This window comes from Sciurus vulgaris (genome assembly GCF_902686455.1).
Source record: "Sciurus vulgaris genome assembly, chromosome: 17".
Taxonomy (NCBI): domain Eukaryota; kingdom Metazoa; phylum Chordata; class Mammalia; order Rodentia; family Sciuridae; genus Sciurus; species Sciurus vulgaris.
In genome coordinates, this window is record NC_136478.1 from 1,580,015 (window position 1) to 1,721,786 (window position 141,772).

Here is a 141,772-nt window from a genome sequence, read left to right on the forward strand (position 1 = left end):
ACGAGACGAGCTCTGAGCTTGGAGGGCTCTCCACTATGGAAGGCCCGGCCCCTCCCACAGGGGGCGCCACCGAGGAGGTGCCACCTTGCTAGCATCTGGCACCTGCCCTGTGTTCCCGGGCCGTCCGGGAGCACACCACTCCTCGTGACCACACCTGGGAGTCCACGGCAGGCGGCGGCCCCTCTCCATGCTAGAGAAGGTTTGATCTCGACCTCCACAGATCTGCACTCCAGGAAGGCCCACAGCTCCCTGCTGCGGGCCTGGCCCCAACCAGCACGACCGCAGGGCAACCTGGGGGCGGGAAGGCCTGCCGATACCCTCCTGGGCTGCAGCGGTGGAGAGCCCAGCCCGCCCTGCAGGACCCCGTCCCCTTCCTTGTCCACCCATCCAGAGGGTGGGATGGCCTGCGCAGCTGAGGCCCTTTCGCCTCTGCTGAAGCTCAGCAGCCAGGGGAGGCGGGATGGGAAAGGGGGTCGGTGCTGGGCACAGGCTATCAGGTGCCTTCTTCCAATTCTGTCAGAAAATCAGCGAGAGGTGACCCGTGACCACAGTCCAGAAGCGTCAGCACCACCCAGAGGAGAGAGGGTTTCTAGCCTGAGGGATAAAGGCCAGCCCAACGGCCAGCGGCTGCAAACCTGGCAGGTGAGAAGGGGCCAACGCCTCACCCCAAAGCACAGACCAGTGCCCTCTGTCAGGGGCAGGTCCCAGAGAGGCTGAGGGGCCTGCCCAGGCCACCCAGGAGGACCTTTAGAAGCCAGGTCTCCTGGCCATGGGACCCGTGTGCGCTGCTATCCCCTTACTGGTCCACATCTGCTTGCTCCCTACGGACGGGGTTTGCCAGGGCAGGAGGCCCCACAAGTTGGAGCTGGGTTTTCAACCCAGACTCTTCACCTGGGCCTGGGGCTTGTGTGATGGAGGCAGGTCGAGCAGAAAGCTTGTCACCAGTCAAGTCCCCTCAGGGACAAAAGGAGCAGGGCTGGCCCAGGCTCTGACTCCCCAGGCAGTTTGCTTCCCAGCCTGGCCTAGCACTGGGGGCCCCGAGCAGGATGAGGGTACCCTCCAGGTGTGCAGCAGCCACAGGCCAGTGTGAGGCACGGTGGGCGTGTGGCCTCCAGAACCATGGGGCCTGTGATCAAGCTCTGCCCTGCCTCTCAACTGTGTGACCCGGAACAAGTTACTTCCCCTCTCTGTGCTGAAGTTTTCCCTGTCTGTAAAAGAGGGTTAATAATAAGTGTCTGCCTTCCCTAAAACGCAGGTCATGACAGGGGCTCAGCGAGCGGACACTGAGCACGGACTGCTGACAGGCGGGCCAGGCTGTGGCCTCCGGGGCCTTGCGACCTTCGGAATGCCTCTGAGCCTTCACAGCCTGCTTCGGAGGCCGCATGTCACCGGGGCTCGGGGCACAGCAGAGCCAAGGCCTTTCCGGTCCACCCTCTGTCGTCTCCAAAGAGCCCTGGAGGTGCTGTGTCCCAGGTCCAGCCCTCCAGAGCCATTCTCTCCCCAGTACTGAGACCAAGTCACTTCTCCACAGTAAGAAAAGATGAAAGGGACAAGGGAGGACTTAGAAGTGACTTCTTTGGTATTCTCTTTAAAAAAAAAAAAAGTTCACATTCTGAAAGAATTCTGGATTCCAAGGCATTTCCCTCAGGAGGTGCACAGGGAGGGCCAGCCCAGGCTCTCTGCTCCGAGGGGGCACCCTGCGTGACCATGGGAGCCATGCACCGAAGGGGCTGGGACGGGACACAGCAGGACACGCGTGTCCAGATGGCGCCGGCAGAACTCTGCCCGCTCCTCCCTCCCAGCTGGCTCTGTCCACGGAGCTGAGTCAGCGGCGGCCCTGGGAAGCCCAGGAAGGTCCACCCACTGGGCAGCTCAGAGGTGCCGCGGTCAGGGGTCCGAGGAACCCAGGGCCAGTGTGGCCCACTGCTGCGCTTGTTCCCAGAAGAGAGAACCCGATGAGGCCCCCACAGACACAGCTCACTCTGGAAGCGGGAGGCAAAGGAACGCCCAGGCACCATGCGGCAAGGCGGGACTGAAGCGGGAAGTCTGCAGCCTCACTGCCACCAACGTGGAGCCACGCAGGTCCCAGGGTGTGCAGGGGAGCGGCCGAGCTCGTGGGAAGAGCAGGAGTCCTCAGATCTGCGGCCAGCACAGAGCTCAGACGAGACGCCTAAAGCCGACCCATCGAGAGGGAACATTAATTGGTTTCATCAGAACCAAGAAGGTTGCCCAGAAAGACCCATCGAGAAGATGGGATCGGGAGGGCGGGACGGGAGGGCGCGCTCCGGAGCACACGCAGCATCCCAGAACCCGACCCGGGGACCAGGCCCAGGGCATGGATGGGGAGGGCCCCTGGGGAAGAGCGAGGGGCACCCAGGATGGGGACACCGCCACGCGCTGCCAAGGACACTGAGACACAGCACCTCCACTGCTGGGACCTGCCATCCCAAGACACCTTCTAAAATGAAGGGGCCAGCGCGGGGCCAGCGCGGGACCAGCAGCCACTCCACTGGTGCTCCTCCCAGGGAACCACGGCCGCTGCCCAGAACACTCCCCACTCAGCCTGAGAGCCCCACCTGGAAACCCCCCGCTGGTTCACGGCCAGCGGACTTCCCTACCAGGAGCTGCACGCAGCAGGAAGGAGGACTGGACTCCTGCTCTGGGTCCCGACAGGGCAGCCACCAGGAGGTGTCCCAGAGCATTATGTGGAGCCCAAAAAGCCAGGCTCAAAAGAGCTGCCGGCTGCACAGTTCTGTGTGGTGAAGCAGAGCCACTGAGGGCAGATCGGCTGGCCTCTGCTCTGCAGCCCCAAGAACCTCGTCTGCCTCCAGACGGGAGAAGGAGGGGCACACAGAGGCCCGTCCATCTCAGCAGACCTTGCAGCCCTGCAGCGCGCCCTGTGTGTCCGAGCGCCGCCTCCTTGGCCTGAGAGCCGCACAGCCAGCCCTGGTGGCAGGGGAGCCCGGACGGTAGGTACTCTGAACCCAGCCGCGGCCAGCCCACGCAAGTGGGAGGCCGAGGGGACACTGTGCCCATGGGAGCTGATGCCTGGCTGAAGGGGCTCATCAGGGTTTGACGAGTGGGGAGGGGAGCGGCAAGGAAGGAGGGAGCCCCGTCCTCTGACTTGACCCCCTCTGTGGGCCCAGCAGACACAACCACCCAGCGTCAGGGCTATAGAGAGGCAGGGACCCAGGAAGCAGGAAGTAGACACCACGACACAGGAAGTAGACACCGTGCACAGCGCCTGGAGCAAGAGCCCCTGTCCGTCAAGGTTTCAGGGGCCCGCGAGCCAGCGGAGCTCTTCACCCTCCTCCCCCATCTCCAGGTGAGGACTGTCAGGCCCCCTCCCCTTTACAGGTGTGCAGACTGAGCCAAGCAGGACCGCGGAGCTGTGGCTGGGAGCTAGGGCTGGCCTCAGCCGGGGCAACGTGGGCCTCATACCACTCTGGAGCCTCGGACAGATCTTGAAAGTGCAGCAAGGACCTGCTCACACCAGGTCTCTCCACACAGGGGAGGCTGAGGCCTCACTCGCTGGCCACAAGGCTGGCTTCCCGCCTCTCCTCCCCTCCCACCTGCCCGTGGCGGGTGTTGTGGAGCCGAGCAGAAGAGACAGACGCCTCAGAGGAGCCTGCTGCCCCGTCCCAAAGGGAGCTCTTGTGGGCCGTTGGCAATGGGCAGTCAGCTGCAGGCCCACCAGGTACAGGTGTCACCAGGCCCCCAAACCCACTTGGGAGAGAGAGCCAAGATCCAGAAAGGTAAACGCGCCCAAGGCCATTGACAAAGTGCCACAGCAGGCCAGTTCAAGTCCAGGTCCCCAGCCCAAAACCCTGCCCCTCGGACCACGGGGCAGAGGCTAGCCCTGCTCACTCTGGGCCGTCCCACCACCAGGCATCAAAGCAGCTGAGCTGTGGAAAGTCGCTGGCTGGACTGACTGTGGAAAGAGTGCTGGAGGCAACACAGCCTCCAGCTGCAGACCGGCCACCTCGGTCTGCTCAAAAGGACTCCTCTGGCCCTCATCTCCAAGTCCAGTGTGGTGGCCCCACTGCAGAGTGTGGTCAGCGCCGAGGGGGCCTTGATGCAGCAAAACTGCCTGGAAAATGGAAAATAAAGGGCTGGGACTGCGGTGGGCACCACCTGGACCTCGGCCTCCTCCCCTGTGCAGTGGGGACTTGGGGCCATGAGCTCCCCAGCTTCCCTGCAGCCCCTCCTGCATTTTGGCTGCTCTTGACCCTGCTTTGGGGTCCACACCCACTCAGGAGTGTCGTCCCACCTACTGGTGCCTCAGGGACACCACCAGGGCAGAAGCTCCTGACCTGGAGGTCTCTCTGAGGGAAAGGCCTTTCTCCCCAGGCCTCCCAGAAGGTGCTTTGAAGAGTGGTTTTGGGGGCGCTGACTGAGCACCCAGGCGGAGATGGCCTCGAGGCAGGGCCAGGCGGTGGCAGGTCAGTAGGTGCCCTGCACTGGCCAGTGCAGTGTCCTGAGGACAAGCCAGGGTCTTAATGCGGACTGAGAACAACAGGCAGACCTGGCAGGAACCCCGTGACAGCGCTGAGAGCCAGCCTCTCCGGGTGGCCAGGGCAGGGGCAGCTGGGTCACCCGAACCTGCGCTGGAGCAGGGTTCTCAAAGTGCAGGCCTCCACCAGCAGCACCGGCCCTGCTGCCACACCAGGCACCCTTGGCAGGGCAACTTCCCAGCCACCTCGCTGCCCCCCGACCACGCTGACCTGAACTCGGATGGCTGATTTCAGAAGGGCTTTGAAAGCTCTCCCAGACCCCGCGTGGCCAGCTGCACAGGCTCCTCCTTGCCAGGCAGGCGTCCTGCAGACAGGACCACGGGTCTGAAGCTCGGGCTGTGGCCTCTCCACTGGCCTGTGTGGGCACCACCTCTGGTTAAGTCTGCAAGATGACGAGGCCCATCCTCAGGGAGCGGCACGGACACGGTGCCAGGGTTACCTGCCTGTGGGGCACCTGGGCTGCCTCCGGGAGGAGCCTGGGAAGACTGAGATCGCCATGAGGCAGGTCTCTTGGGTCTCAGCTGCCCGCTGTTGAGGGTCCTGGAGCCAGGATGCTCCTTTAGCATGCCCCAAATGGAAGTCTGGAGGCAGCGTGCCAAGGCCCTCTGAGGACTGGTCACTCGTCAGGCCACCCTGGGAGGCATGACCATAGGAGACCCAGCAGTGTCCAAGGAGAGGCGTGGCTAGGCGCCTCTGGCAGCCTGGAGTCCAGGGCTCTGCTGCTGTGTAACAGCCCTTGGGACCTGGTGGCTGAGCGGCAGCAGCCACGAGCTGCCTCTGTGTCTCTGGACATGAACTTGGCTGGCTTTGTGTGGCTCTGGGACAGGGTCCATGATGCTGCAGCAGAGCCACCAAGGCAGGTGCCACCCGGAGGCTTGGCAGGCTGCAGAGCCAGTTCCAAGGTGGCAGGGCACTCAGCTGTCCCTGTGGCTTCAGGGCTCTCCCTGGGGTTCCCCCACAGTGACCCTTGTGGCGTGGCTGCAGGTTTAACCTTGCCAGGGCAGAAGGCACAGTGCACAGAGCCACTGGCCTCGGCAGCCATCCACAACGTCTGCAGCCCTCTGTTGGTCAGAGACCAGCCCTGCTGTCATGTGAAAAGGCTGCGGCAGAGCCTGAGAGCCCGGAGAGGGGGCACCTTGGGGCTGCCTCCCTGAAGGGACAAGCCCCCAGGACCTGGGCAGCATCTGCTACTGAATCTCAGGAAGCTGAGGACAGGGAAGACCCCTGGATGGGCCTCCACCACAGTATGGCCCTGGAGCCCTCGCCCGTGGAGGCCTCTGTGCAACTCGAGAGCCCTGTCTGAGCCGGAGAGCAGCCATCCTGCCCAGCAGCACAAGCCCCGTCTCCCCCACACAACTCCAGCCATGGCCAGACCCAAAAGTGCTGGACCTCAGCCCAGAGGAGACCCCGGTGACCAGGCCTACAGGACACGACAGAGCCAGTGTGCAGGTCCCCTCATGGTGGCTGTGGCCCTGCCTGGCCCTCTGTGGCAACCTCCACCAACGTGCTTAGAGTGACGTGGCAGGGTTGCCCCAGAGCCCAGACGCGGCCACACTGCACTGCGGTCAGCAGACACGGCTCACCCTGGCCCAGACCCCACTCAGCCCGTGGGGTGAGGCTAGGCAGTCAAGGGTTTGGGTGCTTCAGGGATCTGTCCACAGGGACTGGTGCTGCTGCCAAGGTCAAAGGTGCCAGTTTGGGTGGTACTCAGTGCCCTTCATGGAGATGGCCTACTGCCTGTGTCTCAGAGGAGCAGGGTGAGATTTGGACTCAGAGTGCTTGGTCCCAGGCCACAGGAACACCGGGCTGGAGCGTCTCAGGAACGTGCTCAGCAAGCACCCAAGAATGCCACCTTGCGCCTGGGAACCCACGTCTCCAAGATGCCTGGAGCAGAGACGAGAGCATGCCGGAGCCCCAAGGACCCGAGTGGCCCTGCACCTGTCTCAGCAGACGCCACTCTCTTGGCACACCCCTCTGCCTCCTGTCCTGAACTCCCAGCACAGCGTCGGGGCCCCAGGAAGAGACATCTGCCTTCTAGTGCCTGGATCTGTAGACAGGGCCCGTTGGGAGTCAGCGTCTTCCCCTGTGACCCTGGGGTGCCATCAGGGTAGGGCTCAACGCCGCAGACCCGTGTCTTTGGGAGGGAAGGCAGAGGCAGGCTGGAGAAACGCCTGGGCCCAGGTCCTGGGCCCAGGGAGTCTCTGGAAGCAGCGTGGCCCTGGCCACGCCTCGAGTCCAGAGCTCTAGCATCCAGAACCACGGCAGATGGACTTCTCCTGCTCCAAGCCCCAGGCTGCAGGAGCTTGCTACAGGGGCCACAGGAGCCACACCACCCAGCACCCCTGTGGTCACAGACCACACTTAGTGTCCCTCCAGGTCCTGCAGGGTGCAGCCTCAGAAAGGGACAGCAGAGCCAGGAGCTGGAGGGACGGGTCGCCATCCTGGTGAGGGACTCCAGCAAAGGTGGGTTTGGGTGAGACACCAGGTGGCAAGGCGCTCTCCTGCAGGGTCTGCTTGGTGAAGGGCCCTTGGGCCCCGCAGGCTGGAGCTTTGCTCGCAGGGTCCCTCGGGACAGGGCGACCTCGGAGGCCTGGCCTGACCCTGGCCACAGGTCGCCCTTCTCCCGCCACCGTGTGTCCTTCACGTGGCTCACGTTAGCATGGGACAGAACTGTTCCCTGTGCGACAATGAAGCTCGGTGCAGCCACCCACGCTGACACCTGGGCCTGCGGACCTCCCAGAGCTTCTCTGCACTGTCCTCTCCCTGGGCAGCACAGGGGGCAGGCCCCTAGGTAGAGTGGCTGCACTCCAGCCCTTCTGTGACAGCCCCTCAGTCCCCCAGCTATCAGCACAGGCAGATGGGGGCCACCAAGGCCAGGGTCTTTCTGCAGCCTGCAGACCTCTGCACACGCAGAAATGGCTGTGCACTGAGGCGGACGGAGCAGTGCCCTCGAGACAGGACCCCACCCCAGTTCTTCCTGAAGGAGCAAGACACTGAGGGGAAGAGCGCGGCCCAAGGGCCACTTGGACCCTCAGCCCCAGACACGTGCAGCCTCCTGGGCTGCTCCAGCCAGATCCAGGAACCCAGGTGATCATTATTCCCTCGCCACCGTCAGGCCGCCTTCCCCAGAAGCAGTCGGTGGCCCTGTCTGAACACAGGGTCTTTGGTGAATTCCCCTCACAGTGGACGTGGGCAGCAGAAGATGACCAAGCCCAGCTCAGCCACTACCACGTGGAGAGTGAAGGGCCGTCGGTGCCCCACTCCTGGTGGCCATGCTGCCCCACCCAACCTGCACACCCTGACACCCATCGCTCAGGACCCAGGGAAGTGGGGCCGGTACCGCCCATCTTTGCCAGCACTGGGCAGGGCAAGTGAGGCCAGAGCCAGGGGCTGAGCTTCTAGGGCAGCACCAGAGAGAGTCCTGGTCAGCCCAGGCCCCGGTCTCTGCCCCTTGCTGCAGCCACAACTGAGGTCTGAAAGGCTTTTAAAGGGAAAATGTGGCCTTTAAAACAGCAGATTAGGAGGATGCAAACCAGTGAAGGAGATGAATCAACAGTGCTAGGAGAAAGTTCCAGAACAGGGGCAGCACCAGCCCAGACGCCCCTCCCTGGAGAGCGCACAGGCACTTCCCTCTGCAGCCCACCGCGCCCGTGCCGCCTGTGCCGGTTGCGCCGACTCTGCGGAGGGGGCAGGCATTCCTTCGGAGCCTCCGCCAGGCGCCATGCACTGAACAGAACAGGGAGGTGGGCGGCAGAGGCGCAGGGCAGAGGGGAGGGAGCGGCCCTGGCAGCTGACTCCAGGGGCGGGGCAGGGGCAGGCAGGCCCCTGGCGCTGGCACCCGTCAACTCTGCCCGCCTCCTCGGGCTGGCTGGCCCAGAAGGAAGCACACGTTGCCCGCCCAGACGTGACCAGATGTGGCAGGGCAGTGCCCCTGGCCTCCAGGTCCCTGATGGTGCAGAGGCAGCTAACTGAGAGGTGGCCTCCTCCTGGGGATCCCATCCACGCAGGAGCTGGCATGGGCGCTGGCCCAAGAGGGCCCAGCCCTGACTTCTAGGATCCAGTGGCATCTCCTGCTGACCAACCTTGCACCAGATGCCCACAGGGCGACTCACTGCCACCCCCCAGCCCAGGGGTGGGGACACGACTCGTCAGCCACTGAGACCAGACAGGACCCCAGAGTCCTTCGCACACTGCACCTTCAGCATGTGACCCTCGTCTGTGGACGTTTGTCTGGATGCTTCCTGAGATGGCTGCTGCCCTCAGAGCACAACTCACGTGCTATTCTGGAATGTCCCTGGGATCTGACCATGTGACAGAGGACTTCATAGTTTCAAGTATCAAAATCCTTCTTAATATTCAAGTGGGGTCCCCTCTGGGGAAAAAAATGGCCAGGGGCACATGCTGGAGGAAAGGGTGGGTGAGGCTGGAAGGACACCAGCTGGGAGCCTCTCTTACCTCGGAGACAGGGTTCAGAGAGGGCGTCTCATCAGACTGGGGAACGTGGCACACCCAGCGAAAGTAGACTCGGAAACCTACACACGCCCTGGCTCTCTGCCTCGGGCGCGGGAGGGTGGTGGTCGCCCACACACAGGGTCACTTGCCGGCGGCTCAGATCACACCAGATCTCCACACTCAGTGGACGACACTCAGGGCACAGTGTGACTTCTTTGAAAGTGGCTGTTAGTGGCCCTGTTCATTTCTCCCTCCGTCCATCCTGTGAGCCCCGGCTCAGACCCCCATGAGCAGGCTGGCCACCGTCCTTCCCCACTGTGACAGGCCAAGACGTGCCTTCAGGTGGACAGAGAAGGCTCCCTGGCCATGTGGCCTGCTGGGGAGCCTGCCAGGGAGTCTCAGGAAGTCTACCACAGAACCCATGCCTGTCACTATGGTGCCCGGCCCAGCCTGCAACAGGAAGCAGACCAGGAAGGGGCTGCTTCGAACCGCGTCCAAGTAGAAGGTCGCGAGGAGACCAGGGCATTTAAGTATTTCGGCGGGGCGGCTATCAACCGCGCATGCTTGAGGCAGACGAGAACCGCCAGCTGGCCATCCCGACAGCTGCGGCACCCGCCCACCCGCCTCGCTACTGGGTCACAAGAGCCTTCGTGACAGGCACGTTTACCAGAAGGTACAGCCAATCGGGCTTGCTCGTGGCACGCCCCCCTCCACGGAGAGATAAGCCCGCCACCTGGAACGCGTCACAGAAAGGAGACTAGAGGGAGCCCCGGCAGAAGGCATGACCAACCAAGGAGCCTCCCGCAGCACGCCCAGCTGAGCCCAGCGGACTCCGCTCCTACTGCCGAGTTTGCTGGTTGAGCTCCTGGCCTCTGGTCCAGCAACTGGAATTTTCAACAGGAAAACAAAATACTTGTTTTGCCTTGAAGCTGTTTCCAGACCGTGTTCGCATGACCTTCCTGCGAGTCTGCGAGCATTCGTCACAGAAGCACGGACTGCCTGCTAGCACCAACCCGAGCTGATGGAAACCCTTCCTCTGGCCGCCCGGAGGCCAGCGCCGCACGCACGCTGCACTCACCCGGGCGCGGCACCGCCGTGTGTTGCGTGCCTCAGGACAGCCTCAGGACCCAGGTGCCCGGCTGCTGCGTGCTGGGTCTGCCGCGGCTCCTGGCTGCCTGCTCCGGCTGGCTCTGCTGGGAAGTTTCGAGTTCCAGGCAGCCGGGAGCCCTCTCCCCTGCACACACACTTAACCCTGCTCTGCCCAGTTCGAAGGGATCCAGACGAGTCCATCTTCCACATCAGGGCCACAGCCTGCCGCCTCGCAGGCCAAGAGCTGACCTGCTCTCCCGGCATTCCTGCTCGCTGGCTCCCTGCGGACCGTGGCTGCGCAGGGGTGACAGTGTGTCCCCAAGGTGCTGGCTTCTTCCCCAGGTGGGAAGCACACCTGCCCTCTGTGAGGTGAACACCCTCCTGTCTGGGGGTTCATCTTCTGCAGGCCCCTGGGAGAGAGAAGCCGAACGCTCAGGGAGCAGGGGGCACTGTGGGGTCCCCCGACCCTCAGACCTCAGTGGGGAGCCTCCCAGTCTTGGCCCTTTCAGGCCTGGGTCTGCTCAGCCGCAGCCACCTGTCCCCAGCAGGAGAAGCCGGTCAGGGGGCTGGCTGCTGTGGCACCCCGGGCAGCCGCTCTGTCCATTCAGGGTTCTCGCTCATGAGCTCCCAGGGGAACTGAATCACGGCCATGGTCTATCCTGCAAGCAGCTCCTGAGTGGCACAGGGACATTTGGTGGCACGAGGACACCACAGCACACCTGGCGTTCCTCTCAGCTGTGTCCCCCGGCAGAGTCACTGTCCTCCTTTTCTTCCTGTGCTTCTGTGTTCGAAGCTTCCTACAATGAGCACGTGACTTTTATAATCAGAAAAGAATTTTAAAGATAAAAAACTCACTCCTTATATCTCCCTCACTTCTGCTCGTTGGGTTTTTCTTTGAAATCCCTCTTCTTTCCACCTTTCTGTCTCTTCTCTCATCTTACTGTCTAGGCCAACAGACGGGCTCTCCCACCCTCTCTCCTGAGGTCTCCCGCAGCCCTTGTGCCCTGCCTGGGCACCCCAGCCCCATGCCAGCACCCACGCAGCCAGAGGCGGGGTGGGGGGCAAGCCCATTGTCACGGCTGAGCACAACCTGGCTCTGAATTCCTGGAAACTTCTAGAAAGGACTCCACACTGTGGTTGGGGACACACATCCCCCTACCTGCCAGCCAAAGTGAGCTAAGCCAGCCTGGGGGAGCCCCAGGGGAGCAGGCTGAGCGTGTGAGGCAGAAGGGGCCCCACTCCTGTTCCCAAGCCCACAGCTTCCCCTCCAGTGCCCAGGCCCAGAGGCACGAGGCCCAGAGACACATCCCACCCTGTGCTGGGTGCTGAATGCTCATCCCTGCCCAGTGAGCACAGGGGGTTGCCCTGTGCCGAGGCCACGTGGCCCCAGGGGCCCTCCTGCTGTTTTAATGGAGGTGAAACAACATAAATTCCTCTTTTAAAGTCCAATGTGGTGACATCCAGTGCAGGTTGTACCATCGCCTCTACCTGGTTTGGAGCATCTCCTTCACCCCCAAGGGAGAGCCTGCACCCACTACGCCGCCCCACTGGCCCCTAGGACCCGCCCGCTGTGTGGGGATCAGCAGGCTCTGGTAACAGGTCCTCTCCCTCGGCGCTCGTGTCCAAGGTCCACCTCAGGCCACCATGTTGGCGCACCCAGGGCTTCACACTTTCCACCTCTGAGAGGGACCGGCTCCCCCTTCCAGCCTCCCTGGACCTTTGGCCATGGAAGCCACCCTCATTACCCAGAGTCCGGGCTGAAGCTGGCCTGATCCCAGCCCCCTCAGTCCCTAAGTTCTGCATAACCAAAAGCCTAGTGGGACATGGGCAGAGCCCAGAAGTTCACCAGCTGCCCTGTCCTTGGTGACATTAGATGTTTCTTCCTCTGGCAAAACACAATCTTCACAAAGCAAGTCAGGGGGACGAGCTCCCAAGGCTACCAGGAGGACGGCCTCCAGAGGTCATGACCACAATACTCATTGGTCCTATTGTGTGACGGAGGCCTGGTGACATAACCCAACAACTCTGCACTTGGCTGCAGGTCAGGAGGCCCTGGCACAGCTCCATACCTCCCAGTGCCCGGCTCCCTCCAGAGTGGGAATCACGGACCCTGGGCCATGCCCGCGTGTTCCAGGCTGCCAGGGTCACCAAGACCCTGCCGAGATTGGCTGAAGCACAAGGACTGTTAGGAAGTTTTGGATAGCACATCTGCCTCCATGGCAGAGTGGCAAGAGGTGACATCATGCCCAGCTCTGGAAGAGCTGGGAACCAGATGCCGCTCCCCAAGTGGTGAGTGCCAGGTGACTGTCAGGAGGGCCTCGTGCGGCTATGGGGATAGACAAACCTGCAGGCAGCTCTCACCGAGCGACTCGTCACCCACCTGCTGGGTCCTCCATCCCCAGGCCAGAGCCTTCAGGCAGCCATTGACCTGCAGTTCATCTCCTCTACCCGAAGCCCCGGAAGCTGCCACCAGGGGAGTAAAGGAAGGGGCGGATCTGCCCGTCAGAACCAGCCAGGGCAGCTGAGGGAGGGAGAGAGGGGGCCACAGGTGGGCTGGTTTCTCTCCCCATCGACCAACAGATGGCATGGAGGTGAGGGGAACAGGATGCACCATGCAGAGAGGGTTGGTTGGGCTGCAGGGCATTGGCAGACTGACCTGGCTTTGGGCCTGCCTCTGTGGAATCAAGCCATCCAGGCCCGTTCCCAGCTCCTACGAGCAGAGAGCTTCGCCCCTGGGCACCCACCTAGGGTCCCAGATCTGGTCCATCAATATGGCCAAAAGCCCATAGGTCAGGCTGTCCAGAGTGAGCCTGACGGTGCCCCCTTGGCTCTTCCACCTGCCCCAACACCCAAGTCTCCATAAGGAAAGGACGGGTGGCCACGTGGCGGAAAGCCAGCCATGCTTGGGGTGCCGGCCTCTTTTGGGCAGTGGGGCTCCGGTGTGTTCCTCTCCCTCCTCCCATCTGGCTCTCAGACCCCCGGTTCTGCCTCCACCTGCCATAGCACCCTGTGTCAGCTGTGACAGCCACAAACATCTTCAGACAGTGCCACTGTCCCTGGGTGGGGGAGAATCACTGGGTGCTCCTGCATCCCGAGGGCAAGGCCCATCCTTTCCCCCGTGAGCCCACCAGAACAGGAACAGATCACAGCTTTCTCCAGCACCTCAGCAGCACGGGCCTGGCGTCCACTGCACCCACTGCACTGAGCTTATTCTTGAAAATCCCCCCGTTGCAGACACAGAGCAAAGGCTGAGAGAAGCTGGAGCTGGGCACGCTCGGGGACCCTGGGGCTGTCTGGCTTCCCAGGCCCGTCTGTTGGGTGGGCCATGGGTGCCCTCCCTTGCACCGAGGCAGAGGGAGCTTGGAACTGTGGAGAACCTGCGCCCACTCAGCCTGGGCAGGAGCCAGCGGGTCTCTGTGGTCACACCCGGAGGTCCTCACAGGGTGGCCATGGGGCTGGGCCCCAAGGGGCTCCTCATCCTGATAGCCTGGCCACCCAGGCAGCAGAGGACACACACAGAAATGGAGTGACCTCAGGTGCTAGGCAGGGACTTCCGGGTTCTGGGCCTAGTGCTGAGGCAGACCAGCTCCGGGAGGGGACCTGGCATTTCTGACTGTCAGGGCATAGCTGCCGGCTCCTGGGGCTCAGACGGGCCCACGGCCCCTCAGCTCTTGGGGCAGGGGCGCTGTGTCGCTTATCCAAGGACACAGCAGCTGGCAGGACCTGAGTCCACTGGACAGAGAATGCTCCCCCACAGAGCCAGGGCCTCTGTCCCAGCGCCTGCCCCTCCCTCCCCTCTGTCCTTCAATCAGGACTGGAGCCTGGAGCTCTGCCGCCTGAGAAGCCAGGGGTCAGTGACCAGAGCCAGGCGACTCTGGAGCAAACCTGGCGGTGCCCCCTTGGCTCTTTACCTGTCCCAACGCCCAGGTCCCCATAAGGAAAGACGGGCAGTCACCTGGCAGGAAGCCAGCCATGCCCAGAGTGCCAGACTCTTGGGCAGTGGGGCTCCGGTGCGTTCCTCTCCCTCCTCCCACACTGGCTCTCAGACCCCAGTTCTGAGCTACAGCTCATTTGATCTTGGGGCTCCTTCCAAGGCAAGGAATCCAAAACCAGGCAAAGGGCACCTGGCACAAGGGCGGGTGTGCTGGCTGACATCACCCCAGAGTGCCCTGCTGAGCACTATGAGTGGTGGGAATCTTTGGGGAGCCATTTCTACACCCAGGTCACAAGCAATGGCCTCTCTGCTGGGAGAGACAGTGAACCCCACAACACACACCACCAAACCCAGTGTGTGTCCCCAGCTCTGCTGTCCCTGGCAGGTCCCAGGTGCTGTACCAAGGACATGAGGGGGAGGTGACAGGGAAGAAGAGGAGGAAGACAGTCCTGAGCAGCTGGCTCCTTGAGCCCTGCAGACTTTGGGCGACTTCTGCTGACAGACAGGGCTGCTCCCCAGCCTGAGCTTGTCGATTCTGAGCAGGGGCAAGTGGCTGGGGCGTCTGATGCCTCCTGGGTCGGGATCTGATGCCTGAATTCTGCAGAAAGGGAAAGGGGCTCTTAGAGCAGGCAAGGTCCTCCCCAGGCCCGGCACCCGAAACTTCCTGGCCCCAGCTCAGCTTCCTGCTGCTTTGGAAAAAGTCTTCATTTGCCTGGTGTGTTCTGACAGTGTCTCCTCCACAGAAGCTGCTGCTCCAGCTGGCCCCAGCCCCCTTTGGAGGACGGAGGACACTGGGTCCCTTTCAAAAGGCTGGGGCTGTGCCCATGGCAGGTTTGGTGCCATAGCGACAGACTGCTGAGCACTATTGAGGGGAGGGAAGGGCTCTCTTCCAAGGACACACACAGAAATGGAGCCACCTCAAGTGCTGGGCAGGGACTGGAACTTGAAGTGCGGGGTCCCCTTGCCACTGTGGTTTCCCAGGCACCTTCTGCCCTGAGCTGTGGGGTCTTCATGAGGCCTGCCCTGCGCAGCCACACACCAGACCTGCACGGGCTCTGCTGCACTGCTGGAGGGGAGGCCAGAGGGCCACAGGCACACACAGGTGAAGCAGGCCAGTTCTGAGCACACTGCTGGCAGAGTGAGTGCCTCAGAATTTCCTGGCATCTGCTCACCAGTGCTGCCGGCAGGGAGAAAGCGTGCGTGTTGGGGAAAGAGGGAAGATCATGTGAGCGATTTTCCTCCTGCGCCTTCTCTAACAATGAGACCAGACCATGCACAAAAGCATTTCAGGAGACTGGCCGCAGCGCTGTCCCCACAGGATTAACCCTTGTGCCAACAGAAGACACTGGCTGGCATGGGGTGGGGCAGTGTGGATTTGGAGGTGGCAGTGCTGTGTGATTTTGCACGTGTGCCTGCACTCTGTGCCTCTGCCCCCTCACCTGGCTGGAAGACGGGGTAGTTATGATGGGCACCTGCCTCAGGAGCCAGTCAGGGTTCTGGGAGTGACTCACAGAAAGCACAGCCCACAATCCCTGGCTCTGCTCAAAGTGTTAGAAAGAGCTGGTGACAACTGCCACCCAAAGCCCTTGCCTTCCAGAACCAGGGCGGTTTCCAGCTCCACCCATCTGCCTTCAGGCAGAAGCAGCCAGAGCCAGGGTCAGCTGAGGTCTGGGACGGCCCCCTGCTCAGCCAGGCAGGACCTTGCGGGGATGAGGGGCACAGGACAGGGACCTGCGAAACCTGTCAGGGGAGCACCGTCCCCCTAGGCGAGGCCCAGCACTTCCACCCTGTGATGCAGCAACTGGAGGTGTCCCACAGGCAATGCCCACTCTCAAAGCTTCATCTACATGAGGATTGGGGGCCCTGGCAAGGAGCGGCCTCTGCCGCGCCCTGGGCACTTCTCCCCGGGATTAGCCTTTTGACCAAGGAAGATTCCGAAAGTGAAGCTGGAGCTGAAGGTACGTTTTACTTTTTTTTTTTTCTTTCACAGTCAAAATGAATGATGGTATAAGGTTTTCCCGCCATGAGAACAGTTCTCGCCCAGAAAGTCAATCACGGTGGTACGTTGGCGAAGCCCTCACAGCAGGTGCTGCAGGACACAGGGTCTGTAGATGTGTGGGGCAGGGGAGGGCATGGGTGGGCACAAGCAGAGTCCTCTGTAGCTTGAAAGTCAAACCTGCAGCTCAGGTGCTGTGTCCCTCCAGGGACGCTGCCTGCGATCCTGGCGAGGCCTGGTGAGGCCTGGAGGAGCTGTCTCTCTCTGCCTCGCTCTCCCTCCTCTCCAGTCCTGGGGAGCCCTAGAACCAGGAGGCACACCACATCCTGTCTCCTGAGCTGGGCTGCTGCCTCCAGACGGGCAGAGCTGGTGCCTAGTAGGAGGGGCGGACCCAAGGCTTGGGGGACCGAGGTCCTTTGGTCAGAGGTCACCAGGCCAACAAGCAGAGGGGCCGGATGGAAGGCCAGCCAGGGCAGTGAGACCAGGGCCATGGAGCACTGCCCGGAGGTGCCCTCAGCTGGTGGCCAAGAGTAATGCAAAGCTGAGGTCACACTGCTTGGTGTGGCCAGCTGAGCTGCCCTCCAGGCTCTGCCCCAGGCCTGTGGTCGGGTGGAAACACCCACCCTGCTATTCCTCTGTCACCAGTGCTTGGTGATACCTGGGGAACTGCAGGAGGACTGTCATTATTTCCTCCCAGCCTCTGCCCTCTGGGAACTTGGACGCCACCTGACTCTTCCAGAGAAACACAGAGCAGTACATCGGGTGAGCAGGTTGTGGCCCCTGTGGACCACGCAGCCAGGCACAAGGGACACCCTCGGGGCCAGCACCCAGCTCGGGGTTGCAATTCTGAGTGCAGCAACGCCTCCATCCTCCAGCCACACTACGGCCTGAAACCAGCAAGGGCAGAGGCCCGAGGGCCCGAAGTTAGGAAGGAACAGGGTCCTGGGGGTGAGGGGGCCCTACACTGGCCTGCCAGCACCTCCACAGCCGGGTCCACGGGGGAGACAGCCCTGGGCAGGGCAGGGCGCGGGAGATCACGCGTGTCAGCCTCCATGGCTGGGACCAGAACACCTGACATTACAGCTCTGGGCAGGGAGGGTCGTCAGCTCAGGTTCCGGAGTTTCAGTCCTTGTTCAGCCGATCCCACGCAGGGGTCTGAGGAGAGCAGAACTGCCCAGCTCACAGCAACCGAGAAGCAGAGAAGTGGGACCAGAGGCCCAGATGCCTGCCAGCGCACCACGTCCTCCACCTCTGTGGTCCACGCAGACATTGGTGGATTACCCCACGGAGGGGTCGGAGCCCTCAGGACCTAGCCACTTCCCAGGGTCCACCTCTGGACGCTGCTGGGCGGGGGACAAGGCCTTCAGCTCAGGGGCCTTTGGGGACAAGCCAGATATGGCACACAAACAGTGATGGGGTGAATGCCGCTGGCTTTTTCTGAGGGCGGGTGCTTGGGGCACGCCTCCCAGGCCCAGGACCCTCTACCTGCTCCTGCAGAGCCAGTGCAGGAGGCCGCTCCTCACCAGGGCCGCTGCCCGCAGCATTCTGGCCATCCTCCCCACTGTGCAGCGTGCAGCCCTCTTTGAGCCCACTGCGGTCCTCTCCGCTGGGGGACTCCATGCCTGTCTGTGTTGGTAGCTGCTCTCAGGCCCGTCTGCCACCTCACGGCTGCTGATTCCGATGGATTCAGGTAAAACCCAATGGGGACACGGTGCCCGGCCTTCCATCCTTGGAGCTCCCCAGGCACCAAATGCAGCCAAGGCCTAGTCTGACTCCAGGGGACCAGAGATGGAGATGGGAACCCTCCCCACACCTCTGCTGATCACTGCCCCTGGACTTGCCCGGCCCAGGGCACACATTCCTCCCTGTTGCCATCCTACCAGTGGACAGCTGGCCACCACAGGTGCAGAGGGTACAGAATGGATGATGACGAGGCAGGGGGCTAAGTGGACATGGTGGGGCTTGTAGCCCCATGGTCAGCATGGTCATGAGTGTAGTGGGTTGGGGTGACATAACAGGGTCAAGGTGAGGGGAAACCTACAGGGGTGCTGGGCAGAGGGGGCAACTAGGGTGGAAGGTCCAGTGCAAAAATGCAGCCAGTCCACGCGTTCTCTCCCAGCTCACAGCAAAGACAAAGCTTTGGGCTTTGTGTCAGTGAGCACCGGACAGTGGGGGCGTAAGGAGCAGGGGCCTGTCAAAGGGGTGACCTGTCCCGGCTCTGCCTGGTGGAAGGAGTGGCCAGCAGCCAAACAAGGAGACTGCGGTTCTCTGGCCTGAGCTCCCAGGCAGCCCTCTGGGTGCGTGGCTTTCCCAGTTCACCTTCATTTGGATTTATTCTTGATACTTTAGATACAGCTTAATGCTATTTTAATGGCGGCATTTTATAGCTTCGCTTTAAATCACTGCTGGTGGGAAATGGGAAGCAGTGACATCCTGCATAATTTCAATCCCCAAACCTTGCTGAGAACTTTTAACACCCCATCTATCTTTGGAATCTATATGGAATTTTCCAGATGCACCTGCAGATAATGAGCTTTGTCTTTCCGTGCCCCGGACGCCTGCAGTTGGGGCGGGCGGTGGCCTCTCCCTGGTGGGAGAAAGTGAGCACCCCAGGCTTCAGGGCCGTGCCGATGAGCTGAGACTCCCTTCATTTTCCAGAGGCGTAGCCTCGTTTTGCTCTGTTTTCTTGAGCACTGGAATTGAACCGCAGGCTCTACCACTGGGCCACACCCCAGTCCTTTCAGCTTTCTTATTTTGAAGGCCCAGGCTGGACTTGAACTTGCCACCACCCTCTTGCCCTGGCTCCAGGGTAGCCGGATCACAGCAAGGTCTCCATGCCCCACTGTTTTTACTCTGTGGACCTGAACTTTGACAGGATGGTTGTGTGGCTTCCTGCTCTGCTCTGTCGACGTGGCCAGGCACACAGAATGCCACTCTGAGGTCCGACTCACCACTGACCACCACGCAGTCACAACGAAGGCCTAAAGGGCTTCAATGCCTGGATCACGTGCTGCAAACCATTGCGTGGGGAGCTCAGCAAGGTCCCAGATCCGACAGAGCCCCGCAGCCAGTCAGCAGGCAGGTCTGTGCGTGTGGGGTTTGCCGGAGCTACGTCTGGGGGAGATCGCTGTGATTCTCTCCCCACTGATCTCAGGCTTCCCGGACGTTGGTGCAAGGACAGGACAGAGTTCCGAGGTGGGGGAGGCGAGCTTCCTCTGGGCCTTTCCTTCTGCCCTTTCCAGGCACCGTGTCCCGGAAGCTCTCACAGCTACAGCTGAGCCCTGTGTCTGCCATTCTCCGTCCCCATGTGCTGCTTTCCAGAAGCCCCGCTCCAGCCGAGTCGGCCTGGCCTCGACCCGATGCACGTGCAGCAGAGCTGCTCAAGCTGCACGGAGGGCCGCGCCGGCTGCCCAGTCTGCACCTGCTGCCCGTGGGTGTCTATTCCAGTGTGTCCTCCTTTCCTGGACCACTTTTGATTGCTGGATGCTGGGTTTTAAAACTGCTGGGTGGTGAGAGCTGTCCCAGCATCCACAAGACTGCTGAGCAGGAGGAAGGGACCCCAGGTGGGAGGTGTAGGAGGAACAGAGAAGGTGGTGCACACGTGGGTGCCCTAAGGAATCAGCTGTGTTAAAGAAAATTACGTCCTGTGGGCTCAAGAGAAAGGCGGAAGCAGTGTGCGGCACAGGAGCCCTGAGGACACCCTGCGTTCCCGTGGGTCCTAGAGCCGCAAGCCCCCCACCCCGTAGGGTGCGGGGCACAGGGTGTAACCACGAGAAGGGAGAAGCTGTAGCTGGAAGTCCCCAGCTGTCCAGCAGAGGGCTGGGAAGGAAAGGGGCACAGTGAGTTTCTGCCCTCCTGTGTCTCTAGCATTTAAACCCTGAGGAGCGACAGCAGTGCGGGCACCACACGCCTCCCAACGGCCCCAGCACCCAGGGCAGGCCAAGCACCGCCTCCCGTCCCACTGCTGAGTCCAGCCCAACTCGACACTGGACACATGTGGGATGGGCACAAACGGGGTCACATGTCCATCTGTGCTCCACACTACACGCGTGCAACCATTGGTGTGGCCCATGAGGGTGGCCAGGCCCTTCCCACAACACGTCCCAGGGAAGAGCAGCATCTGAGGGTGTCTGAGGGGCCACACCGCTTCTCCACAGCTCCCCTGCCGGCCACCAGCCTTGGAGACACCACACCATCCTCCAGTCCTGCACTGTGCACACCCTCGGGCCGGGCTCAGCTATTCCTCTCCCTCTGCAGCCTGGGTCCCCAGCGACTCTTGGAGGCCTCGTGGTGGCTTCAGTTTGGCCGGAGAGAGTAAGCCCTTTTCCCAGACACCAGTGGGAAATCCTCTTGGTAAGTGAAAGAAGCGCACGGAGACACAGTCAAAGCACATCCCCCCCAAGAAGTCCCGTTTTATTTTAAAAGTGCACACACCTATATAGGGCCGGGAGGAGGCTGATTGGTTGGGCATGAAATGGGGTGAGAGTTGATTGGGAGAGCCTTGTCGCTAGGGGTCTGGGTGGCGTGTTGAGCGCCGATTGGGTGCAAGTTCGCGCCACCAGGAAGAAGTTATGAGGAGTAAAATCAGGAAGAGAAGCTCGGCCAGCGCCATATTGGCACCTAAGGGGGGGTGACCTTATAGAAAGTGTCTGTCCTTTGCCGTTTTGGGGACAGAATTCCAGTAGTAATGAATGAGTGGTGGTTGTAACCCTCACTTCTCGAAACGACTGGGAAGTCATCGCTAAGCTCTTGCCTGGGCCTCCACCCCGTTCCCTCTGCCGCTTCCTGTGCCTGGACCACTTTGAACGCAGTACTTCTCAAGGGGTTCTCAGCAGATTCCAGCTGCGAGTCCTGTGCTGGCTTACGGGATGCTCCCTCCAGCCCCACTCTAGAGCAAGTGGAATCCACAGTCCACCCCAGCCTGCCAATCTTTTCCTTTAGGGTGATCACAGCTGTGTCCAGTCCAGAGACCTGTGCTCTCCTGGAGGCCAGAGGCCTCTGCGCCTCAGGCACATTTCCTCGTGTTCCAAGCACATCTGTCTCCACAGCCAACTTCCAGCACGGACTGGCCTTGGCACCTGTGCTGACCTCTTCACTCGACTCTGCATGTCCTTCTCCGCACCCCACGCCGCCTGCAGTCTTGTGGCACAGTCTCTACGTTCTTGGCCCTTCGCAGGCTTGAGTACATTCTGGAACGAGCATGTCCATGGCCACAGAGCCCTCTGTCAGTTCTGATGGAAGTCACACTGAGCACATCACTCAGGAAGGACAGGCCTCTGCAGTGCCCCAGCTTCTGATTCCCAAACTGACCACAGCCCCCTTTTCTCAGATTTTCTTCACTTCCGTTCAATATTCGTCTGACATCTTCTGTCAGACCCATTTCTACACAGCTGGCATTTCTCGGAGTCTATAATGAACAGCATCTGTGTTGGTGATGTTTGTTTCTAGCACCTGGAGAGGTGACAATGCTGGTGATGGCCTATGGCCAGCAGCTATGCCATGGCAGGCTGGGGTTCCTCCTCACATACCCACGTCCTCCTCCAACGCTGGCAGCTTCCTTTCCGGCTTCCCAACCCTTGTCTTGCCTCAGCTGCGCTTCTGCTGTCCATGTGGAACACCATGGCTCTGGCACCCTGGCTGTCCACCTCTGGCCTCCCCACCTGCAGCCAAGGGGGTGTCTGTCCAAGGGGCCTTAAGGTCACCTTTGATCAGCCCAAGGAAGCATCTTTCTAAGTCTGCTCAAGCTTCTCTTAGTCGGGAAGGGGTTTTGGACTTTACACATTATTTTTCTGTCTACTAAGATGACATGTGGAGGTGTAAATACAGTGAATTGCACAAACTGATCTCCAAGATCACACAGCCTAGTTGCAGCCCTGGGCCTGGTCCCGCCTGGTTATACCTGCCATGGCCAGCACCACGGAGTACCACTGTTTGGTCTTTGGTTCCAAGGGCTTCAGACATTCAGGAGAGGCTGTGATCATCGTCCTTCCTCTTTTGAGTCGTCCTGGCCAGGCGCTGCCTCCTGGGACAACAAGGGAAGTGCACTTTGCCGCCATGGTCCCGGGGAAACCCGAGACTGCAGTTGCTTCTGCAGGTTCCATACTGGCCGTCTTGGAGCCAGGACTTTCCTTCCACAGCCAAGACCTGAGGCTCTGGTGAGATTTCTCAGACAGACAACTGGGATGGGTTCCTTCTCCCTGCAGCCAATTTGCAAAGGGTGTTCTCCCGGCAGCGTGTGGCATGGACTGGCAGACGTGGCCTTTCAGAACAGACTGGGCCTTGTTGTTGGGAGGCTGCATGGTGACGTGAGTAGCCTGCCTGCTTTCCTGTCCCCGACTCAGGGCTAACTCCAGCTCTGCGACTGCACTTGATATTTTGCTCTTCGTTCAGTTCTGCTTGCCTTGAAGTCTTTCTCTAAGATGGCTTTCCAGCATCCAAGCTGATGTGCATTTGTCATTCAATCAAAGATGCCTTCGCGTGTCCACGTCTCCCTGTGTGGTGGAGCAGAGGAACCGCTCCACACTGAGCCATTTTTACCCATTTGACCTTCAGGTTACTTAAGTTAGTTTCCAAGCATGCACTGATTTTCCATGCACCTTTTTCCTCTCCAACTTTCACCTTCGTCCCACCTGGTCTGGGAACGTGCCCTAAAGGATTCTGCCCTCAACACCTGCAGTCTTGCTTCAGGACTTGGTGAAAGCCGACTTCAATATGGCCCTGGAGAGGAAGGTGGCAGGGTCGCTGGAGGCTCTGGCACACGCTGAGCATGCACCTGCATTACCTGCTCTGGCATTTGACACCTTCACGAATTTTCTCATACTGTTTCTGAATATTTGTTGGGTGCTGGACCTGAAGTCCTAATGTCCTTCTCTCCAGGGCAACGGAAGTTTTTGAGGCAATTCATCTCTCTTCTTGCCCATTCTACATGTTTTCCACTATTCCTTTAAATTTCAGTGTGAGTCGATTTTATAAAGACCACGTGGATTTATCCACACTCTATTCTGTTCATCCAGCCAAGAACCTTGTTCCAAGAACCTTTCTGGCTCATATTCCTGCTTTCCCAAAGAGAGTCCCCTAGAAGGTCCTTTATAGGCAGTATCTTCAGCAAGTGATACCTCAATGTCTTTTTTCTTTTTTTTTTTTTTAAAGAACCTGGGTATGTAACCACTGGGTCACATATCATTACTTTATTTTGGGACACAGCCTCATTAAGTTGTTTAGGGCCTAAGTCGCTGAGGCTAGCTTTCAACTTGTGACCCTTCTGCCTCAGCCTCCGAGTCACTGGGACTGCAGGTGTTGGTCACCACATCTGGCTCAATTTCTAATTAAAAAAAATATCATTCACTTCATTTAGAGTAACTTTAAGATATAATTCATAAACCAAAAAAAGTCACCCTTTAAAAGCGAACAGTGTTACGTGCAGAGTCGTGTGAACATCGCCGCTACCTGCTTCAGGACATTTTTACCACCCAGAGAGCAAGAGCCAACACCCACCCAGGCCCCAGCAGCCATCTGCTGTCTGGCACTTCATGCAAGTGGAGTCCCACAGAGGTGGCCTGCTCCCCGCTCCAGCATGCCATGCATCTCCAGCTTCGCCCCGGATCTGGTGCGGGTCAGCGTCCCTTCCTTTATTGGTGGCACAACACTCCACCTTGTTTCTCCAGCGTCTGCTGGACGCTGGGCTCTTCCCACTTCCTGGCTGTCATGTACAATGCTGCTGTGCGGGCTGTGTGGGGACAGGGTTTTCAGGTCCCTCGTGTTCTGGTCAGCTTTTCACTGCTGTGACCAGAAGATCCCACAAGAACAGCGCAGAGGAAGAAGTCTATTTGGGCTCACAGTTTCAGAGGTGCACCCTGCTGCTCAGGGCCTGAGGCGAGGCCAAGAGCGTGGCTCACAACGGCCAGGAGGCAGAGCGCTCCCTGGCCAGGGGCAAAAGATAGACCCCAGAGGCACCCCCCAGCCTGCCTAGTCACCACTCGTAACCCATGCAGGTGGTGTGACTCACCGACGAGGGCACAGCTCATAACCCGATCCTTTCACCTCTGAATGTTCTTACTGTCTTACCGATGAGCATGTGGGGACACCTCATATACAAACCACAACATTTCACCCCTGGCCCCCAAGAGCTCACGTCCACCTCACAATGCCAAACATGACTGCTCCATTTCCAAGACCCCACGGTTCTACAGTTCCAGCACTGCCGAAAGTCTAAGTCCAAAGTCTTGTGAGACACGAGGCACATGCAAGGATGTTCTCCTCTGTGAAAGTCAGAACAAGTCACATGTATCCTCACAGTGGCACAGAGTGAACATTGTCACTTCACGAAGGAGGAACGGGGCAGAACCACAGCAACCGAAAGTCAGCCGGCAAACAAACCTGGCCCGGGGCAGGTGACGCTCTCTTCACAGAGCTGCCCAGCTCTGCCTGTGGCCCTGCGGGTTGCAGCCCCGTGGCCTTTCCTGCAGCTTGGCACAGCAGGTGCCTCCTGTCACTGGCGTCTCTCAGCCTCAGGGTCTGCACAACAGCTTCACCTTCCCTCTCATGTCTCCAGGCGTCGCCCTCTCAGTGGCGCCTGCAGGGACTCCAACTCGCTACACTTCCCCTGGCCTCGCTTTTGAGATCTCAGTGGAAGCCTCCATACCCCCAACTCCAGCATCCTGCAATCCTGCAGAACCAGAACCACATGTCTGCCGCCAAGGCTGCCACCATCTCGAGCAGTAGCCAAGCCTCCCAGGACCCTGGCTGCAGCAGCACCTGAGTGCCTGGGCGGCTGAGCATGGTGAGACAACCTCCTAGGCCCCCTGGCAAGCAGGGTGCCCCACCCGCCTCTTCTCAAAAGAATTTCTACTTTTATACCCTTAAGCCTGAGATGAGTGTGGTCTTGCCAATTTGTGAGATGCCTCAAGTTGTCTCTCCTCTCACGTCTATAAGGTACTTAGCATTTCTTTCTCTTTCACAACTACATCTTCTTGGGCCCAGTTTTACACACATTTAAGGCCAAACTGCAAGTTTTCCAACTCTTTGCACTCTGCTTTCTGTTCCCAATTATCACAGTATAGTTGCTAAAAGCCATCAGCAATACCCATGCCACCCTCTGAATGCTGTGCTGCCTTGAAATTTCTCTACCCAGATTCATTAGTCTACAACTTTTGAATTCAGTCTCACATAAAGTCTCAGGACATAAGCAAAATGTAGACGACTTTTTGGCAGAAGGTAACACAAATGGCCTCCAGCCCAGGAGAGTCCTCCTTCTCGGAGACATCACGAGCTGTCTGTACTGCCCACAGCTGGACGAGCATTCTGGTCTTCGGAGCTCCCTCCAGTACCACCCCCTCCAGCCTGCACCTCCGAACTTTTCCAAGTTCCTTCAACAAACCAGTTCAAACTGTCAGGTTAGTCACTGCAACAAACCCACTTCTTGGCTACCCATTTCTGTTTTGGTCAGGTTTCCACTGTTGTGACCAAAAGACATGACGAGAACGACTTAGAAGAGGAAATGTTTCTTTTGGTTCATGGTTTTAGAGGTCCAGTCCATGACTGGCTGGCTCCACTGCTCTGGGTCAGAGGTGAGACAGAACATCAAGGTGGAAGAGCATGGCAGAGACAGCCAGGAAGCGGGGGCGCAAGTGGGCATGCCATGCTCACCAGGGACCAAAGATAAAAACCCCAAAGACACGCACCATGACCACCTTCCTCCAGCCACACCCTGCGTGCCTGCAGTTACCACCCAGTGGTGAGGTCACAGCTCTCACAACCTGTTCATCCCACCTGTGAGCAGTCTTGCACTATCTCACACATGAGCGTCTGGAGGACACTACACATCCAAACCATAAGACCTCAGGTGGTCATCTGGAAGGAACTGCTGGTCACGTGAACTAGTCACCAGCATTTCTGAACAAGTTTCCTGAAGAGCCAGCTCTGTGCTGAGAGCTGTTCTCTCAGACCCTGGCTTCATGGAATGCAGTCTGCTGCCCTCTACCCACCACAGGAGGTCTGCTCGCTCTTGGTCTTTCACGTCCTCTCAGCAAGGGTTTATTCTGGTTCACACCAGCTGGTGTACCTTCTGGATCTCAGTATCCTCTTTCTTGTTCACCTAGACGTGCTGCAGGGTTCCCTCCCTGAAGAATTCTGTGCCGTGGGCCCTTCTCCCTCCCAGATCCTGCAGCATGGCCTACCTGAGGTTAGTGCTAGGAGCCTTGATTTCTCCCCCAGGCCCAGCTGCAGAAGTGACCAGACGCCCACAGGTAGACATGGCCTGAAGGAAGTTGCCCTGTGCCCCTCAGCCTGCCCTGGTGGACATGACCCAGGCCAGGAGCCCTGAGAGGGTGGAGTGAGCACAGCTGTGACAGTTTTAGAAGGCAACTTTGAACTCTTTCCAGAAAAAGTACTAGGCACCATATTCTGAGTCAGCAAGTACAATTTTACTGGAATTTCATAAACCCTACTAATGTGGCTGCCAAACAGTGTGGGAGGAAGCGGGCCAGGCACTGCTGGTCACCTGTAATTCAAATCACCCCTTGCACGTCCATTTGGAGCTGCTTCTGCTTTTCAAAAAATGGCAGATGTTGAGACAAACCCCTCTGGATAAGACCCCGGGGCGTGCCTTCCAAAGGCTGGTGTATCTGTGATGGGACAAGACACCCAGGGCCAGGGATGTGCTTCTGAGTCTTCCTCGACACTGAGGTGGGACTCCTGGCTGTCTCCAGGGACGCTCCCAAACACCTGCCACCACTGTGGAAGCCTGGGCACGAGTGGCTCCCAGAGCAGTGGGGGCCCGGAAACAACCAGGCTGGTGTCAGGCCCCACCCTGGGCAGCACCTCTCCAGGTGAGAGAGCACTGAAGCGGCCTTGGTCATAAATACAGTTTATTTCATTAAAAATGCATAATTACAGTGTGTGGGAGGGCACCTCCCTAGAAAAGTAGGTAAGCAATCTTTCCATCAAAACCGCTAGCCATCTCTTGCAAACGCGTCCCCATGATGCTGAAAAGAGCACACGGCAAAAGCCCTCAGCTATGCCACTGTTTTTCTTTTTTTTTTTTTCCAATTTTCTTTTTTGTTATAAACACCATAGCAAATTAAAAAAAGCTGTTTAAACAAAACATCGTCATTCTTGACTTTCCAAGTGTGCTCAGCGCGCTCGGCCCCGTGCTCCCCTGCCCAACCCAGCAGCGGGACTCCAACCAGGGCCCTTCTGGCAGGGACAGCCAGCACACCCCAGCAGGAGGCGGCCTCCGGGTGTGCTGCAGAGAATCTGCACAGTCGCTTCCAGGCCCGGGTGAGAACAGGCGCGCAGGAGACAAAGGCTGCTGGCTGATCCAGGCACAGCGCAGTACTGGTGGCAATGTCCCTCCTGCCTCACTGTATCTGGATTGCTCCATGTTCCAGCTGCATTTCAGGCTGCAGGGTGGGCTGCAGGGTCTCAGCCGCCTGCAAGAGGAACAAAGGAGGGCTTTCCTGAAAACACATGTGCCAGCACAGGTCCCAGTCACTCCCTTGTCATGCAGCAGCCGAGGACCTTCATGCAGAGTAGACAACACACAGGCAGGGCTCCACAGAGCTCCAGGATCGCCATCACCCCGACTTCAGTGCAGTACGCGGGACACCTCAGCACTGCAGCGACACTGACAGACCCAGCCCAGCCCACCTCTCCTGCACGCGCCCTCGGGACACAGTGGCTACAGCCAGCTCCCCATGCCCTGGCCTGGGTGTACTGGGGGAGTAAACAGGATTAGTTGGTGTATGTCCTTAGTGGACACATCTACCTAGAACCTCAGGTAGCACATTACTCTCCAACATTCCAAAAAACACTTCCGAGAGAGCTACCTTTGCTCCCTTGAAGACAGGTTCTAAGCAGCAACGTACATCATGGACCTATGTGCAAGTCACAGCTTCGTCCTGAGGAAGATACACCACCCTGGAGGACGTCACCTCCTTCCCCATCAGCGCCCAGAGCACACGGAGTGGAGTAAACCATCCAGGCTTCTGTGTGCACCCAGAGGTGCAGCTGAAGAGTCAGGAACAGTGGCCACGTGGGAAGAGACAGGACAGACCGAAGAACTGCCCAAAGGCTGAGGTGCCCAGGGGAGCCGGCACTCGACAACTCGGACCGCAGTCTAGGGCTGCACTTTCCAAGAACTGATGACACGCGACATGCTGCTTCCCTAAGAGGGAGGGGCTTACACTTCAGGAGGAAGGACCCAGCACAGCACTCACCCACACTGTCAGCAGAAGCCCCGTGTGGCTGGGCAGGAATCACAAAAAGGGATGAGCCAGTGTGGGAGGCCAGGCCACACCATCGCAGGGTGTGGCCCCCGAGTTCCTGCAGAAGCGGGGGAGTCTGAGGGTGCTGATGGTAAGGCATGGGGACAGGCCCTGGCCTGGGACTGAAAGTCTTTCCCTGGGAAAGCCACCTGCCCAAAGCCCACAGGCAGGGCCATCACGGGCAGAGCAGCCGAGCTACCCAAGGAAGCACTGACAGAATGTGGAGGGACCGCAGCCATGGAGGTCAAGAGAACCTGCCAAGCAGGCCACGGAGCAGCGGCTGGGGTTCTCCTCCCACCACTCCCTCCTGGCGGGACTGTCACACCTTACATTCCTTCTCAGTTATCTCCGGTGGCGTCAGCCAGAGTGAAAGCTGACCACCCTGCCTGGCGTCTGGCCCTGCTCCTCCGGCACGGCTACGAGGCCTAGTGGAAAGCAGCCACAAAGCCTGGGGGCCCGGCCCACATGCTCCCCACACAGGAGTGACCCCCATGAGCCCCTTCACTGGCACCCGTGTTCTTGGACTTGGCCCACTGCAGCCTGGCTGGGATTGGGAGACTCGTGAGACAGGGTTCTGAGGTCACCAGGGCACTGCCAAGACCCTCAGGCTCCAACACCTGGTCACCAAACTGCCCTTGGGCAACCTGCTTGGCTCTGCTGAGCCCCACTTCTTCAGCAACTGCCTCAGAAGAGGATCTGCTTTCCCCAAGGGCTCGGGACCAAACACCCAACACAGACTCTCAGAAGTCTGGGGCTGCCATTCCACACACCCAAGGCTGATCACAGTGAGACACAAGCAGATCACCAGCTCTGGAACACAGACAGGAGAGGAACAGACCCACCACCCACAGCCAGAATTTGCCAGAAGGGCTGGGCAAGCTAGAGGCAGAAGTTGGACACAGGCCCAGGCCTGTTCCCAAAGTGAGGGGTACGAGGTTGTCCTGCCTGTGGTCAGATCAAATAAAGCCCCTCGAATCAGAACACCTCTGACTTCAGCCTCAGCAAGGTCAGGGGTCTGAGCTCTAGCCTCACCATCTGGGCTCTGTGTGGTTTCAGATGGCACAGTAGCCTGTTTCCTCCCGGTGGACTCCTGGCCCTCTCAGGACCAGTGTAAGAGCAGGAATATACCCTAACTTCAGAGCTAGCTGCAAACACACCCGCCAGTCACAGAAACTGACGGTGCCACTAGGAGCTCAAGTCATCAGGCTTCCCAGTGTCGGTCCACACTGGTCCCTGAGACGGGGCAGCCCAGGAGAGGCCACAGGCCCTCTTCTCCGACACCTGCCTGGGCAGCTCTGTGGCCCCTCCAATGTCCACAGCACTGAGTCCTCACAAGCATTCCCAAAGGTGCCTACGCTGGGCTGAGCACTGCAGTTTCCAGCTTCTACGAGAAGCCTGATCACAGCCAGCCTAGGGCAGGGCCCAATCCTGCACCGCAGATGACCAGAGGTGGGGCTGAGCAGGTCCCCGGCAAGGGGAAGGCCAAGCCCACAGAGCTCTGCAGAGGACCTCAGACCCTGGGCAGAGGTGCACTAAGGCAGGCGAGGTGCAGACCAGGGCCACCTCGGGTCTTCTGTGTTCCCTCTCCAGCCAGAGGCAAGCTCTGTCCATCTGCTGGGACTGGCTGGGGTCAAGCATACTCACAGCCCATGGACCACAGGAGGGCTGACCTGCAGCCTGCCCCACAGAGGTGTGATGCTTGACAGGAGGGGCAATGAGCTCTCAGGGAAATGGGGACCTGGGCCAGGAGTGAACTCTGAGGAGAGGAAAACAGGGCAGAACTTCATTCTTGCTTCTGAATTCAAATAAGCCTTTCCTCATGTCAAGTATCACTTGAAACCTGGAACTGGGCCAGGATCTAACCTCTCACCTCCATGTTTCCAGGCACTTATAAAAACAGATTACCCAAAAGTGTCTTCATCTGAACTGTGAGCTTTTCAATAGTCAACTACCTTCCCCCAGGAGAAAGTCAGACAGAAAGCCTCAAAGCTGTGTGAGCACTGTGCAAGCCCAGGCCCATCCACAGGAGGGCATCCTTTACTGGACTCACCTGTGCTGTGGCTGTGTGGTCGCTTACAGGTGCCAACTGAACGTACTGCACCTGGATGTCACTACCCTGGAGAGGCGACCCATCCACTCCAGTTGCGGCAGGGTCCGAGGAGGCCACGGCAATCAGCTGAGCACCCTGAAGCACCTGGAGGGACAACATTGGACAGACCCAGGCTCGTTAGTACAGCATGGCCATCAGAGCTGCGGGGACCACCCTCTTCCAGACCAGGACCAGGGCAGCTCCAGGTCCACACAGGGTCCCACGCTGGCTCATGGCCCATGTCAGAGCAGCATCTGCCTCTGTGAGCAGCAACACTGCTGAATGGGCCCAGATGCGGCCAAGTCTGCCTGCTCTGCCCATGCCCACCGCAGACAGCACACTAGGCGGGATTTTAAAGCCTTAAGTAAAAAGCAAGCTAAGGCTTCCAGAGAGTCAGCCCAAGGGACCTGCGGAGGGTGCTCCTGGAAATGTTGACACAGAATCAGGAGCCCATGTCTCTCTCCCAGGACCTGACAGGCAAGGGCAGGAAACACAGCAGAAACAGAAGTGTAAGCTTAGCACTCAGACTCTCAAGATCACGTGCAGCAGAGCAGATGCCAGCAATTCTGGCTGCAAAGGGCCAAGCAGAGAGGCGCCTCTGGGGAGACGGGTGGACCAGATGCCCAGGGCAGCTTGCAACCACACAGTCCTCTGTCCAGTCGGTTGCTTCGCTCTGCCCTCCTGACCCTGCATAACCCAAAAGCATGCCTGGAATGTGTCCAGGAGGCAACAGCAGGGTCTTGGATGAGATCAGGGTGAACCCCACCCCATCACCACCCTGCACTGGGGCCCAGGCAGCCCCAGTCAGGACAGCCCAGAGCAGGCAGGATGGGGCCTCTGTCTCCAAGGGTGCTGGATGCTCACGAGCCCAAGCTGCCAGGAGCCGTGGAGTTTTTACTCAGACCTAGGTGCCTCCCCAAGAGGGCCAGAGATCCACCCTGAGCTCACACACAACTGTGGCTTATGCACCTGTCCCCAGGAGGCAGCAGGCTGACACAGCCCAAGAACCTAAGAGCAGCTGCACCTTGTGACGTACCCTACTGTGCTTCTGAACCATGCTGTTGGAGAACGCACTCTTTAAAGCAGCACACACCACACCAGTACATGCTTGCTCCACAGTCCAGGCCAGGGTTGGCAAAGCAGGGCCTCAGACCAGGACACTGCCTGATTTTGCACCAGGTGTTCTGGTTTCCCATGGTTCTGAACAAGTAAAGAGCCTTTTTAAATGGAGTGGTGGGAAAGAATCAGAAGAATGCCCTGTGACAAGACTGCCATGGCTTGGTGCAACATCTCCTCCAAACACCCTGCAACTGCTGCCACTGTGGCGCTGGTGAGGGGACACCCTGCAGGCTGACACCTGGCAGCCCCTTCAGGAAGTTGCCCACCGTCCTGCTCAGGATGTGCAGGAGTGCTGGGCACAGTCCTGCTTCCAGTTCCGTACTGTTTGCTGAGGGAGGCCCCGCAGACTCCCCTCAGAACAAGACGTCTGGGGTGACACCCCCCCGCTGGGAAGGGAGCAACAAACCAACAGTGACGCCTCATGCCCAGCCCTCAGGGCCACCTCTCTGAACCAGCTCCTTGCTGCTCTCCCAGGGCTCCAGCATGTGAGGGGGTGCAGGCTTCCGCTCAGCCTCACATTCCGCTGGCCATTCCACTGATCACAGTCATTACTGAAGAGCACAGGCTTGGTGACAAGTGGCACAGGGCTGCATGCAGGAGGGACAGGTTGGCAACACTCAGCCTCTGACCTTCTCCATAAACTGTGGTGTGTCCAGCATTAATTACAAAGAACAAAGGAAACCAAAAAACTACATGTCTACACCACTGGTTTCCAAGCAAGTTCAAAACCCAACAAAGACACGAGCCTGCCTGGTACCTACATCCAAAACAGATCTGCTGCCACAGTGCACCCAACAGCACCCGGCACTGCCTGCCCCCAAGGAGCACCAGGCAGAGCCGGGCAAGGCCTGGCTGCACACACTGCGCTGGTAGCAGTCAAGCACGTTAGACAGAGCTCAGCCCCCTCCTGGGGAAAACAGCGAAACGCAATGATCCGGGGTTTTAGCTGTTTCTCAAGAATCCATCGACAAAAACGTGTAGGGCCCTTCTTCTGTTTTGACTCACCAGGTGGAGTTTTATCACTTCTGCCTCAGAACTAGACTTTTCCAGGCAATGTGGTTCTGCTTTAACCACGCAGCTCCGTTTAAAATAAAAGTGAGAATTTCAGGAAAACGTAGACAGGGCTCTTGTTTTGGGAGCAGGGGCTTTTTGGTCAGGTGGGCTGGAGACCTGGTTGCTGGGACTTTCCTTCTGCTGACCTGACTGAACTGCCCACATCCCCTGGGGTCCTGGAGGCTCACCCCAGCTGAGGAGCAGGGACAAGGCAGCACCTGAACAGCTGCAACCTCAGGGTCAGGACCGTCCCTACACATGCACTTCCCATTAATGAATGCACCAGGCAGCTCTGTGAGTCGAGTTCATCTGAGTTTTTAAGCTCCGTACCCAGGGAGGGCTTCCTAAGGTTCTCTTCTCGGGAAGGTCCCAGCTCCGCCCCCGCCCCAGCCCCCGTCCAACAATGCTGCTGGGGAAGTCCTGCACCCACCCCTGGCCTCATCCACCAGTCCCAGCTCACACTGCACCTTCTTCAGCAGTGGGGCCTCCCCTCCCACCTGGTGTGCTCCACGCTGAGCGGTGGGCCCAAGCCCATCAGGGAGGCAGATGCAAAGGCCCTGCCCAAGAGGGCTGGTGGAGGGGTGCACCACAGAAGGCAGGGCCAGGGGCTCCACTATTGACACTGCTGTTTGGAGTCCTTTGCTGTTGGGGCATATGGACCTGCGTGGGAAGCTCTGTGACAAGAGCAGCATGTGGGGCAAGGAGGGGGACACTATAGGGAGGGAAAGTGAGTCTCAAGGGCCTGGCAGAGAGCGCGAGGAGCCACCAGGGGGCACAGCCCATCCAGGAAAGGCAGGAGAGGTCAGAGGGTCTGGGCTGTGGAGTCCAGAGCTGGCAGTGGAGAAGCCATCAGACCTGGGCAAGGCAGTGACAGCGGAGACCTTGAGGTGACAGTGACCCTGTGCTGCCCATGACTGATGGCTTCAGCCCTGCCTGACTGCTCATCCCGTTCCATCTCCACTTCCCCAGCACGTGCTCCCTGGCAGTTCAGCATAAGGTGCCGTCCCGTACAGTCCTTGCAGGCTTGGTCCCAACCACCAAGGAAATGTGGTGCATTTCCTCTCAAGGCTACAGCTTCTGAGAGCAGAGGACAGCCAGCCATCCCAGCCTTAGAGGCAACTGTGGGGCAGCAGGGGTGCTGTGGGGCAGCCTGCACACAAGTGCCAGCCATCCGGTCTCCAGGTCTCAGTCTGGCTGCCTGAGACGTCCTCAAAAGTGTCAGAAGAGGGCACAGGGTCTCGCCCAGCACAGACCCTGGCTCGGCAGGTGCTCAGCGTGATGGGGACGTGGATCCTGGTCCTGGCTCTAACCTGCACAAGGCAGCTGGGCGCAATCCTCTCCACATCTCAGGAGCATTCATCCATCGGTGGGGCTAGCATAGCCGGATTTTTTTTTTTTTTTGCTTTTTAATTTTGGCATGAAGAGAAAAAACAAAAACAAAACAAAAACACCTCACTCAAAATAACATCAAGTTCCCTAAAACTCCAGTATACTGAAATGAGACATCTGCTCCAGAATGAGGACTACTTTGCAAATCCCAACATCTAACAATGCTCAAGGGCACCAAGTCTAATAGCACCCAGGGCCAGGGTGGAGTGGCCCTTGGATGGGAGACAGGGTCAAAGCCCATGGCAGGCAGTCAGGCTATGGCTGCTGGACCCTCCCCGCCCCCGAGACAGACGTCAGCAGAACAGCTGGTCACACTCGGAGACGCACACCATGTGGAGAAGGGGACCCACCGAATGACAAGAGGAGGCTAAGGGCGAAGAGCAGCAGGTACCAAGTGGGTGACATGCAAAGAAGGCAGGGAAGGGCCACGCCCATGGCCTTTCCTGGGCCCTGCTCACAGGGAGGGCCAGTGCTACCTGAGCCAGCAGCCCTAAAGAAACACTCAGGAAATGCAAAGCGAGCATCTTCAAAGAAACCTGGGACTGGGGAAGAAGAAAGGCACTACAGGAGAGCTGCCTGTGACCCACATGGACACACTCACACTCTCAGGCTGAGGAAAGGAGGGGGCCAGGCCCAGAAAGGCCCGGACCCTCCGTGGCTCCCACAGGATGCACTTAATAAAGCCTTCATACTACTGAGATTCCCTGTGACCCAAACCCACCAAATCCACCAAATATGCCATCAGACATGCTTCTGCACACCTGCTCACGCAGACCCTCCCACCGCGCGGCTCAGCCACACTTCCACACCCTGCCTCCAGCACCTGTGGCCCCAAGCCCCCGCTCAGCCCCCAGGCTTCTATGGTAACTCCCCCGGTGTGCATGGTGGTAGCTGCCAAGCTCTGCAGAGTGGGTTGTTGTTTACCTTGTCTAAGCTCCTGGGGGCCAGGACCCTATGATGAGCAGGCCCAGCCCGCTGTCCCTCTGACCCAGCACTTCTTCACGCAGGGCAAAGGGCAAGTTCCTGGAAGACGCTGCCCAGATAATTAAGACTTGCAAACCTGGGTCACATTGTTTCTAATGGCAACTTCAAGTGTGGCCTATCCCCAGTGGCCAAGGCTGGGAAAGATGAACCTCGGCCACTGAGTCATGGGGAATGGAGGCATGGGATTCTGGTCAGAGCTTGTGCCAGCGAAGCTCACGACTCTCAACTAGAAAAGACCTGAATGGGGAAGGGCAGAGGCTAAGGACTGGGTGGCGACTCCTCAGAACCACAGATGGAGTCTCTGGGTGAGTGGAGGAAGCAGAAGGAAGGGACCAGCCCCTCGTGGCCAGCTCCACTCAGCCTGGCTTGTGTATGTCTGCATAAATGTAGAAAAGCTCAAGCAAGTTAAAATCCCAAGCTAAAATATTAGGTATAAGAGCCTAATTATGATTTTGCAATTATTTCGCATTTTAAAATATTCTTCAGTAAGTGTGTTTAAGATCAAATTGCAACTACTCCGAATGAGTGGGCAGAATCAGGCAGCTTGCCTTTGGTCCTGGCTAACAGTCACTCAGAGGGCACCCAGGGCATCCCACACGACCCCATGAGCATGTGAAGAAGTGACCGTCACATGGTCCGTGCGGCCAGCTAAAGCTGAAGAGACGGAATGTCTGAAAACTCAGGCGTTGAAGGTGCAGGTCATAACAAAGGCGAACCATGACCAGAGTGACTGGCGAATGAAGGGAGGAAATGTTCTCAACGGGGATCTACTGCAGAAGTCACACCTTTCAGCACCTCCACTGTTGGCTTCTGGTAAGTGCAGCAGAAAAGGCTGGCACCCCCCACGTGTGCAGGACTGACTGCTCCCCTCTGCTGCACCACCAGGTCACACAGGCAGAGGCCTGGGGAAGACACGTGGATGGTAAAGATGACCCCAAGTGGGAAGGAGAGGCCTAGTGACCATCTGCTGCTGTCACACGCGCTCAGATGGGTTGCGCATCAGGAAGACGTGGTAGAAAAGACCCTGCCCCTTTGAGGCTCCTCAGGCTGTTTCCTTGAACTTCGAGTTCGAATGACAGAGGGCCCACGGCACCCTGGGCTTCTGCAGTTGCCAGCATTCCTTGGAGCACAGCACTGGCCACAGTCCCTGGAGGTTAAGAGGCCACACCTCTAGTCTCCAGGGTTCAGAAAGAGGAAAAGAAAGGCAAGAGAAGACAGTGCACTTCTAACATCCTAGGCACCAGGTGACAGGCAGACTTAAAGGACGTCACAGAACCCAGGTGGCACCGCCAGGCTCCCACCTGGACCAGGCCTCAGAGGCCCAGGCCCTGCAGTGGGGAATGTTGGCCATAGCACAGCTGAGCACCACGGCAGTCCTCCAACATGGGCTTCCTTCGAGCGTGAGGACAGCTGGCCTTCGTAGCTAGCTGGCTCTTGGCAAGTCCTTCTGAGAGCAGGAAGAGGCTATTTCCAGTCAACCAAGGCCAAGAGTTCAAGTTGCCTGCAGATGGTTAGGGTCAGGTGTGGACAATTCTTTAAGGGAGTCTTTCTCCAGGTGACACAACACCCAAGAATCGACACTGTGCTCCAGGAGGCCCAGGGAGTGTGGCTGCAGGGCAGGAAGCCCAGGCCCACCTGCTCCCACACTCCAGGCCACACAGGTGGCTCCACGGGAGGAAGAGGTGGCTGGGGTCTGTCACAGTGACCCCTCAGTCCTCGCTGCTCCAGAGAAGGAGGTCCAGCTCAAACTCCATCAATGACACATTCAAACTTATCAAATGCTATAAGTAAAAACTGCAATTGCTCATAGCAAGGTAAGGCGCAGGCTTTCTGGTACCTCACAGCACTGTAGGATGGGTCCCTGCACCACCGGCAGCCCAGGCACTGTTCTCACAGGCCCTGCAGATGCTACTCTGAGCCCACAGCCACCCTGGGCTGGATCACTGCCCACCTTTGCAGGCAGGAAACTCAGCCTCCAAAACTGGACTCACACTGTCTTACTGTGTATCCCACAAACCCCACCAGCCCCCGCTCCCCAGTCCTCAACAGGAGGGGAGGCAGAGTCCACACCTCCCACAGTAGGGTGCCCTCTGCCCCAGCAGAGGCCACATGGCACTGAGGCCCTGAGGAGGACTCCAGTGTCGAGCAGACCAGGGTCAGGAGCTCTCACCTCTGCTATGGACCACCCCTGTGGGGCCAGCAGAGGACTCAGCACTCAGCATCCTCCACCAAATGGGACACTGGGCACCTTGTGTGTTAGAAAATGGAGCACATGGGTCCCAGCAGAAATGCCCCACAATCACCCAGGACAACCTGGAGACAGCAGACACAGGACTGCTTGGGAAGGTGTGGTCCCCACAGAGCGAAGCCTGGACCTTAGCGCACACAAGGAGCTGAGAAAGCTCCTCCCCACAGCTGCGACCAGTGGATGAGGGAGAGCAGGAGCTGGGGTACACCAGCACACCACAGAGGAGACCCTGCTGGGGCACGCCCTGGCCAGGGGCCACATCAATCAAACCTCAATGGCTGGGTGGGAATACAGTATCCCAATTGTCAGAAGAGACCCCATGACCCCATCCTTCAGCCTAAACCTTCCAAAAGGACCCTATGCGCTGGACAGTGCAGGAGACCCAGGATGGGAGGGCCAGCCGGGACCTCCAGGCCACAGAGCAACAGCACCAAGAAAGGCATGCAGCTGATGCAGCCCCGGCGCTGGTGCCTGGCACGGGCATTGTCTCCTCCGTTATTAGCTGCCATTTGCCACTGAGGAGACGGCACCTCAAAGGTTTATTTGCCTAAGATCACAGGGCCCATAAAAACAGGCGAAAACAGAGGAGGCCTTGATGCCCTTCTCCAAACCATCCTCGCCTGTGACAGACCTGTCAGGAAACGTGGAAAAGCACTGCCCCGCAAGCGGCACCAAGAGGCCTGGAAGCCCCGCCTGACTTCAGGAATGATTTCCCTTCAAGAACAAGAACACCGTTCACACCGAATCCTTCCACACCAGCTTCTGTTCCAAGGGGAACTAGCTTTCAGAGGAGGCTCAGCTTCTGGGTAGCACTGTCTCTGCAGAGCACTAACCACATCCCCACATTGTGCCCACAGCACCCCAAAAGGAGACATTCAGAAAAGGACTCACCAGTAGGTGGCATCATTAAGACCCTTTCTTCATTCTTTCTTTTCCTATTATGACCAATTTTTAAGGAGCCAAACCTCCTTTCGTTCACTGCCTGGGGTGCACACAGATGACCGAAGGCCAAGCCGCCCAGCGGTTACTGTTGGCTGCTGGTGCCACATCCCTCAACCCCTGGATTTGCTGCTTTACTGCCTTTGTCCCACTTTTCCTCGCCTTGGCCACCGTTCCTGGACCACAATTCACACCACTGTGACTCTAAAGGCTTCTAGGACTTTCTGGGAATTACATTAAAATGTACAGTGTAAACTCCACATAGTTGAAAATCTTTTAAAAACTACTTAATTATAGCAGCTTAAATCTACGAGCTCTTGAGAAAGACACAAGGTCATCTATGTAAACATGGGTTGCAAATTCAGTGCAGTATGTTGTAAGACGTCCTTGAAAGACAGCAGAAAAGCAGGACAGAGAGCAGAGGGGACCCCTGGAGCAGCTGGCACACAGGGGGACCCAAGCACTGTGCAGCGGGGCAAGGGCAGAGGGTCATCGCCCACCCTTTAAGCACCTGGCTCCTGCCTCAGCCTCACAGAACACCGTCAGGCGCCTCACTGCAAAGGCCGGCCCCTCTGGCGCTCAGTGTCTGAGAACCCTTGGTTTTATTTTTCAGAATCTCCTGCAGATCCACACCAAGTTGAGCGGGGTGTTGTGTTCCTCTGAAACAACACTCTTTCACAATTATCTGGTTAGTCTGGAAAACAAAACTGTTCTGAGCAGGGTAACTTAATAGGCATGAAAACTGGCCAAATGATAAAATAACAGAATTTCCACAAATGAAAAACAAGAAAGGCTGAGCTGAACAGATTCAGCGGAGAAAGGCAGCACCCTGGAACACACACTGCTTGTCTAGATCAGAAGCAGAGCTCCTTTAAAAGGAGAAGGTTCCGAGATCCTTCATCTTATAGAAGAAAAAGCGGGTCCAAATCTTCAACATGTCGGCTTAGGACCAGACTTCCTTAACAGGACTCCCACAGCACAAGAAATAAAAGCAAGAATCAATAACTGGGATAGATTCAAACTAAATAGCTTTCTCTCAGCAAAGAAAACTATCAGCAATGTGAAGAGAGAGCCTACAGAGTGGGAGAAAATCTTTGCCACTCATACTTCAGATAGAGCACTAATTTCCAGAATATATAAAGAACTCAAAAAACTCTACACCAAGAATACAAATAACCCGATCAACAAATGGGCTAAGGAAATGAACAGACGCTTCACAGAAGATCTACAAGCAATCAACAGATATGAAAAAATGTTAAACATCTTTAGTAATAAGAGAAATGCGAATCAAAACTACACTAAGATTCCATCTCACCCCAATTAGAATGGAGATCATCAAGAATATAAGCAACAATAGGTGTTGGAGAGGATGTGGGGAAAAAGGTACACTCATACATTGCTGGTGGGGCTGCAAATTAGTGCAGCCACTCTGGAAAGCAGTATGGAGACTCCTCAGAAAGCTTGGAATGGACCCACCATTTGACCCAGCTATCCCACTCCTTGGTCTATACCCAAAGGACTTAAAATCAGCACACTACAGAGATGCAGCCACATCAATGTTCATAGCTGCTCAATTCACAATAGCCAGACTGTGGAACCAACCTAGATGTCCTTCAATTGATGAATGGATAAAGAAACTGTGGTATATATATGTACACAATGGAATATTACTCAGCCATAAAGAATGATAAAATTAAGGCATTTGCAGGCAAATGGATGAAACTGGAGAATATCATGCTAAGTGAGATAAGCCAATCTCAAAAATCCAAAAGATGGATGATCTCACTGATAAGCGGATGATGACACATAATGGGGGGTGGGAGGGGGGGCAAGAATGGAGGAAGAAGGGACTGTATAGAAGGAAAAGAGGGGTGGGAGGGGTGGAGGAAAGAAAAAAATAACAGAATGATTCAAACACCATTACCCTATATAAATGTATGATCACACAAATGATAAGCCATTACTCCATGTATAAACAGAAACAACATGTATCCCATTTGTTTACAATAAAAATAAATTAAAGAGAGAGAGAGAGAGAGAGAGAGAGAGAGAGAGAGAGAGAGAGAGAGAGAGAAGGTTAGGAGTGCCAGAGTGCCAGGGATGCAAAGTGCACCCACGCTCACAGAGTTGGCCCTGGCCTTCACTCAGGCCATCTCAGACTGATGTCCTCGATAATGGGCATCAGGTGGTAGGAACAAAGTATGAGACTCAACAGGGGAAAGAATCAAATGAGTTGTAAGTTATTGTTTAATATAAAAAGTGACCAGTGTGGTAGTTTTGTTTACTTTGTGCTGAGGCTGCTTTATCAAGAAGAGAGTCAAAAATGAGTGGCACGCCATGGCCGCCAGCAGTGGAGTGGGCTTCTAAGCAGGAATGAGTGGGAAGAGACAGAAATACCAGAAAATAAGTTGGCTTAGTGCCTCATCCAGTGCAGCCAAACTTGCGGGTTCCGGTGAGGGGAAATGGGGGATTAGAAAAATAAAGACTCACAAACACAGATTTTGAAGATAAAGCTGGGATCAGGTGGAGCTCTGCTCTTGACAGAGATACAGATCTAAAACGTTAAGCCAGTAATTGTTATTTATATATGTCTCATCAGATTGAAGACTATTCAGGCATTGTTCTTTGTAGTCAGGAAAGTTACAGAAGCTAGGACACCTAGGTAGTTCTTTCGCAGTTGCAATCCACAGTTGCGAAGTGCAAGGGTTAGGAGCTTGGTGTAGCTCTCAAGAAAGTCCGCTGTTAAAAATTATTATAAAGTGGGTAGGCTCAGGAGAAGTGGAGCTAATAAAACACTGTAGCTGTCTAGCATAAGAGTTCCTCTATTCCCAGGAGCTGTGTGCCTGAGATCAAGGTCAGAACTGATAGGACTCATGCACAGAGCCTCCTCATGCAGGGCATTGACACAGCAGTTAAGCATTCCCAGGCACCAGGCATGCCACAGCTATGAGGTCATCAGAGACCCCAATCTCAGTCACTGCTCTCCCATCCTCTGTCACTGATCTCCACAGCTTAGAGACTTCAGAACAGCAGCCCTTCCTGACTCTGAACCTGCCCTCTGCTCCTGGACCTGCTGTGCCTGCAGGCAGACTTTGGAGTCCATGCTCAGGCAAGACCAGGGTGGCTCTGTCCACAACCATGAGAGTCATTACACTAGTATAATATAAAAACTTGACTGTATCTCAAAAATTCCAAGCAGACTTGGAGATGGAAAGAAAGGGAACACCAAAGGTCAGGTCGGGAATCTTACTCATATGCACTGAAGTCCAGGCGCAGGTCAACCAGGGTACAATGCCACTGGTGTATACACAAGCCACTCAGTCACCAAAAACTAAGAGAAACGCCACGAGCAAGAGGCCAGGCCTCTCCCACCCTGACCATGAGAAACAGGCAAAGGAAATGGGAGCCGGCTCTCACTAGGCCGGCGTGGCCCTGTCACCAGACGACAGCTTGGTGGAACTGGGCTCTCCTGGTTTTGTTTCTTGGGCTCTGGTTCTTACCCAGGCAGCAAGTTTAGATTCATACACTACAACCACAGTAGCACTCCTGACTGAACCTCCACTGAAACAGACTATTCGGGGCAAGCAGGCCCTTCTCAGTGCACCCCAGGGGTCGAGAGAGAGAGAGCTGGAGGGCTCTGTCTGCCCTTCTGTCCAGTTCTGCACCCTGTAGAGTCCAGCACCACGCACAGACCTTTTGCATGAGAGACCCCTGCCTCTGGGACAGGGAGTGAGCTGTGCGCAGCCTGTCCACCCTTGCCCAGCTCGGGTGCCTCACAACAGAAGGACCATCCAGACCCTCTCTCCTAGGAGCCGTCTTCAAAGGGCCATGAAAACAGCCCTCTGCCCGCAGCCTCACCCACTCCTGGTCAGCAAAGGCCTCCTGGGGGCCACATCAGAGGCTCTTCACCAGCTGCAGAATTCTTATCGGGGTGCCTGCTGGAGGGCTGCTCTCCAGTTAGAAGAAAGGTAAATGGCTAGAACGTGATGGCAGTGAAGAGGAACAAATCCACCTTGTCCTGGCCCACAGCTGCCTGCATGAGCACCATCAGCAGCTCATATGCAGCTAGAAAGATTTTTGCTACAAATTCCGTAGCAAAAGCTACTGCACAATCCCACAAAGCAGAAATGTGGACCCAGAGCCCTGCCCTGCCCATCCTCCAGACACCGGGTGGTCACCATGAGGGAAGCCAGTCTTTCCCATCCCCAGCTCCCACTGCCAGGCACCATCACCACCTTGGCAAAGCTGGAGAAAAGGCCAAGTGAGCCCCAGCCAGGGGACAGTGAGCAGGTGTCAAGTAGGACAGGGGAGAACCTACCTGCCCATCCTGGCCAACGTGGTGGATCTGTAGATTGCCCTGCAAAGTAAAAGTAAAAGGAGACACTCAGGAACAAAAAAATGACCCCACACCACATGCAGACAGGTACAACCTCCCATGCCACGCAGAAACATCCAGGTCTCACTAACTCTACAAAGGCCCAACCCCTTGTCGCAGAGAAAATCAAAACTAAATATTTTAAACTTAGTCTCTAGGTACTTTTTATTTTCTGGTAAAACAAAACATTGCATCCATTCCTCTACCCTGACCCCAAATGAGAACCTTTATTTGAAACACTTTATTTGATACACAAGAAACGCAGATGGTGCAAAGCTGCAGCCTCAGCTTGGCCGGGCCAGGGCCCCCCACCTCACTTAGCCATACTTCCACTTCTTGCAAAATGAGCTGGGTCAGTCTGGCAGACTCTGCTACATGTCTCCTCACAAAGTAATTACTTCAGTTAAACAAGCAGCATGAAGATGAGGGTTTCTTCTGATAAGAAGACTGACCCCATATCATAACTTATCATAAAGTTACCATTAATACTATAAGCAAACTTCTAATTTATTGTATTTGTTCTTAATGGAAACAAAAATAATTCAGGGACTGAGATCTAAAACCTGAAGAAAGGATCAAAATTGAGAGTGAAAACTGAAATTCGAGAAGGAGCACACAGGCTGTTTTAGCATAAATAAAAAACAAACATGTTCCTTTTTTTCTTTTACTACAGTATCTATTTTCCCTCCTTCAAGTGTCTATAAGCAAAGTATAAAAATTCCGACCGCATGCCAGGGCCTTCTAGGACACTGAGGAGTCAGGACTGACATGCGCAGGCTGCCGGTCCACCCTTCCCCATTGTGCCTTTAATGACAACGCCGTTCCCCCAAGTGCAGCACAGCACTTACCTGGACCACCGTCCCAACGCTGCCCCCATCCCTCCACGTGAGGGGCACACCAGCTTCTCCCCTGCACCTGCCCCTCTCTGAGAATCTCCTGTGTCCTACTCCCTCTTGCTCCCCCCTTGAGCATGCTTCCCTCCCAATGTGCCCACTGACAGCTTCCAGGTGTCCAGTCAAGGGGCCGCACCAGATGCTACCCCTGAGTCCCTCTCCTGCAGTCTCCTGCTACTGTCCTACAAGTGGGGCACACTCGGCCCTCCTCATGGTGAAGGGCACAACTGTCTGGGGCCTGCCCCTTCTGGGAGGTAGACCTGCGTCCCCACAGCAGCCACAGCCGGCACAGCAGACTGCACGCAGCAGGCGCTCAGCGAGCCACTCATGTGCTCCAGGTCCCAGGCCAGCCCACGGGTGCCCTTACACCAGCTCCTGGCTCAGGCTGAACTTGTGAAAACCACTGAGTTCCTCTCAACTAAACCACACCCACTCCATGAGCGCAGCAAGGCTATTGTAAGGCAGGAGGGAAATGTCCCATAACAGCCGAACAGCTGAAGAGCCATCAGCACCTCTGAGCCAGTGGACCTTCTCCTCCGAGGCCCCCAGAGGCTCTGTGCTGCCCTCAGCCTCCCAGCCCTGCTGGTCCTATGTCTGCAACTTCAGCACAGGGTCAGTGAACACCAGCCCGCTGTCTCAGGGCCTGGAAGCAAGCGTAGCAGGTGGCCACCCAACTCACCTCGCTGTCCTGCGTGATCTGCACCTGCTCCCCTTGAGGCACCTGGGCAATGTGGAGGTGGCCCTGTGGGATCCACGAAGAAAAGACACCAAGAAGCATCAGAAGAAAAACACACCAAAGAAAACGAGAAGCACGTTCTGCCAAGTCTGACCTTGACTCAAGAGAGGCCAGCTGCTGGCCATGCCATGCAGTGTGCACACAGCTCCGGCCCACAGAACACTCCTGAAACCCACCTCTAGTACAACAGTGCCACAGACACCAGTCACTGCAGGAGGAGTGAAGCACCCCGGGAGACGTGTGCTGAGTCTCTTACTGCCACTGAGCAAGCAGATCTAAGAATGGGAGTAACCCTCAGTGCATCCCAAAGATTCCAAATCAGCACATTACAGGGATGCAGCTCATCAACATTCATAGTAACAAGATTTACAAGAGCCAAACTATGTAACTAATCAAGTTGTCCTTCAACAGATGAATGGATAAAGAAAATGTGGTATAGGTACCAGTGGAGTATCATTCAGCCATAAAGACTAAAATGATGGCATTTGCCAGAAAATGGATGGAACTGGAGACTCATGCTAAGTGGAATAAGCCAGCCCTAGAAAGGCAAAGGTTGACTGTATTCTCTGATATGTGGAAGTTAGTACAAAACAAGGGGGGAATAAAAGAAAAGGGGAATTCCATCAAAATAGAAAAAAGTTCAGTAGAGTAAAGCAAGGGGACTGAGGGGAGGGAATGAGGGAAGAACCACGGAACTATTCTAGACGGGCAAAGTATGGCACAGTGCATCTCACCCTCGCATCCGTCCACGAGACACTATGGGGAAGAGCACTAAGGGAAGAGAATGGGAGTGACATGAAAAAGAAGGAGGCAAGCTTAGAGCAACCGCTTCCTTTACAACGGTTTCCACCTGGTACATGCCAGGAGAGTGCTGGCAGGAAGGGACAGAGCAGTGCAGGCAGTGTGCAGGGTGGACCCACGGCACAACATAAAGTCAGGGCTGGCTTCCCTTTCCTTGTAGTACTGGGGACTGAATTCTGGGACCTCCACCATGGAGTCACATCCCCAGCACCTTTTATTTTTTGACATAGGGCCTCATTAAGTTGCCCAGGCTGACCTGGAACTTGCCATCCTCCTGCCTCAGCCTCGTGAGTCGCTGGGTCACAGGTGTGCACCCCCACACTCACGGTTCCTGCCAAGCCTCTGGAAGTCTCCTGTCCCTTCCTGCCACTCCTAATGTCTGCCACAGGAGCCCATGAGTGTGGGGGTGGGGGCCTCACCTCAGCCCTTTGGGCTGACCACAGGCTGGACTCCAGCAGCCCCAGGGTAAAGGATTCCAAGCTGCTAAGGCAGGTCTCATGCTGAGCTGTGACCACTGCAGCCCACTGCACGTTAAGCCCATTCTGTCCCACAGCCCCAGGTGTGGATCACCCATGAAAGGTTAAACTGAGCCACATATGTGCTACTTAGAGTAATGCTGAAATTCCTGCTCGCAGCATTGGAAACCTGGGACACAATGAGTTACACAATCCCAAGGGACATGCTATGCAGGAACTAAGGCTGCTGTTCCCTCTGAAGGAAGAACCTTCTCTTCCCTCAGTAGAAGGGTGCCTGAGTCTCTGAACTGAGAAATGTTCATGATGCCTCCCAGGAGGTCAGACAGAAGCAGGGGCCCCCAAGCAGTCAAAACCTCCAGCAAGTTGTACACAGGTAGGTGACATCAACACTCTTACAGGACAGAGGAGCCACAAGGGACCACCAGTCATCCTATGACATGCTTTTCCGTGCCAAGGCCATTCAGTAACTGCCCTCACCCATGAACTCCAAGAGCTCATACCACAATCACTGCTCCTTCAAGTGAGGTGCCTCCACCTCATCCCATGCTGTCCAAGTGTCCCCGACGTGCCACACCTCCCCAGTCTCCCCAGACCCACGGGCGAGGAGATACATACTACTTGCACCTGTCCGTCCTCTCCAATCTGGTGGATCTGCACCTGCTGTGCGTTGGCCAGGGCGTAGTGCAGGGCCTGCGGCTGCGGCTGCTGGAGCTCACTGGCGGGTGGTGGGGTACCCAGCATGGTCTCTGCGGGAGCACAGGAGGGGTGTCACACAGACAGCCTCGTCACAGGTTCTTCTTGTCCCTCAATTCGCACAAGACATCTCACCCTTTGATGTGGATCAGCAGGTCCCAGTGTTCTTCAGGGTCACTAAGAGTAAGTTTGGGGTAACTGAAATTTCTGACATAAAGACCAGAGAGTGTGCAGAACCAGGGTCACTGCCACAGTAAACCCCTTCTATTCGCATCAACCTGGCTCCATGAACAAGGAGCACCAGGATGTGACTGCAGAAATGAAAACCAGGACTAACTGATGTTAAGCCCTGTCTCCGGCCTTCAGTCCACTGTGTCTGTCCATGGAGTATAAAGGTAACTAGCAAAGGGGCATCGCTGCACAGCACAGTGGCCACCAGGGCGACAGTGTGCCACGCTCTGCAAAAGGCACACAATTCACACACACATCAGACATGACTTGGTACCCCTAGCACCTTACATTTTTATCAGCTAAACTAATTTAATTTTTAAAAAATAATAAAATAAACAGAGAAAAGCCCCATCCAGACACATTTCAAAAATAGTATTTTACTTTCTATGTTCAGCCAAAATAAGATATATTTGCTTTGATGTATGCTCATTTTAATTGTAATGGTGTCTCAATCCAAATTTTCCTAAACATTTAAAACATTAAGGGCCTAAGAAATTTTTAATGCACATACATTGTTCTTGCAGAGAATTATGATCAATCAGTAAAAAAAAAAAAAAAAAAAAAATTTAAACATAAAAATATATTACCACAGGAGGAAATTTTGTGAAAAAAAGTAAAATGTTAATATGAATGGAAGAAAACTGAAAACCAGTAACAACTGTGTGTGGGGGTGTGTGTATGTGCAGGCACACTGGGGGCAGGAGCTGGGGCCTGGTACCAGCTGGGCATGCACTCTGCTCTGCACTGACCTACGTCTCAGCCCCAGTGTCTCATTATTAAGGAAAGGCTTTCCAGGCACTCTGAAACAGCTCCCAGTAAGCATCAGATGTCAAGGCAGGTAGACTCTACTGAATACATTTCTTTTTCTTTTTCTTTTTTAGTTGTTGACGAACTTTTTAGTTTATATGTGGTGCTGAGAATTGAACCCAGTGCCTCATGTGTGCTAGGCAAGCGCTCTACCACTGAGTCACAACCCCAACCCCTGAATACATTTCTTAAAGTAAAGTAACAGTAATAAAATGTTAACATTTGCAAAGTGGTAAAAATTACATTTTTAATTACTTCAAACAATACTGAAAAAATTTAAATGGCAAATTTTTAACAAGTCAAGTTGAAAATATGCAAGGAGACAGGCATGGTGGCACACTCCCATAATCCTAGAGACTCATAAGGCTGAGGAGGATCACAAGTTCCAGACCAGCCTCAGCAACTTGGTGAGATACTCTTAAAATTTAAAATAAAAAGGGCTGGAGATGTGGCTCAGTATTAAAGCACTTTTGGGTTCAATCCCCACTACAAAAGCAAAAAGCAAGGAAAAACATTTTCAAACTTCATTACGAGGGTGTAAGAGCAAAATATTTAGAGGACACTATACTAGCTAGTAAGAGCTATATAACTGAACAGATTCCCAAAGAATTTCTGCTCCAATGTTAACTTTAAAAAAAAAAAAAAAAAAAAAAATCAGTGGAGTTTGACAGTCTCCAATGGTTCAAAACTATACCCAAGAAGAATGGTTCCACTTACGTATAGAGTTCCCAAAAAACCCCAGAAGATAGGAATTGTTAGTATGATACAAATGATTTCCAAATCTAAGATTCAAATCATCGAAATTACCATTCTTTCAGGAGCTCACCACAACTGTGCAATATGAAGACTTATTTAAACCCATAGTTTAAAGTCAGAGTAATCTTAGAGTCTAAAACAAATATCTGCACTGGCAACTTTTCTGTGACCCAGAGGTGAACACGCTCACACTAATGCAGGTCACAGGCATACAGAGGAGGCAGCAGATTGCCATCAGTGAGACAGGCAGCCCAAGGCGGGGCCCAGCCCAGGGCCTCCCCACCTATCCTGGCCCGAAGTGAAGACAGCTACACCCAGATGTGCAGGCAATGGATTTCAAGAGCTGGTCCTCTTCAACTCTAAATACTGGTCACAGCACAGACACCCACCCAGGGTTTCCAACTCACCGACGAGACTCAAGAAAAACAACGCTCAGAATGTTTTAAACAGTAAAATTAAGCCATCTTAAACTCAAGCACAAGTAAACACCTACACCATGCTGCCATACAGCATGGTACAGTGCTTAGTAATTCAATTTTTAGAAACTCTCTTGAAACTAGTATTTTCATGATTTGTATTCAAACTGGCATTTACAGTCATCTTTAAATAGATTATCCTTGGCACAGGATCTCAGCTAGAGTATTTGTTTGGAAGTTCCTTTTCTGTCTAATGAGAATTCAGAGGTGAACAAGACAACCCCACTGAATGACTACCAATTCCACATTAACAGAACTCTGGCTTAATTACATTGTATTGGGTTATTTGTCACCAAAATAGACTTAAATACCAGAATAGCTTTGTTAGGCCAAGATTCTATATCGTTCTAAAGAACGATAGCAGATTCTGTAAGTCCCTTAACCTGACCATCTACTTTGTTTTATCTAATTTTGCCCAAGAATTTAGCATATTCAAATAGATAACAATTAAATCAACTGAAGTTTACAAAGCAGAGTGCTTTTAAAAAAAAGGTCTTCTCCATCCTCATCTGACTGCAACCCTGGTGAGGAAGATGGCCACCATGCCCTGTTGGGAAAGTGTGGGCCAACACTCAGAAGCCACTCTCCATGCTCCCCCCGACAGGGAGCACTTCAAGCCACAGGGTTCACCTGTGCTGATCACCCTCACTGGGGGTCTGGAGGACTCACCCTGCCCTCTGCCCTTCATTGCTCACTCCTCCTCCAAACACTGGGGCATAGAAGGCAGAGGGGCAGTGCTGCTCTCAGTGGGAATGGAAACTGGAGACAGCGGACCAAAGAGAAGAGCAAGGAAAGCCCTGCCCTGGCACAGGTGTGGCCCACCTCTCAGGAGAGGCACACCAGACACCGACTTCAAAAGCCACCTCAGAGCAGTCAGTTTCCAGGGTCTCCTGGACATGGCACTTCTGGGACCTTGCCCAGCACTCAGGCACAGAAGACATGTCTCACGACGGCTAGCTGTGACCCACAGAGACCAACAACATTCACAGCATCTTAGAGAAACACTTGACAATCTAATGAACAAACTATCATTAAACTAAGTTACAGTCATCCAGTTGAATAAAACATTGATGACTGGAAGAGAAACACTAGTAAGTAAAAAAAATGTAAAATTAAACAAGAAAACCACAGCTCACCTGAGTTGGAAAGAAAGGCATTTCAATTTCCACCCGCAAAGTCAGCAGCAGACCAGAAGGTCAACCTGCCCATGACCTACATGTTCCAGTGCACTTGACAGCCTGGCTCAAGGATGGGCAAGGCCGGCAGTGTGAGTGTCACTTGGGAGCTGATTAGAGACACTTTCAGGCCACTGCCCTGATATCTCATCAGAATCTGAACGCGAGGTGATCGCTAAGTGGTCCATCTGCAAGTAGAGTGCAGAGAAGGCCAGCTCCATGCCAAGTCCACCTGAGTACCAAGTCCCAAAGCTACCAGCCACAGCAGGACACGCGTGGAGAACATTGGTGAAGAACAGGTATGCAGTGCTGGCCCTGTGACCCCAAGATGAATGAAAAACACTGGCTGGGCCGCAGCCTGCCTCCCACACCTGCTGGTGCTGCGCCTCCTCTAGGCAGCCCCATGCCAAGGAGCCACTTCTCCAGGCACCAAAGGACCAATCACATCCTGAGGTCTGAAATCCAAACCCTCTAGCCTCCAATAACAACAGCCTAACATCCCGGCACCACCACAAAGTCTGTCTCTGAACAGTCCTTTCAAAGGCTCCAAAACATTCTGTGATCACAGGTCAGGCCGCCCGAATGCAGCAGGACCTTAATGTGCACAGTGCCCTGCAACATCTGGGCTCCGGGGAGCTGCAGCACCTGAGCGCAGCAACAAAGAGCCCGTCTCGCACGAGGCTCTGCGCCTGCACCTGCGTACAGAGCTGCACCTGGGGTGGCCTCGAATACGCCCCTGAGATCTTGCAGTATCCCAGCAATGTAGGATACCACATCTAGTAGTTTCCAGATTTGTGAAGAGACGGACTCTGGCCAGGAACTTAACTTGGGTTCAGATTTCCCATTTGATGAAAGAAACCACCGGCCCTACCCAGAACGTGTCTAATATCAAGAATGGCACCATGCCCTGGCAACCCCTGCCCTTGGGGTCCACATCCAGAAGTTCACGTGGCTCTCTATGTATCTTATACTTCCCTACTTCCACTACATTCCTTTTCCCCCTTAGGATGCTTATAGCAGACATGCTAGTGCCTTGGTCAGCTCATTGCAGACTGCTCTTCCTATACACTGGTTTTCTGGTCACACTCTCCTGCCCTCTGCTACCTTTTTTTTTTTTTTTTTGGTACCAGGGGTTGAACTCAGGGGCGCTTGACCACTGCGCCACATCCCCAGCCCTTTTTATTTCATTTAGTGACGGGTCTCACCGAGTTACTTAGCACCTCGCTGTTGCTGAGGCTGGCTTTGAACTCGTGATCCTCCTGCCTCAGCCTCCAGAGCCGCTGGGATTACAGGTGTGCACCTGGTTCTTTTGATTAGATAGTGGGTCTTATAAATCTTACCACGTCAGGTGTCTAGACTGTGCTGTCTTCCTATCAAGAGCATGGCAATTTTTCCCTGGGGATAGTTTAGCCTGAACAGGCAAGGCCTTCCGGTGCCCCTGCTGAAAGCTGGGCTTGTCACATAGGGTTCTGCATTCTGCCTAGTGGAAACTAGACACCCCTCGGCCCCAGGTGAGCTTAGGAATGTCCCTCTGGGCATGTGCCTCTTAGGCCTTACACATTCAACAGGGAGCCTGCCTCTCCCCCCCACCTCTCTCACTGCCTCAGCCCCTCACGGCCCACAACCCAGCTGAGTGCTCCGCTGGGAAAGCCTTGATGCCTCCCACTCCAGAGGGGTCCAGAGTGGGGGCAGGTCCCGCTGCCTTCTCTCAGGGAGCACAGGCCTGGCAGCCTGTTGCCCAGCTTCTGCACAGCAGCTTCTTAGATTGTGTCCAGGTGTCTACAGAAGACTTCACTCTGGCCCTGCTACTGCATGGTCCCTAAAAGCAAAACTATCCTCTCCTTGCATTAAACAGCATTTTAAAAGCTATAAAATCAATGCAGTGTTCACTGGAAATAATGTGGAAGTCACAGTTAAACACAAAGACATAAATGAAATAAATCTGTCGTCCCACTGCCTAGGGAGCCACTGCGGAGGTATGCATGCGCACACTTCCAGCCGCGGCTCCTCGCAGCTCCACGCTTTGATGAAGTGGGAACAAAGCCTGACTGCCGCCTCCTGCCCAGGCGACAGGAGTCCTGACTCCTGCTGCTGCATCCACACAACAGTCACAGTGGCTGCACCATGCGAGACAGCATAGTGCGGTTCTCCTCCATGGCCTGCTAGTCATGGCCCAAGGCCTGGAATCCTTGCTCACGGCTTCTTCCCTGCAGCCACTCACAAGAGCACTGCCCAGGGCGCCCTGTATGGCCCACCCAGGTGCCACCTCCATCTCAAGGACCTCAGCAACAGCCAGAGCTGAGGTCTGATAACCACCGAGACAGCCAGGAGGAAGCTGCTCCCCAGGGTGTGCACGAAGAGCTCGGGCCGGCTGTGCTGCGGCACTCAGAAGAGTGTCTCCACCACGGCTGCTCTTGGAACGGCCCTGTTAGGGCTGGGGTTCCCAGAGCCCTGCCATGGGAGCTGCTGTGGGGAGTCTAGAAAGATCATTTAATTCAAATACTTGATAAATGTTGAGATGTCTCAGGCGAAAGGCAGTAGAAAGCCAGAGTCGTACCAGCATGGTGGATGAGAATGTTCCCAGGGAAGGCAGCCCCTCCAACAACACCTGAGGGAGGCTGACCCTGCTTCTACTATCTGGAGAAGTCTGAGTCCGTAAGCTCACAATCAGAGAAGAGAGAAAAGAGGGGTTGGGTACTCCCCCAACCCCTCATCTGCAGTCACCCTGCAACACCGACGATACTGTTGCTACTGTGGTTAAGTCAGTCAGATGCGCAGGGGCTCCGCAGCAGCAGCAGCAGGAGGGTCTGGGCAAACCCCCCTCTGCACTGGAGTCCACAGGAACTCGGAGCCCAAAGGCCCCAGTCTTCCTGCCCCTGGTCAAGGCATTCCACTGGCGAGATGAATGGGACAGGGCTGCTGGACCCTCTGAACAGCCTCACCACCCTCCTGTGGACCCAGAGAGAAGGGTCCCTAGTGGCCGCTGCAGACTCAGCCAGGTGGGAAGCCTCCCCCTGCACTGAGCCCTGAGGTTCCACTCACACCACCTGCCACAGGGCCTACCTGAGGCACTGTACGAGGATGAGGACGGTGTCCTCCGCGAGAAGCTCTTGACCGCCAGACTCTGGCCTCGCTGTTTTCGCCGCCACGCTGTCCGGCATTTGGAGTCAATGCTCTGTTTGATTCGATACCAGTCAGACTCCGTGATTCCAAACTTATAGAAAAGGTGACCTGAAAGAACACATCCCAAAGGAGAGCAGTGAGGTACAGCCATCCTCCAGGGCCCTGCTGCCTGCGAGTAACCTGAACACTGAAGGGGCCAGCTGCCATAGCCCAGCTACCAAAGGCTGACCCAATTCTCCAGAAAGATGAGCCAGAAAGGCACATTTCACCAGAGAAGACAGCCAGGGAATGAGTGCCTTCCCAGATCAGGCACCAGACTCATTCAGACACAGTTACACCTCCTTTCAATTCACTTAACTTATAAAGGACCTGACCCAACCACATGCTGGGGGACAGAAACATCAGGCTTGCTGTGGTCCAGTCCCCCCTCTGCCATCCCAAACTCACGAACAGTTTCTCACGTCCCAAATGCCAGGAGAATCGAATCAGGATCCCAACAATGTGGTCAGATCTGGTTTTCCAAAACTGCAGCGGTTACCCCTCTGCCTGCACCTGTCTGCTCAGCCACCCTAGCCCTGTGGAGCCTGGGCCTCAACAGCCCCACCTGCCCTTAGCCTCCTGCTGCACCACCCGCCCCACATTCCCGTGGCACAAAATGCACACAGGTGTGGTGCTTGCTCCTGAAGTCTCTCACAAACCCTGGAGCTTGGATTTATCTACCTGTGCGCGCCAGGAAGCCAGCCTGTTCTGGCACACGGCAGATGCTTAGCTCTTCCATGGATATGAGGTGACCACAGGCCGTCTGGAGACACTCTCCAGCACCCCAGGTCTGACACTCACTTGTGGACACCCCTGCCTTTCCACATTTCTCCTTGAACACAGCAGCTCCAGTGCAGGACTGTGTGCTATGCAGTGCTTCTGCCTGGGCACCCTCCGCACACCTAGAAAGGGCACTACCTACACGCCATCACTGGGCAGGGATGGTGCACATGGGTGCACACCTTCCTGAAGCGCAACTTGGCAGAGCGGAGCACCCACGGGACCCACATGTCCGGTCGCCCTTCAACAGCTCTCAAAGCAGCACTGATCAGCGTCTGAAGAACTCCCGGGCAACAATGAGGAGACTGAGGATCTAGGAGGCCCTCCTCGTACCCAGCGGGACACGGGACTCATGAGGCCCTCTCCCACTCCAGCAGTGACCTCTCTGCCGGCCACACGCTGCAGGCAAACAGATGAAACAGAACTGCAGTGGTCAGAAGCTCACACTGAAATACTTCCTGTTTTGAGAATGAATCACCCTGAGTCTGGACCATCCACTGAGAGCTAAACTATGGCCCTGTCCCTGAACACCTGCTCCTGTTGAGAGCAAAATACCAGAATTGATCAAAACAAAGGAAGTGCTTGTTTTTTAAGTACTATATTACGCATCAGCGGGTTTGTTGCTGTCATTGTTCTGAAGACAGTTCTCGACTTTCTAAATGAGCATGTGTTTAGGGCAGAAATGCAATGGCAACGAAATCCTGTGATTTAGATTAAAAAAGAGTGGATGAAGACAGTGCAGAACTCACAGGATCAGAAAGCGCAGCCAACAGAATGGGAACAGCATGCTCAGCCTCCAACAAAAAAGGTCATCTTTAAATCAGGCAGCAAATTTCTGGACTTTGACTTTCAGGTCACCTCTGAAGAAATCACAGAATCGTCACTCAATAAATATCTACTGAGTGATCACAATAAGCTACGTGTGGCTTTACCTGCAGGGCAAAGCCTGGCCAAGTCCCAGGATAGTGACCACCACAGTGACAGGACCCACTGCTGACATGGTCACTGCAGAACCCGCAACTAACCAACTACCTTAATTTGTCTGCTTCACATTTAACAGCCCTGAGGAAAAAGAATGTCATTCACCTTCAAGTCAGTTTTGAGGCGAAAGTCAGAAAAATTGTTTGTGAAGTCAAAGGCCAGGTGGCAGTGAGCAGCGCGTACAATCCCACCTTCCAGTGCCAGCGCAGAGGAGGTGTGGTTCCACTGAGGCCCTTGGCACAGCCCAGCAAGACACTCGGGGAGGCCAGGCAAGAAGCACACCCGTCCTGCTGCTGCTCTGTGCTCAGGCTGCCTCCCTCGTGTCAGTGCGCTGGGGAGCTGGGAGGCAGAAGGCAGAGAGCGCACAAAAACAGAAGCTGCCCGCACTGGCCCTCGAGCCGCCTCTGCTGCCCATGGAGCCACGTTCAGCTTACTGGAAAGCACAGGGGTGAGCCCTTGCCACTGGCCGGGCCTGGGAGGAGCCATGCCTGTCCACCAGGCTCAGGGGAGGCCCCAGCCAGCTCTTGCCCTGCCCTGGCTAGCTGCCCGGCAGCCCACCCGGGACAGAAAGCAACTCCCCAACAAGTAACTACCTCCCCACCCTGCAGAACTGCCACTCTGACGTGGGTTCAAATCACAAAAGCAGATTCCTGGCTTTCCCCAGCAAGCCTGGCTCGCGGTGCACCTGGGAGGCGCTGTGGGATGGGCAGGTGGCGCTCAACGGGCAGGTCTTACAGTCCCGCCTCGGTGGGTGGCACGCTGGGCTCATCAGACATGTTCCCTGTCAGCATACGCTCAAGTTCAAGGAGAAAGCAAAGTAGGAAACGAGCATCAGCAATCTATTCCTTGAAATCACAGACCTCACTTGATAGCAGCTGGCCCAGAAGAGTCCACACTGCTCTGAATGGGGAGTTGAGCGAGGTGTCCTCGTGGTGACACTACAGACCTGTACACATCCAGCCAGTGTCCCACCACCACCACTGCATGCACTGTTATGAAAAAGACGTGGCTCCTCAGCTCGCTGAGCCCGTGCTGCCCTCCACGGCCTCAAGGCACAGCATCCAGGTCCCTGCTGATGAGGGGCCTTCCGCTGGTCTCCATCTCTCACAGGCTTCTTCTCAGCCACCAGCCTAAACTGACCTGACCCCACCCCAGCTCTCGGTCAAACTGGTGCACTCAGGGTCCCCTGCCATGCTGAGTGCCTGTGCACAGCCTGTGTCCCTGGCACACGTGGAGCAGCCTCACCCTGTTACCCTGCAATGCTGGGGAAGGGACGGTACCCAACCAGCAAGTTCAGAAGAACCCACTCCTCTGCAGTGGGCTGAGCAGCATCCCCTCAATTTCACATCCTTCCCAGGACCTCAGAGTATGACCTCACTGGGAACCAGGGTCTGTGCAGATGTGATTCATTAAGTGAAAATGAGGTCATACCAGTGGCTCCTGCCCCAGTGTGACTGGTGTCCTTATAAGGAGAGGAGAAAAAGACAGATGCACACACTGGAAAAGAGGGCCCTGTGGCAATGTGGCAGGGGCTGGAGCCAGGTTGCCAGGAGGTAGGGAGTACCAAGAAGTGCCACCACCAAACACAAGCTGGGAGAGGGACAGCCCCTTCAGAGGAGGTACAGCCCTGCCAAGAACTGCAACTTGGCCACATGGCCTCCAGAGCCATCAGAGAACCACCTCTGGGTTCCCAGCGCCCAACCCCCAGGACTTTCCACAGCGGTCCCAGGAACTCAGCACACCCTGCAGGACACAGCAAGTAGAGGAGACAGACCGGGGCTCCCAGAGGTAAATGTGCACCTCGCACCTGTGTCCTGTGACTTCTGCCGGAGACTGCCTGCTAAAAAAGGGGGACTGTAGCCCTCTGCAGGTCACCTGGGAGTGTGGGACTTTGTGCAAATCAAGCAAACTCCCACCAAGCACCCAAGAGGCCCAGGGGTCTCCCATCTACACCAGCCTTCTTCACAGATGCCCCCAAAGGCCGGGGCGGGGGTGTTGATTGTGTTTTCACTTCACTTCTGGCACCTTACAGGTTAGGACTAGCTCTTCTGAGGAGTTTAAAAGTCAAGGCTCATATGATCAATAGGAAAAGCTGTAAGAAACATGCCTGCACTCTCAATTCAAGTAACAAGAACACACTCCTTAAAAGAAGGTTCCACGGTTCCCAAAGTTACAAGAATGCACAACTTCCGGTGGGACACAAACTATTTCATTAGCTGCCCTACATTCTGGGAGGCCCATTGATTCTTGGGAGCCTTTGAAAAGCCAATACCCAAGAAAGCAAATCCCCCCTTCAATAAAAATGTTCCCTCATTTCACAAAGATGGTATTTAGAGATGTGACCTACCGTGTGTTTCAAAATACAGATTTCTGTCTCCATGGGGGGAAAAATGGAGAGAATATTTCTGTCAACAAACAGGAAGAAGAAATGTAGGCCAGCCTTCTCCACAACGGGCAGCCCTGGGCCCGACAATGATGGCTGCAGGCTGGAGCCTGAAGCCCTGGGTGTCACTGCAGACTCTGGAAGGGGCAGCAGGAGGAGGAGGCAGGGTGACAATACCAGTCTGCTCCCATCACGAGCTGAGCTGAGACCTCAAGTCTGTGTATGTTTTGTGCTGTGTTCGGAGGAGTAACCAGCAGTAAGTAGTAAAGCAGGAAAGGGAAAAAAGGCAGGCGAGCAGCTGGAGCGTCTCAGGGTCATCTGAACACCCAGCAGCCACCTGACTGCAAAGGCCTCACTGACACACACAGGTGGACCAGGTGGGCTCCCACTCAGCCTGAGGGCTGCACCCAGCGGAGTGGATCTATGCACACACACCACCCCTTGCCAGGGGCTCCACAGGCGTAGAGGGCCACATGCACTGGCAGAGCCCGATAGCAGCTCTGCCAGGTTTCTCCCCATCCCCTGAGGAAGCAGAGGCTCAGAGGCCAGCAAGGGGCCAGCAGTCATGGGTAGGTCCTAATCAACAGCCTGTTGACCGACTCAAGAGACCGACTCCAGCAGGAGCTGCCAAGTGAACGGAAGCACTGTGAGCGCCAGTCTGACAATGGCAGGACAGAACCCTTGCACACACCCCGTGGCCTCGCGGCTCCTTGTTTCCCATCCTCCACAACCTCTGGAGCTCTGCCCTGTATCTAATTTCAGGACACACAGGCAGGGCACTCTGAAGCCCCAAGGGAAGGACGACAGGGAACATGCCCCACTGTGAACATCTGAAACACGATGTGGTTCTCTGGAATCCCCTGCCCAAGACCTCCCCGGGCCCTGGGCTTGGCCATGGCTGCCTGCTAAGCAAGGACCGCAGCAGCCGCACTCACTCTAAAGCTGCCCCTGCAGCAGTGGACAACGAGTCACCCGGAGGTGAGGCTCCCGAGTGCACAGCGCCCTGGTCCAACACCAGCTCCTGTTCCTCCTGGTGAAATGGCACACACAGGGTCACAGCCTAGAAATCAGTGTGTAGGACACAAGCTCTGAGCCACAGTGCAGCTCCAGTGGACTGGCTGTGACAGACCAGACCTGCCCCTTCCTCCTCTAACAGCCCCCAGCCTGCCCTCTGATGGTGGTGTCCTAGGTGCTAACAGGGAGCCATGCAGATGGCACAGGAGGGGTACACCACACTCCCTGGCACCCTGAGGAGGAACATCTGTAAACTCCTTCTCTATTGCTTATAGATTATCGTGACACCAACAGCAGATGTGCACTGAGTCAGGAGCACCTCGATTCCATCAAGTCCAGGCTGCCCAGCACTGGGCAATGGCTATAGCCCTGAAGGCACCTGCACAGCACTTGGGCTGCAAGTGTAGACAAGGGTTTGTGTCATTCTCCAGGAGCACCCCCCCCTCCCCCCAGGAAAGCCCCAGCAAAGCCACTGCACCAGCCTTCGCTGTCCAGCACTGCCCAGAAGCCACCAGGGGCAGGCCCAGGGATTGCAGGATGTGGGTGCCAGCAGCCCGAGTGGAGCCTACAGAACCCAAGGGGGCAACAACACAGGTTCCACACGTGTCTCACACCTCTGACCCTGTGTGTGGCAGCTGCCTGAATACGGAGAAGCACAGCAGGCAGGCTGACTCCTGGCCAGAGAGCCCAGGCCTGCCCCTTGGTTGTGGGGACAGTACCTTCCACCAGCCTGCGCAGACTCTGGGAGCTGTTCTTGGTGAGAGCTAATAAAAACATCAGCTCCAGGTTGCAGACCTTTCCTAACAGAAAGGGTCATGTGCAACGTGGAGGGCTGCATCTGAGGACAGGGCTGCAGACGTGCCTCTTCCATTGTGGGCACCGGAACACTGTGTGCTGGACACAGATTCATGCCACAGAAGCATGCTCCAGACCTGGGCTCTCTGACAGAGCTGCATGCTGACTGGCTTCCTGCTTGGCCTCATCAGAAGTCATGCTGGCTGGCTCCCTAAGCAGGTGGACTCTGAATAAAGGGCCTAGGGAGCAAGCAACAGGCCAGAGGGCACTGGTGAAAAGGATCTGGCCCTTCTGTGCCCCTCTTGTAAGTCTCATCAGTAGGATGACAGGCTTGAGCAAGAGCCGTTCTTCGGAGAGAGCAGCTCGGGCCACACTGAAAACTAAGGTCGATCCTAGCCACTGATCCATGGCTTCCAGCATGGCCAGGGAAACATTGGAACATGTGTTGCAGACCAAGGCCAAGGTGCCAGGAGGACAGAGACAGAAGGCGCTCCACTCTTGCCAGCAGGTGCTCAGGAGAGTCGTGGTCAACAGGAGGCAGGGGAGGCCCAGCTCTCCCACCCTCTTCCTCAAGAGGGGCCCAAGGACAAACAAGGCCACAATTTCAAAGTCCCTGGAGCAACACACCCCCTGATGTCCTTCTCACTGTGGGACATCAGTCAATGCCTTACCAGAGGACTCTTGTCTCTGAACCTCCAAGCTCTGTGACCACAAAGACCAGCACCCTCTCCAGCACTGGACACGTGGGCCCCAATGTGGCCACCAAAAGCCTCCACAGTCCTCTCCACCCCCAGCCAGACAGGAACTGGGAGAGGCCCACTTACACCGGATCCCGTAGATGGTGAGCGGGTCCAGCTGCTTCTTCCCGTGCTTGCCCTGGCCAGAGAGGTTGGACACCGCCTGCACCTCACGGTGGAAGAGGTAGTCCAGCAGCGTGAGCGCCATCTTCTCGGCCGTTCGGCAGTTGGTGCTGATGTGCAGCATGTCGGAGGGGATGATGGCGCAGCGCACTCTCATCTCAGGGTTGTTCTCGTCGCCCAGCCAGGTGCCGTTGGGGTAGTCCTCTGAAAAAGACGGGTCCTCGGTGAGACGGCTGCAGGGCACGCGCCAAAGGAGTGCTCCCATTCCAGGTGGCCTGAGTGCTTGCTCCAACAGGCTCAGGACGTCGACCCACGGCCGTCTCCCACCCTCCCTGTGGCTGCAGGAGGGAGGGTTCGAGTCTGACAGCAGCAGCCATACCTCGCCCAAAAAGGCGACCTGGATTTCTTACTTCATTTCAGAAAGTCAAATGAGGGAGACCACATCATGTGGACATTCTGTGCTGCACGCCAGGCTTCCACAGGAGCTAGACCACCTCGTTACCTCCCTGACAACAGAGACGACAGGGTACTGAGCGCTGTCCACACCTTGGGAAGCTACCCAGAAGGGTCGTGCCCTAAGCTTGTGGGGTGTGGTACCACTGCTGCAGTGCCCTTGGGAGCAGTCCAGAACTCACCCAGGCCCAAGTCCCCTGTGTTGGGAAAGGAGGGTATAAACAAGCTCTGGGCTCAAACACCAGGTTTTCTTTACACCCTGGCAGTGCAATGAGTTCTAGAAAACAAGCCTCACGTCTTCCCTCTGCTTTAGGCACTGCCCCCCACAGGCAAGAATGGGCAGGGGCACCCACTTTCCCTGTGCATCCTCTGCACCACGGGTGTGATGGCCACACTGAGCGCGCTTGTCCCAAATGAGAACTCAGTGCACCCATCTCCGCTCTGTCCTGCCTCTCGGAGAGGCGATGTGATGGCAAGCACACCATTGTCTTCTGCACTATATTAGCCCGCAGGGAGGCACCACCTCCACAGCACCCCTGAGTTCTGCTCCAGCAATCCAGACAGCCACCCCTCCCCTCCTGTGCCCACCCCGCTGCCCTCTGTGGACGGCATGGCAGTGAGTGTGGAGTCCATCTGTGGGAAGCACCTTCGCTGGTCCTGCTCAGAGCACCAGGATCCCTTTCCTCTTCTCCAGGTCAAAGCTCCTTCCCCACCACACGCATTTTCCTCAACCATGTGGACCAGACTGCTTTAACTTGTGATCTCAAAGGTCAGGAGTACAGAACGGCAGCATTATGCCATGATCCAGGCAGGTACGCAGCAGCAGCAGCAGGGCCTACAACACCACCCAGAGCCCCGGCCTGCCCCAACCACAGCTCCAGTCTCGCCCAGCTCCCTGAACAACAACTGCCACGGAACATCAGGGCTGGGCAGGGAGCCCTGTCCACGCAAACACACGTCCCTGGGGTGGGGGTGAGGTGAGGGCTGGAAGCACTGCTCAGGGCACTACAGCTGGGCTCCTGGCTGTAGCTGAGGATGGAAAACAGCTCTGATTTTCACAACTCAAAGACATGAGGAAGTGGAAAGGTAGTGCGATGGGTACCAGCTCAGATACGGGCGCTTTTGCAAAAACCAGCCAGTCACTATTACATTAAGCCAGTGGATAGAGTCAAGTGGACACATGACTCAAGAGGTAGGAGGGGAACCCAGCAGGGGCTGTCTAGGGACATGAGGGAATGGTGAAAAGACCAACCTCCAGGATACTTACTAACTGATCTGCAACTATGTCTTGGACAACCTTGTGCCTGCCACCAGGTCTAACGCTCACCGTCTAAGGCCTGGCTCAGCTGCAGGTCTTAACGCTAAGGCACCAAGTTCAATTGTGAAGCCAGAGGAGCCATGGAGTTGGGGGTGGCTGCCCCAAGGATGGAGCAGGACAGAGTCCTGGGATTTAACTAAACTTCAGACAAACAGAAGGTGGTATCGCTGACACCAAGAATCTCTGGACTTAGTATCTGAATATCAGGGGCACAGAGACCAACAGTGAACATGCTGTGAGGGGCAGCAGTACCCTGTGCTGTCGGAGGTGGGGGCACTGGCTACACCTGCCTGCCCTGCCTGCCAGTCACACAGGGACAAGGGAGAGCACAAGGAACAGTGGGCAGAGGTCTTAGCTTCAACTCTGAAACTGCCAAAGATCACTGTGGCCTTCCCCAGAAGTGACAGGAAGGCTGAATCTTGCCTGGCCAACCTCCACCTGTTTCAGTGATTCTAAAGTAAACACTGGACCAGAGCTCAGCACTGTTTCCAAACAGAGGACAACATCCCATCCAAGCGTCACTGAGACCGTATGTGAGCAACGTCCAGCCAGGATGACTGGAACTCCCGGTTACCATTAAGAACCTCCCTGACTTGCTCAGGGCGAGCACTGGCTCCCATAGGACCACAGTCCACACCACCTTCCTCCCCGCAATCCACCTACAAGGCAGCACCAAAGGCAACAGTACTCCCTGGAGGTCACTGCAGTCATCCCAAACTCCTCACTCGCTGCCAGGCAGTCCAAGGAGGAGGCTCACAGGAAGGGAGGAGTGGCCAGCTGCAGCTGAGTAGAGTGCTGTGGAGGTGGTATGACCCCGTGGCTCCTGCAGTGCAGAAGGCCCACTCACCAGGGTGGTGGTGGCCTGTCACCCGTTTCCCTTAACCCTGTGGACATACTGCTTTGACTGAGCCAGACCCTCTCCTTGGCCTTAGTATGTGAGGATACGTAAGATGCGCCAGTCTCCCAGCACGCCTGCCCAGAGGAGTCAGGTGGGGTGGGGCCAGCAGGCCTGGAGAATGCACACCAGAGGGCCTGCAAAAGCCTCCGGGATCCTAAGGGCGGAAGACTCCAGAGTCAGCTGCTTCCTGTGCTGTGGCCCATAATGACACTGTCCAGGCTGAACTCAGCGCCATCCTGAACCCTGCCTTCACTGCACAGTCCTCCCTGGCCTCCCTCTCTGCTCCTGCCCACCACGAGGGGAGATACCTTGGAGCTCCCAGAGAGACTCGGATGGTGCCAGCCCCTCCGGGCTTGCCCCGCACAGCTCCCTACTCTGCTTCCAGCCCAGCACGACCCAGTTAGTGCAGCTTCACCAGGCCTGCAGGTTCCCATCCCCACCATACTCCCCTGGGGGCACAGTGAGGCTGGCTACATCTTAAGTATCCTCACATGCTCAAAGCCAAAGGGGTCTGGCACAGCAGGTAGTTCTAGATCCATGCTTCTGGAGACTGTCCTTAAAAAATACCATAGTGCAGGGGCTGGGGCTGGGACTCAGTGGCAGAGCACCTGCCTAGCCCATGTGAGGCACTGGGTTCGAATTTTAGCACTGCACACAAAAATAAGCAAATAAAATAAAGGCATGCTGTCCATTTACAACTACAAAAACATTTAAAATTTTTTAAAAAGACCATAGTCCAGTCCCAGGCCCAGAGATACCAATGTGGTCAACAGAAGAAAAGGAATTCAGGTAGAAGCCCTAGAGGACTCCGATTCATGGCCAGCTCAAGTAGCAGGCTCCAGGCAGTCCATCTGATGGAGGTGTTAACCAGTAATCGAGGGACTACCCTGGGCTGTGGGTCTCAACGCAGCAGCAGCAGCAGCAGCTAAGGGAGATTTTCTAGACATGCTCATTCGTGGGTGGTGGCATCCCACAATCCAGAGGCTGCAAGGTGGGCCCTGCTCAGCAGGGAGCTTGGTGCTGGCCAGCCTGTGCTGGGAGGGCCACACCCCGTGCAAACCCAGTGCTTTTCAAGAGCCAGGAGCTCACCAAGGCACACTGAGCTCTGTGGGGGCGAAGGCTAAGCATGGGGGCTCCCACCCAGTCAAAGCAAAGCACCTTCAGCATCCTTCTGAGAAGATGCTGGCCCTCAAAACTTCAAGAATTTAAGTGACAACTTCTCTGTACTAAAATCAAAGGTATTCTTTCATATAGGCTTCCTGATGAAATCTGTTGGATTATTCAACTTTCTATATGTTCCAAATTCCTGTTAGGAAATAAACAAAAAGAAAAGTAGAGAAGATTAAGAATCCTGGCCTAACTTCAGAGAACAGCCACCAATTTACATTGGCCTTTACATGAGCCCCTTACTTGGCCTCCTGCTCTCCACTGAGGCTGACTTCCCCAGCAGATTGAGCACAGCTCAGACGTGGGGACTTTGCTGTCCAATCCTCTCGGTGAGCTTCCCTGCACCACTGCTGCTCAGGAGCTCTCAAGAGAAAGTATGGGAAGAAGACAACTAGGCAAATGCATGGACACTCTCCAAACAACAGCCAGACCCACGGTGGACAGTCCAGAAAGTCACCAGACACAGCAAACACCACCTGGCCCCAACCAGGCCAGCTGCCAGCTCAGTCCTTCCAAAGACAACATGGCTCCCACCCATCCTGCCTCAGCACCGCCAGCTGTGTTGACCACCTCCAAGATGAGGGTCCCCCATCCCTCCATCCAAAGCTCAGAGAGCCAAGAGCAAGGAGGCAGGTTCCCACTTCCCAAACACACTGGTGGGCTGTCAAGAGGCCCTGCCTCCCCAACACCCCTCCACCCCTCAGCCATTGACTGTGGTTTTCCTGTGCCACTCGTGAGGCTCCCCATGGTCAGGACTGTGCTGTTCTGGAGGTCACTAGTGACACACCACAGTCTCCTGCAAAGAACAGTGAACAAACAGAGGGCACTGCCCTCTAAGGGCCTCAGGGCTGCTCAAAGACTTGGACTGGGGTCACTCCACAGAACAACAGCCTCAGCCAGGACAGCTCCTCTAGGCTGGCCTGGGCAACCTCCAGCACATCCATGCTGGACACCTGCAGCGAGAGCCCTACTTTGCCACACAGATGCTTCCAAAGGACCTTCCTCCAGGCGTGAACCAGCGGCCATCAAAGGAGTACTTGGGATGGGAACGAGGGCCAGAAAGACTGGAGGGAAGCATGTGCCCTGAATTGAGTGAAGATCCCAGGCCTGGAGGACACCGCAAGAGTCATCCTATTGGAACTTGATGATTACATGACTTAGAATTTGAGAATTTCAGAAATCCATTCCACTGACACTCCACAAAGTACAAATTACAGATTTCAATTTAGAAATGGAAATTCTACCATTCCTTGGAGGTCACTGGCGAGCTCCCACCTACTAAAGCAGAACACATCACAGGCCCATGACCAGAACGAATGTCCAGGCTCCCTGTCCTGCTGCCTCTGGCACAGCAGGAACACAGGCAACATGCTGGGCTTGAGACCATGCACATCTCATGCCAGTTTGTCTGGAGTACCTCAGTTCCCTTAGGTCACCAGACTGACGGTGGTCTCACTCTTCTCAGCGGCCAATTCATGATCCCATGAAAATGTGTTCATGTGTTAACAGTCTATGCTAAAAAATATGTAAGATAAATGTTCAAGGAATGTTTCTGGCAAAATTTTCTCCTTTGCATATGTGTGGCTGACATTTTGTGAACACAGAAAATTGTTATTAATCTGACTTGGCAGTGTGCAGTGCCAAAAACGTCCTGCAGAACATGCCCGTCAGCTCTCCTGACTGATGGCCTCCAAGAAGGAAGACTCCCCAGCCTCTGCCAGGTCACCCTTGCTCAGAACATCACGATGCCACAGAGGCCGCCATGCTGGCTCCAGGGCACTCAGGGCCCCACCGAGACAAGAAGTCACAAAGGAAGTATAGACATTCCCTCTTACAGTCAGCATCCAACTTTGATACACAGGAAGGGTCAAGTTTTGCAGGAATTATTAAATGCCTCCACCACAGGAATTAAAACACTTTTTAAGAAATCTAACTTCCTTAATTAACAGATCCCGTTCTTTGTGCATTTTAGTTAATTTGCTTCTCTAACTCCGTATGCCCACATTGCCAGTGCTCAGTGACAGGAGCACACCAGGATCCAAACCACCAATGGAGGACAAACTCCAGAACTGAGCCTACTGGTCAGTGCTCTGAACAATTAGTAGTTACCTTCTTTCTCATTCAAATGGAGTTTACACCATCAACAAACGGCATTACCCAAGTAAAAAGGCAGGGTAAAAGGAGATGTCATCCTTGCAGTGTAATAAACTGACTCCGAATCTGATGTGAAATGGCATTTGTGATTCTTAAGTAACAACTGCTTTGAATTCCAGAATTCTGTAGACTTCAGGCCCTTAAATACTTACACAGGAAGACAAGAACAATCTGCACATTTGGAGCTTTGGCTCTTATCAGAGACTACAGAAACAAACTGCAAAGACAAGCCTACCACCCACGAGCACCCCACATGCGTAATGCTTGTCTAACATGAACCCGCCGCCCTGGCGCTCCCAACCAGCAGCTGCTCTGGCTGGGGCAGGACAGCTAATCTGTGTCTCAGCACGCACAAATCCCACCCAAGGTCAGGGATGCCACTGCCCTCAACAGTGAGCTGATGGAAGAGACCTGCAGGTCTGACTGCTGTTCCAGGCTTTACAGACACAGCAACCACTTAAAGAGGATCCTTCCATCTCCAAAGCACCGTACCAAACACAGCAGCTTGGCAAGACATGTTCCCAATATGACAATGCTGAGAGCGTGGCCATTCCCCAGGAAAACGGCAAGCAGACCCATCAGTGTCCTCTTGTAATACCTGAGCAAGTGAAATTGTTCTCAACTCTGACTTCTTCTTCAAAATGAAGTAAAATCTTAAGTTGGAAAAATGTCTCCAGTCTCCCCCAATCCTAACACATAGCTGGGCACAGTGGCAAACGCCTGTAATCCCAGTGGCTCACGCCTGTAATCCCAGTGGCTCAGGAAGCTGAGACAGGAAGATTGGGAGTTCAGAGCCAGACTCAGCAACGGCAAGGCACTGAGCAATTCAGTGAGATCCTGTCTCTATATGAAATACAAAATAGGATTGGGGATGTGGCTCAGCAGTCTAGAGTCCCTGAGTTCAATCCCCAGTACCAAAACAATAAAAATAAAAAGCACATGTCTTACATGGAGTGGCATCTTGACTTTAAAGAACCTGAATTCAGACCCAAAGAAGACCTACACTTCTCCTTATGAGGTGAACAATACCAAGTCCACACATCAGTCTTCCCTTCCTTCATTTTGCATCAGGCAGTGGCTTCCCCAGCAGAAACCTATCATGCTGACCATACCACACTCAGAAAAAATTTGGAAGGGGAAGTTTTTGTTTTCCAGACTCCTAGGAATGTTTTGCTCATTGACTGGCCTGGTTTATACCAAATGAACACCAGGCCTACGTGGCTAACCAGACCAACTGTGCAGAACCCACATGGAGGAAGAAAGCAACAGTATTCCTGCAGTGCACCTGCCTAGTTCCATGAGGAGGGAATCAGTAGCACCCTCTTCTCCTGAAACCTGCTGTCAAAGAACCAATGGCCCTAACCTTGCAATTCATGCATAACGTAACTCCAACAAGCATTCACAGGAGCATAATTTACAACAGCCACAAAGTGGAAGTAACTCAAATGTCCATCAGCTGATGACAGACAATGCTACTCAAGTTATGAAAAGGAACAGAGCACTGCCACATGCCAACACCTGGACAGGGAGTCCATTTACATGGAACGCACACAGCAGGCAGGCCCCCTGGGATAGAAGGGGCACTAGAAGGGTGAGGGTGGAAGGGGAAGTGACTGCTCCAAGGGAGGGGTTTCTTTCAGAGAGATAACAACATTCTAGCCAGGCACGATGGCACACGCCTGTAATCCCAGCGGCTCTAGAGGCTGAGGCAGGAGGATCGTGAGTTCAAAGTCAGCCTCAGCAAAAGCAAGGCACCAAGCAACTCAGTGAGACCCTGTCTCCAGTAAAACACAAAAAGGGGCTGGAGATGTGGCTCAATGATCCAGTGCCCCGAGTTCAATCCCTGGCACAATTTAAAAAAAAAGAAAAAGACCACCATTCTAGAACAGACAAAGGTGATGGCTACACAACCTCGTGAATACACTAGCCACCATAAAGTCAGTCACCTCTCTGTAACCCTCACAAGCACCTGAGCTAAAACTCAGGGTTTCAAAGGTTTCAGTACATGGTCACTTGGCCCTGTGGCTTTGGGCGTGAGGTGGAATGGGAGCATGAGGCCAAAGAGGCCTGCTCACCTCAGGGCTGGCGGGAAGCAAAGACAGTACCAATACCCTTTCAGGGGCACACCCCATGGCTAACTCCCTCCCACTAGGCCCCGCCTCTTAAAGGCTCCACACCTCCCAATAGTGCTGCAAGCCAGGACCAAGACTTCAACGGTGCCCTTGGGGGACACTCCAGATCAAACCATCACACCACTGAAATGGATGCTTCCACACAGTCAACTTTGTGGTATAAGGTTTTTTTCTTCGTTTTGTTTGTTTTTAAGGTCACCTTTCCCCCCCGCACTATTCTGCCATCTCACTCCTAGTAATTATTAAAGGTAAAAGCAGTTTCTGAAAAATGTTTATTCTGGCGTTTCAGTTTCTCTAACAGGAAAATTTTTGTTAAGTATGGGCAAACCTACATCCCGTTCATAGGAAAAACCAAAACCTGAGATGTGGAAGCAGGAAGACCTCACAAAGTCTCCCTAGTAAATGAAATACAGGCTGAGCTCTGCATCACACACTGAGTCTGCCTGGGTTCTTCCTTTCTTCTCCATGTTGTTAATCTGCGTTGATCTGCTGCAGTGCTGGGGACCAAATCCAGGGCCTTGTGCATGCTGTTCAGGCTGTAGTACAATGTCACGGTGGCTGTGAAGTTAGTCACCAAGAGCACATAAGGGCTCCAGGTGGTGCAAAGCCTCTCAAAGGCACACAGGCCTGTCACTACAGGCCAAGGGACAGGCAAGAGGGCATCTCAGACACCTCAGAAGAGAAAGGCCTTCCCCACCTTGGGGCTTCCAGAAATCCACAGCAGGGGTTCAGGGAAGATGGACAAACCCAGCTACCAGCTCCTCCGTCATCCCAGCAGATGGCAGTTAGGAGAGGCAGCTTGTGCCACAACTAGAACAAACAGCACCCCCGGGGCATCGGCGTCTAGAAGCTGACCAGAAAGGTGCAGAGAAAGTGAGCCAGCTGGCTGCCAGTGAACAAGGACAGGACACGACTGCCACCACCAGGAAGCACCAGAGAGTGGTTAAAAATGTGACACTGGAAGGGAGACCTGTTTTATCCCAAGTGGCTGGGCTACAGGCGTGCACCACCATGTCCAGCTTCCAGCTACTTCAACTTCTTCGTTTCTACATTATTTCACTTTTCTTAAAGACAATAAATGTGTATTACTTTCCTAAAAAGTAAAAACAAGGCTGTCATTATTGCCGCGCTGGCCAAGCAGAAAAGCAGCCCTGGGGACACACCTTCTGAGTTCAGGGTGATGAGGGTGACGTTGCTCCCGACGCTCTGACTGCCGGGCTGGCCGCAGTTGGACACGGAGTCGCTCGCCTCCGACCCGCTCTCCCCGTCCTCATTGTGGCTGTCATCCTGCCCCGGCACCTTCACCACGATGGTGTTCTGCCGCCGTCCAGGAACAGCGCTGGCGGGAAGCAAGCACAGCAGCGTTGTGAGAGACTCCAGCAGCACACTGAGGTCAGCCCTGCCTCACTGGACAGTCCTCTTCCCGGTGACCACAGCGTCTGACTGAGCATGGACCAATGTCTCCCCACACAGCTTTTCTACGAAGACTAATAGCAATTTAATGCAGAAATAGTCTGGGGCTGAAAGAAATGGTACAAAATAAAATGAAGGTTTAAAGAAAATATTTACATCACAAGAGAGGTGGAATCATGACTCACTGTGACTCGGGCCTGGAACGCTGCTTTCTTATTTCAGAGGTTATGCTATGAAAGGTTGACTTGGGTAAGAGTCATTTTTAGGGCTGTGTCGAAGGAAAGACAAAATGAAGAGGAAGGGAGCCCAGAGCTCCAGATCAGCCCATCTCTCCTGTCAGACCTCTGGGAGGTGACGCAGCCTCCAAAACTGTAATCACACTCCCAGTTATTCCCATGGACAAACCATGGTGTGAGCTTCTAAGGCCAGTTCCAGGAATCCCCTGAGAGCTACTCCCATCACGAGGGCCCGTGGCATGCACCAACGAAGACCTGCCAACAGAGCAGGGCCACACGGCCAACTGCAGAGAGCGCTCAAAAGGACAACGGATGGCTTGCCTTCTAAACGGCCTTGCCAACACACCTGACGGTGGCCTGCTCAGCACCAGAGAGGGAAAGGAAGCACTAGTTCCCTGTTAGCAAAGTCAAAAGATGTTTAAGATCCTGGCTATCCCCAGAGGAGGGAACTACCCTCCATGCTTCTTGGACTTGAAGCTGAACTGGCTCCTCCACACTCAGACGAACCCTGCTGACCTCAGCCCAGCAGGCTGGCTGGCCTCAGGGCACCCACACCCCCACCCGCCGCCCCACACATCAGGCCTGAGACTGCAGCTGCTTCCTACAGGACTGGACTAAGACAATAAGGAACCAGGACAAAGCTGGAGGAATAACGATCTGCAGAAGAGACTAAGAAAAAGCAAAACAGAACATCGTGAAGACACAGATGGAAACAAAAAGTGACAATGACCCTCACGGGGATGTGCATTCAGGGCGCTGGGCAGAGGGCACCTGTGGTGGCTCCAGCCACACCCAGATGGGCGCCAGTGCCCTCTGTCCACTCCCACTCCACATGCTTCCACTCAACGTGTCTCAAAAGAAAAGGGTGCAAGAAAAAGCCAGAAACTCAACATGCCCATCTCATTCGGCAAACTCAGAAGAGATGTCTGGTTGCCTGACATGCTACTGTAGGGACAGACAGAATGACCAGCTGACCACTGTGAAAACACACTGCCATCTCCCTCCATCACACATCAGCTCCAGCACAGACGTCCCCTGGCCGCTCACCCCATGTGTGGTTGTGAATCAGGGTGTGGTCTCTTGGCCTGCCCCACCACCCACACTGAGCACTGCACTGGCCCTCCCAGCTTCACAGAACCAAGGTGGTGCCTGCCAGGATCACCCATGACCAGAGAGGGACCACAAAGTTCAACTGTGCCCTGGCTGGGAACATTGACTTATTCTCATCACAGAAGCAGGGAAAGGTGGGGTGGTGCGTGGCTACTGACTTGCTAATGATATTTTCCAGGGAATCCGGTGCCCTGTTGCTCAAGGGGTCTTCCATCTTGGCTACAATGGCGTTCTGCCGATCATTGTTGAGTATTACTGTAGTCTGGGGGACGACGCTACGGAACAAAAGAATCACAAGAAAAAGAAGACCTTAAAACAACAACATTCAATGTCAGCAATCAAGAGTCATTCAATACAGTCAGCTCCCAGCGCCTACAGAAGGGAAGGAGGGAGGGAAGGAGCTGGCCCCAGGCAGGCGTCACTTAATATGCACCAGTAAGAATAACTGGAGACAGGCTTCTTGATGGAGTTTACCTTCCTCACTCGCAGGTGCACGCTGTGGGCCCGCTGAGCAGCGCGTACTGCAACAGTCTGCACGAAGGCGGAGGCTCCTTGTGCACGGGTGCCGAACGGTATGTGAAAAACAGCTGCCCTCCGACCCATTCCAGCTGATGGCACTGCACAGAGCTCACCGCTGCCCGCGCACCAGTGTCGCTGCACACATCAGCATGCGGTGGGGGCAGGGGCAGCCGCTGCCTCTGATGGTCAACAGACACACAGCGCGTACCACCTGCGGACTCTCCTGGAGAGTGCACAGGCCACAGTGCTCTGAAGAAAGAAGATTCTAGGAAAGAACAGTGGCCGTAACCGAGAGGCCGCCTGGCTGGCAACACCCTGGCAGAAGCACTAGAGTTTGCAGACCTGCAGGGCATGCAGCTGACTCCCGAGGCACAAGCTCCTTCGCATTTTCAATCATTAATTTTTCAATCCTTAGCACTTTATGGTCACAGGAAATTTTCTAAAGTATGCCTTGCTGTGAGCAATTGGGAAGCAAAAAGAACTGGCACTTAAAATACAAAGTCATAATACCAGAGAATAAGATATCCTTTCCTGGGGAAAAGACTGCTCATCCGTGATTGGCACACATGAAATCAGCCTGGCGTCATGGCCATATGACTGGACTGCCTGCCGTCAGGTACAAGAATAGCACCTCAGCAGGCCCAAGTCCATTGCAGGACCACAGCTGATTTTCCAAGATGGAAGTGCAATTAACTGCACATCATTAAAAGGTGTTATTATCTTTAAATCATTCTACTTGTCTTCTGGTGACACCTAAAGTAACCCACCAAACCATGATGAATTATCCACAGGTCAGGTGTCAAAAGGAACCAAGTAATTTTTTCTTCTGTTTTTTTGCAGTGGTGGGGATGGAACTAGGGCCAGGTGCATGCTAGGCAAGGGCTCTGCCACTGAGCTGCCCCCACCCTCCAGGTGACTGACTTGATCACTGCAGTCAGGTACAGGCTGCAACAATCTCATATGTACCAATCAAGGCACTAAAATGACTCCTATGGGTTTGATATTTAACACTGAATAGTACCAAAGAATATTTAGTTTTTCAAAAGCCAAGCTATGGAACATCCATATCGAACCAAGAATGAAGTAGGTGGTGGAACTGGGGCTCATGGTGGAGCACTTGCCTAGCATGTGTGATGCACTAGGTTTGACTCTCAGTACCACATATAAATAAATCAATAAAATAAAGGTCTATCAACATCAAAAAAAAAAAAAAAATTAAAGCGGAATGAAGTAGGTGGGCTGGGGTGCAGCTCTGGCAGAGCACTTGCCTGGTACACCCGAGGCTCAGTTGCATCCCGAGCACCACATACACATGAGAAGTAGTTATCTAAGGGATGACATGGGAAAAGTACCACAACAATATCAAGTGGCAAAAATGCACAAATAAACGTAGATGTGCACGTTCGTGCAGGCAGACACCACTGGAAGCCCTTCCCAGAACTGAGGTGGAAATGATGAACTTTCCTGGAGGGTCTAACTTTCTGAACTTGCTCACGCTTTCTCCCCAAGTCACAGACTGGCGACAAGCTGTGTTTCCTCCTTTTTCACTCACTACTTTCTGGGTTGCCTGGGCTAGAAAGGGATTTGCAGGATTAAAATTCTCATTGGTCCACCTAAGTTCATCAAAGGGGAGATTATCCTGGGTGGGCCTTTCAGATGGAGGGCCTGTGCTCCCCAGCCTGCGCCTCCCAACAGCTCCAACCTGCTGTGCCTCACTGGCCCCATCCACAGACTCCACACCTGCTCAGCAGCCCACACTGTGTGAGCCAGTTCCTTGAAATAAATCCCTTGTAGAGTTCTCTCTCTCTCTCTCTCTCTCTCTCTCTCTCTCTCTCTCTCTCTCTCTCGTATACATGCCTGCATCCATTCAATTGGTTCTGCTTCTCTGGTTGAGCCCTGACACATTTTGAAATAATCACAGATTCACAGAAAGCTGTAGAAGAACAGCACATTGACTCCTATGAACAATTCCCCAGCATCCCCCAGTGGTGACACCCTGTGTCACCTGTGCCACTGTAATAACAGCAGAGAACAACACTGGGATGAGACCAGGGTCCTTGCTTGGGCTTCACCATTTTCTGCACATGTGCATGTCTGTATGTGCCTGTGGCTCTGGGTAGTTCCATCCCAGGCACAGGTCTGTGTGACCACACAGCAGCACAGCAAGGTTGGACAGAGCCCAAGGGCTCCTGTGAGACACACAGTTGACTTCCTGAAACAAATTCCACAGAGCCAAGCATACGAGTACTACTTCCTACACATCAGAACTTTCTAGGGAAGCCAAAATCCCCCAAAAGAGAGACTGGGACCTTCACTCTTACAATTCCCCCAGGTAATTCTGAGGGACCGCTGTTTTAAAAATGTAAACAACAGCCATACACAATAGTGCACACCTGTGATCCCAGTGACTCCAGAGGCTAAGGCAGGAGGATTGCAAGTTCAAGGCCAGCCTCAGCAACTTAGTAAGGCACTACCACAAAATAAAAATAAAAAGTGCTGGGGTATAGCTCAGTGGTAGAGCACCCCTAGTACTGCTAAATTAATTACTAATTAATTAAAACAAAATTTTTTTCAGGTGCTAGACTCTTTAACGCTTATTTTCTTTTAGTATTAACTTCCTTTTATTTTATTTTTATTTTTACAGGCTGCTTTTTTTAAACAGCGACACTATGCACATGCGCACGAGGCCGGGCTCCCTCTGGGCCTGCGGCTTCTCCTCTAACTGAGTGGCTGGTCTATTATAAGGCGTGGGTCTGCTGTGGGCCTCCCTGTGCAGGGGGTCTGCATCTGCTTTGTTCAAAGACAGTCCAAGGCCTTGGGAACACCAGGGCACAGTGGAAGCACGCTCACTCCACAAATTCCAGGCGCACGTGTCGGAGGTAAGCTCCTCTGGGTCCACTCCTCGTACAGCCGGTCCGTGAGCCCAAAGCACAGGACATTGTGGCCAGCCAGAGCAGGCCCAGGTCTGCTATTGTGGAAAATCAACTCCTCTCTCCCTCCACTCATCATCCACACAGAAAAAAAAAACACCATCTGAATGTACACTGGCAGGCTTTGTTCAGCACATGCAAAAAAAAGCCACAAAAATGCCCTCTCCTTGAAAAATGTAGGACTTAAACTACTTTTCACAAATTTGTGTTTGCCACATTTTAGTACAAAAGACAACTAAAAATCAGTTGTTTTGAACTGGAAAGCTTGGAAAACCATACATGCCATGGTCCCATGCAGACCAGGACACGGGGGCTCCACTCCAGGAGGTCCACACAAACCCAATCTCGTGTGCCCTCGTTCAGGGCTTCCCTTAGACTGAAAGTCGCACGGCCACAGACCAACACTGTCCTGTCCCACCTGCAGGAGCCAAGCCATCTGGCACTCTGTCCACATAGTGGCCCACTGTCTTCTGTAGGAGGTAATCTGAATTCTGAGCAAACATGTGAAGGCCAGACTACACTTCCTGGCCCCCTTACCTGCAAAGGCAGCTCTGTGACCAGCACTCACTTCTGGGCTACAAACAGAGAGGCACGCCGTCTCCAGTCCTCACTAGTCACACAGTGCTACTGCTGGTCAGCAGCCCTTTTGCAACTCATGTTAACCACGCATCAAGTTAAGTTTGGAAATTCTGTATTATATTAGTTTTCTATGTTTTGTGAATTATCTCAAAGGAAATAATCTCAAAAGCAAGCTAACACCCAAGAATTCAAATGGTTTTTCAGCTTTCTACTTATAAGACAAGTTGACATTTTCTTTTAAAATTCCAGACAGTACATATTCCCTAATGCCTTTTCGGTTTATATTCCTGCACAATGTACGAGAACCTGGAACCAGCATGCACACACTTCATCCCAACTACTCAGGAGGCTGATGCAGGGGGATCCTAAGTTCAAGGCCAACCTCTGCAACTGTCTCAAAATTGAAAGCGCTGGGAATGTAGCTTAGTGATAGAGCACCCCTGGGTTCAATCCCCAGTACCAGAAATGGAACTGGGTCACAGTAAATAAGATCATGCTCTGTGAGTGCTTGCAAAACAGGAATTGTTTGCCAGTCTTAGTTTCAACAAGAGGAGGGGAAATGGAGGGACTGCAGAAAAACAATGAAATGAGACACCCCAAAGTCCTCCAGCCCCGTGCGGCAGGCAGGGTGGGGCCACCACAAGTCCCTGCTTGCCCTTCCACAGGCAGCACTGTCCAGAGTACTGTGCAGCCAGACTACATTTCCTGGCCCCTTACCTGCAAAGGCAGCACTCACACTGGACTGTAAACAGAGAGGCACGCCAGCTCCAGAAAGGCCCCAGGCATGGAGATTCCATGGGCAGCTATGCCTCGAAGGCCACATCCACCCAGCCTATAAGGGCACAGCCAGAGGCACGGCCCCGTGCCAGCCCACAGCCTATCGGCTCCTGCCACCAGTCAACACAAAAAGCATCCAATTAACCAAGTTGGGGCAAAAACTTGTTCTAAAAAGTTTATTGCTATTGTTCACTGGTTAAAGATTAAAAATTCATAAAAGCTAGGATCCAAAAATAAACAAATACTCAGGGGTAAGTCAGCATTAAAAATTCATTTCCAATACACAAGGAGATAAGCAAAACACTGCATAAAACCAACCAATAGCCAACTGCTCCACAAAAATGGGAAGAGCTAGATGCAACCAACCTCAAAAACTAGCTGCAGGAGGAAAGGCGCTTCTGGAGCCAGGCAGCTGTGGAAGACTCGAGATCTGGCCCCTCAGAAGCCAAACTGCACAAACAGAACACTGAATCCCAAACCAAGAGTCCCAAGTCAGGACAGCAGGTTGGTGGGTGGCAGACTGAAGGAACAACTAAGAAAGCAAACAAGAGCAGGAAACTGACTCTCAGGTGGACGCCAGCACTCCGACCGCACATAAGAGAAGACTTGGCTGTAACACCACGGGCCATGGACCTGCACCAGGACCCTCTGACTCTCCAGACACCCTATCCAAGAGCGGGGTCTCTGTGACCATTTTCCACTATAAGGCTATAAGGAAAATGCCCAATTCTCACCCAGGGTGGGAAATGCACAAGATGAGCCTGGGAAGCACCTAGAAGCACCCTGAAAGGAAGGAAGTGCTCAAAACCAAGAAGCCTACCATGGTGGGGACAGGCCACGGGGCACCAGAGTCAACCAAGCGAGCCCAATAGCCAGAGCTGGACAACAGAGTGAAGACACGAAGTCATACTGGACTCTACCACTTTAAATACCCACGAGTCTCTGCTGATGTAAATAAGCAACTAGACAAATAAAAGGGCAAGACGAGACGAATGCCTCACATAGAACAATGACCCGTGTGTGAAGACAGGCCCCGCCCTGGGCGTGAGAAGAGTGCCCACTCCTGAAGTGGAGGCTGGCACAGCAGCCTCCTCCAGAGAGCAGGGCAGGCAGGAGAGAGGCACTGCACTCCACAGGTGAGTCTGGCAAACGCCCTTCACCAGGACGCGTCCTGCTGACAGTGTGGACCTTGATAGGATGTGGGAAGGGCGCTTCACCTCTGGAGTGGTCCTCCCAACACCCACATTCACCATCAAATAATGAGGACTGACATCTGCAAAGCACCTAATCAGTATTTCTCAAAAACCAAGGGCAGCCTGAGAAGCGACCACAGCCCAGAAGAGCCTACAGAGACATGTATCTAAATGCTGGGTGCACCTACACACGTTTCAGACACCGTGGAAACACCTGGCAAAGAGTAAGCTAATTAATTCTAGCATTTAGATGAAAATGAAAATCATACAACACTAACTTAAGAAGTTCCATATTTTTTAAAGTCCTATATTTATAAAAGTAACTGAATTCATGATTTAAAGCTGAGGGCCCAGAAGGCTTCACTGACAAACTCTATCAATTTTTTAAGAAAGAAACAAAGTTGATCCTACAGAAGCACAATGAGGAGCAACTTCCCATCTCACCTTTGAGATCAGCATTATCATAACAACATATAGTAACATAACATCAAAGAGACAATCACAGACTAATGTGCCCAAGAACATGGGTGAAAAAAGCTCCCACTAAAAATGAGCAAGTCGAACTCATAGTACACAAAAGGAGCAATGCACTGTGCTCAGGTCAGGTTCACCTGGGATGTGCAAGGCTGGCCTCGTCTGTGAACCAGCATGCGAGTCCACCCTGGCCAGCTCACTCTGGTAGAAACGCTTGGCATGGGGAAACCCAATGCCTGGTCACACAAGAGCTTCACAAAACGAGGAGAAGGAGGGAAAGAGCTCCGGGAAAACGTGCAGCTAACATAACGCAGGATGCGGAAGGCTGGAGGCTTTTACTCAAGAATCGGGAATGAGGAGACAGAGAACACGATGTGAAGACCAGTCTAAGCAGTAAAGAAAAGGCCCAGAAATCTGAGAGGAAGAATAATACGACAGTCATGCACATTTTTAAAAATCCTACAGAAAAGCCACTAGAGTAAGTGAATTTAGGAGCTAGAGTGTGGCTCAGTGGTAGAGCACCCGCCCAGCACACATAAGGCACCCCGGCAAAAGCTAAAAATATACATATATATGAATTTATGAACAACTAGAGATTGAAAACTAAAACATCGAACCTACATGTATGAAGTATCTAGAGACAAATTTGACGACGTGTGCTGGCTGTATTCTGAAAATCATAAAACAATGCTGAAAGAAATCAATGGCTGCATAAATGGAGAGATATGCCATATTCATGAGTCAGAAGTCCCAACTCTCAGGACGGCGCTTTTTCCCGAAGCAATCAAGAGTCAACCCGATCCCAATCGATGAGTCGTGCAAGATGCTGACACTAGACAAGTTCTCCAAATTATGGGAATGCACACACTCTGTCAAAATGTCTACCCATGTGTGTACCACCAGCTTTGGCTGCCAGACTATCTCTGCCACCTGACCACGTCAGTGATCCGCTAGGCTGCATGTGTGTGAATCTCGTGTATCCTCTGGCTAGCACTCAGCCCTAACATGCATAGGATATGACAATCGGGTCACTAAATGTGTGCAGCTGTTCAAGGCAGTGCAGTTCAGGAAGAGGAATCACAAAACCAGATGGAAACCTTCAAAACTCAAAATTAGATAAGATTTAAACCAATCTGTCATGGCCAAGATCAAACATTTCTCCACATTTTGCACAGCCCTGCCTTGAGTTTGCCACATTCTAAAACTAGACAATGAAATGCTAGACTGTGGACCAAGAATGTTGATGACCCCACCATGGGAACACACAGTTTCCATGAGCAAGACCCTCAAATGCTCAACAGCCATAACAGACGCCTCAGCACGAGCTGAGCTCTACCAAGAAGCCGACAGGGCTACAAAAAAAAAAAAAAAAAAAAAACAGAAAAGCTTTCCACCAGCACCCATCAACATGTAAAACAGAAGATCCTCTGGAAATAAAACAGAACCCACAACCAGCATGTCGGAGGGAGTTTAAATCATTCCTGATCACATACTTCAGGTCTCTCTGGATCAATGGTCAGTTTTGAGGAGAAGAAAGAAAACAATTCCCCTTCCATAAATCTCATGTGACAAGTCTCTCCGAAAGAGAAACTTTAAATCACTTTTATTTAAACTCTGAGAACTAATACTGTGCAGAAATCTCTTATTATAAATGTTTTTACCTTGTAGAAATACAAGATTTTTTTTGATTTTTAAAAATAAGGAACGCAAACTTTTTTTAGTCATTATGCTCAGTTAATAAAACACACCCAGCAGAAACACCTGGGTTGAGTGGGATGACCTGGCAGTGTCCACAGCGACAGCACTTGGAGGGCTGAGGCAGGAGGAGCACTGGGTCGGGATCAGCTGGGGACACAGCAAGACAGACGGGAGGGAGGGAACACCTGGGCCTGAGCTGGCCTCTACAGTGCAAGCCACCCAGCTCCAGGAGGTGCGACAGGCCCAGTGTGCCCTCTCACCCCAGCTGTGCGCCGCTGCCGCAGCCCTGGCCTGCGCCCACCTCCCTCTAACACCCATGCTCAGCTGTGACCTCCTCAATGGTCTTTCTTCAAACACCTGTGTCTAGCTTTACAGAGTGCAGGAAAATGATTTTGACATCTGTATGAAAGTGCCGGTCTATGCATGTGAAGCCTTCAAGCCAGTAACACAACGCCAGGCCTCGCTAAGACACTCGCAAGCCCGCGCTGACGGCTGGGCCTAGCCAAGCTGTGCTTCCAACACCGCACCTCCGCATCCACCGCTCTCCACCTCTGCCCACCCTCCTCCAAGCAGCTTCAGCATTACGACTTCAAGTCACTGCCCGTAGATGGCAATCACACAAAGTGTGAATTTATGGCACACCTGACATAAAATCTATGCATTCACAGAAATAAACAAACAGGGAAAACAAACACCCACTTAAAAGACTTCAAGACCATTTTCCTTATCCTCAAGTACAGCACCACTGCTGGATGAAATTCCGACCAACCTCACAAACAAGTATATTACAATGATTAAGCTCTAGCTTCAAAGAAAACTGGCCTTTTCTTTTTTTCTTGAAATTATTTGAAGAATTCCATCCAGGTGTAGAATCTGAAAATCTGAATCCAAAATGCCAGCCAAGGCTGGCAGTACTCCACCACCTCTGCATTCCAAGAAGGGAAAAGAATAAGTAAACAACTCTGTTGACAGCAGACTGGTCGAGGCCAGTTTTAACTAGAAGTTATCAACAGGCAGAGTGGACCTGTGTGTGCAGACGGCTCTGTGGTGCGTGGTCCTGCTACAAGGTCTGGCCACGTAAAGCCTCTGCAGATGACGGTGAGTGGCCCAGGGACAGCAGCTCCAGAGGTCTCCTTACACCTCAAAGACCCCCACCACAGCACCTCCCTTGTCCCATGGGATTACACTCCCAGTGCTCAGCAAGTCATTCACCACAAACAAGGGTGGGCCCAAGGAATCTTCGATATTAAAAGGATTTGACTTAGATACAAGACAAGCTGATTTATATACTTCTTTCACTTTAAATATCTGAGGCCCAAAAATAACCAACTCATAGAAGTATCTTATTACTCAGAGGCCAACCAACTTTTAGCTGTTTGGGGAGACTTTTCCACACACTGCTGCCCATGTCTTGGACATAATTTCCACTCACTGACATGTCTGCACGTGAGTGACTTTCACTATGTCCCGGGGTGGAGTTCCCACATCTCCTAAAGTCTCAGCAAGCATGGGCCTGGCCACCACCACACCTGCAGGACCCTGCTGTCACTTCTCATCTTTGCTTTCAGATCAGGAAGCAACTGCATGGCTTGGCTGAGCATCAGCACAAGTGACAGCAACATCCAGGGGCCTGCACGCCTTGCCCTGTAAGATGCAATTCCAAAACAAGGTGCTCGAGGCTGCAACACAGCTGGCGCTCCTCCGTCTCTGAGCTCCTCCTTGCACACGGCTGACTCCCTCCCTGGCTCTGACCAGACCACCACCATGCGCTGATCGTGGGATTCAAGTGAAAGATCTTTGACACCACTCTCCCCAGCTCATGAGGACAACCTACTCCGGACATAAGAACAGAAGCAACAGAAGCCTGGGGCAGCCATCCTAAGAGCCCTGGGGCTCTTAGGGCAGCAGGGCTGCTGTCCCCCTTCTGTTTCACCCTAGAGCAACGATGTCAATGGAGGTGACAAAACGCAGGCAGCTGTGGCAGCCACGGGGAGAGATACTACCATGACTTCCTGGGCAAGAGCAGAGGAGGCTGAAACACACTCCACCACAGGGGCAGCGCGGCCCCAGAGAAAGCCTTCCCAAGCCTCACGTGAGCAAAGCGCGTACTTCTGACTCTCTGAACCCAGGGTCTTGGTCTATTCAACACAAAACATTTTACAAGGTTTTAATATAACTTGAACCTTCCAGGAACTCAACTGTTATATAAGTCTCGAAAAAAATCACACTTTGCTTTATTTGAAACTTCATGTTCACCATTCTGCAATATTCCCTACCAGCTGGTATCCACAATGCCAGCATAGCCACTGGGCCAGTCTGCACCAAGTGAACACACAAAGCAGCACATGGGGTTTAGTCACGGCTGACCATCTGGACACTGAAATGTTACTTTATGACACACTACTGTCCTTTTATTTCTCCTTCACATTACATTTGGGACAGTCTATTAATTTAATTATAAATCTTACTTCCCACACATTACTCATTAGAGTAAGGGGGTGTTCCAATAACTGTACTTAAAAAAGGTACTGGATCATCAGGTTTGCGAAAGGAATTTGCACAGACAGCACGTGCCAGCAGCATCAGTGAGGAGAAAATGCAGGCGAGCTCGACGACGCCCAGCTCAGAGTAACTCCAGCAATGATGCTCACCTCACAGCTGGGAACTGCGGCACCCAGATCCCTCCACTGCCAGTTGCAGATCAGGACCACCAGGTCATACAGCAAACATACTCAGTACCATATGTACTGAGCCATACACAGGAATGTGCAGGCTCCTCGGAGCTTCCTCAAACAAACCAAGACAGGTGAAGTCCTGACCTTCCTGAGCAACCCTCCTCTTCCTTCCTATACTCCCCCTAAAGTCCACAGAGCACCTGGTTTGCTCTGGCCACCAGCACACATGGGCAGGGTGATACAGCAGAACTGGACATAATGTCAGCAAGGCCTCTACAGCTCCTTCAGGCCTGTCTGGCTCCCACTGCCACCCATCAGCACAGGGCAGGGGCTGCTGTCCCTCCAGGGACTCAAGAGAACAGCCCTCAGTAGGAAGATTTCAAGCCCTCTCCAAGTCCAAAGACACGGCTTGTCACTGTCACAGACACAACTTCTTCTTAGCCAGCCGTGAGAAAGGGCAGCAATGCCGACAGGACTCATGGTCACTGCTGCCCCAAGCCTGAGTCTTGGCTCACCTCCTGGCATACCACCTGGGCCTGCAGAACCCAAGCATCTTTCTAATCCAATCAAGTTACCCACAAAGCTTCACTTCAAACAATGCACAAACTGCTTCGCAGGTCTCTAAGATGCTTCTAAACATCTTCTAACAGGCACAACAAAAGCCACAGACTTGAATGAAGAGTTTGATATACCCAACTAAAATTTATAAACACAAACTCTGAAGAAAAAATGTCTAAAAGACCTGTCAGATAGAAATAGAAAAAAGCAAATGTATATCTGCAAAGATTTGGTGGTTAGATGCACAGAAAAGATGCATCAGCTTCATGTCAAAAAGGAGTTTCAGCAGGGAGACTGTATTTGGTTGTGGCCTATGTGAAATCAGTGGCCAGGAACCAGAGTCAGACACCCAGTGTCTACGCCACATGAAGGAGCAGTGGGAGCCTGGGCAAGAACTGAGCGCTTCCCCACAGTGGGCTGAAGCCCCTCTGTCCTTACCATCGCACTTTGTTGCAGGTCTGGGTGGCACCAAGTGGAGAGCCTGCCACCATGGGGACCTGGATAGGGCTATGCTGTTTGTTGGTGACCAGGTCCAGCTTCTCCTCCAACGATTTGCAAGTAGCTTCCAGAGCTTGCAGCTTGGCCTCAATGCTATCCAACCGTAAGCATATCGTCTGGTTTATGGAGTACAGGAAAGACTGGAAGTGAAAAAGAGAAACTTCAGGAAGGATATCCTGAACTAGAAGAACACAGTTCTAAGACCCCCCCAAACAGCTATCCAAGAACACCAGCATCTCAGCAGACCTCTCCTACACTGGGACTAGCTTCTCAGTCATCCTCCAGAAGCATGTGAGTTACAAGTTCAGTCTTCTGTACCAGAAATGTGACTCCTTTCTCATGGTTTCACTTCCATGTGCAGTTGCAATTCTCAGTTTTGAGTAGACCCATACAATAAACGACTTATGGGGTCCTTAACGTACCACTGCATTAATCAGTAAGTTCATAAACAAAGCTAGCAAATCCTTCTAACAATGAAAACAGATTGCACCTAACATCCAACAGGCCTTACAAACACAAGCCTCGTGTGCCCACATCATGCCAGCTGCCCTGATGCGAATCCACTCACAACCTTCCTACAGAATTTTGGGATGGCAAGCCTGCCACCTGGTGGCCAGCACAAGAAGCACCGCACGTCTGAGGCCAACTCAGTAGTTAGTACCTTGCGTGGCTCCACACCCAGAAGGATGGACACAGACGGGCAGGAGGACCCCACTCCCCACCTGCCATCCTGCTAGGAGCCACCAGCAACAGAGAGCCCCAAACTGGAGCTGAGGTGCTGTAGGTGGCAAGGCCCCAGTAGCAGTAGTAAGTCAGCACTGAAAATAGCAAAGAATGTGAAGAACATGGTCTCATCTCTTCCTTCTCCTAGTCTGCTGTGACTGAAGGCATGAAGCACCCAAAGTAGTCACATGGGAAAGGAGGAGCGGGCCAGGAAGAAAAAGCAGTGGAGCTGTTTGGGCTGACTGTGGCCCTCAATGCAGGTGGGTGGAAGGTCACCTGTGCTGGAGGCAATCGCAGGATATCGAAAGCACAGCAGCAGCACAGGTCATGTCACACTCCTGACATGAAGCCTGGGTGGAGAGAACGGACGCTCCTGTGAGAGCACCTTTGACAGGCCAGGCTGCTCTGGACAGCCCGAGGGCCTCACTCCCAGTGTGCGGGCAGTGAGGAGCCCCTGCTCCCACACACCTCACTGCCACTCAGCCCACACTCCCTGAGACCCCACGCTAGAGTGCGCCCTGCGGGAGCTAGGTTGTGGCTGCAGTAGAGCTCTCGCCTAGCAAGGGAGAGGCCCTGGGCACAACCCCCAGCACCACCAAAAGAAAAGTGCACTCTGCAACGGAAAGGCCTAGAAAGAAACTGCTGAAATCCACCCTTTGCCAGCTGCTCTACACTGGAGCAGGCGCTGTAGCAGTGTCCAGGGGAAATAAGCAACAGGCATCAGGCCCACCCCCAACCAGCTGTCACCAACGCAGAAGCAATGTTAGTGTGAGGGTAGATGGGCATCAGCATGGGCACCAAACACGGCTGAATCTTTGAGATGAAAGCAACCCCATTCTTCTTATAATTTGAAGACATAAAACATCTGCCTCCCACAGTCTTTCAACATAGTAAAGCCACATTATTTTAATTCTAAAATTATTCTGCCTAGGATTTTGGTGAAAATCACTCCTACAAATACTACTACTTACAAAGAACAAAGAAAGAGTAGGGAACAGTATTTTTAAATACATCTCTCATACAGAAGTGATAGTGGCCATAAACGGCTCCAAACTATCCATTAAGGAGTCCAGGGCCAGGCTGGGCAAGCTCCGGTCTTCCCAGAGCATGGCAGCCTTAGGCATGTGCAGCAATACCAGAGGCCCAGCCGGCCTCCTGCCTATCTGAGGCCTTTCCACAGCACACCAGAACTGAGGCAGCCTATTTTGCTTTTTTACTTTATACATTTCCACATTATTGACAATGATTGTGTCTTTTGATAGAAAATGAAATTTATTTATAATCCAGGCCCTTTATTTTTAAATAATATAGTGTTACTAACATAACCACGTTCTCTATTCATCAGTCTGAAGTACAAATCTCACCGTGAATATGTCTAAACCACCCGTGTAAGCCTACACTGCTTGATAACAGGATGAACAGAGCACTCTGAACAGATGCGCTGCACGAGCAGAGGCAGCTGTGAACAGGACTGCGTTCCATCTCCACTGCTCTCAGCGCCTCTCACACAGCCTCTAACCCTGCAGACACTGGAACCAACCAAGCAAATTCAAGATCCAAAAACAATGTGCCGAGTGGATTCCTACTTCAGGACGTGGGGGCTTAAATGACAGACACAGAAGCCATCTGTCACCAATGGGCAATACAGCCACAGCGCTGGCTCATCTTCCCCTATCTAAGGCAGGCCTGTGGGTCCATGGGAAGATGTCTCAGTCTAACAGCGGTTATTCCTCTCACTTTCAGCTGAGAAATGGCCTTATGCTCTTCCACAGTGGGCTGAATAATGACTTCCAGAAATGGTATCTCCATGTCCCTATTCCCAGAACACATGAATGTGGACCTAATTGGGAAAAGGGTCTTGGCAGAAGTAATGAAGTCAATGAAACCATCCTGGCCTAGATCAGGATGGGTCCTACACAGAGGTTGCAGTGATGTGAGAATATCATGCTAACTGAGATAAGCTAATCTCAAAAAACCAAAGGAAGAATGATCTCACTGATAAGCGGATGATGACACATAATGGGGGTTGGGAGGGGTTAGTGTTAGGGTTAGGGTTAGGTTTAGGGTTAGGGAGGGTGGCAAGAATGGAGGAAGGAAGGACTATATAAAGGGAAAAGAGGGGTGGGGGGGAAGGGAAAAAAATAACAGAATGAATCAAACAACATTACCCTATGTAAATTCATGATTACACAAATGGTATGCCTTTACTCCATGTACAAACAGAGAAACAACATGTATCCCATTTGTTTACAAAAAAAAAAAAAGAATGGAGCCTCTGGGAGCTGGGAAAAGGGGCGTGGCCCTGCCCACAACCTTGATCTTGGACTTCTAGCCTCCTGAACTGTGAGAGAATAAACTTCTGTTGTTTTAAGCCACCCCACTTGTGGCACAAAAAAATCAGCCACAGTATACTTAAAAATATTCGTATTTTTACCTTTATAGAGGGATCCTGGCAATTGATTTCTAGTCGCTGGCGTTTCAAAGCAGGTTCATCTTCATCTGTCACTACATGATTCTCCAAGACAACTGAAAAATCAATGATGGGACACAGAAACCTTAACAGGAAAAGTTTTCAAGAATTCTTTTAACATGAAGATAGTACACAGCACTGATGCCTTAAGGTTAGATGAGAAATGGCACAACCTATTTCATATTTTACCATTATGATGTAAAATTCTCAGTCAGGCAAAAACCAGGAGCCCTCCTTAAGCTCAAGGAAAACTGAGACACCGGGGCAGTTAGTTATGTTCTCCATGCGCGGCGACCCTTGCACCCTACTGCAGGCCTCCCCGTCAGAGCTCTCCTGAGAGCCCATGTGAATGCTGGCATGCAGACACCGTTCAGTTACATTTCCTCCCAACCTTAAAATAAAGTTCTGTCAGATGACTATGATTCCATACCAAAATCACTCTCTGCATATCCTATCTGCCCAGGTGGGAGATCAAAACCGACTCAGCCTCAACACACTGCCATATGCAGAAAGCAAGTCCACAGAGTTCCACAGACTTGTCTGAGGTAACACAGTTAGTTTCTTTGTTAACTAAAGAAATCAAGAATGAATGCATGCCCCTTGGAAACCTGAGTAGCTCACAGTTGTAAAGGCAGCAAAGCCAGCATGTCCCTGGCAGGCTGCAGCTGGAGAAGACAGAGGTACACACACCAGTGTTCCACAGGAGCTTCCTACCAGTAGCGGGACTGCAAGTGACTGGACTTCACTTTCTGTGCGCACGTTGCTCTTACAATGATGCAGGCATTCTTTCAGAATCAAACAAAATAACTCCTTGTCCATTTTAAAGCCATCATGATCAGTGGAACAAGCCTGATAAAATCAACAACCTTACATACTTTCAGAAAGGTAAAATACAACACGCAGTAGGTACAAGCTAGGCTGCTAGGATTCAGAGATCCTACTTCTTTCTTGACTATGTATCTTTTCACAATTTTTGGTCCTGTTACACAGCAACAAGAAACTAATACACATGCCAGATGCTGAATTGATCCAATGTATACACAGAATATACCGTGGGGAATTCAAAAGTAGTAAGAGCTGCCCAAAATCATTTGCAACCTATTTGGCTCAGAATTGTTTTCGTTCTTTTGTTACTTCCACAAACCCACAGTTCTGGGGACTCGAACCCAGGACTCCAGCATTCGAGACAGGCACTCTTCGAGATAGGCTATATGGCCTGCTGCAACCTATTTGGAAAGACAAAATACAAACCAGAAACGACTTAAAACGCCACGGAAGGTAATACAGTACTACTGTTGCTTCTCACTCCTTGGAACATTCTAGGCTGCATTTCCTAATCTCAAGGAAGTGAGTGGTGCACCCGTGGCCAAGGCATGTGAATTAGATCAATGCAAGCACTTCCAGGATAGCCCTCGGTTCCCACATGAACTCATCCATGCTCCTCCCCTTCCAGCAGCTGATTCTGACACCCACAACATCTCCACTGGCCACACCCAGAGCGACCATGCACAGCAGGCCACAGCCCTACCCCCACCCCATCTGCCAACTGGACTCATACTGGACTGCCTATATCTTAAGCTCTGCAAGGTTCACGATTTATAGATGAGGGGAGTCTTAACCGTGAACCTACTCTGGATGTACACAGGGCTGCAGGGCATTTGCAGGGTGTGTGTACATGCTCCTGGATCAGAGGCAGCAAGCTCCAGTTCAGAGAGACCGCAGGGGCTCTGCACCCAGAAGGAGCATCATAAACAGGCTAGGAACTACACCTCCCATCACTTAAGGAACAAAGATGGGGCACAACCGGATGAAAAGGATTCCCGAAGGTGTCAGAACTTTAATGTTCTAAAGCTGCTGAAAATACATGAGAGGAACCTTTTTCTCTTACAGCACTGCAGCACGTGTTCCCTAAAGAGACGGTCATTCACCGGCCAAATATGAAAGGGCGCTTCTAAAACTGGCATGTGTAAGGGCAGCGCGTCTTGTAACAAGGTGCAGAAGACTGGGAGCAGCACCCCAGCACTCTGGCACCCTCAGCCCTGCTTCTCCAGCTCCCAGTGCTGGTGCTGTGCTCTGCCACACAATGATTTCCAAACAGAGCTTCTCCAGCTAACACCAATACCACCAAGTAAAACACCACACTTTCTCACAAGACTCCAAAAACTGCTCTCAGTTCTAATATTCCTGAAGAATGGCCAGGCAGCCAAAATATCCCTGATGGGCCTTGTCCTTTCAAGCACAATCAACTGCAAGCATACCAATGAATGGACAAAGAGGAAGCCTACTAAGAACTCTGGTAGCATGAGTAAGTGTAGGTCAAGTTTCTTCAGAGGAGGCTCCTGCAATGCCCAGAGTCACCTCTAAAAGGCCCAGTCAAGGCCTCAAAGTACAGTGCTTTTAATATCCTAAGGGAAGCACCAGTTTAGCAGAAGAGGAGGGAAGGTTGTGCTCAAGCACAGTCAGAAAGAATCGATCAGTGAAACTGCTCTGGAAAAATCTGTCAGTGTGTTACAAAAACATTAACCATATACAAGCCAGGCACAGTGGCACACTCTGTGATCCCAATGACTTGGGAGGCTGAGGCAGGAGGATCGTAGGTTCTAAGCCAGCCTGGGAGACTTAGAAAGGTCCCCAATCAAAATGAAAAATAAAAAAGGCTGGCGGTATAGTGTCCCTGGGTTCAATACCCAGTACCAAAAGAAAAAAGTTAAAGATATACAGTGATTCTACTTCCGGAACTTACCCAACAAAAACATCTGCCAAGACATATGTGCAAGGACCTTCCCCACACGGCTATACAAAAAGAAAAACAACGTGAAGCAAGGGAATAGCCATCCAGAGGGAAGAGCTCAGCATAGCGAGGTGTGTCTACACACAGAACGCCAAGCGGCTGATAAAAAAAAGAGCCAGACTTACCCTTACCAACAATCACCTTCCATGGTCCACTGACTTACTAACCTCCACACAGAGCAAGTGACAAACAGAAAGGGTCAGCCACAGGGAGCCAAAGGCTTGCAGGGTGGGCACACAAGCCTGTCCCGTGTCAGAGAGCGCATGAAGGTGGCAGCGTGTGCAGAGAGGGCAGGTGCTAGGCAGCTGCACATCTGGAAGGGGACTTAGGGGCCACGACGGGCCAGTGAGGCAAGGAGGGCTGATTGTTCAGCCTCCATGACTTGAATTCTCATACACAACATGTGTCACTATTGCCTCTTCTTAATGTAAAAGAAAGAAAACTACTGGAATAAAGAGAATAATATTTCACCTACTGTCCCACAGCTCTGTACCTGGGTGGTCAGGACTCAGGTCTTCCACTGCAATCTGAACAACATCCGCTAGGTCCTGTTCTGACATCATCCAGAAGGAGCGGAGAGGGGCTGGCCCACAAGAAGGGGTCCAGCTCACAGGGCGCTGGGTGTCTGTCACCTACAAAACAAAAAGCAAGAAAGCAGAGAGGAATATTAAGGAGTGTGAGGCGTGAGCACACAAACTCCCACCATGTGTGCTGAGGCCCTCCATGCAGTGGGTCTGCACTACAGGATGCCTCCCGCCCAGGCCACCACAGGGCCCACTCCCGGAGAATGCTGACCCAGCTCCACAATGCCACCAGGGTCCTCTTCTCGCGGGGCAGGCCCAGCCCACTGCACAGCCTCCCTTCCCCACTCCACTCCACCTTTCTAGATGGGCTTGGGAACCTTACCCCAAGCACCTCCTGCAATGCCCTGTCCTTACCTGCTCCCCACAGGCCTCAGAACTACTGACTGCCACACTCTAGAAAGCTGGTGTCCCAGCTACACAGTACCATTGGCCTCCAATGTGACCTCTGGTCCTATGTCCAGAATGTCTCCCAAGCAGACCCTCCATGCCTGCTCCCAGACCACATGACACTGGGATTAGGCCTCAAGAGAACTTATTTTCCAAAACAGTAGTGAGGCCACGTTGGCCCAAGTATAGTCTTATCAACAGAGATCTAAATAAGTCATTTCAGAAAAGACTAGATTAGAAGGAACCCAGAGCAAATAAACAGAAGAAAAACAAATACAAAAGAGAGAAATGAATAAAGTTTTATGAATATAAAGAATAAAAATAGATGTAAATATTTCAAGAAAAAGTAGCACACAAAACAGGCGAAGATCCAACACACATTTAAGAGGAGACTCTGAAGATGAAAACCAAGGTGATCAAATGGAATACTAAAACTATGATTCTAGAGAATTCCCCTGGCCCAGGGAGAGCTCAGTGGTCTCAAAAAGAAAGGCCCCATTTCAACTCCCAGGAGAAGCAGCAGAAAAAAAGAAAAGCCCACAGGGATGGGTGTTTTAAACCACTAAAGTGGGAGACACATTGTAATAAAAATACTATTCAAAAATTCCTTTATACACCCAGGCAAAAGACTACATGACTTAAATGCAAAGAAAAATAGATGCTTAAATCAGAAGGAGATGAATTAACATATTTACAATACTCAAGGAAAGGAAATCAGCTAAGAATTTTATATCCAGACAAAATCACTCTTGAGCATAAAAGGAGCAAGCTGTGACCAACATGCTGTTCTCAGTAACTAGCCGTCCCATAAGCACTTCCTGAAGATCATGCTAGAAAAACAACTTCCGACACAAAACCCCTGGAGGAAACACGTTGGTCAGTGGTGAGCTCTCTATCCACACGTGGGACTGGCCCAAACCAATCCCACAAAGGAGAGACGGCACAACACACCACGCACATGCTGACAACACAGCAGAACATAACACTCAAAATGGGACAAAAATGGAAGCCCACACATAAAGTGTGACAATTTTCAGCAATCATATTGAGCAATAGCGTTTGAAATCCCTTCTGGGAATGTTCTGTGTACAAATAAGTATTATCTATCACTCCTGATGTCCGAGAGCATGGAGAAGCAGGTATAGTGATCAGAGTCAAGGAAACGCCCGGGGGCTGTGATCTGAAATCGGAGTACAAACTCCTACGTGTGTTTATGTACACTCCGCCTGTCTACTACAGAAGTACGGAAACAGCAATCAACACGGTGACCATGTTCACCTGGGAGCCCAGGTTACGGTGATGAAAACAACCTCACCTAAGGAGACCATGGTTTCTTAGAGACGTGTCTGATTCCAAATATGAGGCAAGAAATACACAAGCTGAGCCTAGAACAAACACCCTGTCATGTCAGATGTAAGGAAAGAACACAGGGCTGCGTCAGAAACACTCAGGAGCCAACTAGAAGAAGCTAGTCCTGGTCAAAGGGGGAAAGAACTGACCACCAACAAGGATGATAGGTGAAATGGGGTTAAAGAGAAATATTATCAAAGTCATGAGTTTGGAGGGTGCGATGGAACTCAGTCTGATTCTTAACAAATAGTAGTAATAATATAAAGCATTTATCCTGTCTTCCTGCACAATTTGTGCCACTGAAAATCCTAACAGCAAGTGATAGTTCCTCTGAATGGAAGTATCACAGTGAAGAAATGGTCATAATTTTGCAATTTCTAGTAACTTAGAAATCTGGACCCTGGAAAAGAATGGCTGTTAACATCAAAAAAACAAAACCAACATTACGTGCCTCATTAGTGAAGAATACACTGCCACCCAGGTGGGAGCTCGCCATACAGAACACTGACTCTCACTACCCACCTGCAGTTCTAAAGAGAGCACTCCAAGTTACAGTGGTTTCACTTACAGTTTTTAAATTTTCTGATGGTTCTAACACGCATTCAGTAGGAACCACACTTGAACAGTGGTCTTTCCTGATGCTCTGCTGATGCTGGGCAGCCAAAACGCAAAACCCGAGGGAACACTCAACCAAAGCTCTTGGTGCGCTATGCTGCTCAGCCAGGGCGCTCTGCAGACTACAGCACTGGATGCATTTTCAACAAAGAACTTTAAACCTAGGGTCTGAGTACTTGCAGTGATCCCACGGTGAGTCGGGGAGCATCCCTGCTACCCCTCCCAGAAAACGGAGAGGTCAGGAGAACCCACTACACCCCAGAGATTCAGTCGGCAAAATGAACCCAGACGAGGGGCGTGCCACGAATGACCCCACTTAACTACAGCTGAACCGTATTGGGCTGGGGAGTACAGGAACGTATCGGTCAGTTCTTCACTGCTGCGACAAACACCTGAGAAAATCAACTTAGGGGAGGAAAGGTTTATTCTGGCTCCTGGTTTCGGAGGTCTCAGCCATGATAGGACGGCTCCACTGCTTTGGGCCTGAAGGGAGGCAGAACATCGTGGTGGAAGGGTGGTGGAGGAAGGCTCCCTGCTCACGGTGACCAGGAAAACAGAGATCTTGCGAGAGGAAGGGCCAGGGACAAGAAGATACACCTTCCAGGACCTCAGTGACCTACTTCCTCCAACGAGGTCCCGAGCCCCAAGAGTCCCCACCACCTCCCAACACCACCATCAATTATTAACCCATCAAAGGATGCATCCATTGAAGAGATAAGGGCCCTCGAGATCCAATCACTTTCCAAGAGCCCAAACTGAACATTTCACACTGAGGACCAAGCCTTCTACACATGAGCCTCTGGGGGACATTCTAGATCCCAACCACAACAAGAGGTGTTCAGAAATTAAAGGAGACTTCAAACATCAATGAAAAGCCAAAACCAGACAAAACTACAGGACTGAAGAGCAGAAACCTGGGTAGTAGAGATGAAGACAGATGCTGTCCCACAGAAGTGAGGGTCGCCGAGAACAAGGGTGCTGGCCGCTCACTCCTGGCCCGGACAGTGATGGGGGTGTGCACTGCCTAGGAGGCGTCCTAGTCCACCTTACCTCTCCCAATTCCTATGATTGCATCATATTCAATTAAAAAAAAAATTTTTTTTTAAAGGGAAAATTCAAAGACACTAGGAAAAAATACTTGCCACACACAGGCCAAAGAGCTAATTTCCTTCCTTCATAGCAACAGAAAAAGCGTCACAAGCCTACTCAGAGTGAGCATGGGAGTGAGGGTGAATGCACAGGCCATCATTGAGCAGCTGTCCTCAGCCTCCTGTGTGCCCGGTAACGCACACATGAACACAACACCATTTCTCTCCTCCAGTGCAGCAAAGGCCACTCAGGAGACACCACGGTAGTCCCCAGCTGCAGTGCCCGGGCTAGCAATTCAGCCATCTACCCAGGAACTGGCCCCAGGCACTGGGGTCAGACAGCAGCCACCCTACTTGACACAGGAGAGTCTCCAGCCTAGTGTGTGAGCAGGTTAACCCGTGTCCTCTGAGGAGGAACTTGAGGAAAGGTTGCCTGGCAGTCAGGCTTAAGATCCATACGACACACATCATAAATCCTGTCTTCTCTTACAACCCAGGAAGCAAAGTCAAGACTAGTTAAGGGATAAACTCCACTTCTTAATGAAGGCAGTAGTCCTCAATCAGGTAATGCCACCCCACCAAATTCTGCATTGATGGATTTAAAACATTTTAGGGTTACAGATTGCTTTCAAAATATTTTTTTTAAAGTTTTAAAAAACAATATAAACTCTTTTCTGAGAAAAAGCACAGACAAGCCAAGTTTTACCAAGTTCTAGAAGCTACACAAATACTACAAATGCAGGGTGCCCATCCCAGTCCCCCTACCCCTTGCTCCTCAGTAAAGACCCCTAAGCAGGGCAGAAGGCCACCAGACAGATGCACCTCTAGCCTCCCCTACAGCAAGGTGTGGTCACAGGACACAGAGACAGAAACCTCTGGAAACCTCCTCAAAAGAGAACTGGCATGTGGCCTGGCCCTTCTCCATGCTGCTCCAGCTGGGTCCTAGGCCTGGGATGAGGTTGGGACAGAGGAGCTGCAAGGAGGAGCTCAGGCCCTTGCATCCACAGGACTGCCCACTGTCCTAGGCTCCCTACCCCAGACATCCTCAAAAGAAAGGACAATAACCAACCACGTGGCTTTAAACAACCTATTTTAAACAAGGCATGGTAGTATACACCTGTAATCCCAGTTATTCTGGAGGCTGAGGCAAGAGGATTGTAAATTCAAGGTCATTCTAGGCAACTTAGTCAGACCCTGTCTCAAAATAAAGACTTTTTTTTAAAAAAGGGCTGGGGAGGGGTCGCAGCAGCCTGGGCGGCGGGAGCAGCAGCGGCGGCCAGGCAGCGCACCTTCGGAAGGCTCCCGCGCGCCACAGCCCGCGTGCCCACACGCGCCCCACCAGGATGCCCAAAAGGAAGAACTATTTCCTGAAGAAGACCACTCCTGGACCCTTGCTGTCAGAACCGTGTGTGCTCTGTAACATCTGTGGTCGTGGAAGTCTTAGTTTTCCTAATATTTTTAATGTGCTGTGAAAGATTGAAAGTTTGAGTATGTAGTGTGTGTGACAAAGTTTTGAATTAGTGGGACCTAAATAACAGCAGCATTCAAAGATACTGGTACTTGATACTCTATTAAGAAAAATCTGCCTCCAAATTCAAAGCTGGAAAGTCACTGGAATAACTGAAAAAGAATCACAGTATAAGGCTTTTTAGATTTTCAGTACATGTGTTAAGAATAGTGTACAAAGTGAAACGTCTCTGTACTGATTCTCAATACAGCCAATAAAATCTCAAATATGGGGAAAAAAGGGGGCTGAGGATATATCTCAGTGATGGAGCACTTGCCTAGCATGAGCAAAGAAAAAAGGGGGGAAAAAAAAGAAGGACAAAAGAAAAAACCTACTTAAACAATTTTAGTACTGGAAGCACATTCACTGATGGGCCTGGGTCCACAGATTCCATGTTAAATACCTGTTTCTCCTAAGAGGCCAGTGGAAAGAGTTTTTAAATGACCAATGCAAGCATCACCCTAGTTTCTAAAAGCTCTGCAAGTGGCTTAAGAAAATACTGTGAACTCACCATAAAACCCTGAATCCTAACCTCCTCCAAATGAGGACACCACTGTTATCCAAGTTGTTTACTCAAAATGATGCTGTTGCCAGGATAAAGAGTCATTTAAAATTCTGCTAACAGTGAAGATTTCAAAAGAAGAACCAAGGCAACAAGCCCAAAAAAACTGGACCAGAGCAATGCCTGTGGTTGCCATTTTGGCAAATTAAATTTGCCATTTCTCAGAAGTCCTGGAGATAGTCCAGTCAATATAATAAAACATCTGGGTTAATCAGTGTTCAATAAAGACTTAAGCAGTTTTTCCTTAGAATCATCCATCTCCCAGGGTGCACATGGAAAAAAGAGCACCCACCAACCCCAAGCAATAACCTGAATGTTCAACAGCAGGGGAACAGTAAAATCAAGGGTGGCACAGCTATATAGCCAAACATCCCAGTCATTAACACGAATGAGAATGACTTGATTACATGAACCAAGTTCCAGAGCAGCACGTGTGACATGATACCAATCCCTTCCCTGGTAACTGCATGCAGGGCACCACGGTTCCAGACCTCCGCCAGGGAAGAGGCACAGCCAGCAGGGGCTTCCTCCCTCTACCCTTCTGACATGCTCAGCTTCCATAAGCAACTATTATTGATTTACTTGTTACCAGTGAAACTCTTTTCCTAAAGCAAAACAGTGGTTTAAGTATGTAGATGAGGCTAACCCTGTCAAGTCGTAATAAACCCAAGAGCGCCTTCGTAACCTGCTAAGGCCCCCTCAGTGAACAGGCATGGGGGAGGACCCAGTTACACAGGGCCACAGAGAAGAGCCACTTCAAGCCCAGCCATCCTCACACACCATGGGCACCTCTGGGCTCCTGGACCCCAGGTACACTTTCTCCACTCTCTTCATACCTCCACCCCTTCTTCCCTTGGGTTCCACTGATGAACCCATCACAGCAGCCCCCTCTTCTGCCCCACCCAGCATGGCTGGCCCTTCACATCTCCCAGAAGGTCCTACCATCATCTTCAAAGCCACCTGTGTCCAGTCCAGTGTCTCCTCTCTTCACAGCCCCCCACAGCATGCCACCAGATGTCACATGACAGTCTATGCAGCACAGTTGTCTACTCCAGAAGCTCCCTTCCCTCAGAGGTCCCATGTGCCATCCTCCCTGGTGCTCCTGTGGGACTCTGCTCTGCTGGCCTACACTGTCTCCCAGGCCATCACTGCCTGTCTCTGCTAATCCTGAATCACCCCCCTGCTGGGGCACCCCGGGCTCCATGCTGGGCCCTCAACTCAGTGGCAGTGGCACCTGGCAGTTTGGCCTGGTGGCTCTGAAGCATGGAGTGGCTGTCCTGCAAACTCCCTGACCCAACTCCAGCTCCAGCTGCTGCTGCCCCAGTCGGTCACTCTCCAGGGCGCTCTTCCCACTTCAGCTGATGACATCCACTTCCCAGCTACTCAGGTCAAAAGCTCCTGTGCTGACAGGTTCCTTGCTTTGCCCTCTCCCAGACTCTGGCCTCCTCTCACCAGTTCACTGCCTGCCAGACCCAGGTCTGTCGTGGCTCATCTAGACTGACACACAGCTCCCTCCTGGTCTGTTGCTACCTGCCCAGTGATAGCTTCCAACACAGCTCAGGGTCACGTTCAGCACGGTCAGTTCAGTTCTAGCTCCAAAGACCTTGGGACACTCCTGGGCCCTCTGAAGTGGCTTGGGTAACACGACACTTCTAAGTCCCCTCCAGGATGCCATTCCCTGTTCACTCCATCCTAGCGGCCCCCAAGCTCTTCAGGCAGGACCCAGCACAGGCCCTCAGCCAGAATTCTGCCTGCCCCTTACCCCAACCTCGGCTCCCACACCACCTCCTCAGTGGCCCTCTGACCACACCCAACTGAGCCCCACCAGCACCCACTCCTCAGCCCTTTCCCCTTCACTGCCCAGCACAGTCCATCTAGCCTGCCATGTATCTTAGCATCTGTCACCCTAGAAGGGAGCCCCACTGGAAGGCAGCCCCTCAGAGGCAGGAGCTGGTGGCTAGCACAGTGTGCAGGCACTGGCACTTGGTTACAATGCCCACAATGAACCAGAAGAACATTCTGCTCAAGTCACATACCACACAGGTGTGAGGTCAGCATTCCCATGGAAATCACAAGGTGAGGGGAATCCTAACTACCCTGACTTGATCAGTGCATGCTATACACATGTGCAGAATTACCACACTGTACCCAGTAATATGTGCATTCATTATATTAATCAAGAATATTAAATTAAAAATTAATAAAAACCATGGATTAAGGTCTTCAAAGTCTTTGTGTCTATATTCTTATTTCAATAAGAGTTGCAGTATAATCACCTACATAAATCTAACTGCTTACTTTAAAAATGTAAATGACCCATTGTTAACAGTGACAATATAACAAGCTGCTATATGTGCCAATAACCGATAATAGTCATTCATCAGCTAAAATACATAACTACAAGCATGTTTTTAATTTTGCTATTACTCAAGTATTTGGAGAACCCATAAAATAAAACCATGAAGGCATTAAAACAGGAAAAGAAAAGTGACTTCAACTGACCATAAAACAGCTTTAGCAGTAAAGGTTAAAAAGAAAACACTACAGATGATCAGCTCCCCTTACGTGAAAAGAAAAAGCAAGAAAAAATAACTACATGAAGCCCCTGTGGTCCATGCTGGGAGGGCCTTCACTGGGGTGTCCTGGGTCACTAGTGAGTGGCATCCCATGGTCACTGGGGAGGTAAGCTTTTGAGCACAGGCATTCCTCAGGAAACCATTTCTTACGTCAACCCTTGATGACAGCATCATGCTGCATATGATCTGGATGAGGCCATGTCCACAGGAAGAAGACACTATAATCCACACACACAGCCTCCCCGGCTGGGGATGGAAGGAACAACTTGTCTACAGAGACACATCCCATGCTCTCCGTAAAACACCTGGCTCCTTGCACATCTACTCCTGCTGGTTCAGCCCCGGCAATAGATGATGACAAAATACAACCCCCTGCTGACAAGAAGCCTCATAGTCAGTCAGGAAGGGCCCCCAGCACAGGAGAGAGGCAAGCCTAAACCCAAGGCACCCAGTGTGTGCAACAGCACAGAAAAGACCCTGGAATCATGACAGTGTGGTAAGGAACCCAGCACAGTTACACAATGTCCCCACTCTCCATCCTATGCTGTATCCCTCTTAAGACTTCGTGGCCCATCTGACTTGGAATGCCTAAGTCCACATGCCAGAAAATTAAGGACAGCAATTTTCATTTCCATTTGGAGAAATCACTCAGCACCCAGTTAGGAAGCTAAGTCTCCAGAAACAAAGAAACGCTGGGCGTTGGAAGATCACCCTGCTGGCCAAACGCTCTGGGGATATAAGAGCAGTAATAAATAGCCCATATGAAGTCAGCAAATGAATTTTTATTAAATGGAGATATGTAGAAAACAGCTTACTTCCCCCTCCCCAAAATCTGAGTCTGAGTTGGAATACACAAGGAATGAAATGGAGGGAAAATCAAAAATAAGACTGTAAGTGGGGGCTGGGACTGTGGTTCAGTGGTAGAGCGCTCACCTTGCACATGTGAGGCACGGAGTTCGAGCCTCAGCACCACATAAAATAAATAAAAGTATATGTCCATCTACAACTAAGAAAAATTTTAAAATTAAAAAAAAAAAAAAAAGACTTAAGTAGTTGTTCAGGAAATCAGGAGGAGACCAGAATTCCTTTTTCCTGGGTCCCCACATATTCTTGGGAAACTTCAGGCAACACTTGGTTTAAATTTAAAATCAGGAAAGGCGGCAAACTGGCCTCAGGTGAGGTCCCCTCCAACCTCATGCTCCTAACGTTTGATTAAATGTCCACTTTTATTCAGGCTCTCCCACACAGTACACATCCTCAACACCTACCATAGGGGCAGGAGAGGATGGACCCGCTGCGGCCCTGAGTTGCAGCTGGCTTCAGCCTTCGAGATGTCCAGCCAAGCAGAGGGTGGCAGGGCAGGCTCTGTGACAGGTACCCGCCGCCTCCCTGCAGCTTTCTGGGACAGAAACACAGCTCCGGTTCCTAAGCATTCAAGCGAGTTCAAAGGTCACAACAATTCCCAATGCTGGGACAGGGGATGAATTTTTAAGTGTATGGCCAAAAGTTAACCCTGAGCACATCGGCATGCAGAATCTAGTGGTGGGACTGAAAAGATTTCATTCACACTTTAAGGCAGTCATCCTCTGACCTCAGTCTCAGGACCCCCTTCACCATTTTAAATTACTGAGGCCTCCAAAAAGCTGTGCCCACATACTTATCCCTGGCAATATTCCATATTTAAAAAAAATTTTTGTAGTTGTGTTTGAACCACATGCTTTTATTTTATTTATTTTCATGTGGTGCTAAGGATCGAACCCAATGACTCACACATGCTAGGCAAGCACTCTACCACTGAGCTACAGTACCAATATTCCATATTTGAAATCACAACAAAATGTTAGACTATTAGGTATCGTTACTTAATATTTATTATTTATTTTAAAATTACAAAAATCAACATATTACATATGAACATACAAAGCATTTTTTTATGAAAAATAAATAACTACATTTTCCAAAATAACAAAGCTTTAGCAAGGGACACTGCTTTGTACTTTTACAAATCTCTTTAATGCCAAGTTCAATAGCAAGAAAATGCATCCGTTTTTAGTCTGTTGAGATGGGTGGCTTTGGCTGATCTGTGACGAAAGCCCAGCCCCACAACGAGATGCCAAAACCCAAGTCTTTGATTCTCCCTTGAAGGTTAGTTGCAGTGTGACCCCTGAAACCACAGTGGTGGGCTTCCACAACGACCACTCTAGAACCCACCCACTTGCCTCACATGGTAAGTAGAGCTTTGGCCCAAGTGTGGTCTGTGTCCATCACCGACAAGACTCTGCGGGCTGAGCTGTGCAAGTCTTCCCAGTGTTGTGGTTATATGACATCACAAGTGTATCATCCTTAAAGAAAAGAGGGATAGTGAAACAACATGTCCCTGGATGCCCTCTTTCTTTTCCCAAAAGCCTCGCCAAGAAAGAGAACAACAGGAACAATGAGAGCAGCCTGGGCTGGCAAGTGCAGACACACATAGTCTCAGAGGACACTGGCTTTCTTGTGTGCGCTGGGAGAAGAAGGGCAAGTCAGCGTTACCTGTAGAAGCCACTTTCCTTCACACGCACCAGGACAGTCGCTCCTTGAGAAACTGCTCAGACAAGCAAACTAAGGGACCTGACCCTGACTGTCCCTGCTCCTGCGGCCTGACATAAAAAACCCCTGGGTGGGGATGGGGCTGAACTGAGGGCACTGTGAAAAGGATACATGTCACTCATACAGGGGGTCACCACTGGACAAGTCACCGATGGAGAAGCCCTGCTTGGCAAAGCAATGAAGGACACAGGTGCTATCAGCCTGGCACCACTGGACCTTCCCTGCAAGCATTTCCCAATAGCCTTGGCCTCGTACGCTGTCTCCAGGTATTTTCTTGGGTCTTTCAGCAACTTGTCCCACTACCCTGGTGCAACTGGGCACTGGACATGCCAAAAAGCATCTTGCTCATTAACACTGGCACTGACATCCTCCTTGAGGGCTCAGTCAGGCTCACAGTGGCAGAGGTAAGCTTTCCAACAAGATATACACTTCACAGCTTGAATGATGTCACTGACAACAAATCCCGCAGTGGTTTTCTCTGAAATGACAGGCTTTTGTGCATTTTGTAGAAAACGTCAAGTTGTTACTTTTCCTTTCACATGGTCCATGAAACTGCAGCTAGTTGACTAGCAACCTAACTGCAGAGGCTCATCCTAGAAACTTGGTCACTGGGAGTGCAGACGTGCCTCTGCACACTTCACCTCAACAGAGCATGGAGGCGGCCTGCTCTGCACTAAGGTCTGAGGACAGCATGGCCACTGAAGGAGGTGGCACTGGACTCTGTGGGGAGGAGCTCGTTGCAAGAGCAGGACCCAGAAGTTACCGACAGGCTGGACTGGAGGGGCTTGGGTTTCTGCTCAGCCGTGTGTGGTTTGGGAGAGATTTACTTAATAAAATGACTTCACTGCTTCATCGAGGACATTCTAAACAGCACCCGTTTTTAAGTGGTTTTACAAGGCAGTGGAAAACAGGATGACAAGAACAGAACTGGGGCCACAACCTGGAATTCCTGCTCAGGCAACAGCACCAACCCACCACCAATTCCCCACATCAGTGCAAACGGCAGCACAAAGACGACCACTCCTGGCTACAGGCACTCGGACCGTCCACGTCGGCCCCCCAGAGGGGGCTCTCCTCATCTGACTACTGGCTCCTTTTCCCCTGAGGACTGCTCGAGGGGATGCCGCCAGTCTCCCAGTTCCTCAGGAAGGAAGCCCGCAGGCCCTGTTCCTCCTCTCCTGATCTGCTAGCCTTCAATAGTGACCACAGCCAGGTACTGGGGATCCCCCTGCTGCCAATTCCCCTGATGTCCCCTTCTCTGCTCATATCTGTCATCCATGAACACTCTGGCCCAGGTCCCTGGCTGCATGGCTCCATGGTGTAAATGCCACCTCTCCATGACACACCACACTTACGGCATGCTCCAAGTGTCCCTCCCAAACCACAAATGGCTGAGCAGGAACCAAGCCCTCCAGTCCAGTCTGTCAGTACCTTCCAGATTGTGCTCTTCAACAAGCTCCTCCCTGTGCAGCCCAGTTCAGCACATTCCCGTGTGGGATTCAAGCCCTTACCAGTCAGCTCCATCACCTGCCTGCATGTGACCTTGCTCCATTTCTTGACTGAACAGAGGCAACCGAGGCCATGGGTGGGAAGTTGTGGCCCACAAGTCAAATCCATTCCCCACCTATTTCTGTGCAGCCCAAGAGCCAAGAGTGGGCTCTACATTTTTAACTAGTTGGGGAGTGGATATGGCGGCACACACCTGCAAACCCAGCTACTCAAGAGGCCAGGGCAGGAAGACCGCAAGTTCAAGGTCTGCCTGGGCAATTTAAGGAGCCCCTATCTTAAAATACAATAAAAAGGGCTGGGGATATAGCTCAGTGTCCCCTAAGTTCAATCCCCAGTATTGGAAAAAACAATTGGGGGTGGAGGGGAGGGGGCAAAAGAAGAACAATATTTCATGATATGAAAATTACATAAAACTCAAAGTCCAATGTCCACAAGTAAGGTCTCACTGGAACACAGCCATGGTCGGCTATGTGCACAGTCTTTGGCTGCCCTCACAACACAACAGCAGACCAAGGAGCAGACATCCTACGCCCCAACCAGGAAAAACACCTAGACTCTGGACCTCAGCTGAAAAGTGTGCCAAACACTGTGGCAGGCATTTGGGGCACAGCAGTGACCTCATAAGGACCTTCACCCTCGTGGTGTGCACTGAACCACTTTCCAGTCCTCTATCATATGCTGAAGTCATGCTGAAGCCCTCTATGGAGCCTCACCCCTCAGTCCCAGCTGCCATGTCCTCCTGCTCCTTGGAGAATTCTCCCCATCCACAGCACTAGATCCCAGAGCTCTCAACCATTCTGGTCCAGCCCTGCCCTTCAGCAAACAGCAATGCATGAGGCGTCGATGCCCGGCTTCACGGGTGGGCTACCCGTTGCAAGGGTACTAGCGGACCTCCACAGTCATCACAGACCACCGATGAGAGACTAAACGCTGAAGCACAGCTGTACCATACCCTAGTGTCTGCCCCACTGGCCTAAAGGGATTCTTTCCACAACTTTACATATGACATCCAAAGGTACCCAAGCTCAAATGCCACCTGCAACAACTACCTGCAGCTGGTGAGTGGCACCACACTTCAACTGGAATCAGCAATGAGAAATAACCAGGCTCACCTGCATTGCAGTACCACATGTACACCCATCTCGGGAGTTGAGAAATGCTGGCTATGGGCTCATAAACTGATTTGGGTTTAGACCCAAAGTTTGAAAGCTAACGCACCTGAATAAGGCCAGTGCCACTCCTACAGACTCAGAGTTCAAGAGCACTGGAGCATAGGTGTAAGTGCCGAGGAGTACTGACGGACGCCCACAGCCAGCGCCAAGAGGGTGACCAAAGCTGCCAGAGTTGAAAAGCATCTCCAGCTCAGACCCATTAAGGAGCACCCAGCGGCTCTACATGGCAGCCTGGTGCACCCCAGCAAGCAGCCTGCTGGTCCTGAGTCACATGAAGGAGCACTGGGCACAGGTGAGGTGCCTCTTGTGCCACTTCACACAGCTTCTGAGTCTTCATCTGCCAGCCAGCAGCCACCTGAGCCCCAGCCTATCACAGGGAGAGTGGGAAGAGCACTGTGCTGGAGACCACAGCTGTCAGAAGCTGCTCCTCACTCCAGGTGTGCACATGGCCACAGCCCACCAGTACCCAAGAAAGCTGACATGAGGTTGATCTGGATGATACAGCTAAGTCCAATCACACCTCATTTGGATTGAGATGAGTGGAAAAAATTGTTTTTAATTTTAAAGTCATTTATGCATTGACATATTCTTATAAGTAATACCAACCCTAAGATTATAAAAGTTCATACTTGACTAACCTCGTTTAAAAATAATTTATAATTCTCAACAGTATCACTGAATAACAAATAATGCACTAAAACTGCAAGACTGTATAGGAACAGAGCCAAGGACAATTCACCAGAAACATGCAATCGGGTCACTTCCCTGAGGCGAGCAGGCCCTGTGAGCCTGAGGCCCCAGGAGCCCCTGCAGAATAGGAGGTGGGGGGCTTGCAAACCCAACCAGACAACACAAAAACAGAAGAGTTAATTCCACCTCCAACAGTCACAAAGAACTGTGACAAGGATGGGCACAAAAGGAGGCAGGGCCACGAGGCCACCCACCGCTGGGAGCCGCCCGGGCAATTTATTTCACACCAACCCAGTCTCTGACCTATCCCAGTGGGATGCCTCAGACAAGCAGCTGACAAGGGAGATCCAGCATGGAAGACAGGAGCCTAAGCAGGTCCTGAGTCCAGCCACAAGGTTAAAGGCCATGAGGCAGGCGCTGGCTGGCCCGGTAGCCCAGGCCTCCCAGGACAAGTGCGACCCCTCAGGCTACTGCCTCCTGAGTCAATGAATGGAGCAAGGCCTCGGGGTACTAATGAGTCTAGGCAGCCTTCCTCAAGATCTTCACGGTGTGATCAAACTCTCTTTTTCAAACTCTTTGCCACAAAAGATGCTCAGAAGCCCAGAACTGCCTGAGAAGCCTAAGACTGACTGATCTGCTCCAATGAAAAGCTCAAGTTGTCACAACACCCACAGAGAACATACTTATGTATCAAAGATATTCTAACTTTTTAAAAACTATGCTAGCCAGGCACGATGGTGCACGCCTGTAACCCAGCAGCTCAGGAGGCTGAGGCAGGATTCCAAGTTCAATGCCAGCCTCAGCAACTCAGCAAAACCCTGTTTCAAAATAAAAAAATAAAAAAGGCTGGGGGTGTGCCTCAGTGATTGAGTACCCTGGGTTTAATCACTAGTATCCAAAAAAAAAAAAAAAAAAAAAAAAAAAAGCACTAATAGTAAAGTGTCTTAATGAAACCAGAACACCTCCTACAGACGTTTAAGCACTCAAGACGACAATGTGCAATGGGACAGACCTCCAAACCCCATGCTGTGCTCCCACAGGACAGCAGCAGCCACAGGAGCTGGCGCAGGACGGATATCCTCAGTGCTTCCCACACGTGCAGATGCAATCCACCAACCCCAGGACTGCCCTCCCGCCTCCGAAAGGACCTATTCACAGTCAACAGTGAATCTCTCAGTCAGGATGCTCCTCAAACCCCACACAGAGACTCAGCTCCCACTGTGCTCAGAGGGCCCTCCTTCAACCACAAGGCTGTCCTAAGGGCTACAGGCTGTCAGGAGTGTGAGGCTCTTATCAAGCCAAAGCAGGAGAAGACAAGGTATCAAGCAAACAGAATTCTCATGGAGCATCTGGGCTGGGACAGCAGTGGAGGGGCAACAAACTAATGTGACACTTTAAGATGACTACCAATTACTAAACTTCTTAAATGTAAAGGAAAACTATATGTTGCATTGAAAAAGTTACTTTTTATTAAAGAGCTATAATTCATGTTAGTTTACCTGCCTTTCAGGGATGCTTTTTTCCACCTAAAAAACCTGACCTTCAGAGCAAAAAAAAAAAAAAAGATAAATGTCCTTCACTATACAAAGACTCCCTGGAAAATCATCTTTACCCAGCCCAACGGGAATGTATCTGCCCATCTGACCCACTAGCTCCTGTCAGTTATAGGCACCCACCTCTCACACATGGCTGGGCTGACCTCGAAACCCTGCAGCCTCTGCCTCCCAACCTAACTGGCTCAGTTTCCCATCCTTCTCCCAAGATAGTGGCAGACAGAAATGGCCATTCAAAGTGCTTTTTGTCAAAAAATAAACCTACAGGATTTTGATTTTACCAAACTCATATTTCGTAAAGAGTGTGGTACCTAATTTGTGATTATGTGGGATGCAGCAAGGGTTCAAGGGAAAAACACATCCAAAGTCCACAAAAGAGCCTTTTTCTTTTGCAATAAAGGGCATCACTGGGATTGCTAATAAAATCTAAATAGGATCTCCTAAGATAACAGACACAAAAATAAAATTCCTGATTTTGATAACTATAATTTATATAAGAGAATGTCCTTGCTTTTAGTTAACAGACATTTAAGCATTCAAGAATCAAGAATAAAAACATGGGAATATATATGCAGAGAGGGAGAGTTGTCAAGCACATGAATATAAAACATTAAGGTCTTGGAATATGGGAGAAGACTATGCCACAGTCTGCATTTTCCTGCAACTTTTAAGCTTAAAACAAATAAGCACTATACCTATTAAAAGATTTTGGGGGGGGGGTTCCAAAGATGGTTTAATTAGTGCTAATCATACTGAAGAAGGACTGCCACCAACATGTTTGATCAGATGTTCCCTTAGTAACTGTGTGAGATCTACACTCCAAGAGCCTTCACCAGAGAAATCTGATATTTCAGTGGCTTCCCCCAGATCTGCCCCACCACTCAAGGCAGCAAGTGAAGAGTCCAGGTGCTGGCGACACTGGCAGAGCCATCTGTAACAAGGGACAGCAGAGGTCCTGGGGATGCAGTGCTGAACGGGCTATGCAGAGCACCTGCACCAAGATACTCCTCTCAGCCTCAATGTGAGTCCACTCCCACCCTTGACCTTTGTCCAACTCCCACTGGCTTTCTTAGAAAGCATCAGGTCCACAAACTACAGTCCCTGGCCCAGCCAGCTGTCTGCTTTTGTAGATGTGTTTTATTGGGGTACAGCCATGTCCATTCTGATTTCTGCTTTCCAAGGAAGAGTTCAGAGTCATGACAGAGACCACAAAGCCAAGTACATCTTCTTATCTGGTCCTCTGCAGTTTCTCAACTTTGGCTCTAAAGTTCCCAAGCATTTAATGACACCGACGACATCTTCCCAGTCCTGAAACTGCCTGGAAACTGAAGAACAAATAAATTGGGTACAACACTGAAGTACAGTCATACTGACCTCCTGAGAGAGGTCTATTATTGGAAGACCAATGGGGTTGTTTCCTGCAGGGCTAGGCCAGCTCCTCCTTCACTTCCTGTGAGCTGCAGGGAATTCCTGATTCAGAAGCAGAGAGGATGGACAGAGGCCCCAGTGAGGCAAAGAAGCAGGCTAATTGCTCCTGAACATCTCAAACTGAACTTGCTGTCAAGTGCGTGCTGGCACGGGAGCCCAAGAGCACACGTTTGCTTTCATCTTGCTTCAACCCCTTCAGCTTGTCTCCCTTGCACTTTGAACAGATCTGAACTGTGGAACTTTTAAATACTATAAAATATAAAAATTAAACCCTCTGCAAAACAACGTGAAATTATTTGAGTCCTACAAATATTTAAAATCCATAAGATATTTAGTTTCAAAACTGAAAGGCCAATTACAGTTTGGCTATTTCTTAATGACAGGGATGCACCCTGAAATCTTCTTCTTTGGCAATTCCACTCTCGATTAGACCTCCCAGGTGTGCTCAGATAACCAAAGGTCCAAGGTAGCACCACCTTTCGGAACCATAGTCCTACATGCAGTCCCACACTGCCACCTTTCTGCAGTGTGACCACGATGTGCAAGCTGCTTGTGCCCACTGAGAGCAGCAACACTTAGCCTAGTCAGGTTCAGTCTAAGGCCACACGGGGTGTGAACCACTTGAGATCTTCATGATGGCAGTGGTGCTCCCTTCCCCAGACCCATCCCAGGCTCCCACCAATGAGCCAGGCTCAAGAGGATGGACTGTGTGGACAACCAAAGCTGTCCTTACCCAGCCACCTACTGCCCAAACTGCAGAGCTGTACTTCATGACAGCAGCAGAGACCATGGCCTAATGCCTCCCCTGGGTCTTTAGGTTAGTTAAAATGACTCAGCCTTCTGCCTCCTTCAAAGGAAACGTAGTTCATATCAACAAGGAAATGCCAACAGCGCACACAAAGTTCATTTTATCCAAACCCATTTCCTGTTAAACTTTGCTTCATTTGATCACTCTCCATCTTGAGAAAAAAAAGGAAAGATCAATGGAGGACCCAGCTGCATTCTTGGTGGCAGAGATCTTTACTACTGAAAGGTCTGGCAGTACAGGGCCCTGCATGGAGGCAGCAGAAGCCCCCACCAGAAAAGTTTCCCACCCACCCACTCACTACTTCTCAACAACTTTAAAATGTTAACAGACCACCTGAGGAAAGGCAATGGTGGCCCAAGTCATATGCACTCCATTCCACCTACAATTCAGTGATTTAACTAACACCTGCCCCCATCTTTTCACCTTCCTTGGCCTTTTCTGCCTTCCCCTTCCCAAATACAAAGCTCCTTACAGGAAAGCGACTCTCACTGTGGACTCCACCATGGGAAGCAATGTTCCAGTACATGTAATCAAATCAGGCAGCTCCACTGTGTACACATGAAAGATGCACAGAATTCAAACCAGGCAGCAATGTCGTATGACTTTACAGCATTTCAAGCATACAACCTGCTTGTGCATATCAACGTTCCCATTATGTTTTAATTCAAGAGTCTTTCCAGGCTCCAAGCTGCAGAGACACTGGCTCCTCCATTGGGATCCAGGGCCAGTTCTAAGCACCACTGACTTATTCCATCCACCCAAGACAGCACTTCAGTCTGTACCAGGGATTCAAGTGACGGGATGTGTTTGTGTAGCTGCCCCTGAGAACTAAGGGCAGAGGGGTGGGCAGAGCAGTCTTGCGCAATAGACCTGTGGAGTCAAAGGCAGGCCCGGCGGACAAAGAGGAGAGGATGACTTCACTTTGCAGTAGCTGCCCTGCAGGCTGGGAGGAGCATATAGCCTACTCCTGGTATGTTTCTGCCAGGGCAAAATGAGCTCCAGGTACTGTTGACAAAGCAAGTGTGGCTTCTTAAGAGCAGAACTGCAACCATGTGATTCCTCCAGTATTTTCTTCTTGAATTCCCTAAAACTCGTCCCCACGCTGCCAAAAGGGACATTTTGGAATGGTTTGGAGCACTTCTACCGAACAGTTCTGTTTTTCATGACCATCATACATGCAAAGTGAAACAATACAGACCTTTATTTACCACACATGAGGACCTTTTCTTAAAGCTTTTATCTGGACATTCTTGTTGGGACCCTAGTATATATTCTCCCCAGAATATTTTCTTCCAGAGAAAAATGTTTTTCAGGCTTTCAGGGTCTGAAGGGATACTTTAAGTTACATAAATGTTTAAAGGTCAAAGACTTCCATCATCATTTATTTACTTATGCAACTAAAGTTTTGGGGATTTACATAGTATAGATGACAATTATAAGGAAAAAAGACAAGTCATATCAAATGCTATCAATAAAACAATTATTGCAAACTCTTCTATAATGTCTCTAAGCACCTATACACCAACTCATAAAACAAGGTTTTGGTCCTTTATTTCCTGGCCCGGAGGTCTTTCTTCAGTGTTAATGTGCATACACATCACCTGGTCCTCTTGTTGCCATAAATTCTGAGTTTCTCTGACCTTCAGCACCTGGCCACTTGTGAGGAACCCTGGCTGACCAGGGTTCCGTGAACCTCCCTCAACTTGAGCCCAGCATTTCCTTGGGACAGGACTGCCCTTCTGGCACCGCCACCAGAGTGATGTTCCTTGGGCTGTCTCATGGAGGGCTGCCATCGCTGTCTCACTACCAGTGCCACTGATGTCGTGTGCTTCAGGCAGTACCACTGTGTAGTTACTATTTTATTTTTCCCATTGTGATTTATAAATATCATGGAGCAGACACTTTGGGATTAGGTAATACCACAGCTTGGAAGAGGCATGACAATTAAATGCAGCAGTCCTGCACTAGATACGGAAACAAAAAAGGACATTAGTGCCAGGGGCGGGGGCGCTCGTTTGTTATCCCAGCAGCTCTGGAGGCTGAGGCACGAGGACCTCAAGTTCAAAGCCAGCCTCAGCAACTTTAGCAAGGCCCTAAGCAACTCAGCAAGACCCTACCTCTAAATATATATATATATATATATATATATATATATATACACACACATATGTACATATATATTTATATATATATATATATATATAAAAAGACTGAGGATGTGGTTCGATGATTAAGCACCTCTGGGTTCAATCCCCAGTACCAAAATTTAAAAAAAAGGCATTAGTGGAAAACTGAATTGAAAAAAGTCTGTAACTTAGTTAACAGTCCTGTGCTGATTCTGTTTCTGGTTTCTATATGGCTATTTCATTAAGATGTCACCATTAGGGGAGGCAAGGGAAGGAAGTGGGGAAATGGACCAAAGTATTGTAACTTTTCTGTAATGACTAAAAATTACTTGAAAATTAAAATTTTACCAAGTTGTAGATTCTAATTCCATTTAAGTCTGGTGAACCTGAAAGTCTGCATATCTCAAACTCAAACAATGCGAAGCTGATCAATGCTGTGGGAATGCCATGAACCACTCAGCTAGCAAGACTGGCAGGCAGAGCTGATGTCCTGCATAACCTGCAAGCGTGAGACTCACTGCATCGGGCTACACTCCAAGCGTAGCCACCACTGACTGCAGATCTTCCTCAAACTGAGCCACTAGCCCAGCGTAGTTCAGTGCACCTGGTCCTGGTAGAAGCCAAATGAGGTCTAAAATCGTGGGGTTTGCCACTCATGTCTGACTAGACTTCCCCAGCTAAGCCAGGACCATTCCTTCAACTTGAGACGACCATAGGGACTATGGACCTGACACCAGTCCTCTCCCCAGACCTCAAGGAGGCAAGAGAGTGGCATGAAGAGAACAGGTTTTGAATTCCTGCTCAAGATGACTGGCCAACAACTGTTCCATTAAAAAGATTTTTAATAGACATAATAAACCCACAAGAAAAAATGCAAGCAAGAGGCTTCACTAATTTGCAACAGACAGAGGATCCAATCCAGGAAACACAGGGAGTGAGGCTCTAGACCCCACAGAAGCCCACAGGCAGGTTGAAGGCAGAGGGGGCTGGGCCTGCCTTCTAACATCAGCCTTTCCTAAGGCCCCCACGAAGAAAGTGGAGCAGACTCCAGGTAAAGAGGGTTTCTAGAGAAAAGATGCACAAACCAGAGAAAAATGTGTGATCTGACATCCCACCGTAACAAGCTCCCAGGGAAAACCCACTCATTTTCAAAACCAGCCCCGCACAGACCAAGGGTTCTGTGCCAGCTTCCTTTTGCCTTAGACAATAATAATACAAATACTGGATGAGAACTTGCCATACAAGAAGCATTTACCCCCCACACACAAAAAAAAGTGCCATTAAACAAGAAATCCAAACACAAGAGATCTGAATACAGTTTCCTCAAAGTCAAGGAAATAACACATAAAACAGTAGACTACTATAAGGGCAGGGCACATACACTCTCAGAAACTGTTTATAGAAACAAAAATTTAAAACAAAACTAAGCACCATAGGACACCTCTGTAATCCTAGTAACTTGGGAAGATGAGGCAGAAGAATCACAAATGCAAGGCCAGCCTGGGCAACTCTGCAGGGCCCTAAGCAATTTAAGACCCAGCCTCAAGACAAAAAAAAAGGGCTGGCAGAGGAATGAAAAGTTATGTTCCATTTTGTACAATGTGTCGAAATGCAGTCTACTGTCATGTATAACGAATTAAAACAAATTAAAAAACAATTAAAACTTAAAAAAAAAAAAAAAAAAAAAAACTAAAAGGGCTGGGAATGTAGCTCACTGGTAATGCGTCCCTGCGTTCAACCCCAATAGTGGGGGGGAGGTTAAAACAGAATTATAAAACAAATCGAAGTCCTCTCCTGGAAATGAGAATTAAAAAGGCACATGAAAGGTAAAGACAAGGTTGAAGGAGTGAATACAATGTTGTCTTCCTCAAAGAGGGAAGAGCAAAATGGGAGGGGAAAAGCTCTCCAGGGACTCCAGAGAAGTGCCCAGAACCGAAGGACAGGCCGCGGGGTCAAAGAGCAGTCGCGTGGGACTCCACATACTTGGGCGCACTATAAAATGCCAGAAAGCCTACGAGAAGATCCTCGGGAGGCCCCAGGAGGGAAGAGGCTCGCTCTCCAAAGGGAGGAAGAACTCCTGGCAGAGGTCCTCGCTGAAGCGATGCAGACAGGCACGGTTAAAGCGGGCCAGGTGCACAAGGAACACCACCGGGACGGGCCCTGTGCTGGCCTGAAGAGTAACTGACCCGGATTAGGCAGGACAGCGGGCTCGGGGAGGCCGCAGACCTGGACACCACCCTGGAGGAGTCACTACGGAAGGAGTCCGCGGGGGCGGAAAATGCAAAGAAAAAAGAAGGCCCTGCGGACCACAGGAGCCCGGCTGCAGGAACAATGCCTGCGAGCGGGCCTGAGCAGGCGCCGGGCGGCGGCGCGAGTGCGGGAGCGCCCAGCACCCCTCCGCGCACGCCCGGCGTCCGGCCGCACCGGAAGCGCGGTGGCCCCACGCGAGGCCTCGGGGCCGCGCGGCCGGGCCCCAGCGCTGGGCGGGCGGCCGGGCGCCGGGGCGCGGCCCGCGGGCGGCGGGGGCGCGCGGACTCGACCGCGGCGGACGCGGGCCCGCGAGCTCGGCGCCCCGCTGCCGGGCGCGGCGGCGACACCGCCCGGCCCCCGCCCGGCCCCGGCCAGCGGCGAGCGGCCGTTGGCGGCCGTTGGCGCGGCGGGGCGGGGCGGGGGCGGACGGAGATCTCGCTCTCGCTCTCGCCCCGCGGGAAGGGGGAGTGGAGACGCGACCGGCTGCGGGAGCTGCAATTACCGTGTGGGCTGCGGAATTCTCGTGGTGTTTGTCGGGGAGATGCGATAATGGCGTCCGTCCTCGCGAGAGAAGCCGCCGCTCTGCGCAGGCGTCGCGAGCACCTCCCCGCGGCCCGCGCCCCACCCTCGCGCAGCCTCCCTGGGAGCGGGGGCGGGGCCAGGGCCGCGGGGGCGGGGCCTGCGCTGGCACCCGCGCGCGCGCTGGCGCTGGAAGGTTCTTGGTGGGCATGCGCACGTGTCCCTTTAGTGCTCCGAGGTTGGATCCCCCGAGCGCCACTTCCCCGTCCTACGTCCGCGCTGCCTACCAGCGCGGGCTAAATCGCTTCAGCAGACAGTATGAGGAATGCGCGTCCTCTCTAGGACCAAGTGAATAGGCTTTGGCTCCCCGGACGACTACACAACCCGGGATGCCGTGCGCTGGCAGCGCGAAGCATTCGGGGACTTGTAGTCCTCGCGTCCGCGTTGTGCATGCCGGGACTTGTAGTCCCCCCGGAGTCTGGCCGCCGCGTCCCGCGCCCGCACCATGGGCTGCTGGGATTTGTAGTCACTTGCATTTGGCTGCGCTGTGAGCCCGGGTGTCTGCCTGCTACTGCCTGGGCTCGGACATTGTGTGTGTTGGGCTAGTGCGCGGTGGGATGCAAACCCGCGGTGACCCAAATGTGCGCGTGTTGGGGTCGCGCCCTTCCTCCCCTGGCGTCTTCGCCCCGCGTGGTGGCGACGAGCGAGGATCCAGGCCTGCGAGCTGGCCTCGGAGCGCCTCTCGGCCTCTCACCCGGAAAGCAGGTGCTCTGCCCGCCTGCAGATAGTGCACCGCGGGGCCCGACCCAGCCACCAGGGTTAAGCCTCCTGCCCAGAATAGCCCCCAGGCCTTTCGACAATCCAAGTTAAGGGCGCCCTGGAATAATGCTGGGGCCCAGTGACCTCCCCACTGACCGAACTAAGGGCCTCCCAGAAGAAGAGAGGCCAGCCAGCCTTGGCCCCTGTTCAGGTTAAGGTCCAGGAACAACACTGGGGCCCAGACACAGACTGGTCCTGGGCACTTCACAGCAAAAGCACCTTAAAGACCTTCCAAGGAAGAGATCATGGGTGCTGAACCGTGGTGTCTAAAGGAGACCTGTCCTCTTCAGAGGCCAGGAGGAAGGCCAAAGAGATGAGAGAAATTGCTCAGCAGTCTCATGCTGGGAGGGAAAAAGCAAGGTTTGTAATCTGGTAAACTCAGAATCCTATGTTGTTTGGCACCCATTTTGAATAAAAGTTGGACTAGCTCAGCAGAAGCAGGGCTCAGACGCCCTTGGCCGGCTTGCAGCCCCACCCAGCCCAGTTCCTCGCCATAGTCCATCCATTTAGCTCTGCCTTATACAGCTTCCTTCTGGTATCCACCTCCTGGGCCTGCAGCCTGCTGGACTGGCCTGCTGACCACAGCCCCCTGGACTGTGTGGGCATGCCAGAGCCACCATCTCAGTCACTCCTCACATGGAGCCCCTGCTTGCTTTTCACCCTCAGGGTGTTGGGGCAGGTGCTGACTGCAGAATAAGGCACAGAGCACATTCACACACACACACACACACACCATGTGTTTTTGTAAAAATTTGTGTCCATGAGAAAGACTAATAATAACAGTCCTGCTAAGGAAGTGTTAGCAGTTACCACTGTTGATTGCTCCCCAGGTCCCAGGGCTGAGCCTTTGCCTAAATCTGGAATTACCTACATGATGTGAACCGTCTGACTACCTTCTCTTTCTAAAATGACACTTCATTGTTCTGGGTAAACAAATGCTGGCTTCCTGGTCACTTATCCTGTCTTCGACTGTATCAGCGGCTCTCAGCCAGGACTATGCATCAGGCTCCCTGGGCTCCCTGGAAGGCATCTACAACCCTGCCCCCAGCCTCACCCTGAAGTTGCTGGTGTTGACGTCCTGGAGGGTCACCCAAACCCCTGACACCGGGTGAGGGAGATATGTATGGATAAAGGTATCTCAGTCTTGCTCTCCCCAACCCTCCCATCTCTGAGCTTGGGTTTTTTCCATTGCTGGGCAGTCTTGAGAAGGGTCCCCAGCAATGACATACACACTTAATAAATTTCCTTGGAGAAAGAATGTCTCTTTCCCCTTAATTTCAGTAAAATTCCCATTGCTCAAGTCACCTGGCAATGCTGTCCTGATTGACTGAGCATGAAATTTGTCAGCAAATGGTGTCAGCCCAACCCTGATCCAGGTGGGTGGGGAAGCTCAGAGGACAGGGCTGGGTGTCAGCAGGCATCAGGGGCCTTTGTCCAGCTTGTGCCTGAGTGCTCATGTCCCCTCGGTGGTCCTTTCCTCCCAGTAGCTGTTGACACACCTTCCAGAAGGAGAGGCTTAGTGCTTAGAGCAGTGCAGGAAACGCTTCACCCTGGGTTGCTGCTGCCTGGTTTCCATGTCACTGCCACCCTTTGCACGAGGGACAGACTGCAGTTGAGCCAACGCCCCAGCCAGGCAGGTGGCAAGCATCACAACAGGACTGCTGGGCTCTACGTCCTTCAGCATTGCCACTACAGAGCATCCCTTGGGCATGACCGGTAGAGGGAACAGGTGTATGATCTGCAAAACCAACAAAGGTGTATACCAGAAGTCATGTCATACAGAAATCCAGTGGAGCTGGGGATATAGCTCAATCAGTAGAGTGCTTGCCTCCCAAGCCCAAGGCCCTGGGTTCAAATCCCCAGCACCACAAAAAAAAGAAAAAAGAAATCCAGTGGAGAAGAAGAAATGACTGGGCAAACCCACCAAGAAATGTCCATGTGTTTCCAAAGTTTTTATCCAGTGCAGGTCTTTGCTATTTGTTTTTTCAACTAGAATGTAACTGCATTTGCCCTTTGGGATGGTCAGGTCTTGTGGGGAGCATTCAGTTGCATACAGGAATGGATTTCCATTTCTGTCACATAAAAATAAACACATCTCCAGGTATGGTAGTGCACACCTATAATCCCAGTGGCTCAGGAAGCTGAGGCAGGAGGATGGCAAGTTCAAAGCCAGCCTCAGCAACTTAGTGAGGTTTTAAGTAACTTAGACCCTGTCTCAAAATAAAAAATAAAAGCGACTGGGGATGTGGCTCAGTGGTTAAGTTCCCCTAGGTTCAATCTCCAGTACCAAAAAAAAAAGAAAAAAGAAAGAAAGAAAAAGAATAAACCCCTCATTGACAAGAGGGGTGCAGAGAAATTTAGGGCTGTCATAGAAGGGTGTGCTCCCAGCTTCTGTGACCAGTCAGTTGCTTCCACAGGAGGCCCTCCATCCTGTGCATCCAGTAAAGGAGGGCTGATGGACACCTCACGAACAAGGTGTGAGGCCGTGCTGTCCTCTGTCCTCTGTGAAACACTTGGGCAACAGAACATTTGAAAAGATGAGAGAGACAATTAAAGTAGAAACTCAGGTTTTCCTTCCTGCACTTTGGAGCATTGTCTGGGTTCACAAACTCCATTTCAGAAAATACAAACCTTGAGAAGCTCCGAGTTAAGCCCTTGGTGTTGATGATGAAGAATGCGTCACGCCAGCAGAAAGGAACGACTCTGTACCCTCACTGTCTCAATCACAAAATGCCCATTAGTGTCCATTAAGCCCTGCAGGGTCAAGTTCTGCAGAAGTGTGTGTGTGTGTGTGTGTAGATCTGACAGTTGTGGAGGCTCAACAAGCCCAAGTTTGACAGGGAGGGCAGGCAGGCTGACTCAGGAAGGGGCTCTCAACCAAGGCAGTCAGCTGACACCAGTCCCTCTTGTCCAGGAACTCAGTCCTCTTTCTATTCAGGCCTTCAACTGAGTGGATGAGACCCATCCATATAATGGAGGGTAAGTTGCTGTACTGAAATCCACCTAGATTTAAATGGTAATTGCACTACAAAGAGAACACCTTCACAGAAACATCCAGAATGGTATTCAGTCAACTATCTGAGCGCTATGACTCAGTCACGTTAACCATTCCAACTCTGAGAATTTTCAACTCTAGCAGAAAATTACAGACCTGTGAAGCACATTGAATGGTGCTTTGTGTGCAAGGTAGAAATGGGAAGTTAAAGGTGTGGGGTTGGGTAAACATGAAAGCTTTTGGCTGAAAATACAAAGGGAGTGGGTGGAGGCAACCTTCTGGAAAACAACTGGGCACGAGAATCACAGCTGAAGCATGTCTGTCTCTGTCCCACAGGGTCACAGCTAGGAATTTCATTCGAAGACGTTCAGGATGGTGGTGTGTATAAGAACAAAACAAAGTAACATTCCCATCTGTACAGCCAGTCATGGAATAGATTCCAGTACATCTTTCAGTGGAGTGTTCTGTCATTTTTAAAGAACTATGCATTGATATAAAGATTACTAGGATAAATTATTAAGTGGGTATGGGTATAGATCCACCCATATAAAAAAGACTGTGCTGTGCAGCTGCCCACAGCAGTCCCCCTGGGGAAGGCGGACGTGGCTCTCCTCTTCCGCTGCTCCAGATGTGTCTGGTGTCTCATGTGTGCTGTTTGTTGTTTTCCAGGACAGCGATTTCGGTCAGCCCTGCCGTAGCACCTGAGGTGGTGTCTAAGGCACTAGCAAGGAGGGGATAGAAAAAATGGGGATATTTTCTAAGCAAAGCAGAGACCTGCAGGAAGGTCCCAGGGACAGGGAGAAGGACTCGGACCCCCAAGGAGACCATGGGTGCAGCTGACCCCAAAGAGGGAGCCTGGAGACGGTGGCATGGCCAGGGACAGTCCACAGAGGGCAGCTGGCGGCCAGACACAGTGGAGAGGCCTGCTACTCGCTCGGGCCAGCTGGGCCAGAGCCGGCACTTAGCGTGCAGTCCCAGAAAGGCGTGCTGAGGGCGACCCCGCAACAGTGCAGGGGCCTCGCAGACCAGGACCCCGGAGCTGGCGGTAGTGAATGAGTGAAGCACTGGGAAAGGACCCTGTGGAAGAAGAGCAAGGGCAGCCCAGAGCGGGCTCAGCTGCGTGACAGCCACTGTCCCATGACGACTGGCCCTTCCCCGGCTCACTCTGGAGGTGTGCTGCTCGAGGGTTGTGGGATCTGCAATAAGTGAGAAACCCCGGCCTCGCTTACACCAAAAGCAGTGATAACAGCGTCTGCTGTTCTGTGCTGTGGGCTCCATCCACAGGCGAGGCTGCGAGGGAGCAAGGGCTGCACACCCAGGAGGTCTTCCTGTGGCCTGGCGTCAGCAGACATCACAGGCCATGCGGCCAGGTGACCACATAACCTGCAGACCCTTGTGTCCTGCAGGCGGCACTGTAGGTGTGTGCTGAGACAATAGGCACCACCTGCTTCGTCTTACTTGGGGGATGAGTTGGCGTCCAGTTGTGTCTATTTAGTAGAAAGAGGGGCCTCGAGGCTGCCCAGCCGCCCGGGGCAGGTGGGCCACCTCTCAGCTGCTGCATCCTCAGGGTCCTGCAGCTGGCCCCCTCCTGTGCCTTCACCCCTACTGTCCAGACTCACAAACACCACTGGAGCCCTGTGCCTGCTGCTGAGTGTCCCTGGCTCCAAACCAGGTCAACACTGTAGGGGACAGGGACTTTGCCCTGGCCCCTGCTCTCAGGTCCTCCCCTATGCTCACAGCAAGTTTCTAACTCCCTGTTGGACTCACCAAGCTATTTACCAGACCAAAGCACAATGACCTGAGCAGCATGTCCCCAGCGAAGGCCACTTGTCCACATGCAACCACTCAGAGCCAAACCACACGCCATCCAACAAGCTAGGATGGGCACAGATTGAAATTTAACCACCCATCTCAGGGGTTTGGATGAACTCCTCAAAGAGGAGAGTATACCCCACTCACAACTGTCCCGACCGAAACAAGTTCCCACGGGGAACCACCCTCCTTGGGGGACAGGCCGGGGATGCTCAGGGTCACAGTGCTGGGGAGGGACCCCTGCAAGCCCTCAGCTGTGCCCTTCTTGGTCAAGCAGATGTGGGGAGCTCTCCAAGGCCGGACAGCCGGGCCAGCACAGTGGTGCCCCCAGCGTCCCTGCACTCAGGGAAGTCAGAGCAAGGCTGGTGAGTAGCCTGCAAATCCCCGGGTGCCTCAGCGTCTGGAGGGTTCCGGGGAGTTTCCAGAACGGGTGCGTCGCAGGCGGGCCGGCCTGGACTGAGGCCGTGCTCGCGGCCCTGAGGAGTCATCACCCTCCACTTCCTGGGCTGTCAGGAGGGTGCCTTGCTGGGAGCTCTCGACCTTGGACAGGCCCCTCTGTACACGGAGGGCCTGCGTCATGGCGCCTACTTGCTGTGCTCCTGCAGGCAGAGGCTGGGCGGGCAGATGGCTGGAGCCATAGCAGCGACCCTGGGAGGGGAGCCGCCCAGCTTCGCTGAGCCTCGTCTCAGCACCCACACAGCAGGCAGGCTAGAAGTTGCCTCCCGGCATGGAGGGCGACAGGCGCGTGGAAAGCCCAGCACGCACCAAACTCTGGGTGGACACGGCCAGCCTGATGTTGAACCCCAGCTAGAACCACAGGAGCCCTTGGCTCTGGCTGGTCCAGCTGGGAGCAGCTCGGGCCTGTGGTGGGGGCACGTGGCTTGAGGGGACGCCATCCCTGGGTGTTCCTGGTCCAGCTTCAAGAGGACTGTAGTCAGGGGCTGCTCCGAGGCTCAGAGAGTGGAGGCCGAAGGGTCTTCCAGGAGTCAGCCTGGAGAGGAAGAGCAAACACCGCCAGGCCATGTTTGCACCCCACTCAGAAGACTGGAGCAGAAGCCGCATTACCCCGTCCACTCTCCATCCCCAATCCCTGTCCCTTCAGCAACACGGACGGGGGTGGCCAGAGCAGCAGCAGCAGCAGGGCCCATCCCAGAGGGAAGGAGAGAAAGTGGGTCTCCCCTGGGGCCCCAGTGCTGACCCTAGAGGTGACTGCCATGCACAGCCTGGCCCAGCCAGGACGCTCTGCTCCTCGCACATGAAGCGTGTCTGCGCCACTCGGGCTTTCCACACAGTCCTGTCTTGAACCACTGCTCTGCACCCTGCTTTTTGCCTGAAGTGCACACTCCTTCAAACCTGCCCGCTCGTCTATTCTTAGCACAGCCCTCAGTAGCACCAGAACACCTAGATCAGAAAGCTGGCCCTATCGCTTTGTAGCTCTGTGCCGCTGGACAAGTATCTTAACCTCTCTGAGCCTGAGTCTCGTCATCTGTACCAGGTGGTTAATAACGGTATTCACCGCACAGCATTGTTGGAAGAACGAAATGAGGCATTTCTTGGAAAGGCATAAGACAGTGCATGGCCAAGTGAGTGCCCACCACAGGGCAGCTACTGCTGTGGCCACGCAGGGCAAGCATGGGTCCTTGCGCCAGCGCAGGGTGACCTGGCAGCCGGCTTTGAGCTGCCGCCGTCTGTACTCCACATGCACATGGCTCTGTGCACTGCGTTGGAGACAGTGGACTCCACCGGTGGTGCTGTGGCCCGGAACCCGCCGTGGAGAAGCCCTGCTCTGCCCAGCTGTCAGAGGCCCTTGCTGAGCAGGAGGCTGGTGTCCTCTCGGCCCGTGTTTTATTTATTGGCATCACGCGGAGCGTTTCATGGCAGGGGCGCGGGGGTTGTGACTCAAGTAATGGAAAACCCCTGGTGGTTTGGCCTGGAGAGAGAACTCGGAATGTCGAGAAATGGCGTTGGGTCAGTTTGTGTGGCAGTGCGTGCGGGGCCACCTCTGAACACATGCATGCCACTCCTGTCTGTGGTCAGTGGTGGAGCATCCGCACCACGGTGATTGGCGGATGCGACCAATCTGAGGTCCGATCCCCGGGAGAGCCGTGGTCCAGCCCCACCCCTTGCTGCTGCGCATGCTGACGTGCCTGCCTGAGGAGGTGTCTGTCACCATGTCTGTGGGCCCTCTGGGGCTTGGCTCACCAGGCCTGCTGGCTGGCTGGGTGCCCACCTGTGGGTCCAGCGTGCTCAACATGTCCCTGCTCCTGCCCTGGCCAGCGGCCACCTGAGGCAGTCTTCTTGTGGCGGGGGCAGGTGCTCAGCAGCAAGTCTCACCCTGCGAACATCCTTGGCCCTGCTCATGTCAGGCCTGCTCACATCTTTTGTCACAGCAGGTCACCAGCTGGCGAGCCCAGGGGCAACGGGGGGCCAGCACTCCTTCTGCGAAGACCAAGGGACAGGAGTGAAGTGTGCTGAACCAGGGTCCAACCCGCACAGGGAGGATGTCTGAGGAGGCCCTTCCTGGCCTTCCGTCATGTGAACAGGAGGCCCCTGGGACAGGGACCTTGGCTTATGACTGGGGCCATGCCCACCCTGAGGGTGGGGCTTTGTGTAGCTGTGTTAGATGACAGAGGTTGTATTTCTGCCACGTCCTGTCTGAGGCCTGCTTCAATGAGCCTGAGGCTGGTCTGCCTGCAGCCGAGGCCCTGGAGACACAGGCCCGAGTAGATGCTTGAGGCCATGGGGTGTGCCAGCAGTGGGGCCTCCTGGCAGGGCCTCCTGCAGGCGTGGGGTGGCGTCCTTCTGTGTGGCTGCAGATGCTGGGACCAACACAGGTGTCTCCTTGTTGGTGGAGCCCAGCAGACAGACCTGACAACATCCACTCTTCCCACATCAGGGAGGCTGGGCTTCCTAGCTGCCCGAGGGCCTCCTCTGATGTCTGGCGTCTTCCAGCTTGGTTTAGACCAAGGCCTGCCCAGCGTTTGAAATGCCCACCGCCTACCCAGGAGGATGGGATGCAGCTGGGGCTTGTGGGTGGACTGCACTGAATCCTGCCTCATCGGGTGTGGTCAGGACTTGGGCTGCTCTGAGGTGCTCTTTGGAGACCATGGAAGACCAGGTCTGCTGGTGTTGCTCTGAATTGAAGCCAAAGCCGGAGGAAGACCATGGACAGGGCCCCGCGTGGCTGCTACAAAGCTCGCCATCCACTTGAGAAGCCCCAGGGGGTGTGTCTCTGAACCCCAGGACTGGCCGCTCCCTTGGGCAGCCTTGGCCACTGCTCTGTGGCCCGCAGCATCTTTGCTGGGTGTGAGGCAGGAGCCAGGGGCCAGTGTGCGTTGGCACCTGTTACATGCATGGAGTGTCACGGTAAGTCCAGGTGCCACTGTCTTAGCTGACCTTGGCAGGCCTGCTGCCTTGTGCCCCATGATGCACTGTTATCCTCGCCCAGGCACGAGGAGACTGCGGCTGGGAAACAGGAAGCAGGTGGAGCGGGCTTTGGGGCCTACAACGTTTCTGCCTTCGCACGGCGTTCAGAGCATTTAAAACGGCACTTCAACTCTGGGAGGCTTCGCGTGAATTCTGTATTTTTATCTCCTCTTGAAAGAACCAAAGGTCTGGGCCAGGGCTCTCACTGCCCAGGCTGAGAGTGCTGCCCATCAGGTGCGCCCCAGGGCCCCCACCATCCCCGCCTCGCCCGCCTGCTCCCTGCAAGGTGAAGGTCATGCTCACCACGCCTCCTCATTTACAGACCTTGCCTTGAAATGTGGCCACCTCAGCAGGAAACCAGACACGCGATTCTAATGGTGGAATTTCAGGCCTTGGGATGGTTTGAGGAGAGGGTAGGGGTGTCTTCCACGGCCAGCTGAGAAGAGCAGGGCAACAGCCAGGGCAGCCAGCGGCCGTGTGGGAGACGCGAGAAGGCCGGGTCTCAGTGGGGTTCGTGTCCTGGTCTGTAAAGGGCAGGGAGGCCAACCATGCCAGGGGCCATTTGCCAGACACACGCGCCTGTCAGAGGCCATGTAAGAGCGGGCGCAGGAGGGAGCAACAGGCCCTGCCCATGTTCCCATGCAGAGACGGACAGCCACGCTACCACGCACGTCAGCTGGGGCAGGAGAACCAGGGAGCGAACCAGAACCTGAAGCAGCAGGCCACCCGCTGCCGTCACCAGCACCATCGTTCCCACAGGAAGGATGCCAACACCGTGAAGCAGAGCGGAGACGATCTTAGAACCAGCACTCTGTACTTCCACGATCTGTGTTTGATTCAGAAGTAGGATGCACCCCAGTGATCTCTGATGATTACTTGTTAAGCACCACCTCCTAAGAACAATTTGTCAGCGTGTTAAAGAACAAAACACGTTAGCCATTAGACTCTCAGGCTGGGAGAGACGTTCCCAATGGGGCTATAATTCTTGATTCCTTGTTTTCTAGAGTTTTGCAGAAGATGCCCTTTGACCCACAACTCTGTTACTAGGAGTTTATAAGAAAGAAAATAACCCAGATCAGTGTACAGAGAACTAATACAAACTTCATTACAGCTGTTTAAAATTATAACAAGTTGGGGAAATTTTAAATATCATCACTAAAGAATTCATTTTAAAAATTACGGCATAACCAGGTGTGGCAGTGAATGCCTGTAATCCCAGCGGCTCAGGAGGCTGAAGCAAGAGGATCATAAGTTCGAGGACAGCCTCAGCAACTTAGTGAGGCCCTAAGCAGTGTGTAATGGAAGTGCGCCACTAAAAAGAAATCTTTGGGCTGGGGGTGTCACTCAGTGGTTAGCACTTGCCTAGCAAGTAAGAGGCCCCGGATTCATCCCAGCACTGCAAATAATAATAATAATAATAATAATAATAATAATAATTGCATGAATGTTATTTCACTAAGAAACGAGCTCTTGGTGTGAACTGAAGACCATGTGCTTACCAAATAATATGCAGAATAGGATCCTCATTTATTTTGTTCATTAAAAAACAACCAAACCCAAACCTCTCTATGAAGACATTTCCCCAGAAAGCACCCTGCGCCCTTGTAGTGGCCACAGCCAGCTTCTTTTTCTCCTACAAACCTTTCTGCATGTCCTGGAATATTCTAGATTCGCGGATCTTACTTTAAGATCAGGCTTGGGAGGCTGGAAGGCAGACCTGACGCGAGGATCCCGCTCTACTGAGCTTTCCTGCGGCTGCCTGTGGCCCCTCCGAGGGCTGGGGTGCAGGAGGGCATCCTGTGACCCTTCCCACGGGACAGGGGCCCACGGCGCTGTGGCCTGCCGGGCTCCCTGTGGCCACACTCTGGACAATGAGCACACAGGGTCAAGACCCGCCTTGCGTATGTAGGCAGAGTCACCACTCCAGGTGGGAAGGAGGCTCCAAGTCTGGGAATGGTCCAGAGGGCACGAGTGAAGGGCCCCGGGCAGTACACAGGGCTAGCACCTCGTAGCCTGGAGACCACTGGGCTCCTTGCTGGGCCTGTTTTCCCCTGAGCAAGGCCCTGTTCTGTGTCCATCTCCTCCATCCAGCGCCTCACTCAGGGTCTCTCTCCCTGTGTCCCTAGGGCATCCCTGCTGGACAGGCCAGGTCTCCAAGTCAGGTGGCACCAGGCAGTCTCCCATTAACATCCAGAGGAGAGACAGTGTCTACGACCCCCATCTGCAGCCACTGAGGGTCTGCTACGACCCGGCGTCCTGCCGGTGCATCTGGAACACTGGCTACTTCTTCCAGGTAGAGTTCGACGATGCTGCTGAGCAGTCAGGTGAGTCTGTCTGAGCTGGAGGGCTTTCTCCTCTTCTGTTGCACCGTCAGTGGGTCACAGGCTTAGGGAGGGGGATGACAGCAGCGTATTTCCTCCTGACGCTGTGTCGGCAGGGAACCGGAGACCCAGGAGGACAGAGGGAAGGGCTCCGGGGACAGGGAGATGGTGCTGCCTTGAGGAGGGGAGTCCTCTTCACCTGCCCCAACGCAGGTGAAGCAGCTCCTTCCTGGGAAGGAGGAAGAGGAAAGGAGCCAAAGGAGAATAGTAGGTCTGCAGGCCTCTGGGGCTGGGCGGAGGCCAGAGCCAGGCTGCTCGGTGGGAGCGCTGGGGGTCAGAAAGTGGTTTCCCAGGTGAACCAATGGAGAGTGGGGCTGGGAAGAGTCACAGGCCCCTGAGTCAGAGCCCGAGGTCCCCACCCACGTGCCCCTGTGCCCTCCTTCCTCTCCTCCCAGCAGCCTCTGGGTTCCTTGCTATGCATTACCGTATTGATTATGGTTTCTTTCTGGTGGCAAGAGGCACATGCACACCTCAAACTGGCTTAAGCAAAGAAGAGAGAGATTTGTTGATGCAGATCCAGAAAAGGCCAGGTCTGGGCCAAGTCCAGGTTGTGCAGCAACACTGCCCAGAATCTCAACAACCTCTCTGGGCTCTGCTCTTCCTGGTGGACTCAGCTAAACCACGGCCCTCCTGATGGTGGCTGCCACTCAACCTCCCACAGAGCAAAGCAGCAGAGACCCCTCCGTGCCAGTCAGCCACAGTCCTGGGCTACAGCTCCAGGCCCAGCCTGGGTCACCGCATGGGTTGAGCAGATCACAGTGACTCTGGCCATCCCGAGGATGACCCAGCCCTGGAGCAAGCTGGCCAAGAGTGGAGGAAGGGGGCTCCCCCAGGACAGCAGGAATTTCTGAGGAAGAAGGAGGTCCCCAGGACTTTGAGGCCTCCGTTTGCATAAGTCACTGTATACCAGGTGCACAGTGACCCACCTGTTTCCAGAGTGTCCCTGATGTCAGGCCTCCCACACTGTGTGTAGGTATTTCAGTCTGTAAGACAGGCCCAGGCGAGCTTTGAGGAGCCCTGCTGGGTGCTGACCAGCCGTGGCCGACACTGCCCGGGTGGGAAGACCAAGTGCACGATGCAGTGGTTTCCTCTGGTCAGCCATCAGGGGCTGGCACCTTGAGCGCTCCTTTTAAGTCACCTGATACACTCACTGGGGAGGCCACTGCTCTCTGCCAGCAATCCTCGGCCACCATTCTCCACGGCGCAGTGCCAAAGTGGCCTCCTCAAGAGCTCAGTTAGCTTGACACTCAGGCTCGGAACGCAGCACGTGTCCCTGGGGGACCTGGCTCCACACCGTGGACTGGGGCTGCTGTCCCCAGAGACTGGCTCCACAGTCCAGGGGAGGCATTGGGTACACCCTGTACACATGCCATGTCCATTTTGTAAAGACTGAAACATCCAGCGCCTGAGGCGCCCCTTGCCTGGCCACCGCAGGCTCCTTGTGGCCCCCAGCCCACGTCTTGTGGCTCCCTTGCCTACACTCTCTGTCCAGCTACGTGGAATGTCCATCTGTCCGTGCGGCCTGCTCTCCTGCCACCTGTTGTCCTCCCTTCCTGGCACCATCTCCATCGTCACCTAACAGACTCTCCTCAGGGCTCAGCTGGGACCTGACCCCCACAGGAGGCTGTCCTTGTGCCCTGGCCAGTTTAGGTCCTGGCCAGCGCCCCACCTTGCCTGGCATAACACTCCCGACACTGTGTTCCTGTTACTCCCTCCTTTGTCCCCAGAGAGCACGGGCTCTGGAACAAACGTCATTCTCCCCATCCCCCCACTACTGAGCATGTGCGCAACTTGGGCACCGAGTGAATGGTGTCCTCCTTCACACGACCGCGCCGGCCAGAGCATTCCGATGGACAACTTCCTGAGGTGTGCTTCTCCGTCAGTGTCGGGGGTGGTGGCTATTCCAGGCAATGGCACGTCTGCCTGGGCGACAGTGGCAGTGACCCCAGGGATGACGATGATATCAGCGGTCATGACGACAGTGCCACGCTTGTGCTCTCACTCACGTGGGGACCCGGCCAGGCAGCACTGCGGCTTGACCTTTGCCTTGTTCCCATGAAGACAGAGCAGACCTCACCGCGGGGCACCAGGGGCTGGGCTCGGTCCACCTGGCTTTCAGACCAGGTGACACGTGGCCTCAGGCCAACTCCTGGGGCCCACCAGCTCCTGTTCTGGAGTTCTGGTGGGGCCCTTGTCCACTCCAGCACAGGCAACAGGCTGGCCCCGCTGGGCCTGGGAGGGTTGCAAAGACCTTCCGGCACAGGAGCACAGTCGTCCCTTGCCCTGTGCTCGGCAGCCTGGAACACCGGATCAGCCCAGGTGGCACCGCGTGCTATTAGGTGGGAATTTGCAGTCTTCCATCTTGTTTTGTTTTTAGCAGGTCCAGGGATTGAACCCAGGGCACTTCACCCCTGAGCCACAGCCCTGGCCCTTTTTATTTTGAGACAGGGTCTGGCTAAGTTGCTGAAGCTGGCCTTGAACTTGGGATACTCCTGCCTCCGTCTCTCCAGTAGCTGGGACGACAGGCGCGCACAGCACACCCACCTTCTTTCATACTAGTTTTGAGCCTTACAGCAGGGGCGCCCGCCCAAAGCCCGCTTATTCTGGTAAACCCTGAACCGCGGGCAGGCGTGTACCTGTCAGCAGCTAAGGCAGCAGAGGCGGTGCGCTCGGAGGCCACAGGGCGGCAGGGAGCCGGCTGACTGCCATGCAGTGTTGCTGGGAGGGTCGGGCACTCACTGACGCAGGTGCCCAGGTGCGTGTCCTCCACACCATTGCACCAGATGCACCTGCTGCTGGGCTGACAGCCACCATGCCACTAAGGACAATCCCACTGATGTCGGGTGTGGAGGCTAGGCTGGCACGCTAGAGCCCTTCTCGTGACTTGCCTCTTTTTGAATTAAAGGCATTTCCCTGAAACCGAACAGCACTATGGAAATTCAGTTAGAAGTCATTTTATCTGAGTCTGTAGCCTTACAGTGGGTTCTAACTTACTGACAAGCAAAGTTGTGGCATTTGGCTTGAACCCTGCTTTGAAAGCTGGAGGATCCGGCAGAGCCGGCTCGGGTCACTGGGGACCTGGGCAGGTGACAACTGCCCTGGCCCTCAGTCTCCTCATTGCAGTTAGGCTGCTCTGCGGGTCATTGTGAGCAGTCTCTTGGGGACACAAAGGTCCCTGCACAGTGCCCGGGGAGAGGTGTTCCATACCTGCCAGTGAGCAGCACGCACAGCACGTGCTGAGCATTCTCCACCACAGGGACCGCATGAGCCATGGAGGGCACACAGGACCCAGGACATGGAGACCTGGCCAGTGAGAAACTAGGATCATCCCTGCTTTACAGAGGGGGAAGGGAAGGCTGGGAGGGGTGAAATTCCTGGCCCCGGATCACAGTTTAGAAGCCAGCTCTGCATCTGAGCCAGGTGTGCCTGCAGACCCAGTCCTGACCACCCTACCACACTGCTACCGAAAGCCACAAAACAGAGTCTTCCAGTCTTTAAATAAACACACTTAAATTAAAAAAAACACACACACACACACACACACACACACACACACACACACTTGCCATTTGGCCTGCGGCTGTCTTTGCCAGTCATTTCTAATTTTGGAAACATTGTTACAGCGAGAACATTCTGTTCCAACTTGAAAGTGCCCAAGCTATCCAGTCCGATCACCCTCCCTGGTCACCGCTCCCTGATTTTAGCCTGCAGAGGCTCCTTCTGACCCTTCCTTCTGCAAGGCGCCCTGTGGCCCACTGTCAGATTCCTGGTCTGGTTCCACTTATTTGCCACCAGGGGGCGCTCCAGTCTGGCCCAAGTCCCGTGAACCCTGCAGTCCCTTTCCCTAGCGGGAGTCTCTGCTGGAGGCAGCAGGCCTCTCGGGCTCCCCCGCAGCAGAGCTAGCGCCTGTGTTTGTATTTAAATATACAGCAGGTTTTCGTTGTTGTTTTATTTTGCTTTTTGGTGTGTGTGTGAGCTTGCAGAGTCCCCAGCCCAGGGTGACCACTGTTTCAGTCAAGACCCTTGCTTACATGCAAGGCCACAGACACCAGCCTGAGGAAGAACAGGCCCTGTTAAACAGGAACATCTCTTGCCATGGACAGGTGCCAAGGATCCCAAAGATAGACCTCCACTGATGTTTTCTTACCTAAATGGTCAGCGCGTTTTACTGGTGAGAGGCATTTCTGTGAAGAATTCTGGGCGGCTTGACGTCAGGGGAGAGTGCTCACAGACCCTGGCCCATGGCGTCCTGCTGCAGGGGCCAGGGCCAGCTTTCCAGGGTCCAGCCCAACCTGCAGGGCTTCGCCTGCCTGAGGAGAGCAGGGCTCAGCTCTCTCCTGCACCTTCCTGTCCCTGGGCTCCGTCTGCTCTTTGCTTCTTGGTCAGTCTAGAGGTAACTCCTTGATCTCTTAATCCCAGGGTTCAGGCCCTTGGGGATAGAACCGGCCTCAGAGCCAAGCCTGTCCTCTGCCTCTGTACGTGGCGGAGCCAGAGCGCACAGCGGTCCCCTCCAGGAAAGGAGGGCTGCGATGACTGCCGGGAGGCCCTTGCTGGTGGAAGAACAGCAGCATCCAGCTGGTGCAGGGCCCATGCTTCAGGGGACGTCATCCCTTTGGGAGACCGGCTATGTGCCTACCCAGAATCCTAGCATGTGTGAGCTGGAGGGAATCAGAAGCAACAGCTAGCAACTCCTTTTTTAAAATAGTGAAGGAGCTGAAGTCTTGAATTCGGCTCTGTGAGGTAGAATCAGCACCAGCATCATCACCATCATCTGACAGCATCTCACAAAGTGACATTTTCTCAGTTTATCCTACCAGCAGGCCTCCTTTTAGAGGTGGAGATGCTCTAGCTCAGAGAGGCTAAGCTATCTGCCCAAGGTTACACAGCAGTTGGAGGCAACACCAACTTGCCAATCCAGGTCTTTAAGTACTTTGAGCGTTCTAGGGATTTTCCTAGAAAGCCTAGACCATTCCCAAGCTGCCGGAAGAAAGGAGAAGTTCCACTGCAACACACAGACCTGCTGCCGGGTGACCGAGTGGACACAGAAATCAATGAACTGACCATTCCCACTCCTTCCTACACCTGCAAGCATCCACGGGCACCTTCAAGGACCCTTTCTTGAACTAAGTGCTGATGAAAGAGTGGCGAACCTGGGGGAGATGGAAACAGAAATGGACCCTGACTCGGCCTTGTCGACTCATCCCCCAGAGTGTCCAGTCCAGCTGGTCCAGGGCGTCAGCGGAACATCACTATTCCTGCCTTCCGGGCACTTCCACCGTAGAGACAGTGCAGTCACCCGGGACCGTCCCGTGGTCCCTCCAGCTCACCCTCATCCCTTCCCGCAGGGACCCAGGACGGCAGGCACAAGAAAGGCTGCGTCCTATGGCTCCCCGACGTCCTTAGGTCAGGTTTTGACTTTGAAGGACCAAGTGGAAACACACTGGGCTGGCATCGGGCGGGAAGGGGAACCCACTGCTGTCGCTGCACACCTGGGGCTGCTCGTCAGCATCCTCAACAAGTTCAAGCCAAGCGCAAAGCGGTGACTTATTTCCCTCCACGGCCAAAGCCCCTCCTGCAGTAAGAGCCCTGGGCCACGTGGCTGGCAGGGCTTGCTCCCCACCTCCGCCTCACCTACAATGGCCCCCTCCTGGGCACCGTGCCTCTGCCACCAACAGATGGGCCTCTGCGCGCACACGGTCTTACCTATGTGTTGGGGGAAGGATGTTTCTGCACATTTTCTAAAAATTCCGATGTAATTCATCTGTGTACTTTGAAGAGGGAGCTGGTTGTGCAACCGCGGGATTAAAGTGGGGACTGCGATGTTCTGGACCAACAGCCTGGCTTTTAGGTGAAGAGGGGGCAACGCGCACCTGACCAGGCTCTTCTGGCCCCAGCCGTCAGCCAGCCGCTCGTGGCTCACACTTCAGTGCCTTCTGCTGTGAGTACTTTTCCTGGGGACAAATGAACAAGCCCCTAGCCCGGGGCATTGGATGCTCCGTGGCATCCTTCCCCCGGTGACTTTTCCCCTGCCCTTGCCGCTCAGGGAGCCGGCACCAGCGAGGCCCTGGGAGGGCCGTGTGGAGCAGCCTAGGTGCAGGTGGCGCCAGGCACCATGAGGCTGCCTGAGCCACACCTCAGCTCTGCAGCAAGCACCCGCATGTGGCCACCCCAGGGCACCTGGCGCTCCCTCCCACTGAAAACGAGACTGTCGCTACATCAGCAGCAACTGATGCATCACGTCCTCCGGAGTCTGCTACAGTGCAGATCCCCAGCCCTGCCTGGACGGTGGAGCCTGTCTCTGGGGACGGCAGCCCCAGCCCACAGCGTTGAGCCAGGTCCTCCACTGACACATGGTCTGTTTTGGGCCTGAGTGTCAAGCTGGCTGAGGTCTTGAGGAGGCCACACTTGGCACCATGGCAGTGGAGAATGGCGACCACGGCAGGTCTATCAGGTCACTTAAAAGGAGTGCTCCTGAGCCCTGGTTTGGTGGTAGGCCTAGATTAAGCAGGGCTCTATGGGATCAGGTTTGGGGGCAGAACGTGTTCACTGAAAGGCCTTGCTCTTGGTGATAGGAGTTCAACTTCCTTTTTAATTACAGAAAATCCTAGAAACCCTGTGGGACGGTGTGCCTTTGTCCCCTGCAGGAGGTTGAGGCCCTTACTCCCACCTGCAGGCAGGTGCGGTGCCTGCATGCATTCAGGCATTTTCTGTGAACCTAGGTGGACCTGTGCTGGCGAGTGACAGGCCGAGGTGACCAGAGCAGACGAAAGCCTGCCTCTCACGCAGCCTGCTCTCAGCTTGTCGTCCCAACAAGGCACCAAAATCTGAGTGACACTACAAAACACAGAGGTGCCGCGGGGCGCGGGCACCCCCACCCACGAGCACAGGAGTAGCTGCTCTCATTCGCAGGGATCAGCGGCGGCCCTTTGGAAAACCACCACAGACTGAGGCAGTTCCACTTCCACTGGGGAGCAGCCAACGAGCGGGGCTCAGAGCACACCGTGGACGGCCACGTGTACCCGGCAGAGGTTCGTGGTCTTCCTCCAAGCGGCACATGTTCTGGTGTTTTCCATGTGCCAGGCTCTCCTGCAGGGTGCCAGCATCCCAGGTGCCCAGGCGTGAGGCATTTCCTGGGACCCAGGACTTCCAGTGCTCCGGGTAGCACAGTTAGCACCACCACACGCACTTTATCACACCCTTGTCCACGGGGGAGGGTGCTGTAGGCATGCTCAGGGAAGAGGAGACCGAGGGTCTGAATAGTTGTGACCATGCATCACAGTGGGGTGGTCAGTGGTGACTTACCGACACAGAAAGAATTAGACCAGCATCCATGAGGCTGCCGTTCCCACCCTGTGAGCACCACACTGCCAAGTCCACCTTGTCCCCCCCCGTCCCCACTGAACCTGAATCCCTGTGCCTCCCAAGTGACAGGTCAGTTTTGGTTCATCCTGTGGTGGGGGAACTCCCAGCGACCACATCCCAAAGCGCCCCCGGGGCCTGTGTGCCTGAGCTCTGTCTGCCGCCAGCTGTGCTTTCGCACACAGGGCCGCGCAGCGCGGGCTGTGCTCCTCCTCCCCCTTCAACCTTCCTTTCACATAGTGGCCCATGTCTGCCACTTGTCCTTAGGGTAACAAATGAGAGAGCGGGGCACCCACAAGGGCTCTCTCCGAGTCAGGCGAGCCGGCTCCCTGCTGGCCACCTCTGGGGCGTGGAGCTCAGGGGGGAGGCAAACCTCGCTGCTAAGATGGGGTCGATGAAGGGAGATGGCTCAGCCGGGGCCCATGGGCCCCACCATCTCCATTTCTAGGGCTTCGTGCCCCAGCCCAGGGGAGCTACAGGCGGGCAGGGTTAGACAACACCCTGCCATCCCGAGGCACATGGCCAGGAACGCTGGCACCTGCTGGGGTGAGGTACTTGAGGAGCACATGGGCCCAGTGCCCCCAGCAGAGTCCAGTGCTGGCAGAGAGGGCTCGTCAGCACCCAGGAGCCCGGGGCTGCTTGCCGGTCCTTGGGACACTCAGCTGAGGCCACTTCCAAGCCAGGCGCTTAGCAGAAGCAGGAACAGCTGCCCCTCGGCACTGCCGGGCACTGGCCCCAGCGCCCTCTTGGACAGCAGGACCCGCAGGTGTCAGGCCCGTCCTGCACTCGGTGGTGGTGTGCACAGAGCCTGCCCTCCCCTGTGAGCTCTAGGCCACCTCCAGGTCACCTGCGACCTAGCACACAGAAGTGCCGCCTCATAGTGCCATATCGTGTCCATCAGCGAATAACGACACCAAAAGTGGTGCTTGTTCTGCAGACGCAGCTTTTTGATCAAAGGTCTTTAATCTGCAGTGGGCTGACCCTCAGTGCAGAACCAGGGTGGGAGGGCCAACCACACAGAGGCCAGGCCCCTCCTGGGGAGGCCACACGCCCCTGGATGCCAGTCCTGCCTCCCACTCACTCTTTCCCTGCCCACCCCGCGCCCCAGGGCAAACCCTGTCTCCTGCCAGCTCTGATGTGGAGTTGGGCAGACGCCCACCATCCCAGATCCATTTTCCTACATCAGAAACGGAAGGAGTGTTAAATAAAGACACAGGTGAGGTTCACAGTGGGCCTCCAGGGTCAGGAGGAGGCGCAGCATTTGGGGCACACTTACACTATGCTTTCGTCCTGTGCTGGACCTGGCGATGGTCATGCAGGGGAACGCAGAGGCAGCAAATGACCGAATAAACGGCCCTGTTCTACCTTAGTTACAGCAGCTCTCCCTGGCCTCCCGTGCCTGTGGCCTTGTCAAGCACCTGGGAGCCCCAGGGTGCCCGTGGGGCTGGCTTCCCGCATGCCAGGCAGCCGTACATGATTTGTTAAAGTGACAGAAATGGCCCTGGTCAGTCAGACCGAGGCCAAGCATTCCCAGCCGCGTCCTGACAGGCTCACACCCTGCCCGCTGTTTCAGCTGCACTTAGTTCACTGGAACTCGGCGAAATACCCAAGTTACAAGGACGCTGTCCTGGGAGAGAAGGGCTTGGCCGTGCTGGGCGTGTTTCTGAAGGTAAGGGCCTCCTGCAGGGCTGTCTGCAGGGCCCCAGGCAGGGCTGGCGGCCCCTCTCTCCCGGCCCCTTCACAGGGAGGCGTGTTCTCGGCGCTTGCGACTGTGTCTGTGCTTTGCAGGTGGGGGCCCATCACCAGGCCCTGCAGAGGCTGGTGGACATCTTGCCGAAAATAAAGTACAAGGTGAGCTGGACGGGCGGACTGTTCAGAGGAGCCACTAGCTGGCAGGGAGAGTGCAGCGAACGAGGAAGCGAGGTGGGTGGGGGGCACCAGCCTGTGCTGGGCCTTGGGGGGGCGCCCATTGGGTCCTGCCTGGCTCTGGGAGGCCACCCCTCCCCTCAGGGACTCGCAGACTGAGGTGTTCCTGCTGCGGTGCAGACCCAGATCCTCCTCAGAAAGTGCATCTGCTGGCCGATTGGGGTTTCCCGGGATCAGGCAGCTTCTGAGAGTCGGACACAGCTGCCCGCCCGTGGAACTGCGTTACCATTCCTCTTTCAATAGCTTTGCTCTTAGAGATCTTCAGCTTTGTCCAAGGAAAGGACATCCACTGGCCCTAAAGTCCCTTTAAAGCAAATTGAAACCTCCCTGCCAACATGAAGAGGATCATTGACCTGTGGTCCACCCAGCACGCTCTGGAAGGGACTGGACTCAGATCGCCCTGTCCAGGAGAACACAGGGCCCCGAGAAGGCAGGGAAGCTGCGGAGCAGCCAGCAGGCCCAGGGCAGGCCCCGGCTAGCCCTGCATGTCCCCACAGGTGACCCTTGCACACCTTGGTCACTGGCATGGCAAGAAAGACGACGAGGATAACAATGTTGCTTTTCTCCAAGATCAGCCCAGAAAGGACTTGGATGGAGAGGTGGAAATTCCAAAGAACGGGGTTTATTTATTCAGTACCAAACAAAAGAGTCCCGAGGAGGAAGGAGCCACGGTGGCCGTCCGGCCTGGCGGGGCACTTCCACCTGGCCACAATGCCGAGTGCCGCACATGAAAGCCGCGGCTGGCCCTTCCTTGCCAGCTCGAGCCTTTTATCTCGCTCTCACGCCTCCTCCCCCGATGCTGACCTCCAAGCCAGCATCACCCAGACTGGGGCCCGTCACCCCCACTGAGCACACCATCAGAGGGCCTCAAGGCCAAGGTGCCGGCCCGCGCCAGAATAAACCTGGGGCGCGGATGTTTCCCCCGTGCAGGGTGGGTCCCCGCCCCGTGCAGGGTGGGCTCCACCTCTTGGTGGGAAGGAAAAGAGCTGGCTGCACAGCACTGTTTGCTCAGGGGTCTGTTTCCTTCCTGGAAGTCTGCAGAGCCCCTCTCCCTGGGCTGACGCAGGGAGACCGGGCTTGGGGGCTGTTGGGCAAGTGCTCTGTTCTGGTTCCCATGCTGACTCTGGGCCGGCCTCCCCCATGAGAACAAGGCTTTGACTCCAGAGAGGAGAGGGCTTTAGGAGGTAAAAGGCCAGCCCTGGAGGGCTCCATAGGCCTGGGACGGCCCTGAAGGCTATCTGGCCCAGCGTTGCCAGTCTGCAAGCCTAGGACTTCCACCGCAGCACAGTGCACAGGGGAGCCCCTGGCTGAGCCCCGGTTCCAAGGCCTGATCCACCAGTTCTGAGCTGTGTGGCTTTGGGCAAGTGACTCAACCTCTCAGAGCCTCGATGTCCCCGTCTGTGAGATGAAGATGACAACAGGGGCACACCTGGGGTTCCCGATCTCGGGAAGGTCAGTGGCTCCAGGCATGCTGTGACCACATGAAGAGCAGGCCCGCAGCATGCACCCCTGCTGTGTGGCACCGAGAAGAGCTACTCGGTGGCGCTGAGTGGGAGCCTCTGGCTTTGCCAGGGCGAGCAGGCGCCCTTGGGGAGCCCTTGAAACTCCAAGACCACCACCTCGAGGTGGAAACGCGGGGGCAGCACTCTGATGCCCTCACTGGACAGGCGGTGGTAGGAGCGGGCTCAGGGCCGAGGGTCTCCAGTCCCTGCTGCTCGGCAAGCCCCTCCCCAGGACGGCCGCCTGCAGCACCCGCTCCCCGCTGGTGTTCCCAGCTTGGGAGACCAGCCACTTGTCACCACGGCTCCTCCAGGCTGGCTGCCCTGAGCCCCACTGGGAGTGGGGTCCTGGGCACTGGAGCTCTGACCACCAGCAGGGCCCCTGGCGACCCTCCCTGCACCTGCCCTCCCCTCAGGGCCTCCCCAGCCCAGCTTGGGGCAGCCACTTCTGCATGGTGCTGGGCTCAAGGCCATGGCTTCCAGAAAGAGCCAGGTGGACTTGGTCTCCCTCTCATGGCCTGGCTTCCTGAGTCCCCAGTGCCACTGCTGCAACGTCCTGCCCGCCACCCAGCCACAGGCACCTGCCTGGGTTCAAGAGGGGAGACATCACCTCCAGATTTTGATGGGAGGGAAATGACAGCACTTTACATAGATCATCCTTTTAAATTTCCCAAATAGCCCTGTGGGGCTGGTCCTGTGGTTCCTGATCCTTACCTGAGCTGGGAAGCCAAAGCTCAGTAAGGCCAAGGAACTTGCCCTGGGGCACACAGCAAGGAGGCAGAGACAGCTCACAGGCAGACAGCAGGCCGCAGCTGGGACCCTACCCACGACCCCCTGCACCTCCTGCCCCCTGGGCTCTCCACACGCACGTCCAGCGCCCTACCCACCCCCCTCCACCACTGCCCTTGCCCCGGGGTTTTTCCTTTTCTCCCCAAGTTCACGCTCTCTTGCTGAATCACGGGGACTTCCGCAAGCTCCCTGGATCCCACTGTGGGGTGCCCACCCCAGGAAAGTGGGACGCACGGCTTGTGGACCAGGACAGCAGGACACTGGAGTGGGCGCCTTCTTGCAGGTGCCCCCCCCCCCCACATCCTGCCAGGTGCCTGGAGGACGGGCCTGGGCTTGTGGGAGCGTCGTCTGCAGTGGAACAGGATGGAGCACCCACACGCACGCTGACCAGCCCTGAGGACACACAGGGACAGGAGACCGCATGCCCATGACTCCACACACTCAGGACACCCGGCAAAGGCAGACCCAGAGCCAGGAAGCAGGCTGGCATCACCCTGGCGAGGGGTCCACTGCGGGTGGACAGACCAAGAGTGCGGGCTACTCACACTGCGGCATTGAGCCAGCCACAGGAAAACGGGTCTGCGCTTCAGTGCTCGCGGACATTAGCTCAGGGGAATCGGCCAGAACAGCAGACCAGGGCATGGGCTTCCACTCCCGCGAGGTATGTGAGTGGTCAGTGCCAGCCAGAAAGGACGCAGCAAATGGCAGGGCTGGGGAGGGGGTGCAGTGGAGAGATGGGTCGGGTGTGGAGGACGAGACCATCTGGAGACGCCCTGGCAACGCTGCGGAGGGGACCGTGCGGGTGCCCTGAGAGCCGACTCCAGGCCACACAACAGAGCAGTGAGACTCCCTGCTCGGTGACAGAAACCAGTGACTTCCCAGGGAAAGTGGGCCTGGCTGGGAATCTGCTTTGTGTGGAAGGGTCACATTTTCTGGTCCCTGCTTCCCAGTGAGACAGTGGCAGCTGTGCAGCCATGGCCTTGGTCTGGGAACCCACTTCTTCCCACAGAGGTGCTGCCACCCTCCCTCCTGCTCCAGGGCTGGCACTGATGGCCCCTGCTTCTCGCCCCCCAGGACATGCGGGCAGACATGGGCCCCTTCGACCCCTGCCATCTGCTGCCTGCCTGCCAGGATTACTGGACCTACACGGGCTCCCTCACCACCCCGCCCCTGGCTGAGTCGGTCACCTGGGTCATCCAGAAGCAGCCCATCGAGGTGGCTGCCAGCCAGGTGAGCGGGCTGGGACCAGGTCTGTGTGGGCAGTCTCCTCCTGGGCAGGAGCGCCCTAGGGCTCCACCCTCGCGACATGTCTGACGTCCCCGTCCCACACTGGAGGAATCCCGCTCTGTAGGCTGGCTGAGAAGGAGCACAGCTCTCCCTGACACGGCAGTGGTGGGGGCGCCAGTGGGAAGACAGTTGAACCTTCCCAGTCCCCACGCCCCGGTGACTCAGTGTCTGCACAGAACCCGCTCACATCCCCCCACATGCCCTGAGTCTAGATTTTTTTTTTATTTATTTTTTGGTGGTGGTGCTGGGGATTGAACCCAGGGCCTGCACATGCAAGGCAGGCACTCTACTAACAAGCTACATCCCCAGTCCTGGATTATTTTAATACTCCAGGTGATGTAAATGCTGTGTAGATGGCTATCCTGTTGTTCAGGGATGATGGATGACCAGACAGACCATGTCCAGCACAGACAGAACTTTTTGTGGGGGCACAGTTTTTCCCTCTGCATTGGTTGAATCCAAGGATGCAGAAGCCCCAGATGTGGAGGGATGACTGTGCTAGTTATCTGCTGCTGTGTAACAAATAGCTCCCAAATTAAATCAGTAAGTGAGTATGAAAGTAGAGGTCATGTATTTTCTCTCAAAGCTGCTGTGGATCTAGGGGCTGGGTGGTCCTCACTTAAAGTCCCTTGTAGAGTCATAGTCAGATGCCAGTGGGAACTGCTCTTACCTGAAAACTTGGCCGGGGTGGAAGGACTCATGCCCAGGTGCCGGCACACGGGTGCCAGCTGTTGGGTGGGGCCTTAGTTCCTGTCCTCGTGGGCTCTCCACGGGGCTTCCGAGTATTCACAAGGCAGCTGGTTTCCCCCGGAGCAAGTGACCCTAAAGACCAAGGTGGAAGTCGTAATGCCCTCTAAGACCGTCCCTTGCGAGCACCCGCCCTCGCTTCCAGCATACTCTGCACAGGGCCACCCCTGGCCAACGTGGGAGGGGCCTGTGCGAGGCGTGAGGGACCCCCAGGAGCAGGATTGCTCCGTGCCTGCACCAGGACTCTCAGTGGCTCTCTATTCCAGCTCTCAGCCTTCCGGAAGCTCCTGTTCTCCCCATTTGGTGAAGAGGAGGCGTCAATGGCGGATAACTATCGCCCATGTCAGCCCCTGATGAACCGGCGGGTCCGCTCGTCCTTCCAGGTCACCGAAGTGGGAGTGAGGTCTTAGAACCACCGTGTCCACATTAACAGGTAGTGCCAACTCCGCAAGGGGCTGGCTCTGCTTCCCAGGTCCCCCTCTGATGATGTGCGCCTCCCGAATTAAAAGAGAGAAAGCATGGCTCCCGTCCATGTGCAGGGAAAGAAGTCACCACGGTGCTTCCGGGCAGGGACTGCATGCCGGTGTCTGCCAGGGCCCGAGGCAGCAGGTAGAAGGTGGCCCCAGGCCCAGCAGGCCAGCAGCCACCTGGCCGAGGCTGCCCACTCACCTCTCTCAGCTGCACTTGTCCCATCCGCGTGGGGGGTCTCCTCTGTCATCCATCTCAAGGCCACCCAACATCCCCAGGCCACACCAAGACTAGAACTAACACCCTTCTCCCAGATCTAAGTCCCGGGGTCCCCGTGTCCTCAGCCACTGTAACACAGCAGCAGGGACTCGGTGACCTAAGAATGGTGGTGAGCTCCATTCAGGAGGCCAGGGTCTGAGGTCAGGGTGTCTCAGGCCACCTCCCTCCAGGGACTCCAGGGAGCACCGCTCATCTTGCCTTCTCCAGCTTGGCAGCCGCCCGCGCACCTTCTTTCCCCTTCAGATTCCGTCACTCTGACCTCTGCTTCCACCACCCCTCTCCTCACGCTGACCCTCCTGCCTCCCTGGTTAAAGGACCCTTGCGATCACGGGTCCACCAGATCATCCAGGACGAGGTCCTGTCTCAAGATCCTTGACTTGACTCCATCTGTGGGGTCCCTTTTGCCACACAAGGTCACACAGCCAGCCACAGGTTCCAGGATCAGGATGTGGACATCTTTGGGGCCATTATTCCGCTGACCACAGTCTCCAACTGTGAGACCCACACTGAGGAGGGGTGTGGGGCAGGGGCCTGGAAGGGCAGGTGCAGTGGTCCTCTGGTCTTTGCTGGAATGCGCCCCCGGCATGTCCTTGACCTCTGGCTGTGACTCAGCTCCTCTGCACTGTGGGAAGGCAGAGGCCTGGCTGGCTGAGCTGGCCTCCGGGCACTCCACAGGTGTCACTCTGCCGTAGCCGCAGGGCCAGCCGCCACGCAGGCCTCCTGCAGTTGCAGGCCGCCCCACTTCTTGTGCCTTGGGGCTCCTCCCATGCCTCCTCTCGCCCAGCCGCCTCACCCTGCCCCACCCTGCCCCACAGGGCTGGGCCCGCTGCTCTGGCCTCCACCTGGAGTCCTCTGCCCCCATGTCCAGCACCCAGCCTCCTGCCGTCGTGCTCCTGGCTGACCGTTTTCTCCTATGATGGCCACCAAATGTGTTCTGCCTCCTGGAACCTAAGCTCCTATGGGCAAGGACAGTTTGGCCATCAAGGACAGGGTCTGGCACACAGTAGGGATGGGCGCTCAGTAGGCATCTATTACATGAGAGACAGGCGCTCAGTAGATGCCTATTACATGAGTGAGGGTCGCTCAGTAGGCGTCTATTATATGAGTGAGGGGCGCTCAGGAGGTGTCTATTACATGAGCAGCCTCGATGCTCCTGGCAGCTCTTTTCACTGAGGGGATGAGCCCAGCACACACAGCAGTGGCACCCGGTGGGCTCTGGGTCAAGCCTGCCTGCTGGTCCACCCGGTCAATTCCTAAGCCAACAGCTGCCCTGCTGCCTCATAGTCAGGAATTTTTTTTCTGACTACTTGCTTAGATAAAATCTCCATCAGTGTGATATTTTTATTTTATAGCATTAAAATTCTTCCTTTGGGGAAGATGTGGTTCTGCAAACAACCCAACAGAGCTACCTTTGAACCTCACCTTACTGTCAGATGAACAATGGGAAACAGCACAGAAAAAATAAGCAGATGCTCGTGTCCGTGAGGGCACGCGATGAACTCCGTGTCCTGGGAGGTGAAGGGTAAATAGGCACTGTGGTCCACAAATAGCCTCGAGAATCAAAGCGCTGCGCTGCACCTGTGGCTTGCTTTGGCAGCGGCTCGGGCCTTGTTCCCATCACAGACCTTCCTGTGCAGTCCGCCACCGGCAGCCTGGGCTCAGCAGAAGGCAGCAAGCTGCTTCCTGGAGCATGTTTCTTCCTGGAAAGAATAAGGCTCACCCGTTGAGTGACAGTGGCCCGATGGTGGCCCGGCGGGAGCAGCACCAAAGCTCAACTGTCCATCAAGGAAGGCCACAGAACTCTTCTTGTTTCCCAGGCGCTTGGGTGCTGGGTGGCACCTGGGTGGCCTGGGGCCGTGGGGAGCTGCAGAGCGCTGGAGGGCGCTGGCTCCAACCCTGCAGACAGGCGGTCTCCAGGAGAGGTCGGGATATTCTTAGGTTTGCTTTGGACCCCCAACTATTTCTTGCCATTTGGGAAAGTGCAGCCATTCCTGAGCCTCTGGCCTCTGGCGACGGGGCTGCAGTCCATACGGATGCGAGTGTGCAGCTGCTGTGGCAAAGGACCACCAACTCAGTGGCCTCTTGCAGACCCAGGTACACTTCCAGTGTTCTGAGGTCAGAAGCCCAAAGTCCTCCACTGAGCAGAGTCAGGGTGTGGGTGCCTTCAGGAGGCCCCGGCGCTGCAGTCACTGAGCCCGGGGACGCCAGCCTCTGGGATGGGGCTGCAGGGCCTCTGTGAACCAGTGAGACAGGCAGGACACCGCACGTTTGGGGCACTTGGCTACCAGCATCATCGGGAGGCCTGCTTCTTACAGGCTGAGGAGTTGATCCATCCCAAGGCAACATTTAAAGAAAAACTGTTCGGCTCTTAAAAGATCATGTCTGCGGTCATGCAGGCCGAGAGGTCACGCTGGCCTGGGAGCCCAAACAGAAGAGGGAAAGCAGAGGTCTGGTGCGGGCGCTCCCATGCCCACCTCCCTTCACTCAGGACCTTTCCGTGAGGAGGTGTCTGCAGACAGCAGGCTGTGCTGGCACCAGTGGCCACACACAAGGCCGCACCCCTGCGCCATGCTGACCTTTCCCCGACACTCGGCAATCCTCATCCACCGCAGGCCAGGGTTACATGCGGAGGCCCCCCTCATCCCACAATTTGTGGTGCTGCTATTAGGGATCTCTCCAGGTGACGGGGTGGCGTAGCGGGGACAAGAGCCACAACAGTCCCGTTTCATTGCTTTAACAAGTTCTGCCAGCGTCTCCTGTAAACCTTCCCTTTCTAATGGGGAAACCGAGGCTCACTTGTGAGGCCGAGAAGCCTGTGGGTTGGCCCTGGGCATGGGGCTGGGTAGATGTTGTCCTGCCCTCTGCCAGGTGCAGTTCACTGTAAAGGAAAAATGTGGAGTAAAGCAGAGAGAAATCCCTGAACTTCAAAGCCCAGAGGAAAGAAAAGCACCCATGCCAACCACACACTCCAGGAGGCGCCTGCTGTCCTCGCTGCGGGAAGGACCGTGTGCAGGCCAGTCTCGGGTGGAGCTTGGAGAGAAGAGCCACATGTTCACTCTCCATGAGCCATCCATTCCCAGGGGGACCCGGGGACAGAGCCAGAAAGGCAAGCATCCAGAGGGAGGAAGGGCTGGGCGCCCGGGCTGTGGTTCTGCAGGCTGCACAGCACTGCGAGGCCCAGCGAGGACACCCGGTGGGGCTGGCGGTTTGCCGTCTTCGTTTCAGGTGTGACTGGGACTTTCCTCTGAGCACATGGAGTCTTTGCCTCCTGAAAATGCAGTCTCGTGGGCTATTTTAAGAGCTGATGTCAGCTTAGAGATGCTGACGCACCCCAGGAAGGGGCCCAGGCCTGCACACACCACTCTGGAACGCAGGAGGAAGAGACACGGATTGAAGTTCTCAAAGCAACAGCACAAAAACAAACAGAGGGAGGCGCCCTGCACTGCGCCGCCAAGGGACGGGAGGGACAGTTCTGAGGAGCCACGCCCCATTGTCCTGCAGGACTTCCAGCCCGACTTCAAAGCTCAAGGCGCCCTCACTTTGCTTTCATGTTTTGTCTCCCAAGAACAAATGTGAGAACCGCTGTGCTGCTGCCCAGCCCCTCCCCTGCACGCAGGCTGCTGGGGTCCTGACCAGGCCCCACGGAGCGGCCTCGCCTGGCTAGTGCCCTCAATGCCCCCCTCTCAGGACAGCACACACTAGTTTGACCAGCGGCCCCTGCCCACTGTTCCATCCTCTCCCCATTGCCAGCCCCGTGCCATCCTGGACCTCCAGCCTCTCCTTTGCCCCGGGACATTCCTAGGGGCCTGGGTGTCACCTCTCCCTGCCCGAGTCTCCCCAAGGAAGGCTCGCCAAGCCCGAGGATGCATCTGCACACGCTAGCAGGACAGCACTTCCCTCTCGGACTCGTCCCTCCTGCCTCCAGGTCGGCTGTGGTGCTTCCTGCCATGGCCCAGCTCAGCACCCACGGGCCTCCACTCGGGAAATGGTTCTTCCATCCACCCAGCACCAAAGCCAGACTCGGGTGTCCCCCTCCGGCCTTGCGGGTGTGTCGTTGACTTGGGCCCATGTCTTTCCACAGCATCAGAGTTCGCTGAGCAGCAATTGCGGCGACAGCATTTCCAGCTGTGGCAGTGCTCTGCATGCCTGTGGGTCACCTGGTGGTCCTAAGCTGGGCAGTCACAGGTTCTTCATCTGATACTGATTTCTAGTATCAAAACACTCAAGTCACACAGCACACTTCACTGAGACTTTGTTACAGAAAGGCTAGGAAGGGTGAAGGCAGCCACGGGTCTAAGGGGCCGAGCTGAGAGCAGAGGCAGAGAGCAGATATGGATGCAGAGTCTCAGAGGCACTCACCGCAGGTGGTCAGGTAAGACTAGGACCAGCAAAGAGCTTGCTCGGGGCTCAGAGCTCAGAGCCGTCTAGGCCCTGGTCGGCACA

General features: G+C 53.9%; 2 protein-coding genes across 14 annotated transcripts; one reads left to right on the forward strand and one right to left on the reverse strand.

Annotated features, from left to right (window-relative positions):
- Window positions 1-26,833: 26,833 nt before the first annotated feature.
- On the reverse strand, window positions 26,834-111,677 carry BANP (BTG3 associated nuclear protein). Of its 11 annotated transcripts, none has more exons than XM_079119609.1 (13): window positions 111,526-111,677; window positions 88,723-88,861; window positions 85,403-85,494; window positions 82,186-82,385; window positions 70,503-70,619; window positions 68,749-68,924; window positions 59,428-59,667; window positions 52,552-52,719; window positions 45,966-46,096; window positions 44,017-44,079; window positions 42,388-42,426; window positions 30,299-30,442; window positions 26,834-27,414 (listed from the first exon to the last, which is right to left on the reverse strand). In XM_079119609.1, the coding sequence occupies exons 2-13, from the start codon at window positions 88,790-88,792 to the stop codon at window positions 27,343-27,345; spliced, it is 1,512 nt and encodes a 503-aa protein (XP_078975735.1). In that variant the 5' UTR covers window positions 88,793-88,861; window positions 111,526-111,677; the 3' UTR covers window positions 26,834-27,342. The 11 variants fall into 11 exon arrangements, with proteins under 11 accessions (XP_078975735.1, XP_078975734.1, XP_078975733.1 ...); XM_079119608.1 differs by having other exon boundaries at window positions 44,017-44,088; XM_079119607.1 differs by having other exon boundaries at window positions 88,705-88,861.
- Window positions 111,678-117,145: 5,468 nt separating this feature from the next.
- Window positions 117,146-138,016, forward strand: CA5A (carbonic anhydrase 5A). 3 transcript variants are annotated; one of them, XR_013760551.1, is made up of 8 exons: window positions 117,147-117,533; window positions 122,721-122,918; window positions 129,885-130,003; window positions 131,908-132,003; window positions 132,123-132,185; window positions 135,623-135,778; window positions 136,169-136,378; window positions 136,849-136,973. XR_013760551.1 is itself a non-coding variant. In XM_079119639.1 (7 exons), exons 1-7 carry the CDS (start codon window positions 117,377-117,379, stop codon window positions 136,990-136,992), a joined length of 876 nt encoding a protein of 291 aa, XP_078975765.1. In that variant the 5' UTR covers window positions 117,146-117,376; the 3' UTR covers window positions 136,993-138,016. The 3 variants fall into 3 exon arrangements, 2 of the variants coding, with proteins under 2 accessions (XP_078975765.1, XP_078975764.1); XM_079119639.1 differs by lacking the exon at window positions 136,169-136,378 and having other exon boundaries at window positions 117,146-117,533; window positions 135,680-135,778; window positions 136,849-138,016; XM_079119638.1 differs by lacking the exon at window positions 136,169-136,378 and having other exon boundaries at window positions 136,849-138,016.
- Window positions 138,017-141,772: the final 3,756 nt, after the last annotated feature.

What these genes read in the sequence shown, in the direction of transcription:
- CA5A (XM_079119638.1), top strand. Translation starts at nt 117,377, where the DNA reads ATGCTCAGGGTCACAGTGCTGGGGAGGGACCCCTGCAAGCCCTCAGCT. An exon ending in GGGAAGTCAGAGCAAGGCTG is followed by an intron (nt 117,534 to 122,720) that starts GTGAGTAGCCTG and finishes CTGTGTCCCTAG; the next exon opens with GGCATCCCTGCTGGACAGGC. An exon ending in TGCTGGGCGTGTTTCTGAAG is followed by an intron (nt 132,004 to 132,122) that starts GTAAGGGCCTCC and finishes TGTGCTTTGCAG; the next exon opens with GTGGGGGCCCATCACCAGGC.
- BANP (XM_079119604.1), bottom strand. Translation starts at nt 88,792, where the DNA reads ATGATGTCAGAACAGGACCTAGCGGATGTTGTTCAGATTGCAGTGGAA. An exon ending in AGGTACAGAGCTGTGGGACA is followed by an intron (nt 85,495 to 88,704) that starts GTAGGTGAAATA and finishes TTGATTTTTCAG; the next exon opens with TTGTCTTGGAGAATCATGTA. An exon ending in CATCACCCTGAACTCAGAAG is followed by an intron (nt 59,668 to 68,748) that starts GTGTGTCCCCAG and finishes CGTCTTTTTCAG; the next exon opens with AGGACTACCCCAACGGCACC.